Raw genomic sequence first — 119,719 nt, forward strand, 5'->3', positions numbered from 1 at the left:
TGCGTGCGTGCTACTATCGGATGGTGGAGAACCTATGTACTATCAAGAGGCACTTGAAGGTACGCATAAAGAAAAGTGGTTGAAGGCCATGCATGACGAGATGGATTCTTTGCATAAGAATCACACTTATGAGTTAGTTGAGAAACCCACGGGAGAAAAAGTTCTCAAGAATAAGTGGATATACAAAGTCAAGCATGAGGAGAACAATCTCACCCAAGGCACAAAGCTCGCCTTGTTGTGAAGGGATTTGGTCAAAGGAAAGGAATTGACTTTGATGAGATTTTTCTCTCAGGTGAAGATGACTTCTATCCGGGTGGTATTGGGTATGGCCGCAAGTATGAACCTAGAGGTTGAGCAGCTAGATGTTAAGATAGCTTTTCTTCATGGAGACCGTGAAGAAGATGTCTACATGGACCAGCCAGAGGGGTTTGAGGTCAAAGGCAAGGAACACCTAGTATGCAAGCTGATAAAGAGCTTGTATGGGTTGAAGCAAGCACCGAGACAGTGGTACATAAAGTTTGACTCCTTTATGGCGAAGCAAGGATACAAGAAGTCTGCTTCCGATCATTGTGCATTTGTTCAGAGATTTCCATATGGAGATTTCATTGTGCTATTGCTGTATGTGGATGATATGTTGATAGTTGGCCCAAACATCAACAAGATATCCAAGCTGAAGAAAGACTTGAGTAAGTCCTTTGAGATGAAGGATTTGGGTCAAGCAAAGCAGATACTTGGGATCGCGGATCACTTTCGTGACGAAAAGAGTGGAAAGTTGTGGCTTTCAAGAAAGCTACATTGAGAAGTCTTGAAGAGATTCAACATGGATCAAGCGAAGCCGGTCGGTTTGTCCGCTTGGTGGCGGTTTAGCATGACCAAAGAGATGTGTCCTAAAGGTGAGCATGAGCAGAGTCGGATGGAAAAGATTCCTTATGCATCCGCAGCGATGGGCGGTTGATGTATGCCATGGTGTGTACTAGACCGGATATTGCTTTCGCCGTTGGGGTGGTAAGCGATTTACATCAAATCGGGTAAAGAGCATTGGGAAGGTGTTAAGTGGATATTGAGATATCTCAAAGGCACTTCCAAATCGTGTTTGTGTTTTGGTGGAAGTAAGCCCTTACTTGAAGGCTACACTGATACAGACATGGCAGGTGATGTTGACTCGATGAAGTCCACCTCCGGTTATCCGTTACTTTTGCAGGGGGAGCAGTTTCTTGGCAATCTAAGTTGCAAAAGTGTGTTGCCCTCTCCACTACAGAAGCCGAGTATATTGCAGCCACTGAGTGTTGCAAAGAGTTGCTATGGATGAAGAGGTTCTTCGACGAACTAGGGCTAAAAGCGAAAACAGTTTGTAGTTCTATGTGATCGAGCGCCATCCACTTGAGCAAGAATCCGAAGTTTTCATTCTAGATCCAAGCACATACACGTCGCGTTATCATTGGATTAGAGAAGTACTTTCGAAGACAAGCATTTGTGTATCGAGAAGATCCATACCGACAAGAACGGGTCGGATATGATGACCAAAGTCTTACCGAAAGGTAAGTTTGATGTTTGTTGTGCTATTATTGGAATGGCGGCACACTCCTCCTGATGATTTGGCAATTGCATGGAGGTATCCCCCTCACCGTTGGGAGGGGAGATTGTTGAGCTATCCTTCACATGAGGAGAAAAACAGTTTGGGAAAGAAACGGGCGGAATTCGGCGTTGAAATGTCGAGGCGCCAGCTGAAGCGACTTCGCGCTCGAGTTCCAATACATAGAAGCGCCAAAAAGCGCGACCAGCCGTCGGTAATCCGATGTTTAGGCGCGACTTCGCGCCGGAGCGGCGCCAGCGTGCCTAATTTCGTGGGCTTCTTTCAAGATTCGCAGCGAAATTTGGTTTTTGGAGATAAAACCAAAATCAAGGTTTTGGAAAACCTAAGACTAAGAACCGGACAAAAACAAAGAGAGAAAACCAATCTTGAAAGCTATCAAGATTGAGAGATAACCTTTCTGAGAGATACAACCACGTAAAGAGATAAAGAGTGATCTAGTAAGATGAGAGACTGAAAGGAGAGATTGTAATCTTCCTTCCCACTTTAATAAGAACTGGCTCTTGTGGAAGTAGGCATCATTGGCCGAACCACGGTAAATCTTTGTTTTGTGGTTTGCTTTAACTGCTTTACATTATTATCTGTTGTTAATAGTTGTTTAGCGAGTTGGGCATGTTAGTATAGGTAGTTTGTGATATTTGAGATTTATCTGGAGTTGAAGTGTGTTCATACAAGTTATCTGTGTAGTGGGGGAACCGATTGGTATTGGTATAATCCCCAACACTTCTTTCTCACTTGGTGTCACACCCCGAATTTCGACAGAATTCGGAAAAACATTATTTGTTCCCGACTCTTCGATCTCCGAGGTGCGACGCACTCTCTACTTCCAAAAACCCATAAACAGTTTAAATGTGCGGATAATTAAAAACCAATAAAAATTTTAACTTAAACAAAAGTCCTCTTCATTATAAAAATTCACAAATAAGATTAGGTTACAAATCTCTTTTTAATAACTCTTTAATTAAATTTACAAATGAAAATACAAAAACATTGTTTAGACTGAAAATCTATATCACCTCAAGGGAAAACAAAACATATCCTGAGATGCAACGCTAACGCAAACCACAAGCAACAACCAACCTTCTTCAACACTAAACCTGTCAAGACTTATCAACTATGTTTATTTAATGAACACACCCGATAAGCAAACATGCAAATCGGGTAAGCATTATAAAAATGTTGGTGTGAGTAGCTCTAAAATACAACGTATAATTATACATATATATATACAATCCATACGGCAGTTAGTTCCTCCACCGAGGTGCCTTAACTTTCAACGACTAATACAACATCCTTAAGTACAATAATTAAGGCAGGTAGTTTCTCCACTGAGGCGCCTTAACTTCCCACTAACCACACAACAAACTATACGTATAATAAATAAGGCATGTAGTTCCTCCATCGAGGCGCCTTAGGTTCTAACTAAACAAATAACCAACCAAGCATATTATATACGTACCGCATTTCATGCTCAATCACAGAGTGGGTCGTCTCTGCCCAAGTAATTAGTTTGACCCACCCTTCAGCAAAGCCATATACAATCATATATCTAAAGATATATCATTAACCAACATATTATCATAATTATATTAATTAAGGCTTTCTTTGCGTGTCCCTAAAATCACGTCGTATCTATGTCTTACCTAGTTTCCCTGGCTACCACAATCGCTTCCCAACGCCGAACATGTACATCCACATGCATCCCCTTACATAATGAACCACTCCGTGCGTAACTACCCTGAGCGGGATGCCGCACACCAGGTAGCCTTCACACGAAAGCCATTATGTAAGTACTGCCACTATTCGGCATAAAAATATCGCGCGTCTCGTTCTATTTTGCGAACGGAATAATCAAGCCACTATTCGGCTACGCCAGAAGGGCCATTCAGCTTTACTGAAACGCCAGAAGGGCCATTCAGATTCACTGAAACGCCCGAAGGGCCAAATCACATGAGTTGTGGTAGCTAGGTTTTAGGATTTTCGTTACGTAGTTTATTCAAGTGTCATATATTTATGACTCATAATAATTCCACTATATCACGTGCAGGTCAAATACCTTATTGCACTAAGCCACAATATTTAGAAATATCTCAATTATATCTCATAACCACTTTCATTCTTTCATGTGCCAATATATTATTGCACTACGCCACCATCCCGTGGGAAAAATCCACAAATACTCTACTACCTCCTAGTAGCATTTTACAGATAAAATAATGGAGTGTTTATACATTTATTTCTCCAAAACTATTGCATTTAATATATATATATCCCAACATATTATATAATGTCACAATTGCTTCAAATGTATCGCATAACATTTTTATAGCGTTTTAGGAATATTATATCTCCTAAAGTTTCTATCTCGTCACGTGTCAAAATATTCACAATATCAACGTCAAATCATTCTTAGATAATGACAAACAAGATTATACAAGCTTCCACAGTATTTTAGCATTTGATTTGCCCATACAATTTACAACATAAAACGTAGCACAATTAAACAGTCTACAGTCCACAATCAAATCCCAAAAATCTAAAGTCTATGAATCTAAGTCTGTATGTAGTTTAATACTCATAACAACATATATATCAAATTCTTATTATCAGAATTCCCCTCTAGTTACGTGCCAATATTATATTACACTACTCACGTCAAAACTTAATTAGATAATGACAAACAAGGTTATACAATATCCGATAACATTTTATTACCACATTTGTCCATATTCTTAAATATGTGAAAACTGGAAAAAGTCAACATTCCACAGTCATCGGTCATCGGTCAAAGTCAACGGTCAATGGTCAACGATTAAAGTCAACGATCAAAGATCAAGGTCAAAGGTCAAAGTCAATTGTCAACGGTCAAAGTCAAAGTCAACATGTTGATAAACGTAAAATGAATAGTTTTACCTACGAGATAAAGCGATAAAACTTACAAACGCAAGTAAAACTAAAACTCAATGATGCTTATTAGTATCCTATTGTTTATCAAAGATTCTCTACTCTCAATCCAATGAGATATAGTGGAGTAGAGTGATTCGTTCCACTCCTAGTCCTTCCGTATGCTTGTTCTCACGTGTAAGTACTCTACTTAAAGTCAATGAGAGATTTACGAATTACGAACTAGACTACGATGCAACTACCCACGAAATGCAACTAGTCGATTATCAGACAACTATGGGAATGCTACGGTGATTCTATGATAAGGAGTTAGAGGGGGATTGATTCCACCTTAACTCAACTTAATCCACTAGCGACGAGTCGTCCTAATCCGAATTGAACTGCTACACAGAACAATCGGTTCTTCCTAATCCCTAATTACACATGGCATTTCTACCAATTTGAAACTAGCATGTGAACAATTAAACCCATTCTCATGGTGAACTAATTATTTCTCGTGGAATAGAAATTTACGGCGACTCTACGATAAACGAATCAAGCTTTCATCAAGGCTTCTCAACCCCTCTAATGGAGTTTAGCCTTGAATCATTCATAATCATTTCCATTGAGATTAAAACTAAACATAATATAAAGCATTGAAATTTACTTAATTAAACAATAATGGAATCTAATTAATAACTAAGAATTGAATGATAACAAGAATTGAATTTAGATCTAATAAATTGTAAATGACAAAAACGAAATTGATAAAGAACACTACTTTATTGATCTAATCAAATTTAAGAGCAAGATTCAAATGTTTAATCTAATACAATAATTTAAATGGAACTAAACTTAATTAAAACAATTAAATAAAACTAGATCTAGAAGCTATTTTAATGGCTACTTTCTATTCTAAGCTACCTCTATTTTCTAACCTAACCATCTACCATTAACAAAGAATTAAGCTTTTGTTCTTATACATTCAGATCCAAAAATCGTGCATGGGCTTGGAGCCATGTTTTGGGCCAGAGAATCAGGCCCAAAACCCAATTCTTCAAATCAAAAAGCCTCTTCAGTTGCAGTTGGCTTCCACAGACTTTTCGTCCACTTCTGCTCCTCTGATTGGGTCAAGGCTTGGACCATTGCAAAGCTCTTTCCGAGCCGGTCGTTTTGACATAAGGTAGGTCCAATTCCGAGGTCTGAGTCCAAAGATACGGCTTTGGAAGTTCTTGCTGACTTTTGCTCCTTTATCTCGCTAAAGTGGTACATTTACGCACATAATGGACTTTGAAGCCCGAAATGCATAAAAACGCAGCGTCGGTGTTAACTCTTACTTATTATTCACATAATTGGTCTAACAAGATGATTATTAAGGGGTTAAAACTACAGTTTTGGGCTCTTATCAAACCACCCCCAAACAGCATTTTGCTTGTCCTCAAGCAAAGATGAGAAATTAGAATAAGTGACCAAAAATGGAGTTCTAACTACTCTCGTTTCGCTGAGTGCGATTGCATTGACCATATGCAACAAGGCCTTAAACCACTAGGAATTCCCTAGTGGACGAGTTATAGCCTCGTGAGAGTTTTCCAGTGAAGGTACTCACAAACTTCATCTATACTACAACGACTAAGAAAATAAAACTATTGTTTCCTTATTCATGCTCCAAATTATCTATACATCTCACTAGCTATGAACAAGAATAACCAAGTCAAAAACCTAAGTTAATATATGCATAATAATCTATCATCTACAATAAACATATACCTGATAGTAGTACTTATAAAATGTTTAGCGGGTTTGTTTTAAAGTAACTTCGAATAATAGCGTCCCCAAGTAGGTTCTCACAATAATAGTCAAGAGACAACACTCTGATTTTTCCACTCAAGTTTCGCTACTCCAGTGTACAGTGGGCACACTTTACCTTACAATCTCAATGACACACAGGAAGCCGGAGTCGATTAAACACATCTGCCACTTACTATCACACTAACCTATTCCTAATTGAGCTAGAGGTCTTTATTAGGTGTTACGGGGATTAGGAGATGGTTTAAGAAGGAAGGAAATGGATATTCAAGAGGACAAGTCTGAGATAATAGAGTCTTCATATTATGTAACTAGAGAAAACCTTGTTATTTTATTTTGCTTCTATACTTTGTTTCCATCCTTAGCCATATTTTTCTTTTTCTTTTCTTTGGCTTTTGACTCCCTTTTATTCTATTTTTGGAGTTTTTATTTTATTTCTATTTCTATTTTTTTTTCTCTTTCTTGGATGGAAACTTCTTTTCTTTTTTTGAAGCAACTACTAATTTTTGTTTACATAGGTTTTTCTCTTCTTCTTTCTACCTCATTCTATTCTCAGACTTATCTTAATTGGGTGGGTTGATTTATTATATATATATTTTTTATTTTGTTTTTGTTTTTGTAACAGGGTAAAGGAATTGTGGTTTATGAAAGGCTAATGAAAGGCTCAGAGGGGCGACTAGCGGAAAATAATTCATAGGTTTGAATTTCTGGCTATATCGATCCAAAGAGGGCCTAAATTCTCGCTTAGGATATGGCATAGTGATCAAGCAAGTGGACGTGTGATTTCTCTATCCGGATTTTACTTCTCCCTTGTGTCATTTCTCAAATGTTTCACTCATATAAGGCTTTTAGCTATATTCTCACAGATTTGTAGAATAAGTACTCTAGCCTAGATTTCAAACTTTCTTGCCAAACAATCATAGATACTCATGTAATATATTTATAGATAGATGCAAAGATTATTACCTACATATTAACCTAAGTTTCTAAAAATTATTCTAATGCAAAAACTACGTGAGACTTCTAGATTATTAAGAGCATAGAGGAAGAAACAATACCAATATTCCTAAGTGTATAGCATAAACTTATTTATTTATATTTTTGAATTTTTGAAATTTTAACTAGAAAACAAATGCATATTATATATATTTATATCCTAGCAGATGTCTTAATTACACGTGTTTCTATGCCCCCCCCCCAAACAAAAAGCATGCTTTGTCCTCAAAGCGTTTAAATAAAGAGGGTAGGAAAATACCATTGAAGCGCGTGAAATTCAGGAACATCTGTAAAACAAGGTTAGAACGTACTAATATAGGAAATAAAAACTGACACAACTCTATACGAGTTCTACCCATTATGGGGTTAACAGAATTAAATTGCTTGGGACATAAGCAGACACTAACAGAAACTAAAACTTACCTACACTCCCGGTGTTATTCGTCATCTTCGTCATCCTCTACTTCTATAAAGAAGTGAGGCTCCTTCGCCCCTGCCATGCTATGATAATTTGCCAGGCTTCACGCCATTTATCATCTATGTTTGCTAACCTATTAAGTGCCACTTGGTCTGATGGGGTGTAGGGTGCAACCTGGTGGGGTTGTATCCGCCACCCTTGCCAAGTCATTGCACGGAAAGATCGAATAATACTATTGGTGGGTCGCACCGTGTCTACCCTAATCCAAATCCGTGAAACGTGTACAAAAACAGGAAAGAAACATAGCATAATACGTGAAATTAGAATGGCATAAGAAGGTACTTATGCCTCATGGTATAGGCTCGTGCTAAACTAGACATCAAAGTTAAGGGAAGGTCATAGAACCGCGCCCCGTGGCTAAAGCAAGGAAAACGCTGCAAGTGGCGTCATTCACGTAAGAAAAACGCCATTCCCCTAAAATGTTTAGCATAATCCAAAACATAACAGTTCCTATGTTCATGGACCCGAAGGCTACCAAGGCGGCGTTATAGTCCCCTTGGTCCTCAATCTGAAGATGCCCGCCCCATAAGCCTCGTGCAAAAACTCATAAGTGTAGACATGCATATTATCGACCCAATAGCACCATGGGTCTTGTATCTCACCGGCATATAGCAAGTCCAAGAACAAATGCTAGCAAGAACACGGTAATTTCCATTGGTTCATCGTTAATGTTGATGGAGAACACTTGTTCTCCATCCGGTCTCTCAAAGAAAATGCAGTTATTATAAAAATAAGATGCAAGTCTTTGGAGAATAAAGTTCACCGGTCTTACCATAAGAGGTTCCCACCAACGTATGTGATCACCTCACAAACCAAGCACCGTAAAGTAGTGCTTTGGAACAAATCTTCGAAGATCTGTTCGGTATCAATGTTGGAGATGTCATCTCAAAATTACGCTTTGGAATAGCTGCGAATGATCCGGATACTACGCGAAAAAACTGGAAAATTTCTGCTCCACGCCAAGTCGTATGTGGCGCTCTCTAACTAGGCGCGAGTCGCTCGCTTTGTATTTTGGAATTCCGGTGTTTGGCGCCGAAGTCGCGCTGACTTGAAGCGCTGGGCGCCTGAAGTAAAATTTCTGTCCGGCGGAGTGTAGGCGCGAAGCCCTCCTCTTGGGCACCTGGCCCCGAAGTTCGCAGATTTCGCGAAAATGAAGTCGAAACGTGGGAATCGCGGGTGTGAAGGGTGCGTGATGGAGTTTAGGTGTAGTGTGAGTTGTGAGGATAGATTGTATCCAGTTTATATAGGTTTAAAGTTGCTAAAATGGATCGGAAAGTTGCCAAAACTACTTACGGCAGTTTCCGGAAATCCTAAAATTTCCAAACTCGAAAACGGAAACAACTCATATCCTGGATTCTAATTCAAACCCAGTATCTTTTAGGATGATTTTGTGATAGAATGTACCTATTTAATCTAGATTTCATCCTACAATGATACTTAATCATATTTCTGCCTAAACAACCATATTTTCACCTTGACTCCGCAATTAATTCTAATACAAGGGTTATACAAAAATAATGCTTGAAATGATAAAACCACCCCCAAACAAGTTGGGAAGGTGGGGTCAATATGAAACAACCATGCATAATGAAAATAAGCCCTTATATTAAAATTTCATTCGGAGTATCACTACAAAATTCAAATTACGAAAATAAAAGTTACATTACAATAAAAACAACAAAAGTAAATAAAACAACAACTACTAGTCAATCCTCACACTCTCTAAACAGCTCGCCACTGGTGGCGGAGGGCACACTCTCTAGTGGTGGCTCCTGGGCTCCAGAAGGTCCAAAGAAGTCGTCGCCCGTCGGCCGACGACGCCATGCCTCGTAGCTGTGTCCTCGAAGCGAGTCTGTATGAGGTGGGAAGCGTGCAAGCATATCCACTCTAAACCGGGCTTCTATCTTCTATCTCACCGCTCCCCATCTCTCATCCTCTCTCTGGGTGCGGAGCTCGAAATTGTGATGAATGGTCGCCTGTCGAGTCCGAAGGTCTGCACAGATAGTGTTTAGTGAACGCATGCCCCTATGAAGCACAGCCATGCGTTCCGCATCAGACCAACACCTCTGGAGGGCATCTGCATCAAAGCAGGTCAAGTCTTCCTCATCCTCGGAGGTATCCTGATGTCCCCCAGCCTCCTCTTCATTCCCAGCTCCACCATCCTCTTCCTCTTCTTCTCTATCCTCAGCCCTCCTCCAAACTTGTTGGACACACTCCCTATAGATACGCGTGTTACGGTGCAGGGTAATGTAAATCCTCTCAGACGCCGGAGTTGCTTTCATCTTCAGCATGATCTTGGTAATTAACACAGGAAGAGGTGCCAAAGACTTTCCGACCCCCTAATCATGCTTTCAGCAAAAACTCGGGATACGAATTGCATTTCGCTCCCCGAGTACCCATAAGAGGTGGAGGCAGGTCAGACCGATGTCACTGACCTTGTCCTTCCCTAGGACATTCCGACCTATCCACTGGGCTGTAGCCAGTTGGTTGGTCCTGAGGGATGCCTGGCGAACACAATGGGAGTTTGTATTGTAGCTCCCATTGATGGCGATCCACGCCCATCGAGGCTCTACCCCGTCAAAACCGGGCTCTGAAGAGTGGCATCCAGATGGATTCTAGGCGGAATGCCTAGAATCTCAGCCAACAGTCCAGTAGTCAACTCCCTCCTCTTCTTCCTTACCATCACAAAAATCCTACTCTCCTCCAACTCCCTGGTGTTGTAGAACCGTCGGACCAAGTCTTCGTGGTAGAAGGCTTCGGTCGAGTACCAGAGACTATTCCAGTCTCTACTAGCCATTTCGTCACCGTAAAACGGCGCGAAATGGTCGGCAGTGAAAACTTGCTCCGGTATAATTCGGCGTTGAGCCATCTAGTGTTTGGAATGGAGTGAGGGTTTAAATATGATGTGGTGGTGGTGGTTTAACTTGACCGACTGAAAGAACAGTGGTGGTGGTGGAGTGGTGGCGGCGCAGCACCAATTTTTGATTTTTTCGGTGGTTTTTGTTGGGTTAAATTGGTGGAGGTGGTTTGGTTTTAATTTTAGAGGAGATTTGAATTGGATCTTTGATGGTTGGCGTGAGTTATTTTGGTTTTCTTTTTAATTTTTATTTTTGTTAGGGTTTTGGAGCTTTTTTAATGGCGGTGGAAGATGAAAACGATGAACTGTTCGTGAGAAGGTAAAAAGGTCTGCGAGCGCTACCGTCGTGAAGCTGGTTGGGCCCAAGCCCAAAATCGAAATTTTTGATTTTTTTGATTTTTTTTCGCGAACTTCAAATCAAAATTCCCGCTTCGTTACCGGTCCGATTTTTGCGAATGAGATATGGAAATGATCAGGAGAGAATTTCCTATCCAATGATCCATAAAACACTCTATTCCGACTTCAGATGACATACGAGATAGTGGATAACGCCTCGAAGTGCGTGCATGACGTAAGTTATGCGAACGAATGAACTCTAAATTAATAGATTATGTCAATCCGAATCGTAATACAATAAAACGGCCTAAGCAACTGTAATGGGACAAAAACATTTAGTACGGAAACATTTAACACCCCCCCCAAACAAATTTTTTACAACGAAGCTTAGAAAATTTGTTTTTAGTAGTGGGTCTTTTAAAGTCAGATTCCCGAGACTTCCTAGATTACTATGTTTATTTTTATTTTTTATTTTGTTATTTATTTTTAGAAGGAAAAACAATAAGCAATAAAGACATAATTCACACCATAGAGAAACATGACTCAAAAATCCGAGAAAAACATGCAAGAGTGGAAAACGTGAACTATGTGAACCGTGGACTTAGGATCCGGTACTTACAGCCACACACTCCATAGGGAGGGCCCGGTTACCTTAATGGTGCACTAACCATTATATTAAAGTGTAAGGAAATGCGCCAAACACAGAAATTGAGTCGTTTATAGTCAGATACTCGAGACTTTATCTAAAACATATGTATGAACATGCAGTTGATCATATATCAACAACTGAAATAGTTGTGGATCATTCCATAAATAAATATCACAGAAAACATATCCAAACACAATCAAGCACCAAGATTTCCTCTGACGCCTAGTGGAATGAAAACGAAGTCGGATCCCCTATTGTAACCTATCATGCACCTTATTTTTCATTTTTGAATGAGTGGGTGTTCTAGTAAATAAGTGTGGAAAAGTGAATGGTTGTGGAGAATGTGGTGGATATGGATAAGTTGTAGAAAGACACCTGTATAATGATGAGGATGTGGTTTTAGCACCGAACTCATTCATTGTGTGTGTGTAGGGACTGCCTCAATTCTGAAAATGAAGGTGTCAAATAGTTTGTCCTTCCAAGTATCTCGCTTTGCTAGGAGGATTTAAAAATTATAGAGCCTGAGGAAGAAACAACAGGGATCGAGTGCAAACTCGGGGTTCCTTTGGAAGGGTGGAAGGAGGGGAATCGAGGTGGATGTTATGCAAGTTAGTTCTTGATAGGGTGAATTGTCACCTACTCGAAGAAACTCATCGAATTCCTCATCTAGATTGGTCATATCCACATTACTATGGTAGTTCTCTATATCTTTGAGAAAGTCATCTATCCCGTCCTCATCAATACTATGTGTATCGACTAGTGTAAGAATGAAAATGTTGGAGTCTGACTTTCCAAAGGAAAGAATTTTGGGCATATGATCATCAGGGAACGTGTTGTTGAAATAATCTCGAGCAAAGCTCTCGATCATGCTAACCTCTCCATCCATAGACGAATCGGGTAACTGTGTCCTTGTTTTAAAAACATTGACTTCAACAGCAAGATGGCCAAAAGACATGGACATTGAACCATCACGGCAATTAATGAGCGCGTTGGCGGTTGCCGGGAAAGGGCGCCCTAAAATGATGGACAGAGTCGTTAGTGACTTCGTCGAGGACTACAAAATCAAATGGGATAGTAGAAATCCTGAACTTTTACCAAAGACATTTTCGACTACACCCTTAGGATACTTAATAGACCGATCAGCTAGTTGCAACGCCATTTTAGTGGGTTGCATCTTGTCTAGACCTATTTGTCTATACAAATAAAATGGGAGTAAGTTAACACTAGCCCCCCCGTCTAATAACGCTGTCGTCGTATAGGAATCTCCTAAGGTGCATTGTCTGATGGGGATCGACCGGGGTCCTTGTACTTAACAATTCCATTATGTTCGATAAGGTTGGGAATTGTTCTGTTAAAAGGCGTCTTTTGGTATATTTGTCTTACGCCTAGCGATTACCGCAATTCCTTAAGAAACTTAGCATGATGTGGTAGCTTTTTAATAGCTTCGAGGAAGGGAAGGTTTATAGTTAGATTCTTGAAAACGCCCCTAATCTCCTCGTAATTTGTATCCCTAGTTAACATGGCTAATTTTTGTGGAAACGGAGGTTTCGTCTATATTTAGCAATGGTATCACCTGGATGTTTAACCGTGGCTTTCTCGTTTCTTAGGTTGTGTTGTAATCGGTACCTCTACAAATGGTAGGCTCTTCATTTCTATTTCGTATCTAGTAAAATAGTAGGTGTAGGGTTATCTTGGTGGGGTAACTATAGGCATAGTTACCTTGTTATCAACCACTCTGCGGAGAGTGGTGATGGCATTTATCTCACCTACATTTTCAAATTCATTACTAGTATTATCCGTTACCTCAAAGGTTGTTTGTTGTTTTAGGATTAGGTATTATTACACTGAAACACACCTTTGGTTTGGGCTTTATCTTGAGCCAACTGTTGGGTTAAATTATTAACGGATTGTAGAAGCTGTTGGTTAGATTGAGCCATGGTTTGGAAAAGTTTTTGGCTCACTTGTATAAAGGTGTCAAGACGATCCGGTTGTGTGGGTGTAGTGGTCACGGGTGGTGTGATTGGAACTATTTCACGTGAATTATTTATGGGTGGATTTTGATAATTATTATTGACCGGAACGATACCTCTATTAGTATTATAATTATTATAATTACCTTGACCTTGTGCTTGACCTTGTCGAGGTTGCACTTGGTTGTTATAATTATTAAAATTACCCTGACCCTGTCCTTGTCGTAGTGGAGCTTGGTTAAAGCTATGCGTTGGCCTAACATATTGATTATTGTACCATTGAGGTGTGACTTGTTGGTTATTTCTCCAACCGGAGTTGGGATTTTGTCTCCAAGGGGCGTTAGGTTCACTATTAATGGAACAAGCCTGTTCATAGGCTATAGGGCCGTGAGTCGGGATGCTCAGGACTCCAACAGAAACTACATGGGTTTGAATTTACATTCATGACGGGGATAGGCTTTTATTGTACAGAAATGGCCTCTACCTTTTTTGTGAGGGATTCAATTAGCGTTTTAAGCTCAGGATCTGATTTAACCTCAAACATACTGGTAGCTTTAACTGTGGAGGAAGAACTAGCGGAGCGGGAGTAATCGTCACTACCCCCCCAGTTGTTATTTCGCTTAGTTTGATCCTCTAAAAATTTATAAGCCTCCGAGGCTCCTTTGTTTAAGAAACTACCCCCATTCATTATGTCAAGGACTTCTTTATGGTGATGTTGAAGTCCTTTGAAAAAGGAACGAACTAACGTGTCTTTTGCTAGGTTATGGTGTGGACACTCTATAAGCAGATCGGTGAAACGATTCCAAGCCTCTGAAAATGATTCATGAGGATTTTGTCTAAAGAAATGAATCTTGGAAAGCATCTCATCCGTCTTTAGGGGTGGGTAAAATGTTCCATAAACAAATTGGTGAACAAGTTTAGCCCACGAGTCCACGCATTAGGGCTTTGGGCGCTAACCAAGACGCCTTTATCGGGCTAAGGTGAAAGGGAATACCCTTAATTTAATTTGTTCCGCACCAACCGTAGGATGGTGGAATGTTGTTAGGACTTGTTCAATCCTACGATGTCTGATAAGGTTTTTCATGGTCTAAACCATGAAAAACGGGTAACAAATTAAAAATATTTGGAGGGATTCTCAAATCCCACCGGTCTGCTAGAACGATGCAAGATTTGGGGCTATCGCCAAGGCTTTGTAGAAGTCCGAGAGGAGTCTCTTTTCTTCCCCATTATATCGGTGGTGTGTGTGAAATAGTAGCTAGAGGTGTAGTGTGTGGTATACTAGATAGACTTGTTTGTTCTTTGTTGTTGTGTATTTACGTTAGGTGTTTTGTTCGACTGCACCTTAATCTCATGCAAGACTAAGTCGAGCTTAAACATGCAACACTCCAAACAATTCGATATACTAGTATAAACCTCTAACAGAGATCGCGAGGTGTGGAAGAAAGGAATACCTGATTAAGGCCCTTGCTTAAACTTATGAATAGCGTCTTGTTTACGCTTTGTTCGGTGTATATAGCGAGTTAGAACACCGAAAAATATGAAAGATCAAAGTTTGAATCAAAACTGCCGAAATCCGAAAAATTTAACACGTATGCCAAGGGCGCTCGGAGTAATTTTCAAATTACAAGTGTTTTTTAGGGGGTCGCTCCACATGGGGGCGGTCGATTAATCGTCCAGAAGCTATGTATGGTCGCTCAAGGAGATGCGCTGCCAAGCTTAGTGTAATTTTTGCCCGGAATTTTTTTTTTCAACTCTGAAATGGACAACCACAGTATGAATCAAACAATGGTGGGTGGGTGAAATGGGACTTTAAGAACAGTACTAACACTACGAAAACAATACGAAAGTGTAACTAAGATGGCAGCGGCGCCATTTGATAAACGTAAAATGAATAGTTTTACCTACGAGATAAAGCGATAAAACTTACAAACGCAAGTAAAACTAAAACTCAATGATGCTTATTAGTATCCTATTGTTTATCAAAGATTCTCTACTCTCAATCCAATGAGATATAGTGGAGTAGAGTGATTCGTTCCACTCCTAGTCCTTCTGTATGCTTGTTCTCACATGTAAGTACTCTACTTAAAGTCAATGAGAGATTTACTTAATTACTTAACTAGACTAATGATGCAACTACCCACCTAAATGCAACTAGTCGATTATCGACAACTATGGGAATGCTACGGTGATTCTATGATAAGGAGTTAGAGGGGGATTGATTCCACCTTAACTCAACTTAATCCACTAGCGACGAGTCGTCGTAATCCGAATTGAACTGCTACACAGAACAATCGGTTCTTCCTAATCCCTAATTACACATGGCATTTCTACCAATTTGAAACTAGCATGTGAACAATTAAACCCATTCTCATGGTGAACTAATTATTTACGGGGAATAGAAATTACGGCGACTTTACGATAAACGGAATCAAGCTTTCATCAAGGCTTCTCAACCCCCTCTAATGGAGTTTAGCCTTGAATCATTCCGCAATCATTTCCATTGAGATTAAAACTAAACATAATATAAAGCATTGAAATTTACTTAATTAAACAATAATGGAATCTAATTAATAACTAAGAATTGAATGATAACAAGAATTGAATTTAGATCTAATAAATTGTAAATGACAAAAACGAAATTGATAAAGAACACTACTTTATTGATCTAATCAAATTTAAGAGCAAGATTCAAATGTTTAATCTAATACAATAATTTAAATGGAACTAAACTTAATTAAAACAATTAAATAAAACTAGATCTAGAAGCTATTTTAATGGCTACTTTCTATTCTAAGCTACCTCTATTTTCTAACCTAACCATCTACCATTAACAAAGAATTAAGCTTTTGTTCTTATACATTCAGATCCAAAAATCGTGCATGGGCTTGGAGCCATGTTTTGGGCCAGAGAATCAGGCCCAAAACCCAATTCTTTCAGTCCAAAAAGGCCTCTTCAGCTGCAGTTGGCTTTCACAGACTTTTCGTCCACTTCTGTTCCTCTGATTGGGTCAAGGCTTGGACCATTGCAAAGCTCTTTCGAGCCGTCGTTTTTGACATAAGGTAGGCCCAATTCGGGTCCGAGTCCAAAGATACGGCTTTGGAAGTTCTCACGACTTTTTTGCTCCTTTATCTCGCTAAAGTGGTACATTTATGCACATAATGGACTTTGAAGCCTGAAATGCATAAAAACGCGTAATCAGTGTTAACTCTTACTTATTATTCACATAATTGGTCTAACAGTATGATTATTAAGGGGTTAAAACTACAGTTTTGGGCTCTTATCACACGTCATGGTCAAAGTCAAAGTGTCGTTTCCATGTTCAACAGGTTCAGGGTCATAGCCATGGTTCATGGCTAAGGTCAATGTGCATGGCTCATGGGCTCATGACTAAGGTAATGGTTCGGACCCAACTGGCCAAGCCCAAACCTTAGAACCCGAAAGTCTAAACATTTAAAGACCCAATTAGATCTATTTTAAGTTATATGGACCGGCCCAAAACTAACTTGAAACTGGTCCAAAGAAAAGCAATTAGTTTTAGCCCAAACAACTTAACCTAAACTGGGCCCAAACTAAACCAAATAAACCGGCCCATCTAATAAAACTAAAAGCTTTGGCCCAAAGCCCAAGCCCCAGGCCCAAACCGGCCAACATTCATCTTCTCCATCAGCTCACCAGCTGCTCCTCTCCACTGCCAGCCACCACTAATCCCCACTCGTCCAAACCAAATCGAAAATGAAGAGGGTACAAACCCCCACCACTTTAACAAACGCGAAATCCTCAAATCATTCAATCCATATCTTCTTCAAAACTAGATCTAGAATATTTCTGGCCGCCATTAACAGCTTGTTTCAAGCTTCGACAGCCCCCCACACACTACAATCAACTATACACTAGTCTAGGTAAAAGCCCCACACTCCAATTAAACCCAAAAACAGCCCAACCACCGGCGCCATTAACGCCCTTACAAGCTTTGACAGAGCTTCGACAGTTTAAGGCACAATATCACAGTATAACAAAATACTAAAAGTTCAAATAGAGTTACTAGGCGATTTCTTGCTGTTGGACTCGCGACGCCGCCATTGACGCTCTGTCGAGCTTCAACAGTTCTATGTCGATTTCCTAGCCTCAACAGAGTTTCAACAGTTTAACCAATTTTAACAATGATAGAACGAATGATAATAACAGAATAATGAACCGAAAATAGGAGCATAAACTTTTAACAGTATACATCGATACACGAAAACTATAAATTCGGTGAAATAGAAAAAATAGCTACTCACAATAATGAACAGCTCGACGAATTCCTCCTAGTCCAAGTCGTCGCGCTCTAACGCTCTAGCCAACGAGCTTCTATCTCTGCCTCCATTTTTATTATATTTTATTCTCTAAAAACCCTATTCTCTAGAAAAAGTGATTATATACTTGGGTTTGAAACCCAAGCCCAACACAGACTCGGGCCCAGAAATCAGGCCCACGTATCCCAAATCCAATCCAGCGAATTTTAAATAAATAAATAAATTAACTAATTAATAACTAAATACGTATTTTAAATACGGGCGTTACACTTGGCCTCTCTCTCTCTCACAACCTTAGAACCGAATTGGATCTGTTTTTCTTGAGTGATGTCTAAGAGAAAAATGACGACCAGAGAAAGAGGTTTCTTTTTATAGGCTACAACAAGGACCATGAGGAGAAATTAGGGTTGGGCCTCCTAATGGGCTTGGGCTTCCCATGTTCGCCCAGAACACACAGCCCAAGTCCGTCAACAAATGGCTTATTCCACTAAAGGCCATTGTTGTAATACCGCCCTAATCCCAAATTACGTGTCAGCGTTTATGGGCTCCATATTATATGCTCGTTGATCTCCCCGTGTTTAAGATATCGAATGCCCGTTGATTAAGTCAAGTTACTGACAACTACATTAATCAACTTCTTTTGTCCTTGAGTAATACCACTCAACCTCATTGTCATGTCAGATCAGATCCACCTGCAAGGTTTACATGACAATCCTTATGGGCTCCTCAAGGGGACATCATCAGCCCGACTTCTTGCGGGACACGGATTCCTTCTATAATCAATGGCACACCTTACATACAATGTCATTACCCAATCCATCGAGTTTGTTGATTCACAAATGAATCTCACTCATTGATGATTTAAAGCAATGTATAATGCACGTAAGTGCCCGTTATTATATCCGGATTAAGAGGACAAGCATCCATAATAACAGAGGCGTTTGTTTTCTTACATAGTCAGTATAAAGAGAAACAACCTCACTTGGTCCTGTTCAATACGCACAAAGTATACTAGTGTAATCCTATAGTCAAGATAGACTAATATCAGATTATACTACAACCGTACCAATGGTTTGTCCAAATCCATCTAGGTTGTGAACGTTTACTTATACTTTATAAGATACTGATGATATGATCTTCTGTGTGTCACCACACACCATATCATCTACAACATAAAGTATTAGACACATGCATATAACTAATAACATATATAATATGCATAACATTTGCCCATATGATTCTCATTTAAAATATAAAGAGTTAGAGTTAATACAAAAGTAATGCTTTTAGTATATAACCCTATCAACGAGGAAGTACAGATGCATGTTGGGCACTATCTTATTTGTCTGATGGTACGAATGACAAAATCCTCGGATTGTTGAGCTCTTGCTGTGAGTGTTGGATTTCATTCAAGTTCTATTAAAAATATATCAACTGATGAATTATATGCTTTCTTCTACATATCTTTGATTGAAATTTGAACATCAATCAGATCTTTCTTTCTCACCATCCATCGCCTTCAAGGTGCTAATCTACGCCTTTCAATGTTGGAAATATTGTTACTGGAGATGATATGCAGATTTAGGTAATACATATTGTGAAATTTTCCCATTAATATTGATTCTATCTTTCATGGTCACTCTATTTTTTCATTAGAGTTATGTTGGAATTTGATCCCCTCCCTAAAAATCAGCTTGATCTGTTCCGACATGATTTTATAGTCAAATATGTTTAATCTTATTTACAGTCATTGTCAATCTGTGTTTGTCTTCTCTACAAAATGAGCCCGCACCTATTTTTTTTTTTAAAAGAGTCTTAGTGATGTGACTCTGAACCCCCTAGAGGGCAAACAAGTTTATAACCAGTTTTTACTTAGTTAGGGAAGAGATATGATGTAACTCTATAAGTAAGAAAAAGTTTGCAAGGACATTAATATATTTTAACTTTGTTGAATCTTTACTTTGTTTTGTCTTTGATGATTTTCTTCCTACTTTTTATAGGCTATAATCAACTTTCAAGCGCTTCGTTGCCTGTTAACAAATAATCACAAGAAGAGTATCAAGAAAGAAGCTTGCTGGACCATTTTAAATATTATTGTTGGAAATAAGGATAAGATACATGTACGGAATATATTTTCCTTTCACTATTCTATTATTACCATATTTAGTCTGCTACTATGAATTGGGATATTTTTTTTTATCCTGATATTGTATGCTGGTTCAAGGACTTGGTGGGTGTACTTCCACAACCGAAATCCTTTGAAATAAGATTAAATTTGAATTTAAAACTTTGTTGCCACTTGAAGACTGCAGAATTTTATAAGAGTGTACATTTTCTTTGTAGGGATTTTGGTCGTATAATTAGCACAACAAATCCTTGAATCAGGCTAAGTTTAGGTTAAAACCTAATTAGGAATGTTACCTGAATTTTTAAAGTGAAGAAACACAGCTGTTGCTTTTATACCTTCATTTGGTTGTGAAAGAAATGAAATGTGATGTGAACAAGGCCGGCAAAGGCTCTCCTGGCTTGGCGGTGCATGTGCTTTTAACTGCATAGAATATAAAACTTATTTTAAAAATATTCCTTTATTATTTCATTTAATCCATTCTTACATTAATATATGTTGTTATTCTACAGGCTGTAATTGCTGCAATTATTATTGGCCCCTAACTGCTGAGTTTGATATTAAGAAAGAGGCTGCTTGGGCATTATCAAATGCTACTTCTGGTGGCGATCCTAATCAAATCAAGTATATACATCTCAATTTTACATCTCCCTGCCTTTTTCTCAAGTGGTTTATTCTTAGTCCATTTGGTTACTAAATATTGCTTGATAATAGGTACCTGGTGGTGATGTTGATTTAGAGAGGAGAGAGAATGAGAAGATTCATTTACAATTTTTGCCTTTTCGTTAGGTTAGTTGATTTCATCTTATTTAAATTGGTGTGGCCAATGTGAAATTTTGGAATTAATTTGTTTGATTTATTTTCCTTTTTATTCAATTCATGTGTTATTTGAAACTTTGATGATATAATAGAATGTAACTGTGGAAGGCATAATTAACATCCCAAGTAGAATGAACATATGGAAAAGTTTGAACAAATGAGTGTATACATAACAAAAAAAAAATGAATATGGTAGAAATTATATTGGACAATACAGACTATTATCAATTGTGCCTATTCAATGTGTTTTGGACTGGTGGGTTGAGACTTTATTCGAAATACCTGTAGGCAGTGTTCTAAAAATCGGCCTAGGTGACCGGCTGCAGGTCTCTAGGCGCTATACGGTGCCCAACCAACTCGCCCATGCCCAAATCGGTTCTAAAAACTTTTGCAGAAATGAGCAATAAAAGCTATTATTATCGTTTAATTATCTTTCGGTACAGCTCCCACCAAAGATTTAACTATTTTAGGTAGGGATATGTAATAGGTTATTATTACAGGGGTCATCTTCTTTGAACTAGGTTTACTATCTCTTCAGTTGATTGTAGTTTGGATAATCAATACGAAATTACCAATGTAATCTCTAAGACTCTAACTCATATATATACCATAACCTACAATTTAAAGATTCTCCTCGATACACCAATACACCATCTAAGTTTAGCTTAAATTGTCGTTAGGTTAGAGCCAACTAGGAGCACCTTTTTTTAGCCTAGGTGCTCTACTAGCTCTTCAAATATTACTCAAGTTGTGACACATAACTCGGTGTTTAAGCAAGTTGTAGGAATGCCCCTTAACTACAAAAAACTTAATTGAAGATTTAATTCGAATAACTGAATCCTTACGGTGACATAGCACCACCTTTTAATGAAAGACAACTTCTTCTCATAGTTGTTTAGTGAATAGACTTCGTCATTTATTTGTAGACATATAGCCTCATTGAAATTGGTGAAGTATTGCATGATCCTAAACCAATTCATTAGTCATTTCCATACTTCACTAGCAAATTTGCACTCCCACTAGAGGTTCCATATTGCTGGAAACAAGGCCATCACAGCTCAATGCTAATATGACATCTTTGCTTTTAGCAATTAGGATTTCTTGTCGTCGCTAAGTTTAGACGTCCATGTTGTAGTAGCACATTTATTATGGATGTGCTCAGTTACGAACCTAGGATTTACATCGAAGGAATTCAAGTTGATAAGCAAATAGAACAATGATAATAATAATTTTTGCTCATTTTGCAGAAGATAATTAAAATGCTAAATCTTCAGTGCGCGAGCTGTATTGAAAGTAGTGGTGCACACTATTCCTAGCCACACAATGAAAGGGGTAGAACTAGAAGAACCAGAAGAATGTTTTTTTAAAAGATTACGAAAAGAACAATGGGTTTTGAAGGTTTGCTAAGAGGATATTGATTTCTAGAAAATGTATAATTTTCTCTCATTAGCTGTATGCAGTGTTAGTTCCACACTTCCATTCATAAATATCTGTTTCATATACTATCGATCTATGTCACCTAATACCGACGAGAAAAACCAAGCAGAGGAATTCTTTTAGAAGAGGTGGTGGTGGGCACATCATCGTGGTTATGGGAACAACCATTATGGGCTTGGAAATAATAGGCGTGAGCATGATCGTGTAGCTAATCATGATTCAAACACTACTCATCGGGGTTATAATGGTAGTAGAGATTGACACATGCAGCAGAGGGTTCCTCAAAGAAATTTTGTGAGACCTATGCCCCTAGTACTGCCCCATTTGTTAGCTCTCAGCCTGTTCGGCCTTTGTCAATCCCTTGGGCTTCCCTCAAGTAGTTTTTCCCTCAGGTGTGTGTGCGCACGAGGGGGGGTGGGGGAGGGGGGGTGTTATAATTTTTTTTTTACTTCAGGTGAATACAATATCTGTTTGCAATTACATCTAGTCTGTATCCAGGAAGGGCTTCATGAGTGAGAGGGAGACTTTGAAATTTGTATTCAAGATGCACATGTTCATTTAGTTTTATTAAAATTCTCTTGTAAAATGATTTGCTCATAACGTGTACCAAGGTGCTTCCTCATTCTCTGTTAATGGATTGCATGCAGTGTTGCTAAGTGTAAAGCAGTCTTCAGTGTAATCACTACATACATCTTCTCTATGTCAGAGACTACTGACGACTTTGTTCAGAATCTTTTTCGTCCAATTATTGAGTTGTTTTAGTGCACAATAGAGCTCCTAACAACCTTTTAAGTACTGTTGTAGTGTTGTAAATCAATAAGACGTTACAGTCTCTATTATATGCATATACATATGACTGAGGACCTACCTCAAAGCCATATTTTGATCATATGGCAATGACTTACTGTTTGATCATATTGGTAGAGATCATCATATTAGTTTATTAGGCATTACTTAAATTGAATCAATTCTTTATGGTAATAGATGTATCTGTTGTGACTTGTGATGGACTCACTCACACTTCACCTATATTTCAGAACAAGTCTTAATGATATATACCTTGGTTTCTAGCAATTAGTTCTCGTGTCATTCAAGGTATAATATGGTTGCCAATATGCTTGGGATATTTTACAGGTACAAACAGATCATATATGTATGCTTCCCGAAATGATAATTTTGTTTCTAGTGTACCAATTGCCAAGCCTTATGTGTGGCTTTGCATTCATATATGTATGCTTCCCAAAATCTTAGCTGTTAAAAGTTAGTAATAAAGTTACCCGACCATCGTTTTTCTTTCTTTTTTGGACTTTATCTCTTGCATCATATAGATTGACGTATGTTCTCAATAGGTAAGTTATTTGTTGCATTTTACATGCTGATTAACTTTCTGGTTGTTGAATTCTGTTGTTTTGAGAGCGATTACTAGTTTAGCTCTCAACATAACAGAGCTACCAGTGTCAGATGAACCTCATATTGGAGTTAAGGGTGTGGGAAAAGGTAATGACAAGGGATCTCCTCTGAAATGGGAGTAGGTCTCCGGCAGGAGAAACCATAAAGAGTTTGCACGTTTGGGAATATAAGGTGTTTGACTTCGGTCTTTAAAGGACTAATTCAGTTTTAGTCCTAAAGGTATCTACCATGGTTTTTCAAATATAGTTCCTAAGCCACTCAATACTTTATATAATATCATTTCCTTGCTGGAAAGATTTTTTTGTAATACATTCAATTCTTATTCCTTATAGAATTCTCTTGAACCTAGGTTATTAGTTCAATGTTCAATGTTTTGTTACTTCCACAGGTGTCTTTCTCTCTCTCTCTCTAAGCAATGTTGATTTTTTGTGTAACCATGGTCATTTCCAATAAGCTTATTTGGTCAAACATTTAGGTATGTACTTATATTGAAAGAGAGCCATTCCAAATTCTTGCTCAACTTTGATGGGTTGCTTTTCTACTTCGAGTACATAACTGCTGGAGCTGATTGAAGGCTAGAGAATTCATTGTGGCTTTCTTGTTGTAAGTACGCATTCTAAAAAGGTTGTTATGTGATTGGTTATTTGGTGAAATGCATATCTTTACTAGTAGGAATTGGTTAAGTACTTAAGTTGTCTTTGAAGAATCAAGAGACAAGAGATCGATGACTTATAATTTCATATAATATGATCTTAATCCATTCACGCTAATATAGCTTATACTATGTGGACTGACAATTGGTTAATTTGTTTTTGAATTGGCAGGCTTCATCAAGTCAAAAGAAATCCCAATGATACTGGATGTAACCATGTGCCTTTAAAGGTAGATATTTTATTATTGAGTATTACGCCCATTATGTTCTTTCACTGATAAAAGTTTGTTTGATGTTTTTTTTATTGTTTGCTTTTCAGAATGAGAAATGGTGGTGACTTCAGCAAAATTACAGTATAGTGTTCTCATCAATGTTCAAGATGTGAAGGTTTTGCCAGTGGTACAGCCTGTCTTTGAGCAAGGTTCGTTCATCATTTTGAATATCATCATATTATGAGGATGTATGCTGCTCCTTTAGATCTATGCTTGAATTTGATGTTGAATCGTGAAGGTTGCCTCTTAAATGAATTGAAAATAGCTTGACGGTGTTCAATTTGTTGGCACTGATGTGTTTGAAGGGTTGATAAATTATTGTTGTGGGTTGTTTCAACACTGTTCTTATGGTGATTGCATTGTGTAGGTGTGTTGAATCCTAGGTGAGTGTTTGTTAGATGCAAACAAATCTTTATATGCTCTTTGAATGTATACTTTTCTTTTAGAAAAACATTTATTATTGTACTTGCCATTATATTAATTGGTATGTGTTCTCATTTTTATTTAAGTGTCCAGTTGGATGTTGGATAACTTCCAAATTTGATCGATTATGGGAAGTCGGACCAAGGAAATAAGCTCTATATGTAATTAGATGTAGAAGTTAATGTACTTTTTATTAGGATATATATGGCACAAGGTAAAGGTTGAATATCCAAAGATACCAGAAATTGTAGAGGTGTATGGGAATTGCATTTTTTATTTTTTATTATTATATTTTTTATTTTTTTAAAATCATAAACTTGTTATGACGTTTGTAGTATAAATGTCATAAAGCGAGCTATATCACGACGTTTTTTGTCATTAAATCTTGATAGGTTTACAAGAAATTGTCATAAACAAAGTCCATTTATGACGTTTTTGAATTAATTTTAGACATTGAAAAAGTACTTTTCTAGACACTTCAACTGGAATTGTCATGGACTTATGACGGTTATGGTATACTTTTTCAACCAGGAAGTGTCATTATATGTATTTCATAACAGCTGTCATTAAATGTCTTTTTTTTTAGTAGTGTGGGTTTTGAATTTTAGTTCTCAAGTATTTCTTTGTTACCATCCTCGACCTTTTGTGGTCTCACTATTGAAGCCGTGGCATGTGAGTATGGTTAAAATCAGACCTGAATGTTAGTATGGTTGAGTTTGTTGCTAGTGAAATAACTGGGGTTGTCTTTTATTTCTCTTCTGGTATTTGTATGAACTTCAATTTTATTAGTGTTTTCAGAATGCCCTAGGCTCATCGAGAATTTTAAGCTTTCATATATTTGCTACACTTTTGGATTTAAAATTGACATTTGCAAATATTCATGTAATATTAGTATGAATGTCCTTTAAAGTTTTAGAGCCTGAAGCTTTTCTACATCTTTTACTGCACTAACCTCTCTTTAGTTTTTATTAATCTGTGAATTCCAGATTTCCAAGACTACCTTGGGTAAGATGATACATAAACGATGAAGTCGTTCAATGCAGATCTTTTACCTTCACATGTTAATTAGTTAAATACGCTGGGAATCTGTTTGTATATGATTTAAATGAAGAAGAAATAAAATGTATCAATTTGAATTGTGTTTTATGAAAGGATTTTGGTATGTGATTAGACATAATATGTTTTTCGTATCGTGTACATTAAGATTGGAACATGTTGCACCATACATGTAGCCTTTAGTGTTGTTTGTATATGTAATAACGTCTTCTGGGAGAGCGATGTTATCTTCTTTTATGTAATGTATTGTAAACTCTTATTGTTTCTTTGCTTTTGTTGGATTGATTGGAAAATGATTAGATTTGGTTGAAAATGCATTATGACAGGTCTCACATTCTTAAAAACGTTAAAAATACAAATGAGGTTATGTCGAAATTTTGAAATGAATGATTTGTGTTGAGATGTTGTAGTATTCATTTTAATATGATTTGTATCGAGGTACTTTTCAAGTAGGGTTATCTTACTTGTCTCGTTCAATAATAACTCTTTACTTCCACTAATTCTTTGTTCCTCGTAAAAATCTTGTCCAATTATAACCCTTGCATGAAACCGAGTTTAACAATTGAATAGGGCGAGTCATCAATGAAATGGAATTATCCTATGCTCTTATAGTTATGGTGTCTAATCGAAGATTCACCGAGTAATCTTTTAAACACCTGGGTACAAAAAATGTAAATACATGTATTTACTATTTACAAATGTTACAAATTCATCCCCCAATCACAAGATAATCACAATATGACACGTGTAATGACAACAATATTCACCCCCATGATAGAAGTTGCATACTCATGATTTGATAGATAAGGATCAGAATCAAGCTAAGTAGCATAGTTATGGTTCTCCTATTTATAGGTGATTGCTTAGGCATAATTACTGACTGAGGATAGCAACACCAGTTCAGTGTATGTAATGTGATTTATTTGGTTACACCAACCCAAAAAAACTCCTCATTTTTCCAATCGATAGAAAAAAAAAATGGCGAGCACTACCGCAGTGGATTTGGAGAACGTGCCATCAGTAGATACAAACAGTGGCGGAGCTAGGGGGGTCCCAGGGTGATAGGGTTATATACTAAAAGCATTACTTTTGTATTAACTCTAATTCTTTATATTTTGAATGAGAATCATATGGGCAAATGTTATGCATATTATATATAATATTAGTTATATGCATGTATCTGATGCTTTATGTTGTAGATGATATGGTGTGTGGTGACACACAGAAGATCATATCATAAGTACCTTATAAAGTATAAGTAAATGTTCACAACCTAAATGGATTTGGACAAACCATTGGTATGGTTGTAGTATAATTTGGTATTAGTCTATCTTGACTATAGGATTACATTAGTACACTTTGTGTGTATTGAACAGGACCAAGTGAGGTTGTTTCTCCTTATACTGACTATATAAGAGAACAAACACCTCTGTTATTATGGATGTTTGTCCTCTTAATCCGGATATGATAACGGGCACTTACGTGCATTGTACATTGTTTTAAATTATCAATGAGTGAGATTCATTTGTGAATCAACAAACTCGATGGATTGGGTAATGACATTGTATGTAAGGTGTGCTGTTGATTATAGAAGGAATCGGACCATAAGTAGTCGGGTTGATGATGTCCCCTTGAGGAGCTCATAAAGATTGTCATGCAAACCCTGCAGGTGGATGTAATCCGACATGACAATGAGGTTGAGTGGTACTACTCAAGGACATAAGAAGTTGATTAACTTGACTTAATCAACGGACATTTGATATCTTAAACACAGGGAGATCAACAAGCATATAATATGGAGCCCATAAACGTAACACGTAATTTGGGATTAGGGCAGTAGTGCAACAATGGCCTTTAGTGGAATAAGCCATTTGTTGACAGACTTGGGCCGTGTGTTCTGGGCGAACATGGAAAGCCCAAGCCCGTCAGGAGGCCCAACCCTAATTTCTCCTCATGGTCCCTGTTGTAGCCTATAAATAGAAACCCTTCTCTCCTGGCCGAAATTCACTATTCATTGTATTGAAAAGAGAGGCAAGAAAAGATAGATCTGAATTCGTTTATGATCTTGAGTGAAAGAAGGGGGTTGGTAGATCGTTGCCACACAACGTCCAATCTATTGAAAGGAATACAATAGAAAAACTACAATATATATATATATATATATATATATATATATATATATATATATATATATATATATAGAATAATTATAAAAGAATTTATATAAATATTGATTTGTTACCTAACCTACACCTACACATACATCATCGTACATAACATACCAAAAACGAAAAAGAAAACCTCGTCAATCTCATATCTTCTCATGGATTGTTCTTTATATCTATTTTTCATTCATAGAACAATACTTTTGGTACGAGTTTTATAAACATTTATTATAATTCTTTGGTAGGAAAAATAAAAAGGAAAAAAAAGGAGGAAAAAAACAACACTCACGTCCCAATATTTCATAATATATTTTCATTGGTACGCTATCTAAACATTTTATTCCTTGATATTTTTACATATTTATATTGGTTGTAATGAATTATATCGGTTAATCGAATCCATGATAATTTATTGTGTTGAATGTGTTTCTACACTAATTTTGATTGTTTATTGTAATGAAATTAGTTTTGAATCTACTTTAAAACATTGATTGAAATTTTGGAATAGAACGAAAACAATTAAAGCAAACGTGTAAGTGAAGGCAAAAATAAATACACTAAAGTCTACTATTTTACAATATTTTTGCCATATTGAGTGGTGACAATTTCTTTTTTTCCATTGCCTCGGCTATTATTCTTATGACAGACCTAAAAATTCTTTGCTTTTGTAAATTGTACAGTTTTGAAGTGGTTTCCTAGCATATATACGGAATATTTTCTATTTTTAAGTTTTTAATTTTCTAAAGCTAAATTAAATGTTAATTGTAATTTCGAAGATTTAAAAAGAAGGACAAATTGAGTGTGTTAGTGTGTATTTTTTGTTAGTCGTGTTGAAGTGGCTAACCCTCACCAATATTCCTAGCTCCGCCACTGGATACAAATATACAATGAGATTTTTTTCATCGGTTCAATTGTCAATCCAAATCCGATAAGCGTCTCATTCTCATTGGTATACATTTTGTTTTGATTGTTTTTGCTGAATCTTGAGCGAGATTAATGGGTATTTTATTTTGGGGCTTTGAACATTATAAATTTTTTTGATTTATATTATACCCCTAATTGATTGATTTGACTATAATTTTGACTGTTAAAGCTGCACTTTGTCTGTGTTTGTAGCTTAGAATTTGGACGTGAGTTTCAAACTTTCAAAGGTTGGGTTTTGCAGCATTATTAAAAACCTTTACTGCCTTTTAAGGCTTTATAAAGTGAGTAGGATTGATTTATAATTCCTGTAGCTACTGAACTAGAGGAAAGTAATGCACTGGTTCTTGCAATAGTTCCACCAGGTTATGTTGGGGCTTAAAAATTGTACAAACTCAACTCAAAGAAGATCTCTATGCCTAAGTATTCAGATTATGTAATTCCAAAAGTCATCTCTTGTTTAATTTGAACAAGTTCTTCTCTATATTATTCTATCATGACATTTAAATTATAAGAAAGTATGTTCTGTATGTTAGTAAACTTCAACTAGGCCACACATCAATTTGCACTGAAATTATTCATGTTGGACTCTTGCACTGATGACGTTTAACAAACTTTCTGGCAAGATACCCGTTGAACTAGGGCAACAACAAAACATTGATACAATGTAAGTATCTGCATTATTTTTCATCTACAAGTTCATAATATTGTTTTTATGATAATATATTATTATGCTTAGTTCTCCTTAAACTTGTTCAACATGTTGAGAAATAACAATATGCTTGGTAGAATTCCTGTCCAATTGAATTGGGTTAAATGTCAGATAATAAGTGGGCTTTATTTATAAGGTGCCAACCTAGAAGGGATTACACCAAGTACTATGATATATTTTGTAATCACTTGATACATTTTGCAAGCTTAATTCTTAAATATTTTTTGGTTGGTCAAGTTTATTGTGAAGTGAAAAAGGTTGGGGGCAAATCCTTATCGATTCAAACATTTCTTACATTAGTTTAACTGCTTCCACTATATAGAAATAATTTTTTTTTCAAAATCAAGGGTCCCCTCCCCTAATTGGTCAAGGCTTTGTTATCAATCAAAAAAATTTAGGGGAAAACCCGTAGTCCCTTATTGATTCAAACATTTCTTACACTAGCTAGTTTAATTGCTTCTATTATATATTGATAATTTGTTTCAAATTCTAGGGTCTCCCCCCCACGGATCCATCACTAGCTATGAAAACTTGTTTAAGATATGTGCTGGTACCACCTTACTCTTTTATATTTTTGTTTGATGATTTTTCTTCATTTGATATTTTTTTTTAGCACTTGCAGTGGATGTATGTAGTTGTTGACAGTATATACTGCATATCTACATTCATGGAAGTTAACATATGCATGTGCTAGTGTAGTTTATTATGATAATCCAATTCCTTAGAAGCACGTATATGTCCTACCTTTGAAGAAGTGTTATAAATCACTAATAAAACACAACCTTCCAGTAGCAAACCCATAAATTTATAGGATTTGAATATGAATTCTGGTGGTCACATAGATATAAGTTGTCTTGTATTGGGGGTCACAGTCTCACAGACTTAATTAAGAAATATCTTTTAGCATTCAATGTTTCTTTGCTGCATAAATGTTTGCTTTCCCTAGAAGATGTAGATGCACTTAAGTTATTTATGGCGATGATAATGAGACTGTTCTTGAGATCTGAGCAGTGTACGATCCATTCTAGAATTCAAAGTCAGAGTTTAGTTTTTTTGATGAAAGAGTTAAGTTGATATTCAAACTTATGATGGTGTTAACATACACATTTATTCGACATCAATGCAAGGTGTGATTCATTGGGCTGCACAACTTTCTCTAGGAGGTGTTCCTCTTAAGGTGGAAGTTAGACTATTTGACAAGTTGTTCATCTCCAATGTTAGTAATCATTTATGTTCCTTGTGTTGTTTTGCCAACTCAGTAGAGGTGTTAACAGAGCCAAATATCCATGGTTAAGGTATACACAATATAAACTATAGGCTTCATAATTTCTATCTCTTTCTGGTCTATTCTAATGTATACATGATATAAGTGAGGTGCTTTTCTTGTTGAGACCCTTTAGATGGTTGCTTTTCTCGTATTCTATTCTGTGACGGCTTCCCTTAGAAGTCTTCTAGATGGGACTAGTATATGTTGGGGCAGTTGGGCTTGTGTTTTTTTTTTTTTGAAAAGATGCTCTGGGGTTAGGCTTGTGAATTTGTTGATGCTACTCAAAACTTTTTCCGTATTTATTTTTTTATTTATTTTTATTATTATTTTTATTATTATTTATTTTTATTATTATTATTTTATTTTATTTGGGGTGTTATACTTTATTGGGTTTATATTCAACTTTAACTAATTATGTTGGTTTGATTTAAAGGGAATAATTGTGAGTTTGTTTGGATAGTAAGAGAAGCTCATAAAGCTTTAGAAGCAAGGATAATATCAAATGTTTATATACTTTCTTATACACTCATGATATACTCTAGCTGTTCAACGGTAAGCCAAATGTATTCAATTTAGCTTCAATTTGCTGCCTAAGAAAAGAGAAAAGTAATTATAGACAAGAAAATTCAAGTTTCGTCGAGTTCTTACGATGGAAAAAGGGCCATGATTTTATTGAAACACAAACTTCTAAAAAGCATTGTGCTACGACGCACAAAGAAAGGGAGGGCTGTAGAAGCTAATTTAGGAGAAAATGAAGTGTATGAGAGTTTCTTCTCATCACTTTCTATTTATTCTAATATAAGAGGAACCCTAGAAGGGCAATAAGGTAATTACAGGATTAACAAAAGGAAATAACAATACTATCTCTGCTTACACTCCCCCTCAAGCTGGACCATGAATATCACACATTCCCAGCTTGGATAAAACATCATAAAATAGTTTACTACTAACTGCCTTTGTGAGAAAATCTGCAAGCTGCTGAGACGTCGGAACATATAAAGCAGAAATCTGTCCAGAAGTCACCTTCTCACGTAGAAAGTACCGATCTTCCCCAATATGTCTGGTACGATCATGTTGCACAGGATTAGCCAAAATGTTAAGAGCAGATTGGTTGTCACAATAAAGCGGCATAGGAAGAGAGACATGTAGATAGAGATCTCGTAGAAGACGCTTGAGCCATATCAGCTCACACATACCTTGGGCCATTGCCCGATACTCTAATTCGGCACTAGACCTAGAAACATCTTGTTTCTTACTCCGCCATGTAACCAAATTACCACCAATAGTGGTACAATACCTAGAAGTAGATCGACGGTCAGATCTACAACCTACATAGTCATCATCAGTCCACGCCTCACCCAAGAATGACCATTATCTCGAAACAAGATGCCACGTCCAGGAAGATAACGGAGCACATGAATAGCAGCCTGAAGATGAGGAAGACGCGGCTGGTGCATAAACTGACTGAGAACGCTAACCGCATATGTAATATCAGGATGAGTAGGAGAAAGATAAAGGAGCTTCCCAAGAAGCCGCTGATACTGACCAATATCGTCCAACAACTCCCCATCGTAGTCGGCTAGGTGATGGTTCTGTTCAATAGGTGTCTCAGCAGGATGACAAGCAAGTTGCCCTGAAGTAGAGAGAATATCAAGAATATACTCTCTGTGAGATAAAAATACCAAAACTAGAGAGTGCAACCTCAATCCCGAGGAAGTAATGCAAGGGACCAAGATCTTTCACCTGAAAGCAGGTACTGAGATAGGATTTCAGGTCACTAATACCCTGAACATCATCGCCGGTAATAATAATGTCGTCCACATAAACAAGCAACACAACAAGTTGCATACCAGAATGTCGAAGAAACAGGGTGTGGTCAACTTGACTCTGAACATATCCATATGCAGTCATGGCTGCAGAAAATGTATCAGCCCAAGTATGAGGAGACTGCTTAAGTCCATAGATAGACTTCTTTAACCGATACACTAACCCTGAAGCAGAAGAAGAAGAACAAAAACCAGGTGGTGGAGACATATAAACCTCTTCTTGTAAAGTCCCATTAAGAAATGCATTTTTCACATCTATTTGAAAAAGACGCCAGGACTTGGATGCAGCAAGAGAAAAGATAATTCGGATCGTATTCATCTTGGTCACAGGAGCAAATGTCTCTTGATAATCAACCCCATGAATCTGGGCATACCCCTTAGCAACCAACCAAGCTTTGTACCTACTAACTGTTCCATCTGGATTTTGTTTCACTGTGAAAACCTGCACTACGCCCAGGTGGAAGAGAAACCAATGCCCAAGTATGATTAACCTCCAAGGCATGTAATTCCTCCAACATCGCAGCCTTCCAATGAGGTTGGGCCAACGCCTCTGCCACTGTACGTGGTATGTCAACCAAAGAGAGAGATGCCAGAAAAGATCTGTAACTAGGAGACAAACGATGATCTGAAGTAAAATCAGTGATAGAATAAGCCAATGTATTACAATATCTAGAAGGCAACCCTGCAATGCGCTTCTCTTTCCGAACAGTAATAGGTGGAGTATCAATTCTATCACTAACGGGTAAATCAACATCAATATGAACTGGTACAGTAGGAGTAGGAGATCGAGGGCTCAATACCTGGTAAAGGTGAATCAGTGGCAAGTGGTGAACCCGGAGAGGCAGAAGGCGCTTGGCAATCTGGGGAAAGTTGGCGCCCTGGGTATCGTCTAGTATAGACCTGTAAAGGAGGTGGAACCAAAGGTGAAACTAGAGGAGAGACCAGAGGCTTTGGCTGAACGCTCAGCGAAAGTGGTAAGGAAATAGGACATAGATAAATCCATGGTAGGAAAATGATGAACTGGAAAACACTCCCCCTGAGATAGAACATCGCCTGAAAAGAACGGAGCGTGTTTGAAGAAGGTAACATCCATGGAGGTGAAACATCGACGCGATAAGGGGTGATAACACCGATAGCCCTTCTGAGTATGAGAGTAACCCAATAACACACATTTCAAGGCATGAGGATCTAGTTTAGAGATAGACCTAGTGACTTGGACGAAACAGACACACCCATAGACACGAGGTGGTACCTAAAAAGCAGGACGATCAAGATGAATAATAGAATACGGGGTGCGAAAGCCGAGAGCTCGAGATGAAGATCAGTTAATGAGGTACACTACTGTAAGGACAACATCAGACCAGAAACACAAAGGAACATTCATACCAATAGACATAGCACGAGCAAGATCAAGAATATGACGATTTTTCCTCTCTGACTTGCCATTTTGCTGTGGAGTCTTAGTGTTAGAGGTTTGATGCAAAATACCATTGGCATCGCAGAATTTTTGAAGACAATGAGACATAAATTCTCCACCCTGATCAGAACGAAAGACTTTAATTGTTGTACCAAACTGAGTACGAACCATTGCTATAAAAGTCTGAAAAATAGAGGAGACCTCATCCTTGGATTTTATTAAATAAACCCAAGTACACCTAGAGAAGTCGTCAATAAATAACACAAAATAACGAAATCCTAAAATAGAATTGACCAGGGCAGGACCCCAAACATCCGAGTGCACAATATCAAACAAAGACGAAGTTTTATTATTGCTTAACGGATAAGGGCTACAATGATGTTTAGCCAGTTCACATGTCACACAAGATAGACTTGACATGGACACTTTGGAAAAAAAAGACGGAAACAAATAACGTAGATACTCAAAAGACATATGACCTAAGCGATGATGCCAACGTAACACCTGCTTGACATTTTCAGTACGAGACTAAGACTTTAACTAGAGGGCATGAGGAGAGACAGAATAAACAGGTCCATCCAGCACATATAAGCCACCCTCTTCATGTCTATTGCCAATCACCTTCTGCGACACCAAATCCTGAAAAACACAATAAGATGGATAAAAAGTACACTGCAGTTTATATCTCTAGTGAGTTTACTGACAGAAATAAGATTGGTGGTCAACTTTGGGACATGAAGAACGTCAGGTAACGAAAAGGAATCAGTTGGGAACAGAAACTTGTCCAGCAGATGAACAACAGTATACTCAAACTCAGGATTGAGTCCAGCAAGAAACTGAAATACTCTATTCTTCTCCACAATCTTTGCATAAATCTCTGTTGCAGTGGAGATGGAACTGTTTCACTCGGTGCACTAGCTGGCCATTCAATGAAGCTATCATAATGAGATAATTCTTTCCAACCAGATCGAAGTCTCGCATAATACGCCCCCAAATATTGGGTACCCTGTTTGAATTTTCCAATCTCATTAGAAAGTTGGAAACTCCTTCCATTATTCTATCTCTGAGAGTATACCTTACGAAGAGATTCCCAATTAAGATGTGCAGTGTTTGTAAATAAATAGCCAACAGAAATTATTGGTTGCATTGAATTAATCAACCAAGTCCGCACCATAGAATCGTCTAAGAACCACTTAGCATACTTCGAATCAGTTTCTATAGGTGTTTTCTCTGTGCCCAGAAGAAAGCCTATCTTTCTACGACTGCCAACAAACAGTTTTACAGATTGTTCCCATCAAACATAGTTCAAGCCATCTAGTAGCTGTGAGGTAATTTTGAGATTCGGATTATCATGAACAGAGTGGAAGGACTGAACATCTTCACTCGTTCCAACGGAAAAAACAATCGAGATACTAGACACATCGTCAGTAGCCATCTCAATAAATTAAATTACCTCAACAATAATAAACAGATCTGAGATTCAGATCAACATCTATCGCATCTCGCGACTGGAAAACAAGAAACAAACAAAAAAGAAAGTGCGGAAGCTTAGGTTGCGTCCAGAACATCATTACCAGAGAGATATGAGACACAGTTGTACATATCTGAGAAAAACGAAACCAGAGAACGCGGCGGCGGCGTAAATCAGATCAAAAAAGCAATTGCAACCTCAGATAATTTGGCTCCGATACCATGCAGAAGCTAATTTAGGAGAAAATGAAGTGTACGAGAGTTTCTTCTCATCACTTTTTATTTATTCTAATATAAGAGGAATCCTAGAAGGGCAATAAGGTAATTACAGGATTAACAAAAGGAAATAACAATACTATTCCTGCTTACAAGGGCATCTGATCTTGCTCTTCCGCCTAGAATAGTGAGTTTTTTTAAGAATTTTTTTTATCTTTTAATCCAACATTAGTCTCTGAGGTGTAAAGATCTATTAGCAAGCTATTCCAAATATCGAGTTTTGGCACATACAGCTGCTGAACTTTACTGGATATGTCTTCTTCTTCAAGATCTCATAATTTCTCTATCTGTTCCTCCTTTAATATTTTGTGATAACATTAGTGCAATCTCCTTAGCCAACAATCCTGTCTTTCATGCTCGTACCAAACATGTGGAGATTGACTATCATTATATTCGTGAACTTGCCACCAGAAAACTCATTAACTCATTAACGTTCAATATCTCAGCACCAAAGATCAAATAGCAGATATTTTTACAAAAGCTTTATCTACTGCAAGGTTCAAGTTACTCTCTCACAAGCTTTCAGTTCAATGTTCTCCCTTCAGCTTGAAGGGGGTATAAGGGAGAAGTGATTCTCGGTCAATAAGTCAATAGAAGGTTCTGAAGATCCAGCTCAGCACAGTACACATCAGCACAATTAGTTACAACTGAATATGTTTTATTTTCCGTATTTTAATTTTCTCAACTAGCCATTTGGCCCGGCCTATGGCCGGACTTGCTACATAGATAGCTAATGACTCAAAAGCTTAAAGTTCACTTGAATAAATAATATATGTATATTGATAGCTAATAATCCACTACATACTTTGTTTGAAGGGTTTATATTTTTATATTTTTTTTAAGAGATTGCAATCAAAATATTATACACGGACAATACTTGTATAGATGAAAAAATTCCAATTAATACAATCTGACACAACTGAATGCAACTTATTGCAACCGTGGGTAGGCCCATAAATGATACTCTATGAAATGTCATATATTCTTCCTCTTAATTACAGTCTTTCATCAGTTTACTCTGTAGGCAGTAAACTACAACCAAGATATGGGCCATATACTACGAATCCACCATCGTTGTGAACACCCAACCTTCCTAGATGATCTGCTGCTTTGTTTACTTCTATGTGAACATTCTTATAAGTAACCTCCTCCAAGAAAAAGTAAAAATGTAACATATAAAGTATAAAGTGTTTTGTATGGGCTGCTTCTACAAAAAGATTAAGAAAAAACTTTGGTACAAATATTAACACATTTGTATGTGGGTATGTCTTTTTCATACAAAGAACATCAACTTCAACGAAGCATTTGCATATATTTAGTAACATTAAATTCAACAAAGCATTTGCATCCAATGGCACGTTCAAGATTGAAAGAAACCATAACACCAAAGTTGTGGTCTCCTCCACCAATGCCGCAACCACCACCAAGAACTTTCTGGCCGGTTTTAAGATCCAACTTTGCAATGAACTCTTTCGTTGTCTCTGCCCAATATATGAAGGTCCACTTACACATTTATCATGAGACAAAAGGCAAAAAATATAAAATAAACTCTGAAAGAAAAGAAAGTTCAAAGAAACAGTACATGCTCAGAAATAGCAGCCAAGATGTCAAGACCTTTCTCCTTGATTAGGCTTCTGCAAGTGCTCTATTTCGAGGATTGAAATCCCAAGGCAGTGTCTTTAAGTGGAGCTCCAATATGTTGAAACAATCATAACTGGGACTTTATTGTTTACCTTACTGCCTTGCTAAGGAACATGACACATAGTGGGCTAAGAGGTATGAGCCTAGCTGGGATGTCTTAGTTATCAATATAGATTTCTTAAGACCCTTTTGTTGATTGTTACTTATCTATTATTACCAATCAACAAATTGATTTGGTTATAGGTAGAGACATCTTAGCATTTTGGCCCCTAGAGACCAAATCCAATCGTTTTGACCACATGTATTTGGTAATTTATGACATTTCTCTTCAAGTCATACTTTTTTAAGAATTGGAAGGAACATATTTGGCTTACCAATTCCGCCAATTTTTACAAATCCTTCTCGAATAGTTTTTTCACTATCCTTTAGTTTATATTGAACATTGGCCAAGTAGCACTAAAATCCTTTATCGTCATTTGTACCGACCTTTCTAAATAACCAAGAAATCTGCAATTTTGAAGATAAATTTAAACCCTCCAACCATTTATATCAGATTTCAATCAATTTAAATTTAAACCCTCGATCAAGTCCTCAACCAAACAGGTATATAGTTCTCTACTATTAAGCACAATATAATTTCAACTAAATCTCTACATTTTAGATCTAAAAAGATTACTTAAAATGATAAGATACATAGCCCGCTGATATTATATGACTCAAATTAAGATGGCAAAGGAGAGGTCTAAGAGATTAACATAATAAGTCACAAATGAAAAGAGCAAGGAGATGCATAAGGAATGGGCTACAGGAAGTACTTGCCTCAGTAATAGGGAATTCCAAAGTTTGTTTGGCTGCTAACTTTATAGCAACCTTAGAACTGCATCAACCATGCTAAATTCTTTATTTCGAGAAGGTCCAATCATCCTATTGTAAGCAAGGTACCACCATGGAACATCACCCAAAAAGCAAACACAATTAGGTAAGTTAACATTTTCTTGAAAATTGGAGGTTCTTTAAATATGTATGATGAACATGAATAATTGCTAAAATGAACCAAAATTATACATAACTACTCTTAGGTTGTTTGAAATGACCATGAATTGCCTCTTCCTCAACGATAAGCACTATTGTCTTTTTATCGTGGTCCAGCATTTTACATCCTCTCCCTCTATGGTTTCCATTTTAATCAAGCAATTAATCACAGATGGTAAAACTGTAAAATATATGACTATCATTTTAATAAAAATGTGATCGACTCTGTACATTTTAGTAGCAAAAAAGTATCTCCTTTGTCCTTGATAGAGGAGACTTCAAATGATGAGGAATAGCAACCTAAGTCCTTACATATAACCAAATCCCGGTAAGATTACAATAAAAATTAGGTGTCAAAACAAAAATGTCCAAATTGCATCAACAGGTACCTACTAACCAAATTGCATCTCTGTGATTACATCAATAAGTTCTCACTTAACCAAATAAATATTGTTAGTGATAGAAATAACTTAAGCTTAAATGATTTCATAAAACATCAATCACCATATAAGATGAAACATCTAAAATGGTTTGCCCTATTAGGTGGTAAATGCTAGGATGCATTTATCTTCTAATCGCTTATTCGAGCACATCATTTTTACCCCCCACACCAAAAAAAAAAAAAAAAAAAAAGTCCTTTTTAATGGTTGTGCAATTAATCACAGGGCTTACAGTAAGAGCGGCAAAGTGGCAAAAAGCAGATCCACTGGCATTAGTACCAGCGTACTCATCATATTGGGCCTCCAGTAAACGACGTTCTGCTGCTGCCATTGCCACAAACCGAGGATCATGCAAACCAACAGGAGTTTCAGATATCAGCCACCCTCCACTGAAATAAACAAAAAAAGGGGAATGTGAACGGTGCTGCTTGGATCTACATTCAACATGTTAAATACTAAATAAGTGTCTTTCAATCTTCAAAGGATAAAATTAAATATAATAAAAAATCAGAGATAAAACTTGCCTGATATCAATGGTGGTATCATCAGGGCAATTTGATACTTCCATTGAGCTTCTTGTAGTCGCTTAATACTGTGGTTTTCTTTTCCTGGGGCAAGGACGGGCTCGTCCCTGTGAACTCTATCTTCTTTAGTCCCCAACAATGCCAACAAATTAGCAATTATTGTCCACCCCAAAATAACAACATGAGGAAGCCAGGTTAGTTTGGAGTCTATAGAAAGCTGATTGAAGACCAGGTAGGCTTCACCTACAGTCATTGTTGGATATTGGTCACAGAAAGGCAGTTGGCCTAGGTAATTGGTGCAGGGGTTACTATAGCCCTTGCTGAGCTGAAGGTTGCAAAAGGAGACATTAGCCCAGTGAATTGGGGTTACATACATGAGCCATTTCCAGTAAGGAGGTATATTTGATGGATAAATCACAAAGCCACTGAAGAGTAGTAAGATGGAGACAATGAGGCCTGCAAACAACAATTAAGTGAGAACACTGGTCCGTTATTCTTGCTTCGTGTAAGCAATGCTCCCATCCGTCAGAATATTTCACAAATGGCACCCCAAAGAAACTGCTATAAGTTGCATATTTGCTCTATAAGTTACTAACACTTAGAAAAATTATGACACTGATTGATGATATCTATCCATAAATTCACTTTTCTTCCTATCTTCTTCGGAATCTTAATTTTTTGAATCAAAACACAGCCTACATCTATAACAATAATTTATTCAATCTAGAAAAGCAAATTTGTTGAAGTGTGATTGTTACTACAGTAATGTTTTCTCCCATTATGTACGTATATTACTTTTATGTTAGACGTTTCTTAAAGTATGTGAACATCCGCATGCAAGGAATTTTAGAGTTGGGTTGAAGTGCAAGTAGCTTATATTATTCATTGGATTCAGTTTTAGTCATGATAAACAGAAAGAACTACCTGCGAAAGCATTCGCTGTTTCAGGAATAGGAGAGATAGCACTGAGGAAGAAGAGGATAGATGAACCGAAATATGCAACAAAGAAAAGTAATGTCAGGTAGTGAAAGAATAGTGCTCCATTCCCCACCATAGATAGACCAGCAAGAAAGTAGACGCAGAGAGTGTATGCCAATGCCTGAAAGACATTCTGTTAGTCTAGACTTCAATGGGGCAGTGCGTTTTGTTACCTTTACGGAACAAAAGTATATGAGATAATTACTTCTATGAAGGTCTGTGGGAGGTTCAGTTTGCAATGAGCAACTGTATATGAAGAAGCTCTGAAAAATCCTTGTTCTCTATGCTTATAGAATATTGATCTCTGTAGCATATAGAGAGGGAGTTGGACCATATTTATGAGCATTATGCTCATGGTGGATACAAAGCCCAAGGCCCTGACTGAGTTCATCTCTTGTTGCGTATATTTGCCACCGAGTTTGTAGAATAGGGTACTTGCAAATACACCTAGGAACATTGCCTGGAAAATTAACAGATCGGTTAGCATGGTTCACGTAAGTGGAGGAGAGTTGATCACATGTTTCCAACTCACTTCACACAAAATTTTAGGCTTAAAGTAACATCTTAATCCCATATATATGCTTTCGGAATAATCAGAGAGTATTGTTTTTGACCTGGAATAACCTCAGCTTAGTTAAGGCATGAAGACGGTTGGTGATTTTGATTTGTCTCCTTATGAGAGTTTTGGTAGACTTCCACCATGTCTGTACAAAAGGTCTTTGAAAATGCTCCCATTGTTTTTTGCAGTCGTCCTCCTCATATTTTTTTCTATTAGAACCAATTATCCAGGCTGGTAAGTCTGAACTTAAGAAAAAATCTGAGTCAGCAACTGGTCCAAACTCCATATTGCAGCAGAAAACAAATATGGGCAAGTTTGGTTGATTGATACACATATCAAGTTCAAAGCTCAATGAAGATAAAAAGCAATGAGAGGGGAGCATATGGATGTAGATAGGGTTGTAGGGAAAAAAATAAAGAAACACACACACACAGAGAAAAGAAAAGAAGAAGGCCTGAAGAATAATAGCCCTGAGCAAAATGAATCATATTCCTAAAAATCTTTTTGTCAGAAACAGAAACATAGCAATCTTATTCATTGTTATTCTGGTTGCTGCACTAAATTTTTTTGTTTCAAGAATGCCCGTGTCTTTGGAGCCATTCCAAAGAAAGTATTAGCGCCAGGGAGGGGTGATTTATGTGAATATGCTCATGGAGTTTTTGAGAGTTGGCTTCACCCCGCACGATAGGACACGCCTCTGCAAGGATGGTGCGGGCTGCATGCGAAGAGTGTGTTGCTTTGCACACAACCGAAGAGATTCGTCCTCTCTATGTGTCCACAGGCTCACTGTTCCTTCTCCCCATTCAGCTGCATCTTCGCTATGGAAATGGCTGCTGCCTTGAGTCTACTGCCAGCTTCCCCGTCCTCGGCTTCTGTCATGTCACCTAATCCTTTCACGCCACTGATGTCTCCGTCAGCCAGTGGCATTTCACAAAACTTCAACAGCACAGTCTTTACTTAGGGTAAGTAACAGTAGATATAGCTCCCACAGATATAGAATCACATCAGCCCTTCATTACGAAGATACTGAACAACCTTTGATCGTAACTCTGGAGGAATGCGAACAGGCCGGTAGTTTTTGTCAAGGCAGATTGCTATTGCCTTAGCTTCCAGAATGGGCTGAAAGAAACAAAGAAACAGAGTGATCCTGTGTGTCTTCAAGTCATTCAGACATGTAAGGAAAAGTTCATATATTGAAGCACCTCTTGATTTGGTAGCTTGAAAACTGCATGTTCAAAGAATATCCTAGCAGCTGAGGATCCCGAGATCCTCACCTTCACTACAAATCTATCACCACTCTGGTAGAGCACAAAACAATGTCAGAGAGACAGTTAGCATCAGTAATTACGATGCTAACAAAGATGGTATGATGTTTAAAGCATTACTCTTAAGGGTCCAAGAAACTTCAGTGACATTTCTGATAATGCCAAAGCTTCGCCATTACGGGCAATTGCATCTGCGCTGATGCCCATCCTTTCAAACAGCTCATGACGACATGATCAACATCTTGAACAAACTATCATTACGATGAGAAGGCCAAATGAGCTCAGTGACTGTTAAATTACATCTGTTGTCTGTAGTCTCTGAACTAATGATCAGTCCAGCATCAGGAATGTTAAAATTAGTCCAAAGCATTAAAATATCTGTCAAGTAGAAACTTACCATGTTGGCAATAACTTGCATAAACAGCATTGTTTACAACTCCATACTGATCTAGTTCATAATCTCTGACCTTAAGTTCAACTTCAAAAAAAAACCAATCATTCTGTAATGTAGGAAATGAAAGGTGTCACACAATGTGAGATGATCATAATTTTAAATCCAAATTTCAGAATAATAAAAATTAAATATGTGAGATGTGATTGGTTACCCTTTCCCTCCTTGACCTACAATGACCTGTCATATAAAAAAAATTAACAATTGGTAACACCAATAGAAAATTCACAAACCGGATATAATGCGTGCAAAAACAACCTGTTGGAAATATGACCAAATTTGTACCAAACTGAATTTGGAAATATCAATAGCTTCCACTTCCATGAGCATAAGTGAAAAGACAAATAGCCTTAAACTGATATGAAATCTCTCTCCATTGCTCCTCTGTAGGATCCACTCCAGTTGGATTGTGAGCACATGCATGAAGCAAAAAGAAAGAGCCATTCGGAGAATTCTTTTTACAGAAAATATAGGAGAACAAATCAAAGGAGAAATTATCAAATAGGAGAATTCTCAATAGAATGTAAAGTAGGTGGTTATTATATATGTTTTATGTACCTTAACATCATCCATCAATGCAGCAAAATCTAGCCCTTTTGTCTCAGGATTTGTAATGGAAGACCCTCTGAGGCACATTAGCATCTCTCCAAATGTTATGATGACTAAGACAATGCATCAGTTAGAATCTTGAATGGGTCACAGATAGGCCAAAGAATATCAGGTGCAATATTAAGGTCTTCAATCACATTTGGCAAGGAGTGCGCCTCTCCCTAGGTTTGCACATGATTATTCTTGAAAAATGTTTACTTACAGCTAAATTGCTATCATAAACATCTTTTGATATTTACAAACCTTTAACAATGTATATGCAGTGTAACTGTATAAGCCAAGTACGTCAAAAGAACATCAAGTTTTTCAGGCACTCACTTTGACCAGTTGGCACAGGTATATAAATTGTGACTCAGGCAGGAAGCGCTTCTTAAAATCTGCAAAAAGTCGGCAAGCACCAGTCCCAGAAAGAGCTTGCACGGCTGCAATTCGTTTGTCTTTGATAAAATCAGAATTCTCTCCATATGCTAGCTTCAATGTTTCTTCAACCATTTTCACACTAATCAGATGTAGCTAGTTCACGATAGTCAATCGATAATTCCATTTTTTTATATTATTATTGTTATAATCAAACTTGAAAAACAGAGAAACCCTTCTTATTTAGAAAAGTGTGTTAGAAATGAGGTATTATAGTTAAACAGGCACAGATGAACCTTTTAGTGTAAAACACGCCCAGGACTTTCCACTCCAGTGAATTTCCTCATTAGATCAAGTACCCATGTATCATTGTATATAAACTTTGAAATAGATTGTGCCTGCAAGATACATCGATTCACCCAATCAATCTTACAAAAATCTTCTAATATGGAATTTAGACAATGAGAAGCACAGGGGGTACAGAAAATAGTGCTGTAGTTCTGCATGATATAACTTCCAACACCGATATAGTTCAGTGCACTATCCATGATTACTTGAACAACATTTTCTGCCCCAAAATCTTGAATAACTGAATCAAACAAATCAGCAAGACACTTCGTGTTCTTGAAATATGTTGATGCATCTACAGACTTGTGGAAAAACGTCCCAGAGGGTGAAGACACTAAGAAATTTATTAATGCTCTTGATTTGTTATCCGTCCATGTATCCGCTATAATTGTGCAGCCAGTAATTTCCCAATCTTTCTCAATTTCTTTGGAGTGTTCACTGACTTCAGATTTGATCCTTTCGAGCCATGTGGTCTTAAGGGCTTCTGACGATGGAACTCTAAATCCGCTACCACACTTTGCTACTGTATCTATCATCAGCTGATAAGAAGAAGAACGTGCGATGCAAAAGTCTAACTTATTCTTGAAAAAGAACAGAGCAATACTCTTCTCTGCATCTTCACCCTCATACGAAGATGAGGTTCCCACCTGCATGCCAGAAGGAAAGGCTTTTGCCAAAGGAGATGGCTCCATACATATGAGAGCTTTATTTGTGGGCATATTTAGAAGTGGCTTCATTTCAGCAAGACGTTGTTTTTTAGCAGTAGCAGCTTCCTTACCATCCTCTTTTGACGCAATAATAGTTCTCACCCTATCAGTGACATCATCCCTTACTTTACTACATGGAAGAACACCTTTACTGGGCAACCGGGACAGGTGATGCTTCAATCTACTAATGCCCCCATTCAAAACTTTAAGACAGAACTTACATTTCACCTTGTTTCCATCTAACTTCTCACAGTATTCCCAACACACATCTTTCTCTCTAACCACTGCCACAAAAAAAGTATAAGATCAATCTTTCTGAAGTAGAACTTCTTTTTTTCTTGAATTTTCCAAACCAGAAGGCATAAGATGCTCAAAACTAAAGTTTGCACGAAATACACGTAATAGTAATCAGCTGAATCATCCTGTAGGATGATATCGAAGAGAAATTTAATCATGCAGAATCCATTGCATGCATAAATCAACCACCATTATAGTCATATGTAGGCAGAATTGTTATGGAGAGTGTTAGCATAAATAGTCACAATTCTCTGTTCTAAAAGCTGAAGTAGAAACTCAATGGGTCATGAGTTATATGTGTCTTGGGAGAGAAACTCGGCCTCTAGACCGAGAAAACTTGATCCCCTGAAATAGTGATGCGTCATACAGCCTCTCTGAGCAAAGGTTATATACTTTATACTTTCCCTACATACAGAAACTTGGTTAGTAAGCCCATAACAACCTGACAAATGCATAAAAAGGTGAAGTTGGCCAGCACATTTCATTGGTTTTGGAGTAAAGATATTCTCCGTTCATATAAAAAGTATGTGAGTCCAACATGAAAATCAAACCAAAAAGAGTACCAGTTTGTTATACTGTCAAATTAGAGACAGGTAACCCACCTCTAATTTACATTGAGGGGTAACTTATATGCATTGGTCATGACATCCATCCAAAAGCAACATTCATTCTTTTAACTACGTGTGTGCAGGGGTTTGTCATGAAGAGAGTTTGTCTATGTGTGCACAGGGGTTCGTGTCTCGTTTTTTTTTTACAATAAACTACACCTGAATAAGCAGTACAATGTTACCTTGTGGTTAGTCTCAAAGAACCTTATGACTTCTTCCCCTGCATCACATCTTTTAATTTGTCTAAAGCAAAAATGATAGTGTTGAAATCAATATCTTAAACTTTCACGCAAATCTGTTTCGACTATTACCTCCAGATATCCAAAAAGACAAAAGTGAAGTAGATTAAACAAAAAGTAACTTACCGGGGCTCTTACTTTTCAGGTTTTCTTTTGTTTAAGAATGGAGATAAGATTTAAGAATGGAGTAAGATTGGAGATAAAATTTAAGAATGGAGATAAAATTTAAGAAAGAAGTTTTTATCTACTTATCTATTTTGGGTTTTATGTATTTTGAAATTACTTAACAATTGAAATCTTCAAAAAGAAAGTAGATTTACTTTTTTTTTAAGAAAAATCACGATGTGTCGATCGAGGAAAAAAAGGGGCTGACGTGGTCACTCCTTTGGGAAGATTCTCAACTACTCAGTATTAATGGTCTTAGATATATACTCAATGATTGTAAAAACAAAAAACAAGTCATTATAATAAAATGTTTTTCTTTCTTCCGAAAATTCAAAAATGGTTGCTGTTTGCGGATATATTGAAGCTGGCACCTTGATGAATTATGCTCACATCTTTGATCTCCTGACCCGGTTACGACAGGTAGATGACCTATCAATAATATTGGGTCAAATATATTTATCTGCTGTTTGCACTTCCATATTACTGAAACATGGTGGTTAGGGATCTTTTGTTCCAAGGACTAATTTGTCTTTTCAATTATACAGGCCGTTTATCATCCATACCTTGTGATCTACTCCAATAGTGCAGGATCGAGGAATCAAAATAATACTTATATTAGTGACCAGGAGTGTGGCATTTGTCATGACCCAGCAGAAGATCCAGTGGTTAGCCGATCATATTTTAAAAATATTTATGTCAATTTACTGAGCTTTGTTGTCTGGACGTGACTTATTTTTTTTTCTCCATTAACATTTGTTTTTTTACTGCAGGTTATTTATGTCCCTCTTGTTCAAAACCAATCACTGCTGATTTCACAGCAAAGGTGAATCCAGGAGACACGGGACTAAAATTCTGCTCAAGTATTTTGAATAGAATTTCTCTCCCAGAATTCTGGGAGTTTTAGTTCTGGGAGTTTTAGTTATAGTCGATCTCCCGGCTACTCTTTGGCTGCCCAAGTACTTAATTGCTTATGGGCGAGCTAGGTGTGGTTTAAAAGGATTGTTACCGCTGTAGAGTTGAACTTGTATGAAGACTATGAACCCACTTTCTCAAAATTTTGATAAATATTCCTAAAAATGTTGAATAATATCAGCAACGGAGATAGACGATTTTTAGTTCTCACTAGTTCTCCTCGAAATTTTATGGACAGTTCACCTTAATTTGTTACATTGAAACTTGAAAGAGGTCATTAGAAAGAGGTTATTCAAAAATCTCAAAATGAAAAATCTTCAACGGTTAGAGACTGTAGAAGTGCATAGAACATCAAAACTGGTTGATCAACATGTACACGAATCTTCAGTCATAAGCTAATATCAACTGGTTTGGAAGCTGGAAAAACTAGTGTAAGTTTGCCTCCATTTTGTTGTATTGCCCATTGCTTTGGCAACAATCAGTCAATCACGTAGTACTTACATAACAAAGCTACAGCTATACAACTGTATTTGTTGATGGCCGTACGTGAGTCGCACATTCCCATTTCTAATATTTTCATCCAGATTTCAGATGGTAGAGTTCCCACTAATTGTCCCTTGACTTGATTTCTCTTTGTCCTGAAAAACTGAAACCTATGAGAGCATGGAACAAGATAAAAATAATACTGAACAAAACTTGTACTAGCTTCGCCTCATCAATATTCTGCCTTCTATCTCCATCTAATATTTTCCATCCAAATCTCATCTTGATTACTCATTTTTCTTGAAAATTCGAAACACTAGAGGCTAGAGCACCAAAATACAAGAGGGTGAAAAGGAATGAGTAAAACAATACAGTTTGGATATGCAACAAATAAAACATCTGCACCTATTCGCCCAGTTACAGGGTGGTCCACTTGTCCAAAAACTTGGCAGCAAGAGAACGGCTGCAGAGTCAGTTGGAAGCCTGCCTTGAAATGTCATGAACTCACGATATGTGCACCATCTTCCAACCAACACACAGCCAAACCTAACATCAACTGTTCTATGTAAATATTCTGCAATATAAACTTTAACTTATACCAAGTAGAGCCTTCATAATAATGCAAGCTCTAATATGAAGCATCAAACATCATAAGATTTACATACCAATCTCTGTATGTTAAACTTGTCTCCTATCCCGTGACAAATAGATTCCACTTGACAGTAGAAAAAGATATCAGCGGAGAGTAAAGCAATCATCCTCAAGTTATACTATGATAGTCTAACTAGACTAGGCAGAATCAAAATCAAACACATATATATATATTTCTTTCTTTCGCTAATACATCAACTACATACAACATTAACGGTCAGACAACACGTACGCAAACCGACAGACATCAAACAAATAAAAAACCTGTAATTTTAAACTTAAAACACCGACAGACATACAAAAAGGGATCAAAAGTTAAAGACCTGATTCACGGCGTACATGGAAAATATAGGTCAAACACTTGCTCATTGAACCGCTTGTGTAGAATAAATTTTCATAATTACAAAATGTGAGAAAGGAGTTATTTCCCCTATGCATGTTCTCTCTCGAACATCCACAGTTTCTTATACATCTACTACCCATTCAACATAATCCTTACAACATTATTTCTGCAGAGGAAATATATTCCTTACAACATAGATTCCAGTCTTTCCAGTTTTAGCAAACCTCCGAAAGACTTAGAATAATTAGATATGTATGGTTTTCACCATTTATAAAAATAGAGATATGCTTAAGGAGTTATGTCTCATACTTGTCAAGTTTACAAAAAAAACGGACAACCAAGCGATTGGACACAAGGCTTCGCCATTAGTGATGTTTGACTTGTTTTTAGGGGATTTTCAATTGGTTAAAATGTTTAAATATACGCTATATATTTGGAACTTTATCAAAGCTTTTAGTGAGAGGTCTTAATCATTGTAAACCATGCAGGATTAAGGTCTAGCGACCGATGCGCAAAATATTTACAATCACAAGATCATCATACACAATTTAATCCAAGACAAGTCAGCCATATAGACAGAAGTGAATTGAGGCATAGCTCCTAGCACTCATATTTTGCAGTTAACAAGAAGATTAGAGAAGCAGACAGACCCTATCTGCAAAGAGATTCTGCTTGTTGCTGTTTCTGAATAAGGCCAGCTGAAATTCTTCCTGATCACGAGAATGGGACAAGTGATGAGCAATCAATCCTGGACTAATCTGGGAAACTCAAAAAAAGCTAAAAGAATGGACCTTGCGAATAAGCCCATCATCGATTATTGAGCTGCTCAGTTTCTTAAAAAGTTCATACAGTGCAGAGCCTCTACTTCACTGATGGTAACTGCCACAGCAAAAAAATGAAAATAAAATAAATAAATATATAAAAAATAAAGGCCCAGGTTCTACATGTCAATCCCACAAGTTCATAGCTCAATATAGTATAACCTGCGCAACTTACGTGCTGTAGTGAAACATGTCTACTAAAATATGTGCTAAAGTCAATCCAACAAGACATGTCAGGTGAGCGACGTGAGGCTCAAAAAATTTAGATATGGAACAACAATACAGATATATAGTTCATCACTTGATACTTCCAAATGTATAAAGCTTATGCATCAAAGTCACATTCAAGCGGTTACTTGAAATCAGAGAACCCAATGTCGTAATTTAATTTTAATATGACCATATAGTACAAGGACGTAAGGAGGAAAGGAAAGTGTTTCATCATCTAAGTTGTCAAGGGCGGAGACGCAAGGTGTTAAATTTCTCAACACATTGGGAGCCATGGGAACGCCTTTGACAGGGACTAACTATTTTCATTAAAAATTGCCTCCTTCGCCATCAGGGTGCCGCCTTTGACAACAGAGTTCATGATTGAAATTTTGAAATGAGATACACATACAAATAACTAAAATATACTCACAAGGGGATTCGAACTGTAGGCTCCTCGTAACCAGGCGATCGTTTAACTTTCTTTGAGTAATAGCAGCCCATAAAACAAGCACAAGTCGAAGACCAAATTTTATGACAAGCAGGCGGCTTCTATCCTACTGGCAGTTTTGAAATGTTCTACCAGTCAAACCCATTAAATTAGAGTCAGTGCTTGAGCCAAGAGCAACAATACTCGAAGATTCTTGAATTGGGCTTCAGTTTGAAATGTCTGAGGGGAAAATATGCCGGTGACCTATATTCAATCATGCCAACATAAATAGAGAACCTAAAGCCTCTATGCTTGAGAAGACGTTATATAACAGTTCGGAGGAACACCAATACCAAGTATGTACAGGACAACCATCATGGTATATGTGATATTTTTTCTTAAGGAAAAGGAAATAAATCAAATTAAGCACACTTCAACAGATCCCACTAACTGGAGGGAAGTATACTGGTAGGACCAATTAGCGCCTAACACCGTTCTGTAGGTGTAACTTTGGAAGTTAGGGAAACATAATATAAGAAATTTCTATGAGATTATCTACAGTTAAAGTATCTCTATTGTAACACATATGGCAATTTCTGATGATTTTGTTTAAACAATATGGAAAAACAGAATACCCAAAAAAAGAGCATGAACCCATTTTACTACTAGAGAGGAAGCTATAAACAAGAGCAATACACATTTTTTAACTACCATTTTTCTTTTTATGTTTTAAGTGATAAAAATAGAGATATTATATACATAATCAAAAGGAATACAAAGTATAGGATAAGATATCCTTTACTATAAGATTACACGTTCATAATTTATCCTATCAGAACTTGTGTTCATAAGATACAGCACCTTAGTGACTGAAGTTACTAGTAGCAGTACCTACTTCGTTGAAGCTAGGTCAAGGTCTCACGGTTTAAATAATCTTAACCAAATTAGACTGAAAAAAGTAGACACAACCATTGACAGGTATAAGATTGCAGGGTAACAAAAGTTAAAAAATATGAGATCTATACCTCACACCAATCCAAGCAGTCAATAGCCTTATCACTTCGTGTCTCCTCAGTTTTCCTTTGGAACCTGTCTCTCTGAAATCCCTCCACATGACCATTGGTTCCCAATTAACACCAGATGTTTTTTCAAGTACATGTGTCTAACAATAATCGGTTCACCTCTCATCCAATGAATTTGAAATTGCTCAATTTCATCATTTCTCAGGTCAACAGCATTGGGGCAATACAAGTAGTTGTCCTTACTATCACTTCGGAATACAAACCTTCCCCACAAAATAATGAAGTTGCCCGCCTCACTTCAAGATTTTTAAAGACCTTCCCCACAAAAGGATGACATGAAGAACAGCCAATAGGGGAATCAACATTTGGGAAATGAGAGTTGCTAGTCAGTTTATCAGCACTCTTAAGCAAGTTACATGCCCAATTAGCTTTGAGGCTGCGTCTCAATTCAAGAATCTTGGAACCACAACCACCACTCTTTCAGAGGACAGGGAATGGAACAGTCAACAGTTGTGCTCCAGTCAGGAAACCGACCAACCACATCTGTTAATGAACCTTCTGCTGATTGAGCTCCCTCCCAGTCAGATCTTTTTCTTGAGGCCCTAGTTGCACCTTTGCCATCCGTATCTTGAGTCTTGACCATGAGCTCGTTCAACATACCGTCTCTGAGAAGAATACACTTCATTACCCCCAGGCTAGCGGCCTTCCCTTAGTTCCAGACAGCATGTGAGACAGAGATCACATGAACAATTAGGATTGGGGAAGCTTCTATGGAAATTGAAAATGGATGTATTGCAATTATCGCTGTTGAAGAAGGCAATGCGATGGGAATAAGTCACGCCATACTAATGAGGAATATTTCTAGAGAGTCAATATAGAGTAAATGGAAACATTTCTCGTAACACACAATACAGGTATCTTACTAACCTCCACAGGAAGACGATTTGGGCGCTTTGGTTTGCCAACATCAAGGCAGGACATGTACGCAGAATGAGACGGTTCAAATTTCCAATGAAGGACTAAATAACCAGACAGTGGTCTCAAGAGTTTCCTCTGAACCATCTTCCCTTTTAACTATATGCATTTTTTAATGCTAATTTCAGCAGACTAAGGATAAATGTCAAAGCAAAAGTTCTTGAAAGTCTATGCATACAATGTACTGATAGAATTGGCTAGTAAGAAAATGAATGAGCCAACATTCTTTGCAGTACCAGTCCTACACTCCTGCAGTTAGTTACATACTTAGGATGCTCCACAAAATGCTTAGATCAAACAGGATATGCATTGTGTATCACAAAACACTTACAAATATAGTACCATAAACTTGTGTAGTTTGAAGAAATGTGTCTAAAACTCGTTTCATAGATCAATAGGTAATATAGATATATACTCAACCTAAACAATACAAATTAAATCAAATCCTCGTTCAGATACATCTTCTTGTTCATACATTAAGTTGTTGCGTTCTCTGCGTCCAGTTTGACTGTTCAACAAATCACATTGCGGACACACACATAGACACCATTGATTGACAGGAACAAATAATTGGGAGTATAGAAGTCGTTCTGAGTTTTACCATCACCAAAAGAAGTTCCAATACTATCGGTGAGGATTCCCGCAATCAAAAACTCTAGAAATCAGTTCAACTGAAAAAACAAAACAACCAAATTCAAAATTCCAATCAATTGAAACCAAAACAAGACTAGAATTTCTGAATCTCCACGAAAAATCAACACAAATTCGAATTTATCTGTGGATAAATTGAACAACAAATTATTTAAAAATCTTTAAATACGGCAACAAATCAAAGAAAATCCTAAAAAGAAATAAAGTTTCTGATGACAAGCTTGAAACTACGGATGAACACATACCTTGATCGAAGGGGTTTTCAGTGTAGAAGCCGATTATCTAAGCAGAAAGGAAAACCGATTGAAGCCAAAAAGCGAGATTTTCGAGAAAAATATCATTTCAATATAACCTTCGAAAGAGATGTTCAGGACGTGGGTAATCCCACTCGAGTGAATCCCACCACTCTCTCCTTCCTTCGATATATTTGAGAGAAGGTGGGGCTGACTGATGTTCTCGGTTGAACAGAGGGAGCCTTTTCAACTCAGGACAATTGAGTACTTCAACTATTTGAAGAGAGTCACAAACCATCACACCCTTCCAAATGCTCTTCAGTTTCGGTAGATAGCTGAAGTACAATTCCTCCAACCTTGGGAGTGCGACAGTATAATCAATTTCACATGGTTCTTCTTCTTCTACAATTAATTCCTCCGATTCCGCACAATGCCACATCTTGATCTTTTCCAGGTATTGAAAGTGTTGTAATAACCTAGTTGAAAATAGGCGGTCCAGTTTGACAAACTCAATTGTAACATCCTGCCAAGAGTTGCTGTACATGAATAGCTGACTCCAAGTGCTCTTCAGTTTTGGTAATCCATCTAATTTGATGTTATCACAAAAGCCGATCTTTAACCTCTTCAAACAAGGAAAAGCTCCGTGTGCTGGGACCTTCTCATATATCTTGCTTAGATTCTGACAGAAACTGATTTCCATAATCTCAATCCCTTGTAGGAAGATGCCCTCTTCGTCTTCTGGTACTATGAATTCCATTGAATTGCATGAACGAATGCACATTTCTCTTAGGTCTGTTGAATCATTTAAGGGCAGCTCTGATAACCTTGCGATTTCATTGAAATGTACTTGAAGAAATTGAATGCGTTTCGGAAGTCGGAGGGCATTGCAAGGAATACCCTTCAACTCCTTCAAGTTGGACAAACTTAGACTTCTCTGACTTGTGGGATAGATGCCACTTTCCATGCCAATACAATACTTTTTTAACTTTTCAAAGTTTGTAAATTCACCATAGGAAATAAAGTCCGACAGCTCGTGAAATTCGATTGTAAGATTCTCCAAGTGTGTCAAGCTTGAGAGTTCCTGCACGAAATCTCCCCCTCTTTCTCGCGCATACACATATTCCGGTAAGTATTCCATACAATTGTAACTCTTGAAGTAAGGAAAACTTGGATATCAATCCTGAAGGGATCATTTCTTTCAATTTAGAATTGAAAGTGAGATCAAGGCTTCTGAGGTTGACCAACATTTCCATCCCATGAGGCAGTTCTTCTATGGCAGAACTTGTGAGCTTCAACACTCTCAGTGACTGAAGCTTGGATAGAGAAGGCACTCTAACTAATTTCTGACAATAACTTAAGAGTAAACCACGAAGATTCACCAAATCAGAAAGTGAATCTGGTAATGACTCAATCTGAGTCACAGATAAATCGAGAACCGTCAAACTATTCATGTACATAAAAAAACCAGGGGCAACGTGTTTCAGTCCACCAGATGAATACTTACGAGCAAATATCAATGTCGAGAGTTTAGGGCATTTGGGAATAATTGAAATGTCTTTTATACGACTATACATAAATGAAACCCTCTCAAGATCTTCCGACCAATCATCTTTGTGCGGTATTTCTGTTGATGAAAGCCCAATTCTGACCATGAATTTAGGTTTTGATTTTGTGATGTAAAGAGCCATATCCCTAATCAAATCATGCATTTTAACAAGGTCCCGATCATCTCTATAACCACGGCCTTCTGAAGAAACTTCTTCTAGCATGCAACAACGCTTTAGTATATTCAGTATAACATGTCCACGAAGCATTTCATCTTCTTTGCTGGATCCCCTGACTAATCCTTCCATAACCCAATACTCAATCAACTCACTAGTGCCGATTTCATAATCTTCAGGGTACAGTGCACAATATAAGAAACACTTCTGGTGATTCTCTTCGCTTAATCGATCGTAACTGAACTTCAGATGCTGAATGACCTGTTCTGTCATGTCCATGTTCAAACTTGTAGAGTTCTTCAGATCTGATAATGCAACTCGCCACTCACCAACATCTTTGCTTCTCATAGATCGACCAATTGTGATGATTGCAAGGGGCAAACCACAACACTCCGCAACAGCTTCTTTTGCAATCTCTTCCACATTGGGAACAAGCTTCTCATTGACATTTACCGAGAACAGTTCCCATGCTTCATCTTCAGAAAGTTGCTCAACTTTGACATATTTCTGGCACAACATCCGTTCGCACACTTCCCTTGACCTGGTAGTCAATATTATTTTGCACCCATTGTCTTTTGTGGGTTTAGGAACTCCAAGAGCCTGTAAATCAAATGCCACCCACATGTCGTCTAGGATAAGCACAAACTTTCCCTTTCTACGCAATGCACTTAGCAACAATGTCGACCGTATAGCTTCATCTTGTTCGGCAGAAAGATCTAATTCGACTCTCTTTGCGATCTGATTTTGAAGTTTTTGAGCATCAACATCTTTGGATACAGTGACCCACAAAACATTTTCAAAACGAATACATTGTTGCACGAGCTGGTTACTGATTGTCTTCATAATGGTGGTTTTTCCCACGCCACCCATGCCGTAGACACCAATTTTCTCATACTCATCACCTACTATACATTCACAAACCATCTTGAGGATCTTATCAGCAGTACTACCAATCAGTCGTGTAGTCGGCATCTCCATTCCCCAAAACGTTAAAGACTCTTCTGAGAAATTACTAGCCTTATTTAAGAGATCATCCATCACTTCAACGCATTTCAAAATTTTTTTTTGCAACTTCAGTCGTGAACAACAATTAGGCGTACAAAAAAATCCAGCTTGGCATATTTTTGCGACGTTGGCTTCTCTGTCCACCTCATCTGCCATATATATAATAGTGTCAGCATTATCCCACCAATTTTGTGCGTCCTGTGTGCGCATCTTTCCATGTCTCTTTGCGATTTGCAGAATTTCTTTCACCTTGTTTACTCTGGCAATCAGTTCTCCTTTTTTGTTTCTCAGTGTCTGAGTTTGTTCACTCAGACTTTTAACACCCAACGACTGATTAAACGCACGAGTCAGTACGCTTTGAACATCTGCTCCAAGTACTGCTGCAGGAACTTCCATACCTGTCATTACAACACATTGGTTGTTAATTAAAGTGATGAGACATGATAGAGCTACTCCAGTAGGATATATGTAAAATACATAACATTAAGTAAATAGAGAATATGTATAATCTCACTTGTTTGGGCAGTTGGTTGTTCTCTGAACCTCTAATTACAAGAACCAAAGGAAAACGTTCAAGTACGAACTGGATATCTGCACATTTAAAATCATGTAAAGGTGGAGAATTAGCAGCTAAAAATACAAATCAGTTTTAAGAGATAGTCATCATTGGACTTTATCAGTAGAATTGGTTAGCTCAGATTTCAAATAAGTGATGGATCAAGAGTTTAAGTTTGCAAAACATGGTTATGTTGTTAACCTTTAACAATGAATGACGATTAAAAAACAAGAGTAATAATCAAGTGTATAATAGCAACTAACAAGGAAGAAGAAAATTTGGAATAAACTGACCTTATATAAAAAAATAATTGATCGAGTGATGTTAAGGTGAGTACTAGTCCAAGATCGACCAAGCTATAGAAAACTCTCTCTGCTGTTTGTATATGACAATGGTGATGAAATGAAAAAAAACCACAAATATCTTATCTTACATAGTGTATTGGTGGTGGTGTTGACTTTGCTTCGTACGTAACTTCATTTGAATTTTTTATCATCCGATTTTCTGTCTTTGCCGACATAAAAAATAATGCAAATTTCATTACAAATACATTCAAAATTGTACAAAGTCTGGTCCGGAATTAACATAACTTGCTAATCTGTACAGTATTCATGATTCAGTGTATTACAAAAATTTGTTGATCTTTCATCAAATTCAAAACAACCCAAAACAATGGCATTCACCTCTCAATAATCTTCATGCGGTAATTCTTTTGATGAAAACCCAATTCTGACCATGAATTTAGGTTTTGATTTCGTGATGTAAATAGCCATGCCCTAATCATCATGCATTTTAACAAGGTCCCAATCATTCAAAAGATCAGACTTCGGATGGGTGTAATCACTGAATGGGAGAGCAGCAATAAACTCCGCACCATGCCTAGGCAACCAATCTTCAAATGAACTGGATGAGGGCCAATCCTTCAGCTTCAACATTTCTGGCCACTGATACGGCCTTCTAGGTAGCCTGTGTAGAATTGATGAATATTAATTTCAACCTACAACACAATAAGAAAACAAAATGTTACTGCACAACTGACAACAACCCTCTGTAGGTGTAACTTTGTTAGTTAGGGAAACAGAATATAAGAAAATTACTATGACTTTGTTAAAACACATAGCAATCTACAGTTAAAGTATCTCAACTGTAACCCACATAGCAATTTCTGTTGACATTGTTAAAACAATATGGAAAATCAGAATAACCAAAAAAGGAGTGTGAACCCAATTTAGTACTAGAGAGGAAGCTATAAAAAAGAGCAATACACATTTTTTAACTACTGTTTCTCTTTTTATTTTATTTTTATTGGTAAAATTGAGATATTGTATACATAATCAAAAGGAATACGAAGTATAGGATGAGATATCCTTTACTAGAAGACTACACATTCATAATTTATCCTATCAGAACTTGTGTTCATAAGATACATCACGTTAATGACTGAAGTTACTAGTAGCAGTACCTACTTAGTTGAAGTTAGGTCAAGGTCTCACGGTTTAATAAACTCAACCAAATTAGACAGAAAAAAGGTAGCCGCAACCATTGATAGGTATAAGATTGCAGGGTAACAAAAGTTAAGGAATATGAGATCTATACCTCACACCAATCCAAGCAGTCAATAGCCTTAACACTACGCTGTCTCCTCTTTGAGTTTTCCTTTGGAACCTGTCTCTCTGAAAGCCCCTCCACATGACCATTGGTCCCCAACTAACACCAGATGTTTTTCCACGTACATGTCTAACAATAATCGGTTCACCTCTCAACCAATGCATTTGAAAACGCTCAATTTCATCATTTCTCAGGTCAACAGCATTGGGGCAATACAAGTAGTTGTCTTTACTATCACTTCAGAACGCTGCCTGCCCCACTTCAGGATTTTTAAAGACCTTCTCCACAAAAGGAAGGCATGAAGAACAGCCAATAGGGGAATCAACATTTGGGAACGGAGAGTTCCTAGTCAGTTTCTCAGCACTCTTAAGCAAGTTACTTGTCCAATTAGCCTTAAGGCTGCGTCTCAATTCAAGAATCTTGGAACCACAACCACCACACTCTATTGGAGGACAAGGAATGGAACAGTCAATGTTTGTTCTCCAGTAAGAAAACTGACCAACCACATCTGTTAATGAACCTTCTGTTGATTGAGCTCCCTCCCAGCCAGATCTTTTTCTTGAGGCCCATCCGTATCTTGACTATGAGACTATATGCATGTTCAACATACTGCCTCTGAGAAGAATACGCTTCATTACCCCAGGCTGGTGGCCTTCCCTTAGTTCCAGACAGCATGTGAGACAGAGATCATATGAACAATCAGGATTGGGTAGCTTCTTTGGAATTTGAAAATGGATGTATTGCAATTGTTGCTGTTGAAGAAGGCAATGCGATGGGAATAAGTCACATACGTCATTCAAATGAGGAACATAAAACGCATTAGTTGTCCAATGAGTATTAGGTTATATAGATTTCCTTCCCACCCGGTTTCTTGTATTGATATTCTGTCTAATAAAATGAATCTGCTTATCATAAGAAATGGCAAACTTTATGTTTTCTCTATTCCTTTTTTGGCAAGTGAACAACAAAAACACATGTGTACAGGACTTACTACTGATCAAACCACAAAAATAGATCTAATCTATTTCCAACTAAGATGACTCAGAGTTATATCACCATACAACTAAGAACTTGTCACGCAAGAAAAATGAATCTCATCTAGCTTTAACAAGACCCTCATCCACTTGACATGTAAAATGACATGACACACAACCCCCCTCCCCGGCGCGCGCACACACAACCAGCACCACCACAAACAAATCGAAAAAACAAAAAGCAAAGATAAAAATCAAAATCAATTTCAGATGCAAGTAACTACAATATTTGGAAATAACAAAAAAACTACAAAAGAAAGAAAGAAGAAGCCAGTACAAACATGAGGGTATTAGAGCATACCAATACTGACGTTCATCTTCATCAAGTTTAATCCTTCTGATGTTCACTTCCGCACGCTCAAGCCCTAAAAGGTAAAGACATAGCTATTTGAAACAGAAGTAGCAAATAGAGAAAGCACCAATTTCAAATGTAATTGCCACATTTGATTAAATTACCCTGTGATTCGGCTTCCATTTCTATCTCGGAATCCTGCTCCAAACAACTTGTCGGCCAGAGGAGAGGCAAAGCTCCGTGTACCAAGTAGAGGAGCCGCTGAAGTTTGAAATTTGGATTGGGTTCCTCACTTCTGGACTGTACACAAATAGTACGTTAGTATTCTCCAAAAAGTATTACCAGAAATTAAAAAGTAACAGAAGCAAAAAAGTAAAAGTCCACACCACCACTATATTCGCTTGCAAGCAAGCCTTGAAAATTATAATTTCCACAGCACACAGGACATGCATTCTCAATTTGCTCCTTCGTTTTTTCAGGGTACCTGTTATACTCCATACAGAAACCAGAATTTTCAAATAAGCTCATCATATAATTCTACACAAAATTATCATTTAGCCATAAAAATCCGAAAAAAGTATATGCACTTTTGAACTGTGCAAATTCGCATTTTGAGCCACTAAAAAAAACAAAAAAAAATGGCATTTTGAAACTCTTGGTCTTCTAAGTCCTAACAAATTACATTTATGGAGTTACAGCTGTAAAGAGTAGCGTGAACACAATTTTTCATCAATGCATCAAAACAACACATTACGCAGTTATGAAACTTACAAATTAGTGAAATTACTCTAGATTGAAAATAGATTTCTAGTTAATAGATGTTAGTAATTATTTAAAGTTCAAATTAGCAGTTCTTGGTGCAAGGATGACAGTAACGTTTTGTGCAATTGGAACACAAAAGACAACAGCACGCTTGTCGTTTCGCTGACATTGGTGACACATTAGACTGCCATTGTTGAGTTTTACCCTTACCAAATGAAGTTCCAATACCATTGGTGACGATTCCCGCAATCAAAAATTCTAGAAATCAGTTCAACTGGAAAAAACAAAACAATAAAATTCAAAAATTCAATCAGTTGAAACCAAAACAAGACCTGAATTTCTGATTCTCCACTAAAAATCAATATAAGTTCGAATTTATATGTGGATCAGCATGACCTATTAATTCTTCCAGACCTTGATTTTATAATAGTAGGGAAATTTTCATTAGATCAGATTATGAAGAAGTTTAAAAGGAAAATTGAAAAGAATAAAAGCCTTAACTAACTTACTCAATCTCTTCAAAGAGAAGTTCAGGACATGGATAATCCCACTCGAGTGAATCCCACCACTCTCTGCTTCCATAAATTTCTTTAAGAGAAGGTGGGGCTGACTGATGTTCTCGGTTGAACAGAGGGAGCCTTTTCAATTCAGGACAATTGTCTACTTCAACTGCTTGAAGAGAGTCACAAACCATCACACCCTTCCAAATGCTCTTCAGTTTCGGTAGATTGCGGAATTCCAATGTCTTCAACCTTGGGAGTGCGACAGTATAATCAATTCCAGTACCAGTGCGCCCTTCAACTGATTCTTCTTCTTCTTCTACAATTAGCTCCTCCAATTCCGCACAATTCTCCACGGGGATCTCTTCCAGGTTTTGAAAGTGTTGTTGTAATAACCTCATTGAAAACAGGTGGTCCGATTGATTCAAACCATAAATTGAAACAGACCGCCCAAGAGTTGCTGTACATTAATAGCCAACTCCAAGTGCTCTTCAAAATAACTATCTTCTAAAGAAACTTCTTCTAGCATGCAACAACGCTTTAGTTTATTCAGTATAACACGGCCACAAAGCATTTCATTTTCTTTGCTGGATCCCTTGACTAACCCTTCCATAACCCAATACTCAATCAACTCACTAGTGTCGATTTCATAATCTTCATGATACAGTGCACAGTATAAGAAACACTTCTGGTGATTCTCCCTCAATTGATCGTAACTGAATTTCAGACGCTGAATGACCTTCTCCTCCATGGCCATGTTCAAACTTGTAGACTCCTTCAGATCTGATAATGCAACTTGCCACTCAATCTTATCCTTTCTACTCATAGCTCGCCCAATTGTGATGATTGCAAGGGGAAAACCATAACACTCTGCAACAACTTCTTTTGCAATCTCTTCCACGTCGGGAACAAGCTCCCCATCGACATTTACCAAGAACAGTTCCCATGCTTCGTCCTCAGAAAGCGGCTCAACTTTGACATTTTTCTGGCACAACATCCCTTCACACACTTCCCTTGACCTGGTAGTCAATATTATCTTGCACCCATTGTCTTTTGTGGGTTCAAGAATGCCAAGATCCTGTAAATCAAATGTCTCCCATATGTCGTCTAGGATAAGCACAAACTTTCCCTTAAGCTCGAGGCCATATATATGCAGGGAATCTGGATCCACATCACTCATCGCAAAAGATATACTAGTATACTGCATTGCAGTGGGGGCGTGAGCGGAGCATAGCATTTCGTTAAAAATAAATTATATTCTTTAATTGAATTAATTATAAAAATGTCACTCGTTAAATTAATTATTATTTAATTATAAATTTTTTCTTAAAAAAAATAATCATTGGACTAAAATTAAAAGAGTTTGAAAAAAATTCAAAATTTTCAGATAAAAAATTAGGCAAATCAGGTAACCAAATTCAGTTAAAAGATTGAAATACTATGTTCTATTAATATTAGCCCAACCATGTAACCCTATTACTCAAACGCTTTGAAGTTAGAAAAACAATCATAAGTTCAGAGTGCCACTTTGGTATAATTAAACCCAGCTCTACATAATGAGAAATTTTTATTTTATCATGTCCCAAAGTTCTAAATCCTTTTAACAGTCTCAGCAATTACTAATGTGGTCATTGTACTGGTAATTTAGTATGCAATTTTGTGGCTATAAATTTAATATTTTTTATCCGTAAATGGAAAAATTCAATTGGATTTCACATTATTATTTCTCTGTTTCGTTTTTCTGGACCATGTCATGAATAATCTATAATACCCGATTCCTTTCAAAATATTATATTTTATAATTGCAAAATCGAATAATCTGAACCGTTCAAAAAAAATTAAACTTGACAATGATTTTTAACTAGGTTAGAGATTTCCAAATGAGATGAATTTTTGTGTAGATGCTATCTATGATTAGTATATAATATCCACAAATTATTAGCCCTTAACTCATTTTGTAGGGGGTGTGATATAAACTATAGTATAAAAAATGTGGTAAACGGAAGCTGCTCGTATATATATATGCGTCCTCGTCTCCACAATGGTTGGTGTTGTATGGCGATCAAGACACGGCCAACAAAAGCTTGTAACATATTTCATTTTTACTTTTTAAGTTTTTACGAATAATTTCTCAAGAGTCCAGTAAATATTGGTCCGTCTTTTGAAATGCTAATATGAAGCCAAGCACAAAATATAATTACATCAATGGCCAGATATCTACGTCAAAGTTTATCAATAAACATAATATTGATTTGGATTTCTGCAATTGTTTTTACTTTTCAAGAGAGACATGCTTTTGCCAAAGGATCATTGTTTAAGAGATGATGAGAGGAAGAATGACGTACTACCATAAAAATGAAATTAACAGTTTAGTGCTGACGACTCCAACTTCCTATATTAATCAGTAATCACCATTCGGATTAACTTAGTTGAGAAAATACAGAGATGAAGCCTGAACTTCTGCTCGGTAAACTATAAATGGTGATCCAAACAAAGCAGTAAAGGATACAAATGAGAAAAGCCCGACCACAAGAATAGAATGCTGCCAAATTTGATACCTTGCAAACGTCATTGTGTTGGCAAAGATCTTAGCAAACAAAGAGCACGCATCCACTGTGGTCCTTGTGAGAGAACAATCCTTCGCAGAGAAGGAACAGCTCCAGCGGCAATTATGGCTACATGATTCTCAGCGTCCATGCTAAGGTTAAACAGAATGGCTAAGCCCGCTTCAACTGCTCTCTTACTACCCTCCTCAAGCACCTCCACCAGTGGGAGTATTCCTCCTTGATCAGCAACTGCTCTAGTGAAATCTACGATTCCTGTAGAGATTAAAGTGTTAAGTTCTACGACAGCAGACTCTTGTGCTTCCGGAGAGAAAGAGGCCCTAATCTGGTCAATCAATCTCGGTATCGTCTCAAAAAGAGTTACTTCCTTGTTAATAGGGTTCTCAGGATCTTGGGAACCAAATGAAGACTCGAGCTTAATGAGGCATGCAGCAACCCAGTCCTTATTGCGAAGCGGAATATCTGACATTAGTACTTTGCACAGATTTTGTGTCAGATTACTGGAATTTATAGAGACACAAAACTGTTCAGAATCTAGGAGATTTGTCAACAACCGGGAAGCTGCAGATATTGCCGGGACAGCTTCTAAGGAACTTAGCTCTTGGTGCTGTCTCTCTCTACCATTCTCCAAGTCTGCAAAGAATTTACTAACCATTAAATGAGTACTTACATCCACTGATCCACAATAGAATCAGGCTGCAAATAAGTAAGACAATTGGTGCATTTTGAAAGACCAAATACAATGAGTCCCTCAGGAGATATTCAAGAAATGTAAAATAAAATGCTTCCTTTTGGAGGCATAAGTCAACAAAAGTTTGATCAAGAATGATGCATTTGCGATTTACACACATCCCTTTTTCAAGGCATTCTTTCTTCAATTTCAGCTTTTCTCCAGTATCTCCTCTCTTTTTTTCCACAAATTAGTTTGGTTCATACCATTTTCATTTTCAACCTATAACTAATCAGGAAAGTTTCTAACACATTCAAGGGAAAGATAAAGGCTCCGCTTGGTATCAAGGAAATAGATGCAAATGTGGAAAGTTTTAATTTAGAAATATTTGCTCTGAAAGAATTTCCAAAACAAAATGTTCTCTAATTTAGCCGGTGCTCGGTAAGGTAAGTGAAATCAGTTGTTGAATGGGAGAAAAGATCGGGGACGAAGGGTTTTCATGTTGGGGAAAGTTTTGTCGCCATTTTTGAAATGTAAAATTAGCTCTCCATTTTAATACTTTTTAGAATTATTTCCTCAGCCCCACCCCATCACTACTCCAACCAAGCATGCGGAAAAATAAAAACGCCTGTAAAACTTTCTAAAACAAAGTTTTATCGTGTTTTCCGACTAAACAAGCGGACCCAAAGGTTAACATAAATGTGCGTAATTATTTATGTTTCTATAGAAAAGTGGCCAGGCCCTTACCATTACTACATCTGGGATGGAAAACAGCAACCAATCCGGATTCGATATCCACTGCAATAAGTTCATCCATACAAGGCTCAATGGTTGCTATGTACTCAAGGATTGAAGCAGCTTTATTTTGCAAATTTGGAGATGTCTTCGTAATCTCAATGAAGCGAGATATAACACCAGAATCCAATACATAATCCCTGAAAAGGCATGCAGCACACATATGGACTCGATATATTGTTTAAAATTCAACTTGCAGAACACATCAAAATGACATATTAATCAAATAAGCAAAACCAACAGGCTTTAGTTAAGGAGCAGCCAATCAAATTAGGTAGAATACAGCTTTGTTGAAATTTATTAGTGATCCAACTAATGTTTGACTGATCGATTGAGTAGGAATCAGTTTAATAAACTAGCTAATGCATTATGGAACTTCATATTCGTTAACATGCATCTTCTTTTCCACTCATAAAGTGGATAATATTGGGAAACAACAGATCTCAAGGAACAGGGGATAATATTGGGAAACAACAGATCTCAAGGAACAACAAAGGAAAAATACAATGCACTAGGAGATATAATGTGTTTCTGCCGACTATAGCACTGCCTCATGCAAGTTTGATTCGTTCCAAAACATCAGAGGATCAGGAGACTATCTCTCTTTCTTTTCTTTTCACAACTAAATTAACTTCATATGATAGCAGATTATTCAACCAAATGCAGAATTAGCTAAAAAGTAACAAACCTAGCAGTTGCCTTCGATCCTTCTACATCATTTGGGTTTTCACCTAATGCTTTAGCCGCACTGGCGCTTCCTGTTCCATACAAAAGCTTCGCCAATCCATTTACTGGTCCATCATAAAACTGGAAGAAACTGATATTAAACGTAAGTCAACAGTCAATTGTAGTTGTTAGTTTGAACATGTAAATGATTTGGTCTGTTGAATGAAGCCGGCCATAACATTAAAACTCCCAGTATACATTTATACCATTGATTCAAAATTTTGTAACAGCAATTGGTAATATATTGGTCAACGAGAGTTGTACATTTGTGTTTCACGCTTAACTAAATTATCAAATGTGTACACACTTTTTACTAATTTTTTTTAACGTTTTTCGAAAAACTCAGTAAATTTCACAAGCCCAATGTTTTAGTAAAATAGACTCTACTAGTTTAAAATTTTGACTTCCATAAAACCAAATTTTAGAACCTCAAATATAAATTTAGAGTCTGGATTTACAATTATGGGTGGAAGAAGATATGCAACTAACCTTCAATTTCATTTCTTTACCAGGGTCTAGAATCCGAGCAAATATATTCACAGTCTGCGTTTCCAGAAAGATTTTTGTCGGTATGGCTAAAGAAAATAGGAATGTGTAAACACAATGCGTTTATAAATAATAAAAATACCAGAAAACACCTTTTCCAACAGATTCTCTGGAATTTCTTTGCACTTCAAAGTATTAACTAGATGATACACCGCACCTTCTGCTTCAAACATCATTGCTGCATCAAGAGACAGAAGAAGACCTATAAGAAGATTGGAAAGGTCAATGAAACAATGAGCAACATTCTATCCTAGAAGTGTTCTACAAAGATAAGAAAAACTAAAATTAGAGTTGTTAGAGACATAAACCGAATAAACAGAATAAAGATGCCAACCTGATAGAAAGCCTCTCAAGAGCATGAGATGTAGCCAATTTAACATTTTCCTCGGTATGGTTCAGAAGGCGGACTAGATGTCTGACAACTCCAGTTGCCATGAATGACATCCGCATATGTTCATTGATACATGCATCAGAAATAGAAAGTGAAGCTCTTGAAATGGCTGAAATATCTTCAAGTTCAAGAATCAAAACTAAGCGAGCAACACCATCAACCCACGGCAACAGAGTACATTGCTGACTCAGGTTGGGGCTTTCTCCCTTCTTCCATTTCTATTATTCCAATACGTGCAAGAAAAGTGCTGCTGTGTAATGCCCCAACTATTGCCTTTATCTTGGCTTCCTCAAAGTCAAAGTTCTTGTCTTGGATATTTAGCCCAAGGAGCAACTCAGAAGCACCGTACCTAGACAGAGTTGATGAACCTCGTTCTAACTCGGTGCCATCAGGAAAAGAAGGCCACGAGTGTGAAACTGGCCTCAAGGACTTATATGCATCTGCCCCAATCAAGGGAACTAAAACCAGGCCCTCCTCCATGACAAGAATTCTGTAGAATTCGTCTTTAGCAAGTTCCAACAAGACATTTTTTGCTACTTTCCTTAGTACTTTGGATCCTTCGACATTAACTTTCAAAAATTTAGCCTGCAATAGTGTTCATGATGATTAGAGTTCCTCAATTTTGAAGTACTAAATCATCTATAGCACTTCTAGGAATTCAAAAGACTTAAATATATACAATGGTCCAAGTAATTTATTTTATTTTATTTTTCCTCCTAGAGAACATATAACTTTATGTATTTAGAAAAATGCTTATTTACAAACTTTTCCTTTCATCTGTAGATTTGTTTTATATTTTCAGAAACTGAAATTGTAAAGTTCCACAGATCAGAGAATCAATGTAGTTTCAGGAATGCCAAATTAAAAATGCTTCACTTATAAATAACCACCTCTATGAACAAATGTATTCTCACCAGTTTTGGTATAACATCAAATTCAACCAATATCTTGTGGTTTGACCCGCTCAAAGCCAAATTTGCTAACACCCCACCTGCAGCCTCCTTTACCTTCATTTCCTCCTCATCACCAAGGAACTTAACAAGTATTGGCAAGAGATCACCATTTGCTATTTTCACTCTAAGCTTCTCATCAACAGATAAGTTCCACAAAACACATATGCTTTGCTCCTTAACCTGCAAATACACATTATATATACATAAACATGTCTTTCAAATTTCAAAGTATGTGGAAACAAATTCTATAAAGAAAAATGTTTTAAATACGTCTGCTGTCAGAGACGAACGACTCAAAAGAGCAGTTATTTCTTCAATTGCTCCACTTTCCACTACCGAAATGCGGTACAGATTAACTGAAGAAATGGTTCGTAAAAGGCCAGCAGCAGCTTCACATGTAGAACTTGTATCTGATTTGAGAAGAGTAAGAGTGAGATTAATGCAACCACGGAATTCCATAATTGCATCAATACACTTCTTTCCCCCTAGCGAGTATTTCCACAAAGCGTCTATCGCCTGCTCCCTGTCAAGTGGGTCATTATCTAGTCCAAGCATCCGAACAAACAAAGCCACGTTACATTCTTCAGAACTAGTACCTGCTTCAATGTCCTAAAAAAATAACAATCAAAGTTAACAAACAAGGGATTGAAAATGAATTATGAAATATATTTGGAATGAAACTTACTGAAGAAGGAGAAGTAGATTGTTGGGGCGTGGTGCCGTCACTGGTAGCATTGGTGAGGAGAGAGCGAGGTTGGAAATTAGAGAAGAGATGTTGGTAAGTAGGTTTTTTGTTTGTTAATAGGGAGATAATCTTGTTGTTGAGGGAAAGTGGTTGGAATTGGTGAAAGAGTTTCAGTCTCGAGTTTAGTGGATTTATGGTGCTGGTGCTCATCATCGTCTTCACTGGGAGGGAGCCGAGTTGAGAGTGGCGAGTGAGAAGTGTGAAACGACTGTAGAGCTATGGTGGCAGTGGGGGCGTGAGCGGAGAGGGAGAGATTGGAGGGCGTGGAGAGGGAGAGATTGGAGAGATTGGAGAGCGAGAGGAATGAGTACAAGACATAAACCAACCAAATGGTTTTTTTGTCCAAATACTCACCCCCCGCTCAGCTTAGATCGTTGGCTCCGCTGACTTGATAATAAATGTCGCGATAAATTTAGAGATATATACAACTATAAATATCGGTGATATTTCGATAATATTTATAATATTTAGAGATATTTGATGATATTTTATTTAGTTAATAATTTTATTTAATATTTACTATTATATTTTAAATAAATAGAAATGATATATCGTTATATATAAAGAAATATCCACAATATCTACGATGTTTTAGATATATCCACAATATTTGCATATCAAACAATGTAAAATATTCTCAAAGAGAATAATATATCTACAATACATATCAAGAAATTGAGTATCAATAAACACTCATATCCTGATATTTTATATTATAGTACAAGTAGATAATCCTCACCACCAAATGCTACTAGGACATGTGTTAAAGAGAAGTCCACCAATACCAAGGTGACGGTGTGACACATTGTTGGGAGTTGAGTTACAACTTACATGTCAAGAAAGACTCACAATGATTACATAATCCATTGGGATATAACAAGTTGATGACACCAATAAAGGCACCAATGCAACGTAATAGCCACGCAATGGAGTTAGTTATGCTATACAGAGAGTAACTCTAGAGGACAAATCGGGGAAAAAAGTAATTCGATAGGACACCATTTTTTTTTTAATCACTCACAAGGACCGGGTAGATGAAAGGTCAAGTATACTCTTGACGCGAAATTAAAAACGGCTCGGGTAGATGAAATGTCAAGTATACCCCTAGTACAAAATAATAAACAGTCTGGCCCAACCAAAACGACCCGGTGTATATAGTATATTTGGGGTATGAACAATCACTATTCATACATTAACATGAGCGATGAACACTCATTGTTCATATAAACAATCGTTGTTGATTGTTCATACCTATTTGGGGTATGAACAATCACTGTTCATACCTCAACATAATGTATGATCAGTAAAAACACATATTGGAATATAAACAATCATTGTTTATACATCAACATAAGCTATGAACAATCATTGTTCATATCTATTTGGGGTATATATGAACAATCAATGTTCATACCTAAACATAATGTATGATCAATAAGAACACTTATTGGAGTATGAACATTCACTGTTCATTGTTCATACCCATATTTTGGGTATGAACAATGATTCGTTCATATATGAAGAATAATTGTTCATACCTATTTGGGGTATGAACAATCACTGTTCATACATCAACATGAGCTATAAACAAGCATACCTATTGGACAATGAACAATTATTGTTTAACACTGAACATTCATTGTTCATACCCCTAGTGGACACTGAACAATCATTGTTCATACCTATTGGACTATGAACAATGATTGTTCAACACTGACTCATTCAATGATTGTCCACTAAGGGTATGAACAAGCATACCTATTGGACTATGAACAATCATTGTTCAACACTGAACAATCATTGTTCATACCCCTAGTGGACACTGAACAATCATTGTTCAACACTGAACACTCATTGTTCATATCCCTAGTGGACTATGAACAATCATTGTTCAACACTGAACAATTATCATACCTATTGGACTATGAACAATCATTGTTCATACCCCTAGTGGATTATGAACAATATACCTCAACAACACGACGAATGATCAGTGAGAACACCTATTGGATCATAAACAATAATTGTTCATACCTATTGGACTATGAACAATCATTGTCAGTAAAAACACATGTTGAACTATGAACAATCATTGTTAATACCTACCTATTGGACCATGAACAATCATTGTTCATACCTCCTAGTGGACTATGAACAATCATTGTTCATACCTTAACAACAATAAACTTTTTTTGGAATTGAATTTCAGGAACTTCTTTTGGAAGTGTCATCAAAGTTGAAAAATAATCAAATTACACACTTGATTCCCTGTTTGATTAACGTTAAAATTTTAGAAGATCTTGGTGGATTCGAACCACCATCTCCTTTGGATATATCTAAAGTGCTCGACCATTTGAGCTAAAGATCCACGCTTGTAGATGTATTGATTGTTAGATTTAGGATTTCCAGTTGAACACGAATCGGTAAAAACTCGATACAAATCACTTACAAGCATTTTATCGAACGCTTTTTAAAACTTTTTTGAAAGCTCCTATCAACAATCAAACTCTTCACTCGCTAAATTAACTAACATCAAAAGAACCACAAACACAATACACAAATCATCAAACTCAATAAAAATCGTGTAATCTGATTCACAACTACAAAAAACCAGCTCAAATAAAAAAAAACGAAAAAGAAAAATTACTTGATCTTCTTACTTTATTTTCTAAGGTGAGGTAGAACTAGATCTTCTTATTTAATTGTACATACCCATAAATCACTTGAGATTGCCATCACAATTTTCTCTCTTTTCAATGAAATTGTTTTTGGGAAGGAGAAAAACATACGTGAGAATGAGAGAATGGGTGTTTTGATAGCTTATAAAATAGTGAAGAGTAACTTTGAAGGGTAAAAATGGGATTTAAAAAAAAAAAAAAAAAAAAAAAAAAAAAAAAAAAAAAAAAAAAAAAAAAAAAAAACGATCCAACTTATTTATTTTGTCTTTGAGGGTTATTTTAATTAAAATCTTGGGTTCGTGGGTTATTAAAATGTAGAAATTGAGTTTGTGAGTGATTATAAAAAAACCATGTCATCTAGAGTTGTTTTGAAACGAAATTGGGACTTGGGGCTAATTTATTGTATGCTATATTAGCCTAAAACTTGAAGTGTTTTCTTACCCAAAAAGACACACAAGTCATCTCTCACAATCACTATACTCAACTCTTCTCCACCATTCGAAGACTCTAGTGCTGCCAGATAGTTTGCAACACAATTACATTCTCTATAGACATGAATGAAAAGCACATTCGACATTCTACTAACCACTTCCAGACTTCTAGTATAGCAGCTTTGGTGTCCCAACATATCTATGGTGCAACTTCTTCGTTTTGGGGAATCTCTATGGTTCTCTTAGAATCAGAAGCAACAATATTTGTCCAAGTTGTTCACATCCTCTTAATCCCATCAAAATTGCTTTCATTTCTTGGTATAGAACCGGCCTAGCTCCACCGTCACGGGTGTACGCAAGTATCACCTCACCATCACTGTCTCTGATCATTCCTCTATTTCCTCCAATACTAGCCCTTGCATCTGACATGGAACCATCTGTGTTAAGTTTTATAGTACCGACTTCCAGTTTAGTCCATATGCATTGTACAGGGATACGTTGTTTATAAGTGGCTGGTACGCCTAGCTGTTCCAGGAGCATTCTTGCACCTTGATTCAGCTTTACTCAAGCTAGCTAGTATTCCTTGAACATAGAACTTCATGTCGTTCATAAGTTTACTGCATACCACTTGCCATGGTTATATTCAGTTTTAGCCCAAAATCACTACTAAATAGTTTCGCAAAATATGTTTCAGAAAAATCATTAGCGCAAGGAAATGATTCTAATACATAGCAAAAGGGAGAAAAAAACGAAGGTTGTGCCGATGAGTTGCGCGTACTCTGATCTGTAGTATAGTGCAGACTGCAGAGATAACTTGATATTTCCCATATCCGAAGGTTAAGTAAATTTATACAATTTAATCAAGAAAACTTTTAAAGGATAAATAGTTAAATACAGCCAGCTATGCTTAACAATTTCAAATGAAAATTATAATCTTAATTTGATTTCACATGAGAATTCTAACTTATGTTATGCCCTATAATATCATATTGTTCATAGACCATGAGGCAAACAATGACATGAATGAATGAACTCACAATGTACATGCAACGAGCTTACCATTCTCAGACTTGTTCAGCTTTAATTTGATCGTTCCCAAAGTTCAGGATCATTGTCACGAACAGTTAAAACTCGAAAGGTCTTTACATATTGGATCCGGGTTGGGCAGATCACCTAACAGGCTAACATCCACCATCTCTTATCCAAGTTTAGTTTCAATTTTAATTTCTTGATCTGCCCATTTCAGCCCATTACATGAAATCCGCTCACGAGTCACGACCAATAGGCTTGGGTTCACCTTGCTCAAATTGCAGTTCTAAGTTCTAACAAACACAACTTAACTTAATTACCTGTCTGTAGAACCTTAGCAGACGGTAGAAGGGTACATGTGCAATTGTAGTCAAAAGACAAACAAATGTCTGTGTAATTCAATAAGCTAGCAGAAGACAAACTTAGACGAAATGTCCGAACTCTGAACACAATATACTGCTAACAAATTCTCAGAGGAGAAATGGATCCAAACATATGAAAACCAAGAGTCCAAGACAGGTTTCATTGTGTCAATGCTATGTACTTGGGCTAAGCTAATGAGTGAAGACCCTAAGATTGGTTGGGAAACTAATACAAAAAACTTTGGCATCTATTACAAAATAAAATCACTAAAGAAATCCTATTTACCTGAATAAGAAAATAATACAAGATTTTGGTCCTGCAAAAATTGATCGAGGAAGTGCTCCGGTTACTTCTCTTCTCACACAAGTAAAAACTTCACTTCTAGAGTTCTAGTCACTTAAACTAAGATAATGCATGAAAACCCCATTTGAGCCTGCACTGAGAGGTGTGCCAGTCAGCCGTGGTTCCTGCAGCAAAGAGGAAAAATAAACAAAACAAAAAATGAGCCCTCCTATAGCGTTTGAAACTTGCATGACAGCTCAGGTGACTGAAATGTGCTCTCATCGAGTCATCGATATCTTTCTTGTAGACGCTACCAATAGAATACCATAATAAAAATAAGAAATAAATTGGTAATGAAATGAAAGATTATACTGAAATGCTAACACACAAGATGCAAGAAAGATGTCGTATGGTTCACTTTATGAAAGGATAACGGAAGAACAAACATGCAAATTCTTGTACAATCTGCACTGCATACAATTTTTCTACCATCAGTACTAGCTAAAAGACAATAAAAGTAAGTTCCGCAATTGTTTACGTACTTTGAGTCTTTAATTCCTAATAAGTAGTAAGAGTCTAAAAGAGAGGGAAAAAAAAGGAAAGTTCTCTCTTCCTCTTCCTTCTTTCACGATACGTCTTCACTCTTCACACCTTTTTCGATTACTTGTGAACTGTGGATCCTGAATTAAGTTCCGGACTCACTCTATGATCCGTTCTTGAGGTCTAGCTCTCTGGTCTTCCATTTCCCTAGTACCGGGAAGTTGTTCTCATCCGAATGCAATAAGCTATAAGCTACTCTTGATTCAGACTTCTCATAGCATAGTACTATATCCTTTGTCCTCTAGGCTTAAAAAGGTTTTGAGTAGGGTGATTTCTCAAGGACAAGGGGCGTTTACCTATGATTGGTGGTAAATCTTAGATGACATCTTACTGCTAATGAGGCTATTTGATTATAGAAAGAAGAGAGTAGAATCTGGCATTGTTTGTACATACAGAAAAAATAATAATCTTATGAGTGCACATGGTGTAGAACATGGCAGGTCTTAGTTTTGTAAATGGCCAAAAACAAGGGAGGTGATTATAACAGACACAGGCGCCGTCCTTTTCGTATAGTACAGCGTGCAGCAGTGTTTGCCCATATTTTTAATTGAATAAAAGAGGATTTTCTGAAGTAAATAAAGAAAAATATATGAAGGATACATAAAGAAACAGACAAAAGAGAGCAACTTATTTTGCTCGCGCAAAAATAGGTATCCAAAGAACATGTAAAGCATCATAATAAGTGTTTGAAACATTAAAAAAGAGAAGAAGCTGAATAAGATACTATGACATATAGAAGGCACGGCCCAATAGTGGTCAGTATGGCATGAAACAAGCCTATAAGCTCAACATCTTGTTTTGGTTGACCAGCACTGAAGGTAATTTTTCAGGAAGACAACCTGACCTGACCAACTCCAGCAACAAGGAATCTTCCAGATTTTGCAAACGCTAGGGAATTAACTTACCCATCCTATATCCAAGCACAGAAAAGTAGGCATGTATTGAAAAATACAAATTGTAGAGTTTATGTGTTCAAGTGACCTCAAAACTGAAAAAGTGCTACTCTAACAGTAAGAAATTTCATTGCCTAGCACTATTGTCATTCTGGGAAGTATATATATATATAACAAACAATCATCTAGTACTTTTAGAACCAAACGAATATAACAAATATAAATGAAAACAATCTACAATCTATCTAAAGCAGAACGGCCAATGTTGGACAGCCAGAGCTAATGAGGGTAGAGCCTCAGATAAGTTCTATAACTATAAGCATTATGAACTATAGATATCCAAGCAACGGAGTTTAACCATATACTCATTAATCTGAAGAGTTTTATTCGAGAGAGGAAGCATACCAAAGGAACAGCATACAAAGAACGAACTCTTTCCTGGTCTTGCAAACGTTTTGGGTCCCTTACTATTTCCCACAGACGAACCACCCCATTATTACCTCCTGATGCAGCCAGATCACTTCCTCGGCATACAGTAATTGAGTGAACCATTTTTTCTGCAGTGGGCATGCTATCTTGACCATGCGCGTTGTTAATAGTGTACAAATATTCCTTCCGATGTGTGTTCCAAAGAATAATGCTTCCCTGAAATGTTCCAGATAAGAAATCCTCGTATCTTGTTTCAGATGAAGTGTCAAGACTGCTAAGGAAACAGCCTGAAGGCCCGGATTTAAAATCTATGGACTCCTCCCTATTCAACTACACATTGAAAAAGGGAATATAATTATCTGCAGAAAGTAGAAACAAACAAACGACAACTTGTACCTACAAGATACTCATATATCAATAATATCCATAGATCACATTAAAAGGGCTAAAAGGCAGACTCACTTTATACAAGCGAACAGTTTTTTGTCCAAAAGTCATCAAACGGTGTCCAGGTAGCCATTCTAATCCCCATAAATTCTCGCAAGTATTAAATGTCTTTTTGCTCCGGAGTTTTCTTGTATCCCATATTATGAATTTTCCCTTAGAGGACCCAGAACATAAGTCTGAGGTATTTTCTCTAAAGGACAACGATGATATAGTCTGGTTATCACCTTGAAAAAGCTCCTGCTTAATAACAGCACAAAAATAAAAAACATGAACAAAAAAAAATCAAAAAAAAATATAGGTGCATGAATATGAATGTAAAGCACAACATTTATTTATTTCTTTTGCTATAGAACATGTATTCTAAATGTATCCACCTCAAAACATGACTCTCTCTCTCTCTCAGACAACACACATAATTCAAATTAAAGTTACCCTATGCTTAATTAGTGCATATATATGTAATAAAAGAAGCGTAATGATATGAACATTTCTTAAAAATATTTACCCCAATATGCCTTCGTGTACGTATGTCCCATAAATAGACATAACTATCTTTGCCTCCAGCCGCTAAAAGAACAGCTTTAGCATCAACCGCTACGGCCAGAACCGCTTCTTTTTTTGGATCGGATTTGGGATTTCTACTTGGCAATGTATACTGCGACGTTCTGTTTTGGTTTACATCCCATTGTCTAATGGTTCCATCTTTGGAAGCTGAGATTACTTTCTTGTCATCATTAGTTATAGCTACCGCAGTGACAGACTTAGAATGTTTCACCGGCAACTCTACAAATTTACAATCTTCCTTTTTTTGAACTCTACAATGTATGAGATAAAATCAAGAAATTAATATCTAAAGATGCATGTGCATGTATTAAGTGTGAAAAAACATTAATAACCTCACCTCCTCCCAATAGCTTCCCAACTAGGCTCCACGTTATTATGTAATATATTAGAAAGCTGATTTTCAAGAGATGAAACTATGGTTTCTTTAGGAACAAGGTCTTGAGGTTGACTGTAATCCTCTAGCTTTTTCCTTTCTCTTCCAGTGAACAAACCCATGATATCTTGGCGATATATCCATTTATCTTGTGCTTGTTCTTGTTCTTGTTTTGGATGAGATGATGAGCAACTCTGTAGTTTAGCTTTCTTTTTCTCACTAAATGGCAGGGGCTGGTCTTCTTCTAGCTTCTTTTTCCCACGGTCTGACATTTTCAAAATATTTGATTTTACTTGTTTGTCCCTGGTAACTTGTAAGAAATTAATTTGCCAAAATTAAAGAACGTGTATTCCTTCTCTCTTCATCTAATCATCTTCTTGTGCGGTAGTAAATTTCATTTCACTTGATTGCTGCCTTAGTGCCATACCAATAAAAGATACTGTCTTGGAGTAGGTGATATTAGAGTGATTTTTTACTCCCAGGATTGGTTCCTCTAAGTGCTCCAAGGGAATTTTCATCTTTTCCACAAAAAGAGAGAAGTTACAACCGTCACAAAATCCTCAAAATTCCCAATTTTATTAGTTTGTCTCATAATGAAAATAAAAAAAAGAAATATAAAGTGGAATAAACCAACAAACTGTGTGTATTTATTCTTCATCTTCCCACAAAAACGTGTTAATAACAATAATATCATCTTTTTGTTAGCTTGTTATTATTCCATCCTCGGTGTTTCATATTTTGATTCCTATTTTTTGTTTTGTTTCCGTTTCCTTTTTATTTCCTTTCTAATTATGACTAATTTTAAGAAATATTATTCCATCCTCGGTGTTTCATATTTTGATTCCTATTTTTTGTTTTGTTTCTGTTTCCTTTTTATTTCCTTTCTAATTATGACTAATTTTAAGAATTTTGTGCCGGTGATATTTACTAATTTGAGTAGAAATTCATTCCTACTACCCAGGGCCGGCTCACTAGGAGACCTCCAAGTTTCGAACCCTCATTACAACCACCGAAACTAGACACATAACCACTACACTACACAATTCTTATGTTACAAAAAAAAATTGAGCTTTTTTGTTACGGCAATATCTATATGCCTCATGTAAAAATTCACCTAGGGCCTCCACAATCTCAGAGCCGGTCCTGCTACCAACATGGATATAGCAGCTCAAAGCACCAAGCCACCAATGGGTAACTCCTAGTTGGTACAAAATGCTTATATACCAAGCAATAGGAATATACATCTTAGGTGTGGCTCAGACGCTCAGTGCAAGGCTCCCAGCAATAGCCTCACTTAATACGCTTTTTCCCAAGCTTATACACCCTTCCACCTTGTAGGTTGATCCCATAATATGCGCAATTAAGGTTCTAGACTTGCTACTATTTATTCACCCAAAGAAAAAAAAAATAGAAACTTGCATGACCGCTCAGGTGACTGAAATGTACTCTCATCGATATCTTTCTTGTAGACGCAATGTAATATCATAATAGCAGTAAATTGGGAATGAATTAAGAGAGTAGAAAATCTACAGTGCGCATGAGAGAGAGTGGTGTAGTCAATCGAGGCCACTCATCACGGCAAATGGTGCGTGTATATTGCATCACAAAGTACTGTGCAAGGGCACAAATGTACCGGAGTAGCAGGCATACTCTAGAACTGCTATTAAGAGATTATACTGAAATGCTAACACACAAGATGTCAAAAAGATGTAGGTTTCACTTTACGAAAGGAAAACAGAAGCATTAAAGTTCTGTCGTTGTTGAAACATAAGTTCCAATACACTCAATCTACACTGCATACAATTTTCTACAGAATCGTTAAGTGTTGAAATTGGACGGTTCAATCATATGGGTGATTGGGTGAATATGAAAGTGGGCATTAGATGCTACTGAAGTTATCAAAGCTGTGAAAGCGCAGAACTTCAATTCGACCTATATTCGATTAAGCTCTAAAAGGACTATTACCAATTCTCTCCATTTTGCTGGTTACAGTGACACCACATGACCACAGGAAGAAAAAAAAAACAAAAAAAAAACCACCATCCAACGGGCGACAGTTTCGCATGAAAAAGGAAAACCCCCAAAGGCCCAAATAGCATCTCCGTGAACTCCAACATTTGCACCAATGGAAAATCTAGCCTTTGATGCCGGCTAATTAAGTGTCTTTTGTCTTTCGCTGCGGTCTGCACGCTCAAACCTGACACAAGTGCAAATGTCAGTGGACACAAATTAATTGCATATACCAATTGTCCACGGTTATAGATGCAAGCAAAGGGAGGAAGAAACAAATAGGACAAGAGCTGTTCATAATATACGACGTAACTACATTTTTTTCCACTGTTGCTAATAAAATAATTTATTGGATATAAAGATGCGAAAGGAGTGGATCGGTTAAACAGGCATAAGTGCATAACTAAGAAATCCATCTAGATGAAAGCTTCTAGCAAAGTTCCCAGGAGTCCACCCGCCTGCCACTGCATTGGCATAGGGAGAACTGCTTTTGGGAGAAAAAAAAGTTGGGAGGTTTATTTTGATCGTGTCATTCCTAAATAGAGCTGTGGTGGAGCCTGTACAATTTTTTTTTTTAAAGACTACCTTAGCACCTAAAAATTTGGCAAAAACAATCCTTGAATAAAAAACAACATCAACTGATTTTCATAAATATCATTATAGTATTGAACCCAATCCTTGAATCAAGTTCCCATATAATGGTACTGACACTTAGTAAGAACGCCATCTTCTGTTAATAGAAAATATTAAACTGCGCTTCTGATCATTTGAGTTCAGATAGCAATGTTCCTCTAACAAGATTTACACAATAATAAAAACAATCCAGTTAACCAGCTCAGACATTTAGGATCGAACTGCTAAATAAACTGAAAGGGAATAACTTACATTACGTGTGCACTTGCAGTGCCTAGCAGATATACTTTGTCCAGACTTATCAGCAAGTTATAATGCGTAGTCATATAGATAACAATAAATGAAACTTGTAGATATTCAAGGAAATGAAGAAGATAATGACAACAAGTGAACAGATACTCGGAGGGAATCGACATCCATCAAGGATTATTCATGCATGGGCTGTTCAGTGCTTGCCCACGTTATTAGCATGTGTTAACAAAACGAGAACAATTATAAGAATAAAATGAAATAAATAAAAGAAAAGAAAAGGTGGACGAGTTTTTACCTCAACAAGTACTCTTCCTTGTTTTGCAGCTTCTTTTGCTCTGTAATTCTGCTACTCTTTTGCAAAAGATCTTGCTTTCTTTTGATAAATTGTACAGAAGTCATCGCCGCCTGAAAGGAAGGCGGAATAAAATCGTCTTCATCGTCTTCAGCATCTTGATTTGTTCTACTCATGCTAGCTGCAATATTGACAGACCCGTAGAGAGAAAAGAAAATACACACACTTGTACTACTATCCACCACTACTGCACAAACATGAGGTGAAGCGATATTGTTAGTTATTCAATAATGGCAAGACCACCAAAATCCTCCATACCTTCGTCAGATACATAATCCATCCCTCTTTTCAAACATTCCACTTTAGATTCCTATTTATCGCATAAGAGGCAGTAAGAGAATGATCATCAATTAGAGTAAATCAATAGTACTAGTATGCTTAAGAAAGATCAATGATCGTACCGCTATCTCTGCCATCTTACGAATGAACTGATCATGTCGAAGACAGCCACCATATCGTAGCTTCGGTTCAATTAGTTTCATCTGTAATGAAATGCAAAGGTGCCATTACCAAGAGGAAATACATGAAGTGAATCACGTAATAAAATCATGTGTGGGAAAGATATATAACCATCCTGAGAAGTTCAACTTCTTCAGCTGTTCTCTCTCTTTGAGTGTCTCCCTTCTTTCTAGGGGTTGGCCTTTCCCTGTAAAGAAAAAATAAACTTGAGTTTGTAAAACTTGATAAATAGAGGTAGTACACATATTTAGATTTAAACAAAAAAAAAACAAAATGTTGGAAAATTAGAATCAGAAAAAACTTACTTAAGCAAATACTTCTTCATGGATTAAAATCAAAACCCTAGAATCACAGAAGTAAAAAAAAAAAAAAAAAAAAAAATGCGAAGAGAGAGGAAATTATTTTGAAAGAATTTTACAGGGAAGATTTTGGGAACTGTGGGATAATTGGTTTCTTTAAAGTCAGTAAATCAGCCATGGGGATTTTGTCCATGCTGCTTATAATTTAGAATGAAAGAAGAATGGTTAGTTGTCCACTTTCTTTTTTCTCTAGATGAAGATTCAACCTTGAAGAGCATTCCCAAGACCGTTAAAAATTCATACCTTGTTTCCATAATATTCTTCCTCATTCGTTTCTGCATCCGAGTCATTCTGGTGAGCCGCTGCTTAGTCTTACGTACAAGAACACTGGGAAAATACATCTGTCATATTTAAAAATGAATGCACATTAGCAATTTACTCGCAGCAACTGTAACTAAGAGAAACCAAGTAAAGTAGCATACCAAATGTTCGTCAATCAGCTTAAGTGCTTTCCTATAATTTCTTGGTAACTGAACTGGCATCCCATATTTATTTGGCACGCGAGCTCTTTTTTTATTTTTCACTTTTAAGTATAAGAAGGCTGCACAAAAAACAAAATGTATATTATATCAACTAGCAAGAACCTATCTTAATGGAAGATCAATAGCTGAGAACCTAGAGCACACACCACAGGCTGGACCAAATTACACAAAAAGTGTGTCAACTATATAATATAATAACAGTCCAACTCCCTGAGATTTGCTAATATCGTAGCCAGGAAGGAGAAAAAAACCCAACCCAACAACAACTCAGAGGATTAGTATAATCTATTGACATCATGCCCATCTAAAGATTTTTCCTTATGACATCAGGAGGGAGCCCTCCAAAAAGTGTTCAGAATGACATTAAAAGAAGCTTAATTTACACCCCATGAATAATTTAGGTCTGCAATTTGGAAGCACTAATAATTTCTTCGTTGCCGTTACTAATTATATGAGTTTAGGTGAAAAGATAAAAAAAATTCAAAATAAAATATTACCATCGCTGTAGTGCAGTGTAACGTAGTCACCGGGGCATGAGGAGAGTCGTTTGGGGATCCCAGTTTTTACGTTGTCGTTCTTCTTCATCCTCGAATTCGTCTCCTTAATATTTTTGTACCCTTTCGGTATTTGTATGTGTGTGTTTAAGGTACGAGTGGTATATGTTTTTTCTCGACTCCTGCTCCTCTATAACCGGGTACAGGGATATATACTCTTTTAAAGATCAGGCAGAAGAGGGCTTCAAAATTGTTTCTCCAACTGTCCAACAAACTCCAATTGTATCCGGCGCTTTATACTCATGCAGATAAAGGGCGTGTAGGTCATAAGTGTACCATTGAGGCATTGTAGAATTCAGAATGTTTATTGGAAAAAGAGAGTAGAGTTTAGAATTGTACATGCGTACAGTTTATCGGAATCATTTTATGGCATTTGTTTTAATTTTTTTTTCTCTCTCAATGTGTTTTTCACAGTTCAAGACTTCACGCTTATACAATCTCAATCTCACCCAACAAAAAAATGACAAACGCAATCTCAAATGCAAATGAAAAATGACAAATGTAATCATATTACCAATCTCAATCCGACTCACGATAAAACGTGGTCTGACAAATGCAACCAATGGTGACAAATGTAATCATACTACCAATCTCAATCCGACTCACGATCAAACGTGGTCTGACAAATGCAACTAATGGTCTCAACGTAAATAGTGTATTTAATCACTAAAGGGTGACAAAATGAATCTCGGTTAACATCATAACAAGTAAAAGTTGCACGTTTTTGTTATTATGTAATAACTTTGTCGATATTATACAAGAGATGTTTATGATATAGTATGATTGGTTTTTACTATTTTTGATAGATTATAGCTAATACTTGTTTCTTTTTGTTTATTTTATTTTATTTTATTTTATTTTTGTAGCAATGAGTCGCCGAACAAAGAATGTGTCTAAAGTTGTTTCATGTGTGATTGGCGGTGGTAGCTCAAGTGCTAGCTACTAATAAATAAACCAGTAAAAAAGCCTAGAAACCGTCTACAATTAGCCTAGAGAGTTGGGAACCTTTCTATGTGCAGAGAGATCCCATCTACGACTTGGTGAGTTTTATTTATTTATTTTGCGTTATTCTATTTAGGTTTGCATTATATATTTATTTTGCTTAATTATGTTGCAGCATGACGTTTTGAGAGAAACTGGAAATATGATACTACGCGGTATGGATGCGGGTGTCAGTGCAATTCCTAAGGATGCGATGACATATTTCCAGATGGCGTACCAGATGACTCAGACACAATTTATTCCTCGTGGAGATTGGGGTGATGTTTTATGATGAAGTTGTAAAATTTGAAACAACTTTATTTATTTGATGAAATTGTAAAGTTTCAAACAATGTATGTGACTGGTTTTGTTATGGAATTCCTTGTTTTGATTTATGTTGTGGATGTTTGATTATGTTGGAAATGATTTACAAGTGTTTGAGTTTTTGAGTGCAGGATGTTTATGAGTTTATTCGTTACATAAAAACAATTGATTTTTTTTTTTTTCCAAAAGGCCCAGGCACGCCAAATTAAATGAAGTTGTTTTATAAGGCGCAATCCTGCCAATCGAAATTGTTTTGTAAGGCCCAGTCATGCCAATTGAAGTTGTTTCATAAGGCACAGTTAAGCCAACCAAAATTGTTCAATAAGGCACAGTGATGGCAAATTTGCCATTTAAACTTTTTTTTTTAGTACCAAACAGCCCACACTAGCCTATTGGATAAAAAACATGTGGTAGACATCTACAAAACATAATCATTTTGGTCCCAAAAGTCCGACTTGCGCCTTAGTTGATGGTTTCACAAGGCACAATTTAGCCGTTTTGTTTTGTTGTTGTATTTTTTTTTTTTTTTTTTTTTTTTTGGAATTATCAAGCAGCCATAATTTGATCAAAATAGCACTAATTTGCTGAATAGAAACATTTAGTTTCCAAAAGGTAAACATGTGCCTTATAGGGTGGGTTCATAAGGTCCAATATGGCCTTGTGAGTCGGTTTGATCGATAAAAGAGGTTGCAACAGGTTAACTTGATGTAGTTAGGGGGGTGCCCAACACAAAACATGCTTTTTAGGTCAATGACAAACTTGTCATAAATCTTTTTTTTTTTCGGGGTCTTCCCAACACAAAATAGAAGGTGACCGTAGCGAGTACCTTTAACATTTGTTTTTAAAAGAGTCCGGCTACTCAATAACCGGGTACTGGGATCAAACCCCAACATTTGCTCTGTATTTGATGACACATACATGTCTCCACTTAACGACTTTATAACTTCCCCGTTTCTCTACCTACATTTCCCTTTTTTCTATTTTTTGTTTTTTGGTAATTACCAATTTTTTATTTTTTTTTTCTATTTATTTCTTTCCAAAAACCAAATACACCACTAAATAAAATTTACTAAACTTAGAGTACGTTTGGAAACCTTGAGAATTCTTATCTTAACCGAAATTGGTGGGTTTTCTTATTCTCATGTATGTTTGGTTGCACATAACTGATGAGAATTAGAATTCTAACAAGACTTGGATTCTCACCCTAAAACTATGTTAATTATATTGGGATTCTCACGATAGTTAAGGGTAGTTAATTTCTTAGATATAGTTAACAAAGAAGTGCACCTTTAGAAAAAAGAGTTTGTGATATAGTGGTCCTAAAATATGGAAGAGTCTTAAAGAACCCTTATTTAATTAAATGACACGTGTACATATTTTTGAAGGGACTAAGAGAATTCTTATGGACAACCAAACGATCCTATTTCTCACATTATCATTGAGAATTCAATTCTCAGAGAATTTTAATTCCCATTCGTTCCCAAACGTACCCTTACTCGTCTTTTTCTTTTGTCTAGTGTTGCCAACTTGCCATTGCCATGTCCATCAGGAATAAGCTCTTGCTCCAATTACTTTTTCTTCTAATAAATAAAATTCAATCAATTCATATTAAGCACTAACAAATTGATAAAATTTTACAAGATTATGACTTTGAAGTGTTTTAGAAGTACATGCATGAAGGCATGAGTATGGGGATAATAATGAAGAAGGGTCCTCTTTGGGTTGAAAAACAATGGTTCATTTCTTTTATTGGGATTACTAATAAAATTTTCATTTTGATGATTATTCTTTTCTATAATTACAAATGGAAATCCTATAAAAAGGTTGTTAGACTTGTTCTTTTCCCTTGTAAACCACAATTATAGAGCAGAAATAAGATGATTGAAGGTTTAATTTATATCAATATAATAACAACTCAAAATTATCAAATTTCATATTGATGAAAACTTTTTAGCTTTGGAACAAAACAAGTTTATAATATTTACATCTCTTTTTGCTTCTTTGTGCTTTTTCTAATTGAATTTTGGGTGTTGGGGTGTTCAACATGTTTGCACGATCGGTTTGACAGTTTTTAGGAGAGGAAGAGCACCTTTTGTTTCCCTGGGTTTTCTACTTTTCTATTGTCGGGTTTTATTGCTAAAGAAAATAAAATAACTCTTTTGTTTAAGGTGTTTGTTACTGCCGGACCCCATATTGTGTTGGGCAGACCCCAAAAACAAAAACAATTATTACAAATGTGTCATTGGCCCCAAAAGTTGTTTTGTGTTGGGCACCTCCCAAACCAAAGTGAATTTGACTTGTTGCAACCTTTTCAGCCCTTCTCTTCTATTCTCTTCTCTTCCACCATCAAAAACCTTAAACCCTTAAACCCTAAAGAAAAATATATCCTAACACTAACACTAAACACTAATGGAAGAACCCAACCAAATTTTAGAACATGAAGATGAAGAAGAAAATGTAATGCATCATGACCCTATTCAAGAAGAAAATGTAGAACAAGTTCCAAGTGACCCCATTCAAGAAGAAAATGTAGAACAAGTTCCAAGTGATCCCATTCAAGAAGAAAATGTAGAACAAGTTCCAAGTGACCCCATTCAAAAAGAAAATGTAGAACAAGTTCAAAGTAAAGAAAATAGAGGAATGGATGATGATGCATTTAATAAGAATAAGATAAATCTAAATTAAACGTAATTATGCATGTAGTAATTATGCATGTAGTAATTATACATGTAGTAATTATTCATGTGTACAATGATATATAGGACTGAAAGAGAAAATTCGAACACCCGAGGCTTAAACGACCTGACTAGGTCGTTCGTATTGCACACCAAACGGTCTGGTCACACCATCTGGATTGAGTCCAAAATGATGTGGCCATGTCGTTTGGGATTTGGACTTAGAAAAAAAAAACTTACCGGTGTGGTCACACCATTTGGAATAAGTCCCAAACGACTTGGCCACACCGTTTGGGACTCAGTCCAAATGGTGTGGCCATGTCGTTTGGGATTTGAACTTTGAAAAAATATGAAGTTCTGTTTTTTGGCCTCTTAACCGGTGTGGCCACACCGTTTGGACTAAATCCTAAACGACTTGGCCACACCGTTTGTGACTCAGTCCAAATGGTGTGGCCATGTCGTTTAGGATTTGAATTTTGAAAAAATATGAAGTTCTGTTTTTTGGCCTCTTGACCGATGTGGCCACACCGTTTGGACTAAGTCCCAAACAGTGTGGCCAAATCGTTTGGGATTTGAACTTGGAAAAACATAGAGTTCTATTTTTTTGCCTCTTTACCGGTGTGTCCACACCGTTTGGGACTTATTCCAAATGGTGTGGCCATGTCGTTTTAGGATTTGAACATAGAAAAACACAAACAGTGGTAAATGGTGTGTTTGTGACATTTGGTACTTAAGCCAAATATCAATTAACAATTGTTCTTCATTTAGGATCCTTCGGTGTGTTTCGAGAACTCTGGAAACTCGAATGACGTGGATGATGTTCAACCGCTTTCAATGGATACAACATAAATATTTACTACGGAAGAGGTACATAGTAGGCATTGTTTTCACTTGTTTTTATTTTCTAAATGAAATTATATTAGTTTATTGATTGTTGTTTTCTTTTATATCTTTAGGTATTTCATACACGTAATGACGTAATTGGTTGGGCAACTGCTCGGGGAAAACAATGTAATGTGGTTGTGGTAATTGGGAAGTCGCATAATGCTAACGGGAACCGAGTACCAAGGCTGGATTTAGCTTGCGAGAGTTCGGGCATGTATCGTTCACACAAAAAGGTAGAGAAGGCTAATAAGAGAAATACGGGAACCAAGAAACGTGGATGTCCATTTAAGTTAAGATGTATTTTCCAACGCGGCACTGTCGATAGTTGGAAAATTGTCATTCTTAATGGTGTTCACAACCATCCATTGGCGAAGACCCTTGAAGGACATGCATTTGCTACTCGACTGACCGTTCCACAATTCGAGTTCTTGTCAGAGATGACTCAAAATGGAGTTAAGCCTAAAGAAGTTTTGAAGTCCATCAGACATAGGTTTCCTGATAACCTATCTAGCATATGTCAAGTCTACAATGCCAGGCACAAGGTGAGGACATTGGATTTGAACGATCGCTCGCAAATGCAGAGATTGCGTGAGTTGTTAGCAGAAAACCATTATTTCAAGGAGGTGAGAAAGGATACGAATACGGATGAGATAACGGGATTGTTATGGGCCCATCCGGACGGTGTTAAAATGGCTCGGACTTTTCCAAAAGTTTTCATCATAGACGCCACCTACAAAACCAATAAGTATCGGTGGTCTTTTGTACAGTTTGTGGGGGTGACTTCAACCTGGAAGTCTTTCACGGTCTGTCAAGTGTTGCTTCAGTCTGAAATAGCGATAGACTATGAGTGGGCTTTGCGTCAATTTAACGGCTTGCTGGGTAAAGAAAGGCCATCTGTGATCGTGTCTGACAGGGACTTGGCCTTGATGAGTGCCGCTGATATTGTGTTTCCTGGCGCGCACAAGCATCTCTGTAGATGGCATATCTCTATGTGCGTCCTTCAGAAATGCAATGATTTTTTTCCCACCATAGAACTTGTAGATAAAGGCCAGTTCTCGTGGAACACTGTAGTGAAATCGATGACTGAGGATATCTTCAACCATAGAATTGCTGCTTTGGAAAAACACTATAGGGTTGAGTACTCCAATTTTGTTAGTTATCTGCGAGAGATTTGGTTGCCTTACAAGGATCGATTCATATGTTGTTGGACAAATCAACACATTCACTTTGGGCGTACAACGACCAATAAAGTTGAAGGGTCTCATGCTCAGGTGAAACGTGTTCTAGGAAACACAAATAGACATAATTTTCTAAGTATGTTTTACTTGATCCACCCGATTTTAGAGATTCAGATGTCTGAGATTAGAGGTACGTTTGAGAAGAGTTTGATTATTGTAACCCAGCACCACCACCAGATTCCTTTATTTCGTGAACTTAGAAACCTGGTCTCAAGAAAATGTTTAGACTTGCTTTATGAAGAACTAGATACCCGTGTAAGCCGTGCTGCTAAGGACTCTGAGTTCATTTGTGGGTGTTATTTGCGCACCAGTCATGGATTGCCATGTGCTCACGAAATCATTGAACTTCAAAAGCAAGAACGTTCCATATCTTTGAGTGCTATCGATCCCTTTTGGAAAACTCTGTCTGCTTTTCCAAGTGTGTCGGTGGGTGTTGGTCCCGATTGTAGACCTTCGATGGATATGTTTATGAAAATGTATAAAATGGCTTCTAAAGAAGACCAGAGGGTTATGGTTAGGAAACTTATGGAGATTGCTGTGCCATAAAGTACATGGCTAGAACCACCTCATGAGGAGGCAAAAACCAAAGGTCGGCCTAAGGGTAGCTGCAAGAGAAAACTTCTAACTGAGGATGAGAACTCTTCAAAGCGAGATTCATCTGGTTTTGAACATTCCCAACGTGAGCATGAAGAGTGGGTCTCGTTGCAACAATCGGAATGTACGCCAAACTCCAAGCCTTCTCATAAAACACCCACACCATCAAAATACGCTACTCCAAACCCACCTGCAGAGAAGTCTTCTTCGAAACCACCTTTGCCACAAAAAAAACCCACACCACGAAAGAACTCTTCTCAAAAATCACCTTTACTACCTAAAACAACCACACCACGGAATAACTTTTCTCAAAAATCACCTTTACCACCTAAAACAACCACACCACGGAATAACTCTTCTCAAAAATCACCTCAAAAGTTAGACATTGGCATCCTGAGGGGGCCGAAACATTACGATTTGGATATTCCAGAAGAACTGCACAAATATATTGTTAAAGTGGATGACCCTGTGGGTGATGGCAATTGCGGGTATAGAGCAATGTGCATTGCACTGGGAAGAAGTCAGGAAGAGTGGCCGTGGATGAGAAATGAAAGTTGAGAAAAAAACAAATCGAGGTTCGCCAAATTTCAGTCCCAAACGACTTGGCCACACCGGTCAAGAGGCAAAAAAACAGAACTTCATATTTTTCCAAATTCAAATCCGAAACGACATGGCCACACCATTTGGACTAAGTCCCAAACGGTGTGCCCAAAACGGTGTGGCTAAGTCGTTTACTAATGTTTCATGCCACTAATTTCTCCCTTCTAAATTCTAAGCTGTAACATTACAGATCAGCTCAAAGAAACACTATTGTACTTACTGGAAACTCAAAGAAACACTAGGATTTTTAAGTGTTGTGTATTGTAGAAATTCCTCTCATTATTAATCAGGCACTCACGGAGGATTTTTGTCGCCCATTTTTTAGCTTCAAAGGGATTAGTAGACTCGGAAGAGCGACTACTCGATGTATGGCTTGTTTGAGGTTGATTGGGATTATTATGCATGTTTACTTGACTCACCATGGCCTCATAACCCATGTCTTCAAAATAAATCCAACAAACTCAATCTTATTTTCTAGTTCCATCATAACCTCAGCGACAATATCATTCTTTTCCATGCCTGATAGAAAGTAAACGGAGACATGCTTAAGGTTCTTGAAAATGGAAGTGAAATCAAACTTCTCTGATTCCCAAAATTCCTTTTCTTCAAATGCAAAGGCATCCTTGAAGTCACCACTGAGCTGAAAGTTGAAATGAAAGTCATGTTAAACTGTATCATTTAATTTGAGTGGATTGCACTAAAAAGCATTAGCTAAAAAAATGTAGTAATTACCATCATTTCCACTGTAAATGCTGCGTACTTAATGTCAAAACGACCAAGATTGGCAGAGCATTTTAGCAAGTAACAAATTCCTGGGAGCTCCCATTTTGTCAATGCAGTCTCTAGTTCTAGAGATGTGCCATTAAAGGGTAAAAGTCCAAACCTTTTTTGCACCTCTCCTATAGACAAAACCTGAGTAAAAGATTGTAAATAAGAGCACAATAGAGAAAATTAGACATGTCCCTACCTGAACAAGATACTTGCATATCCTATAGAGATGCAATTCTAAGTTGCAACAGTAATAATTATTTAATTGAAACCACAAAAAACAGAAAAGATACAAATATGTGACCTGCCCATACCTGAACAAGATACTTGCATATTCTAAGTGTGGTCAAGTATACAATTATTATGAATTTTGTCTGTTAAAACAATGTCTTGAAGGTGTGGGCACACCGTTTGGACTAAGTCGTTTGGGACACCGGTCAAGAGGCTAAAAAACAGAACTTCATTTTTTTTCCAAGTTCAAATCCCAAATGACATGGCCACACTGTTTGGACTAAGTCCCAAACGGTGTGGACAAGTCGTTTGGGACTTAGTCCAAACGGTGTGGCCACACCGGTCAAGAGGCCAAAAAACAGAACTTCATTTTTTTTCCAAGTTCAAATCCCAAACGACATGGCCACACCGTTTGGACTAAATCCCAAACGGTGTGGCCATGTCGTTTGGGATTTGAACTTTGAAAATTTTGAAGTTTTGTTTTTTTGCCTCTTAACCGGTGTGGCCACACCGTTTGGACTAAGTCCCAAACGGTGTGGCCAAGTCATTTAACCTCGATTTCTTTTTTTCTTAACTTCTATATTCCAACAAAGACTCTTCCAACAATTCTAACACTTCCAAATTCAACTTCCATATTCCAACAATTCTAACACTTCCAAATTCAAAACCAAACACATAAAATGGAGAATCACATAATATCAAATAATATTTTGAAATAACATACGACAAAATCAAGTATTCATAAAGTTGGGTACAGATATTACAACATCACTCTTTACAACAAAAGCAACCTAAACAGCCCTATACTACTAGAACTCCAAGAGTTGAGATCAATGCTCAAGAATAAGCTGCTTCTTTACCTATGCTCCTTCACAATATCGTCTGCCAATGAACTTGCACCGGGTCAAATTGTATGCCTCCATGAACTCGTTCCGTGCATCGTCTGGAATCGCAGTCCCACCCAATTGCAGGCCTTGATTGAGCAAGCGAGAAATTTCATCAACGATGGGGTGCTGTCAAAATTAAAACGAAAAACTATATTAGTATATACATTTATAAAATACTAAAAAAAAAAAAAAAAAAACTAACGTTGTAAGGTATTAACTCACCAGATTATGATATGGAAGACTCTGTAGGGAGTAGTGATTAGGATGATCATGGTTTATCATTCGAATATGACTATTGTTTTCGTACCAACTCATGTATCTACTAATACACTCTCATGGATAAGACGGAATGGGTCCTCGATGTTCAAGTTGTATCAAGTGATTCTGCCATTTACTCCAGTAGGAAGACGCAATATTAAATTTCACATCGTACCCGCGTTCGGAAGTAGTTCACGTCGAGCTCTTTGGTCTTGGGGGATCTGAGGGTACAAATTGCATATGACCCAACTGATGCACAACCCTCGAAACATTGTACTGCTCGACATCATCAAGAAAGCATATAAATCCCTCGGAAAATGCTATTTCATCCACCGGGCGTGTAGCTCGGACTTTAGCATAGGGATACCATTCAACCTGTCAAATAGCATATGATCGAGGAAATTAATCATTAACCACATACTAATAATATCAATTAATAAATAAAACTATTTACAAACAAAAATGCTTACATCGGTACAAGTCATATTATCAATCACCGCTCGGGTATGCTTCAATGCAGCTGTTGTGCTAGCATAAAAAGACTGAGTAGCTGAGTACCTATGAGCACGCGACATGCTCAACTGATAGTCCTCGTTTGGGAATGGCCTGAACACCGAAGTACTCATAAATCCATGCCTAGATTAATATAGACACCCAGTTAATATTGTAATAGATAGATAAAATTGACATTAAAAAGAAAAACAAAAAAACTAATACTTGTAGGAGAGTGAAATAGCCTGAAACACCCTTCACCTTGGCACTTGTGGCAGTCCCAAGACCCCTATACAAGTAAGCCAGTAAGGCTGCACCCCACGCGTAGTTTCTGATCTAGGTAAATTTCGAAAGCAGTCTCAGATAACAAACGGAAACAGTTCCAGTCGTGTTGGTGAAGGCGGTACATCCAAAGAAAAATAACAGATAAGCTTTCACAGCAAACTGCAACTCTTTTTGGGTTGACACCTTTTTCACAACAACCCCATTTTCATCACGTAAATCTTCATCCATTACCTTCCCAGCAAACTGCTTCATCAAGAAATCCATCCTAACTTTGGAAGTGAACTTATTGGCTTTCATCTCTGCATCTATCTTGTCCATAGGTATGCCAAGACCTTTGTAGAGGAGTCTTTTTGTCTGTTCCAGGGTCAAATCAGTGTCCCCAGTCACTGATTTGCCTCTGATCGGAACTCGTAAGAGTTGGGAAACATCGTCCAACGTGATTATCATCTCGCCCCACGGCATATGAAACGTGTTGGTCTCTGGATGCCACCTCTCCACAAATGCAGAGACCAACACAGGATTCTGATGCCTGTATACACCTAAGACCATAGCACATAAGCCGGTCCTTTGAAGCTCCACGTGAAAATTAGAACAGTCTGAACACTCTCCGACGATATCCCATTGTACCAACTTGTTTAGGTGCCCATAGCACTTCAACACCCCTCGCTCCGCCTAAAACAACAAAAACTCAGTATTAATGTATGCACAAGGTTTCGTAATAAAAAATTTAAATACTAATAGACACTATATGATAATATTACCTGCCCCTCCCAAACATCGCGAGCCACGTGCACCGCATAGTCATACAACAGATGTGGCACACGAGGGCCACCTCCATAAACACCTCTCTGGAACTCCAAGTCATTGTTAGATTTTCTCATAATATTCACTAGAGGTACAGGTACAGGGACTTCAGGGACTTCCTCGTCATCCTCCTCCTCCTCCTTATCCTCCGCGTCCTCCTCCTCCTCGTCATTCTCCTCTTCTGCATCATCAACACCCTCTCGTCATCTTCTTTACTATCATCTTCTTCACTATCAACATGACTTATAACTACACTCTTCCCACGATCCATATTTACGTCATCGTCATCTACATCTACATCTAAATCTAAATCTAAATCTACATCTACATCACTCGAAACTGTCTCCTTTCTTCTCTTTTGATTTCCTAACTCTACACCACTTACAACTATATTACTGGGATCATCCGCTTTTCGATCTTCTCTACGAACTGATGCCGAGGTGGTTGTTTCCCTTCCTCTTTTTTTCTCAGGCGGGTCACCGCGACCCGAACTACTACTCCCCCCACCTAACAACTTCTTAGCACCCGTGAAAACACTTTTTGCTACATTCATTCTTTGTTCGAGGCATTGCTACAAAATACCCAAATAAATGAATAATAAGTAAATTGGAAAATAAATAAATAAATAAAAGTATTTTGATATGATAATTACTTGACCAAAATGAAGCAAGCTGTGGCTGTAGAGATTGTAAGTAAACTTCCCGTACTTGAGGGAATGAGCAAACTCAGGGGGAAGCGGCTCACTTGAAACAAATGTAACCTAGATAATCAAAACAATACTCATGATAAATTCACATCTCATGCCTCCTCACTTAATATTGATAAGGAAAACTCAGAAACAAATAGCTAGATCCTAATCATATCAAGCCTACTCAATGTAGCCTGTATGGCCGTGGCCGTTGGAACTTATTCTAGTTGCTATCCTGAGATCTTTTCTATTTTGTCAGTTAAGGTAAATAGAAAAAGGGTTAACTAGTAAGCCTTGCCTTCCAGGGGTGGGGGTGGGGGTGGGGACGTGGGCTGGGGTAGTTTACTCGTCTCCTTTATCATATTCTCTCTGCCTGTTCATGGTGTGCTCACACTTCCTCAGTGCGCGCAAGGCCGCAAGTGCCAACCAAACCAACTGGGCCCTACAACCACATTTTACTAATATACTGTTTGGTGGATAATAAGACATGAACTGCTCCTAACATATGATATGATGCATTTCTAATTTCGACAAGTCGAGATATCACAATGTTAAGTTACATTCAAAACATTTTATGCTACTTACATGAAAAACTATTTTTTACAAAAATTCTAAAAGCTTCGACGAAAATATGACAATAAGGATGAAGATAAATACTATAGCTGATAAAATGATATTTGTGAACACACTTTGGTGGCTTGGGAAGATGGGAATATTCTGGATTCCCAAGTGTCAAAACTTCTGCATATGTCACAGGAAATGCCGCTACATCTTTGTAGTATGGAACGCATTACGACATAACATGATCACTTGTAACCGTCGATAAGAACGAGATAACATGATCACTTGGAATCAAAACATAACGAGTTCACATTTTTATACGACAAAAAACTAGTGCAAGGATAACTTACCACAGCCTTTGAGCTAATGGATCCTGAAATCGAGTTCAAAAGTTGTTGGCACTTGTCAAAATTGCTAGTCAACTCATTAATCTACAAAAAAAAATAAAAAAAAAAATTACACAAACAAGATGGAAACATAATTTATCTGATATACATATTAGACACAAAACACTTACAAGCACATCAGTATGCTGATCCCTTGCTCCGTTTCACTCACATCCGCCAAATTCTCCACCAACTACAACATATTAACCTTCAAAAGATCAATTAACAGCATATAAACACAGTGGGGCATCTCAAAACTAGACAATAATCAATAAAAATAGAACTTTAACCATTGCCCCAAACACTATTTTAACAAACTAGGCAATATGAAGAAAGTAGAAGTTTGACGTACATGTAAGAGATGAAAATGTGAAGCTAAAGATTGATGTTGTTGTTGCTGCTGCTGTTGTTGTTGAAGAAGGCGTTGTTGTTGGAGAAGTTGTCCTTGCACAATTTTTTGTTTTTGGTTTTGGTAGGTTTTTTTGCGATTTTTTGTGAATTTGACGAAGGGTGGTAACTGGCTATTGCCGGTTTCTCGGTTTGTTCCGTGTTTTAGTTGGGGGGTGTATGGTTCGAAGTTGCGCCCAACACAATGGGCAGACCCCGGCCCAACTCGACCCAACTCGGGGTTTGCCCAACACAATATGGGGTTTGGCAGTAACAGGACTCTTGTTTAATCAAGGGCACGTGGTATTAGATTTTGTGCGGTTATGGGATCCCATCCCAATACCCGGTTACCGCATAACCCAAATCTTTTTAAAAACAAGAAATTGGTCCAAAGGGTCATTTTTCAAGTGAAAATCACTCTCATAACTAGCGTTTTTTTTTAATCACTCTCAAGAACAAATTTTGGGTGAAAATAACCCAGAAAACCAATTTTCAAGTGAAAATAACCTGTAAGGACAAATAGTCCGGATTTGAAATAAATATTTTATGATTTTACCATTTATATTGTTTCGGTGTTCATACCTTACGTTGTTGTATGAATAATGATTGTTCATACCCAAATAGGTGAACATACTTCATACACTATATTGATGCATCAACAATGATTGTTCATAGCTCATGTTGAGGTATAAACAATAATTGTTCATACCCCAAATATGTATGAGCAATGATTAATTGTTCATACTCAAATATGTGTTCTTACTGATTATATATTATGTTGAGGTATGAACTTATGAACATTGATTGTTCATACCCCAAATAGGTATGAACAATGATTGTTCATAGCTCATGTTGAGGTATATAAACAATGATTGTTAGTTCATACCCCAAATATGTATGAGCAATGATTGTTCATACTCCAATATGTGTTTTTACTAATCATATATTATGTTGAGGTATGAACTTATGAACAATGATTGTTCATACCCCAAATATGTATGAACAATGATTGTTCATACTTTAATATATGTTTTTACTGATCATATATTATGTTGAGGTATGAACTTATGAACAGTGATTGTTCTTCATACCCCAATATGTATGAACAATGATTGTTCATACTCCAATATGTGCTCTTACTGATCATATATTATATTGAGGTATGAACTTATGAACAGTAATTGTTCTTCATACCCCAAATATGTATGAACTATGATTGTCCATACTCTGTTCATACTCCAATATGTGTTCTTACTGATCATATATTATGTTGAGGTATGAACTTATGAACAATGGTTGTTCATACCTAATATTCACCTTTTGATACGTTAGAGATTTGAATCTCTTCTTTGACCAAAATGCGAAGACAAAGAATTTTCCTTACTCACATGATCTTCGTGTTCATATAGTTTAGAGTAGGGATTCGAACCAACCTAAATTCTAGGACCGCTTACAACTAGGTTTTACTCTTTTAGGAAACTAGTGAGTAAGTTTGGCTATGATTGTGTAAATACTAAATACTTGGTTTCTTTACTACACAAAAATTGAAAACATTAAGTTACTTAAACATGCAACTAGACACGATAAAATTTTACTAAAACGAAAGTGGAGAGTTAATTCTCCTCATGTAAAGATAACTTTTGTTATTTGATTTTAGTAAGTGTATTTTTATCTTCCTAGAACTCATAGACAAGTCCTAATAAAAGAAAACTTGATCCCTAACATATGTGACTCATCTCTAAGCTCATACATGCTAGCATGTAGAACCAAAGCAATGACTTATCTCTAAGCTCATCACTTTGATCCCTAACTAGACTCTACACCAACTATCATTTTGGGATAGGATGTAGGTCTAGCTGTTCTTCCTAAACAACTTACTAAACCAAATAACAGAGATTTTCCCTCACATGAGTATTATTAACTCCACACAAAGGGAAGGTTTAGCTCATGATCCTTGGGCTAAAAGATGAGAAGTACAAAATATAATTGTAAGAAGAGAGAGAACTAGAAGAAGAAAATATATAGATAAACTCACTTGCATGAAGAAGTGAGATTTTTTTCAAGAGGAACACAAGGTTTCCTCCATTAAAACTATTACAAGCTTTTGTTCAAAACTAAAAACTAAATAAAAACTAAGACTAAGGAACTAAAATAATACATGGTAAAGGAAAAGAAGTCAAGGGAGTAAATGGAGTGTCTACCCCCTTGTTTGTTTTCTTCCTTCCTTTTTCAATTCTTCCCCCTCATCTCACGTGAAACACCAAACCTCATTTACTTCATTTTCATCCACCACATTAAAACAAAGTGACACTTTGCCTTTTTTTCACTATTAACACTTAATATAATTAATTACATGCAAGGTGTCAACCTTGCATCAATAATTTGGCATTTTTGTCTTGACATGCTCTATGATTGATGACTCATTAAATTTTGCGGGCTCGCATAGTGGGTCCACATGCAGTCCAGTGGCGGTCCGGTCTTTTGGCAATTTTACAACTTCCCTTATCGTAGAGTTCATCATACGATTGTCTGAGCATCTCACTTGTCGCATTCGGAGTCCTGGTTCAAGAGGTAGGAGTTTCAGAAGTTTGATGCTTCTGTGCGGATTTGTTGGGCTTTACATGGCTGATTTGGAAGAATTCATATAGACGTCGTTCCCCGTGCTTTAACGCAGGTTTAACCAATATTTTCATGTTTACTGCGAATACCTGTAAAAGTACGAAAATATACTTATTTCATGATTATTAAACACATAATTAACTAAATTTATATGTCTCAATGGGGTTTCATATTACAGTTTTGGGTGCTTATCACACTACCCCCAAACAACACTTTGCTTGTCCTCAAGCAAAGAAGAGACATTAAAACAGATAAGTGGCCAAAAATGTGTAGTCCTAACTAATTCTCGTTTCACAGATTGCGGTTGCATTGACCATATGCAACAAGGCCTTAAACCACTAGGAATTCCCTAGTGGACGAGTTATAGCCTCGTGAGAGTTTTCCAGAGAAGATACTCACAAACTTCATTTATACTACAACGACTCAGTGACAAAAACTCGTTTCCTAAATTAATCTCAGATATCCATACATCTCTTTAGTAGGGAACGAGGATTGATTTCTTTGAAATTCAAGTGAATATGCATTCAATAATTAAAACATCTACATATGATCATGCATGCAGTGAACTTTTCATTGAAATGTACTAGCAGGGTCGTTTCTGGATCCTTTGGAGAGCGTACCTAAATGGGTTCTCACAGGTATGTGTTGAAACACAAATTCACGCAAAATTTTACAACTCAGGTTTCGTTAACTCCAGTGTGCAGTGGGCACACATTTCCTCACATCTCAATGATAGTCAGAAGAGCCGAGGTCGATCAATCACGTCTACTACTTATTATCACACCTTCCTACTCCTAATTGAGCTAGAGGTCTTTATTAGGTATTGTGGGGCTTAGGTGATGGTGTAGAAGAAAATGGAAATGGATAATCAAATTTTACGAATATGAGAGAATAGGGTCTTTAATATATTTATACTAGAGAAATCCTTGTTTTCTTTCCTTCTTCTAATTGAGTTTTCCAACCTTGTTCTTAAGCCTTTGGATACTGATGATTTTTTTTTAAGTGGAAATTTTATTGATACTGATAAGGAATTTTACAAATAATTAGGACATGCGTGCAACAAGCTGCGCTACAAGTCCTTTCTGAATAGCAAATCCTATTCTTCTAAAAACAAACTCATTAGAACCAGCTGTTATAACATTACTGTCCATAACTTTCTGAAGTCTCTTTAGAAGCTCAACAGCCTGTTGTTCCAAGAAACCGAAAGTGTCGAAACTAAACGGAATGAAACAATGTTGGTTAGCCGTGCAAGCTCACTACAACAGAACAGCACTTTTGTGACGGCTAGGAGGCGTCACAATTATTTTTTGTGACGCCTACAAGGCGTTGAAATTTAGGCGTCTCTATTGGTGTCGAATTATTTGTGGCGCTTTAAGGTGCCGTCACAATTGACATAATTATCGGCCTTTATGCGCCGTCACTAAATATGAATTACTAACGCCAACTAAATGTGTATTACTAACGCTACTACGCCGTCACTAAATTTGCATTTGTCGTCACTATTGAACTTTGAATTGCCCCAAAAATGGCGCTATAACTTGGTGCCAAAACAAATTAACGCCTCAATTCACCGTCGGTAATTATAAATTTGTCTTTTTTTTTTTAAAATGCTTACGGCGTCGCCCCGAAAATTATTATTTATTTAAAAATAATAATATTCTTGGCCTTGTCGGCCGTCAAGTTATTATTTTTATTTATAAAAAATATTTTCTTTTGATTTCCATCCTAATATTTATATTTTTTCCCCTGAAATCGGGCTGCATAAATACAACCACATAAACCCCAAACACATAATATAATTACGACTACAAGCAAGTATATACAAGGAAAATCTTAGTAATAACCATCACCAAAATTTGACTAAGTATATATATCACTAAATGAATAACATGTAAATTAAAAGATATAGATGTATGGATATAGCATAATCTACCAACATACTATTTCAATATAATCTCTATAGAACAACTCAAGATCACATCCTAAGAAGCAAGAGCATGGGGTCCTTGGCGATTCTCTGGCGAGTCTCTCTAAAACAAACACACCACGGACCAAGGCGGCATTCTGAGATCTTCGGTGATGTGCATTTTTCCTTCATAAAACAACTAGACCTTAGTCAATACAAGCTAAGGAACCACTAAAACAAGCTATTGACTAGTCAATATACACAATTTTCACTAACCGTGCGATCGTAACATAATATGCTCTGCCACATGCATGATTTCACAAAAAAATAAAGTTTACTAGCATTTAGATTTAAAGAGTAGAACCTTTTCAGCACTCCTAAACCTCGGCTTCCAACCACGAGAATCAAGCTTCAAGTCATCAACTACATCACAAAGTTTATCCCTCGGATCGCCCCAATAAATCTTAAACACCACAAGAATCTCTCCATTCAAGTACAAAATCAAAAAGCGGAAAAAAAAAGATCATTTAAAATGGTATGAAAGTTCTCGGGGCTAAATGGTTAAGGAATTATCGAGCTCTGCGGCCAACCAAGGCTGCGATGGTTTAGGAAGTTAATAAATATTCAACCAAAAGAAAATATATTGTACATGCAGCAAATTAGCAAGTGAATTTCCGCGAGTTCTTATTGCAAAAGAGGTTTTGAGTTCCTTGACAATTAAAATTTCCATACACATGACAAAGTTACAAGACATTCTATATGAAAACCGGGCAACGCGCACACTTCTTCTATTCGGACATAAAAATGATGCTTTGTGTTGCAAAACTATTAACATATGCTAACAACTTCAAGATGTGCAAATACATTCCCTCTGCATCGACATTATAACCCGATTTCACGTAGTCTCGTGTGTTTAAGAGTTCGGGATGGTTTGGGATTTGTTTAGACTAGTTATAAAATTCTAATTTGAAACCTGAGTAAAACCAATTAGCAATAAAATACAATAAGAAACTTAAACACACCTGGATGAGCTTCTTGGCATTATCGAACGCCATGTTCTTCCAAAACCTCCAGAGCTTGCCTACTATAATGTTTGAGCCTTTTAGTGCATCACAAAATACCGCACAATAAAGCATAAAGTAAACTTGTTACTCCATGTAATGTCAATCATCACGGATAATGGAGCATATAGCCCTTGACTAAAGGCAGTTCAGCGACCGAATGAACCAAACAATGCGGCATAGACACAAATGCATTGTAATTATTTTTTTGAAATAGATATAATATTTAAATTGAACTAGAGAAGCTAACCATATTTGTGCAGAGTGAAGCGGCATCCACTTTGAGTCCTTTGATTTCATTCAGTCCATCTGCATAAAACCAAGTCATGATTGATTCGATTCACTTCATCCATCCGATTTAAAACGATGGAAATCACAATCGATAACATCCGCTACTAGATACTAAGTAGCTTTTAGCAATATACATTGCTAATGAATAATGAGACCAGCCAAGGGAATAACGGCGTGATGTCGAGGTAGCATCAATATATAAGAAAACATAGACAACCTGCTATAATTTTTGCTTTCCCGCGATCCCCTCGAGCTTGCAAACACTCTCTTGCAATGCAAAAAAGCTGCGCGCATAAGATCCCCACTTGCCTCATTCCACCATCTAATGTTTTCCTCGGTCTTCTAGCCTGAAATTGAAACAAATAAGTTGCTATCAACTCTCGAAAAGAATTTAGCAGCAAAAAAAAAACCCCAATGCAAACCGGTGAGCTTACGATTTGGCAAAGCCTTGTCAATTTCACTACCTCGAAATCAGCATTACAACCGCGGTGATTTTTATCCCGCACATCCACCTACATATATGTACTCTAGTCCGACTCGACTTAACTACACAAAGTATCGGCATTAGACATTTGTATCCTTTATCTGGACATATAAGCAATTTAGTATTTGAAAATATAAAACCTTCATGAATCCAACCCACATACACATACACATTGTTACTTTTCAGCTTTTTGTCTTTTCGTTTTGGTCCAAAACATTGAGGAACTATATTATCATAGCCACATACACATTGTTACTTACCATCGATGCATTAAATATCGTGCTCCATCTATGTGAAGCTTCAGGCCATGTTTTTCGCTACCTCTCCAACTTGATCGGTATACTCAATAGAGGCGATTTGAAGGCGATTTCAACAACACTAGTGTCACTTTCTGCCTTTTTGTGCGCCAAGAAAATAATTAGGATTCATCAAAGCGGAATCAGCAGTAATAGGCCTTCTCAACGGCTGATTAGGCATACTCATATCAATAATAACAACACTATTCTGCGGTGATGTTTCTCGTACACATATATACTTATCCGATTCCATCGTTACATGTGTAATTCCAATACTAGGCAACTACAAATCACATAAAAACATAATCAGCTCAACATTCAATAATTCAGATCCAACAGGAATCGGGGTTGTAGTAAGTGGGGAGTTTGACTTGCCTTTAGGCCCGCCCACTATCAACTCTTATCCTCTTACGGGAAAGAATCCGTTGTGGACATAGTAAACCTGCTACTAGGGCCCCTTAGCCCATTCTTGACTTTAGGCAATCATCGAGGGTTGATGAATTCCTTATCAAGCTAAAAGCAAGCGGAAGGTACACCTTACTCATGAACAAAAATATGCAACCTCTGGTAGAATATTTCTAGTGGACCTTATGCCAAAACCTCGAAAGATTATTAGTAAATGGTTTCATGGGTGACTAGGTCTAGTCGTCTATCCAATCTAACTAACTGCCGCTTCGTGGTAAAACCCGACAACTCATGATAAACTATCAAGAAATTATAATATACTCGAGATCAAAAGCTAGTTCTTGAAATAATACAACGGAAAATATTTCCTTCGCCTGAGACAGACTCTAGCTGAGCATCAATGAGATTCAGAGTTTCTTCAACCAGGCATGTTAAACTGTCATCGGTATCCTTATTGTGTTCTATAGAAACGACTTTTAACATCCTGCTGTCGACCTTGGCAACAAACAAATAAAAAATCTCTTAATCCTTTTCAGTTGAAATAAATAAATAATGGAATCATCTGCTCAGATTTCTCACCTAAAGCTGGAGCAGCTGGTGGTACTTCAACCTCCTGCGCTAGGCGATTCCAACCACGCCTAACTTTCCTGTCTAAGTCCATCACCTGCAAAGGAGTAATAAGCATTAATAACCCAAGTAACAATGAGAAGCGTTTAACAAGATGGAATGAAACCCACCAATCTCTTAAAAATAATGCGAGCTCGACTTTGAACTTGGGCACATGCGCATTGCTTGAACACGAACAAAGCGCCAACGAGTTGCTCTAGACCGTGGGTTGGACACTTTAGCTTCCTGCACAAGAATATGAAACTTTCATGTGATATGCTAAAGAAGAATAAAGCGGAAAGTATGAATATGAAAAATCCGATACGAATTCAGCAAAAATCATTATTTTGGTCTCAAAGAAAGAAGACTAAATCGGTTCAAGTAGTGAAACAAATCACAAATCACAAGACACATAGTTATTGTTTTATGCCGCGAGAAAATCATCCACAGTTTCATCACTAGAAATCTTCCCTCTAACCATTGACAAGTGTCAACTTTCTATATGCCATCACTAATTTTTTCTAGAATTTTCTTAAAAAATTAAATAACCTTTGATTTATTGTGACGCTAAAAACCGACCGAATACTGACGCCTAATTGCCATCACAAATTTTAAGCGCCATTTTGGGATCACAAAACCTCAAAAGCCTCTGTTACAAAAATGCAGTTATGGTGTAGTGAAAATATCTGAAAAACTTATCTCCTTGAGAATGCTTTCAAGCACAATAATCATAGACATGGTATGATCCCTCAAGCAACACCTTTGTTCATGATGGCTCAAAACTCCAAATTTATGAGTATGAGCTAATGAATATCATCGACTATGGATCATGTGCAAGAAGACACCCTCAAGTATATTAAAATGAGAAAGTTCGGAAGTTACAGGAACAAATTCTTATGATGCACCAAGAAAACTTCCGTGAACACGATCTCAAGTACAATCTACAAAGGCATAAGATTAGACACAACTTTGAAGCACAATTTACAATTTCATTATAAAGGTAGACCACAATTCAGTACTACCAACAACACATAGATTAGACAAATGCATAACTCTCGACACGCTTCGTGATTAGCCCCCAAACTAATTTCAGGTTCTTGGGTATCAAATATAAAAGCGTGATTAGAACATATGAAAAAATACTGAGCGAGGAAACAGAGAAAAAAATCCGCTTTCGAGAACTCACTCGGATAGCTTTACTAATTAACCATTAAGGCAATCTGCGTCATCGATAATAAAGCAACGTAAACTTAAACACCTACAACTAGGGGTAACATAAATAATGAATAAGGTGCCTCTAGACTGATCATTTAAAAAAAAAAATATGTTGCTAATCTAATGCCCTAAGAATTACCTTTTGTTGTTGTTGTTGTTTCCCCTTAGCTCACTCACTTGTCTCTTCTAGTGGAAGATCCTCCAATTGTGTCTTTGGAATCCAACTATAGTAGAACTACTGTTTTGATGCATAAACAAGAATGTGTGTGCAAGGAATTCCATTATTAGATCATGTCAAACCTTGCTGGAAGGGAAATCGTGTAAAATAGCGGCATGTTAACTCATTCACCAAGAAAATTATAAACCCTAGAAAACGAAATCAAGAATTGCAAACCCAAAAACCCAAATCGCGAAAAAAAAAAACTAATCTTTATAGAAACTGACCTTAAAATATCGGAAAGATGGTACCTTTGTCATAAGATGAAGATTTTGAGATGAACAAACTACCTCTTTTAGTTCATTTTCATCAAAACTTGGAAGATGAGCGGAAAACGGAGTGGAATTCAATTCATTGAGAAAAGTGGAGAAGAAGATTGAGAAAAGTGGGATGGGGTTTCTCTTGTTTGTGTTGAGAAGAAATCGCCAAAGATTGGATTTTGACGCCTTCCTTCCTTACACACTGCCAAACCGTGATCTGTATCTTTATTACAGTGATGCCTCCTTGCCGTCACTAAGTTTTCAACAAATTTCATAAATAAAGTAAAACGAATTTTTAGATTTATTGTGACGCCAAACAACAATACTGACGGCACTTTGACGTCACAAATTTTCTGACGTCTATTTGGTGTCACAAATTGGGAAAAGCCCCTGTCACAAAAAAGCTATTATGGTGTAGTGGCTTCCTCATGCTTCTCCATCTTCCCTGTCGCTGCTCTCTTAGCTGCTTCCCCCACCTCAAAGACTCTATTCCCAAGCCCTACCAACAGAGAGGCTCCAGTTACATCAACACATGCATGTCTCCCCTCAGACCAACTGTATATCAATACATCCGCAGGTCGAAGTGTAGATCTTCCCTCATTCGGATCAGTGAGAAAATTCACGGGGAGCCCTTCTTCTTCACTTGTACCCCAGCCCTCCAAAATGCATCACATAAAATATCTCTGACATGATCATGTCGGTATTTGAAACCTGGAAAATATCTACAGTGTGCTGCATGGTCCCCGAAAGCATCTACTCTACTTTTTTTTTTTTTTTTTTAGAAGGCTTAAGAACATGATTCTGTTTTTCTTTCCTAAAGCAAGTAACTGACTTTTATTTGGGACAAGTCTTTCTCTTTATTTTTCTATATTTCATCCTATTTCTCATACTCATCACTTAGGTAGGTTCTTTTATTTGATTTAATAGATGGGTAAAGAATTTTTGGTGAAAGTGAAAAGTTTGATGAAAGGTTCAGTGGAGTGACTAGCGGTAAAATTTGTAACAGGTAAGAATTTTTAGCTATGTCGATCCAAAGAAGGCCTAAATTCTCGCCTAGGGTTCGGATGGTGATCAAGTAAGTAGAAGCGTGATTTTCTCTATTCGGAAAAACTACTCCTCTGTGTCATCACACACATATCACTCATGTCGAGGCTTTTGGTTAGATTCTCACTGGATTGATAGTTTAAACTAACTAATTTGGTTCGGTTCGAAACTTCACCGCTATGTACAATCGATGATACTCAGTGCATGAATGTTCATGAAAAGATGTATAAACTATTGCATACATATTATCTTAAGTTTCTTGAAAACAAATCCTAATTCGGATACTAATGTGAGATTTCTAGACAATTTTCATCATTGAAAAGGAAACAAGACTTTGTCACTAAGTACCATTTTTAACAAGAAAATAAAAACTATCTACAGGCTACAATTTGCCTAATTTTTGCTACAGGTTAAAAGCACCCCCAAACAGAATGATGCTTAGTCCTCGAAGTATCAATAAATAAAGAGAGAAATTACCTGAGAACCGTGAGCAAAATTAGGGCTAGATTGTTGTAACAGAAAGGTTGGAGAACATAATATATTATTCAGAAAGAAACAATAAAATGTTCAATAGCACACAAAACATAGCACACGAAACAATGAAAAACAATAGCACACGAAACATAATTTTTTTAGCTAGATATATGTACAATGGCAAGCTCAAATTTACCATCCAGCAGTAGGGGTGTAATACGGGACGGGCCGGGTCAACCGCGGGTCAAATAGTGATGGGTCGGGCCGGGGCGGGTTTAGAGGATACAAATCCAGTGGTCCCCGATGGGGCGGGGCGGGGCGGGTTGAAGTGTCATGTCTTAGTACCATCACCATACTGTTAGGCCGACTTAACGATCGTTTTTGGGCGGGTCATCCGGGTCGGGTGGAAATTATCATTTTAACCCGATTTCACCCAAAAAAAAACTTTCTAATTCTGCAAGTAATATATTTCTAATTCACAACATATAGAAAAAAATGAAATCAATCAATTAAAAATAATAATAATAATAAAAAATTAAAAAAAAAATTGAACTTGAACCCAAAACCATATCTGTAAATTTGAAATGTATTTCTCGTGATTTATCATTTGTAAATTGATTATTTTCCATAACATGATAAAATAAAGATGGGAGCGATGATCTATAGTACAAAACAATAAAATATAAACTAAATGAATTTGAAATTAATATAAGGATGAATGATTCATCTTCTCCAAAAATCGAAAGTTGAATTTGAACTTTTGATATCTGTCCAATGTTCAAATTTGAATATTTGAAATTGATGTTGAACTCATAAGTTTGTGTTCATATCGATCTCCCAAATTCCTATAAAAGTTTAAAAAAATATATAAACATAATACAAAAATATTAGAGTTAGAGTCTTGAAATTGTGCGGGTCAATGGAGTTGGGTCAACGGCTTTTGACACGGTGCGGGTCGGACGGCTTGACGAGTCGGGTTTGAGCATAGAACCTATACCTATAGCCCGACCGCATAAAAACGGTGGCGGGGCGGGGCGGGTCTGCTTTCGGGTCGGTGTGGGTTTGGGTGGCGGGTGAAGACCGGATACCCTACCGGATGATGGGTCAACGGTTTTTTTTTACACTCCTATCCAGCAGGATGTGAAGGTCTGGCGTCCTCAATAAGGAAATACATTTCCTTAGCATCGCGCCAAAAGATAATAGTCTGCCCATTCTTTGTCTCAGGATTTCCTCAAATGTTTCTTCATATTTTCATCCTTCATTAACAACGAACATGCCTCGTGTACCGAAATGGACGCTTCCATTACCTAAACCTTAATGAGCGAATGATTCTGTTTTGTTGGGCACATAGAATCTACCTTGACCCAGTCATGAAAAGTAGCCGCAAACTGTGGAAATGTGTCTTCATGATTCGACAAGCGGTTATTCTGGTAAAAGTATATCTTCGACCACGAAAAGTCGCGAGCTCGTTTCAGGTTGGAGATAACACAACCTAAGATGTTAAATAATGTATGACCTTGAGCCAGTGCACTGAATACGACGCAGGCAGCCTCATTGGCAGTAGAAAAATGCCAATCTCCAATGATGTTCAGGAGTACAAACAACATTGCAGTCCCCATGTTCATGGTCATGCTTGCTAAGGAAATGGTGATGTCACGCCATGGCACATGGCCATTTCCTTCTCGTGTAATCCCAAGACCATCACCGTAAGTTTCGCGAAAAGCTTGCCACTGAAAGGAACGGTAAGAATTATGATAAATGTAATGCCATGATGCGGCCGGTTCGTGATATGGAAGATCCAAAGTTAGGGCAAGCTATTGTTCAAAAAAAATATGATGTGTGTCACCAACTAGGATTGTGAACCCGTCTAAGGAGAAACTATGCGCATGGTTGAATGCTGGTGTGTCTTCCATATTAGCATAAAAGTATGCAGCCAAACTCGGAGAATAAGTTTGGTCAGGTTGAAGAATTAGGGAAGACCACCCAATGTTTGTGATGTAGTCACGGAAAATATGGCCATAGGTATTGGAATCCATCATAGACTAAAAGGATTGCTCAGGAATGAGTTTGGGAGGTATCATGTTTGATGAAGATGCAATGTTTGATGAAGATGTCATGGTGGATGAAGTAAAGAAATGGGTAACGATAAAGGCAAACTGGATGGATAAATGAATATGTAAGAAAATAGACCCTCCTGTAATCACATGTTAAAATTATATTAGTCACAACGTAAATGATGACAATCCTAGTAAGCATTTCTTACAAAAGAAGACACAAAGATAAGAACAAAATTCATAATACGACGAAAAACGTAATAATATATACAATTATTTATTTATTAGCTTAGTAATTATTAGAAAATCATGGATTATTATGTTGATTCTGGAGACGCATATCGTGCACCAGACTATTGAGTTCTTCAATTTGTTGGCCGAGCTGCATCTGAATGTCTCCTTGGGTGGCAGAGAGTGTAGTTTGATTCTCCATTAGGAGAGCGTGATTTTGCAAGGACTGAGAATGATTTTCCAAGATTTCCTCCTGTTCAACATCATGCATTGCTTGACGTTCTTGGAATTCCTTAAAAGTTGTAATGATGATACTCTGACGAGCGTTTAGCTCCTGCATGCCTTGATGAAGAAATTGAATGCCTTCCATGGGATTAAAAATGTTTAGCATAGCATTTTCATCAAAGAAATGGTCAGGGTTTGAGCTTGGGTCGTTCTGTTCATCTGTTAGAGTATCAGGAGTCCAAAAACCAATGGAGTAGTCTGTTTGGAGTACACTAATATGTGCTCTTTGAAGTGGTGTTTCTGGAGAAATTACTAGATAACCCCAACGCAGCATAATTTGCGTGACTAAAGTAGGTAGAGGTAGAGGTGCTGACTTTCTTGTTTTCCTGGTGATCACGTTCCAGAGGTGTTGGATTAGACAAAATTCATCCCTTTGAGTTTGCAAAATCCAAAGTAGGTGAAGTTGAGACTTTGTGACTTCTGATTGGTGAGATGTACCAAGCACATTGTGTCCCAACTAGTGGAGCACAACTCGATGATTCTATTTCAAAGAGCGTTGAAGAACAACGTGATGTCTATTTCCCACTTCGCCATGAGATACGGTAGCTCTTAGTAAAGTTTCGACGGAATCAAATGATGACTCTGGAAAAAGGAACTCCTGGGTATTCATTGGGATTTGAAGTATGTCGGAGATAATTTTCCTAGTCAATTCCAATCGTCGTCCATAGGCATTGAAGTAGAATTTTCCATTCTCAGGTCCTATAAATTGATAGAACATCAAAACCAATTCTCAGGAATAACCAGCTAATGAATGATATAGAAGAGGCATCCATCCTCGACGTACAATTTCGATGTCAAAATAAGGAGAAAACCGGCCATCTTCAAAAACTTTTAGGTAGTCTTTCTCAGGCATTATTTTTCTTGGTTCATCCATTTGGTAGTATTACGGAGGGAAGGATAGTGAAGAATGCTTGAAATAGGAATGGCTGAAAAGAAGAAATTTATAGCCAATATATGAGTCTGTACCAATCTGGATTCCAAGTGTAGTTAATGACGCATGTGCTTATGAACAGCAACAATAGGGATCCATAGTAAGTCTTTTCATGTCAGATTTCCAAAAACAATTAATGAGATGTTTCAATGTTAGAAAATACGGAGGAAAGTTTTACAGGGTAGTTAGACTTACACGTAATTTCAGAAGTGATGATCATACCTCAGTAATAGAATATGGATAGAATAATTGAGCTGCGTGTGTGACAAGTGTTATGCGTACCGTGTAGCGTGCGCGATCTTCTCTGAACACCATGAGTAGTAATTTAATTATTTTGGTGAGTTTTGGATAGTGTTTTTTTTTTCAAGAATTAAAAAAAAAAAAAAAAAATACACACAAATATTTAATACGGAACTTCTCCATTTAATACGTAACCCGTACAAATGTGTGAGAATTATTTAACACACCATACTAATATACAAAATGACAGACGGAAAGAGAGATGTCGGTTATATAGATCTAGATGTTTTGGATCATGTTATGCATGAGCGACAGCAGAACAATGATAAACACTGTTATCACGAATACTGTGATAGCCCATTCGCGTTGCTCCTTTTCCTATCGCTCGATTGGATTCATTATATTTAAGAAAATGAGAATTTGTGAAGAGTGAGAGAAATGGATGAGTGAAAGTGGAAGAGGAGAGTTGGATTTATAATGGAAAATCTGACCGTTGGGTATCTGACCGTTGGGATCAGACCGTTGGGTTTTGACTCATGATTTGAGTCGGGTTTTAAGTTTTGGCCCAAGCCCAAATTATTTCTAGAAGTTCCCCTTATGTCCTGAAATGTCCCGAAATTTCAAACGTGAAATTTCGCTTTGTTTTAACTCCAACTTGAACGAACGAGATGTGAAAATGATCGGTATTAAAAATGTCATCCACTGGAATATGACAAAATCACATTCAAACCTTTTTATTTTTATTTGGGGGGGTTGAATCTTGTAAAAACAGAACACAACCCCCCATTATTTATTTATTTATTTACAAATGTACAAGTCGAGAGGAACGTGTCAACAACACCGGCAGTCCAAAAAAACAAATAAAACACCACAAACAGCTTAACTCAGGCAACTTTCATGTCGGCTCTGGGGCGAACCCAATCCAGCCAGACTGTGGCTTAACCTTTATGTTTTGGGGGCCTAGGGTTCAGGACAGTACCATCCCTGACCAATGTACAATGGTCTAATAATAATATTACCCTTAATTAGTACATATGGTATAGCCTCAAACCGCCCCGAAATACAGTCAAATAGAAAACCGCTCGGGATTGGCCTGGGTGGAATCCATTGCCCGCACAAACTAGGAAATGTTTGATGTTGCATATCACGACTCTCTTTGGGCACCCTGCTGAGTGCTAAAAAAAAAAAAAAAAAAAAAAAAATGAGTATATACATGTTGAGTCTTTTTATGTCAGATCCTCAAGACGAATGTGAGTCTTTTAACGTCAGATCCTCAAGACGAATCCCAACCTGTGGGAACAACGGGGCGACGACGAAGTTTATCCTGCTGCTGCGGTGTCAGACAATAATATACCTTATACCGGCTCATCTCGGATAATAGATCAAGACATGGACAAAAAGGTGTTTGACAATTCATACACCACCCCATCCTTCGCACACATCGCTTTCGAGCAAAAGTACTACAACCATTACCTATTCGAGATGGGTGAGATTTACACCAAATGATGAGTTGGAGTTCGCGAGGAAGAGAATAGAAAAAGGAGGAGAAGAAAGGAGTTGAAATTTTTCGTACCCATTGTTTTCCAGAAGGCACGTTTGCTCGATTATCAAAATACATTTATACTCAGTTCTGAAGTAGAGTTTTTGTGGACTAAGGTTCCGGCGCTTGCAACCACATACTCTAGGGATTTTTAGAAAAGAAAATAGAAGAGAGCCCGGCTACCCTAATGGCGTGCTTTCCCTATTTAAATCACATGGAAAGAAGTACACCAGTGAATCTATTAGTCTGTGTAGACTGGATCTTTTAGAAGAGTCTCTTCGACATCTGGAGAGCGCAACTCATGATAATGTTTCAGGCGTTGGCCATTTACTTGAAATTCGCTGTCATCATTTACGATTTTCACAGAGATAGCCCCATAAGGGGTGACAGCAGAGACAGTGAAAGGACCAGACCATCTAGTTTTTAATTTTCCTGGAAAAATGTATAATCTCGAGTTGTACAACAAAACTTTTTGACCAATTTTGAAATCTTTTCTTAATATGTGCTTGTCATGCACTATTTTCATGTTGGCTTTATAGGACTTCGAGAGATCATAGGCATCACTCCGAATTTCCTTAAGCTCATTTAACTGCAATTTTCTCTTTGCGCCTGCCGCATTAGTATTATAATTGAGGCTTTTGATGGCCCATAGAGCACGATGCTCAAGTTCAACCGGCAGATGACAAGGTTTTCCAAAAACGAGGGCGATAAGGAGACATCCCTATAGGTGTCTTAAAAGCTATTCTTCAGATGCCCACAAGGCATCGATAATCGTAGAGACCAGTCTTTTCTAGATGGATTAACAGTTTTTTCCAAAATGGATTTGATCTCTCTATTAGAGACTTCTACTTGACCACTGGTTTGAGGATGATACAGAGTTGCCACTTTGTGCGAGACTCCATATTTCTTTACTAATGATTCAAAAATTTTATTACAGAAATATTTTCCCCCACCACTAATTATAGCTTTTGGAACGCCAAATCGAGAGAAAATATTTTCTTTTACGAACAAAACAACCGTTTTATGATCATTAGCACGACATGCCAATGCCTTAATCCATTTTGACACGTAGTCAACTGCTACTAGTATGTATAGGAAGCCATGAGAATTTGGAAATGGACCCATGAAGTCGATGCCCCATACATCAAAGATTTCCACAATTAAAATGGGATTTAAGGGCATCATATTACGTTGAGTAATGCGTCCTAGCTGCTGGCATCGATTGCATGCTTTGCAATGCTCATGTGCATCTCTAAACAGTGTTGGCCAATAAAATCCACATTGTAGAACCTTGGCTGTAGTTTTCTTACCACTAAAATGACCACCACAAGATTGTTCATGGCAGAATGATAACACGTCATTGTGTTCCCAGTCGGAAATGCAACGGATTAGTTAGTTGGTTGAACAATACACGAAGAGGTAGGGATCATCCCATAAATAAAATTTCACAAAGGGAGAAGAACTTTTTTCGGTCATTCTGAGACCAAGATGAAGGGACTTCCTCGGTAACTAAGTAATTTACTATGTCGGTACCCAAGGGGGACGAAAAAATGGAGTACAAGTGTTCATCTGGAAAGGAATCACAGATAGGTTCGGTATCAGTATCAACATCACTGACAAGTCTTGATAAATGGTCTGCAACCACATTTTCACAACCTTTTTTATCTCTAATTTCTAGAGTAAACTCTTGCAAAAGGAGAATCCATCGGATCAACCTTTGTTTTGCATCTTTTAAGCTAATAGGTAACGGGCCGCGATGGTCAGTGTAGACAATTGTTGGAGAACCCACTAAGTAAAGACGAAACTTATCCAAGGCATATACAACGGCGAGAAACTCTTTCTCAGTGGTGGTATAGTTACGTTGAGCTTCATTAAGGGTTTTACTCGCATAGTAAATGACAATTGGCTTATCTTCTCGGCGTTGCCCTAGTACAGCTCCAATAGCATAGTCGCTCGTGTCACACATTAATTCAAAAGGTTTAGACCAATCAGGTGGTTGAATTATGGGAGCGGTAGTTAAGGCGGATTTTAAAGTGTCAAAAGCTTGTTTGCAATTGAAAATGAAGTCAAAAGCAGCATCTTTAAGCAGGAGATTGGTTAAAGGTCGAGCAACCTTTGAGAAATCTTGAATAAATCTCCTATAGAAACCTGCATGTCTTAAAAATGCGCGAATGTCGCGAACTATTTTTGGTGTAGGAAGTGAAGCAATTTTTTCAATCTTAGCTTTATCGACTTTGATTCCGTTCTTTGAAACGATATGTCCTAAAACTATTCCTTTTGTAACCATGAAATGACATTTTTCCCAATTAAGAACAAGGTTTTTCTCTTCACAACGTGTAAAGACCTTTTCAAGATTTGATAGACAGCTATCGAAAGAATCTCCATATAGTGAGAAGTCATCCATGAATACTTCCATAAAACGTTCAACCATATCACTGAAAATGTGAAGCATACAACGTTGGAATGTACCAGGTGCATTGCAAAGGCCAAAAGACATTCGTTTATATGCAAATGTACCAAAAGGACAGGTGAACGTGGTCTTTTCTTGATCAGCAGGGTCAATGACTATCTGGAAATAACCTGAATAACCATCAAGAAAACAGTAATATGCATGACCGGCTAAGCGTTCGAGCATCTGATCGATGAAGGGAAGTGGGAAATGATATTTACGAGTGACCGCATTAAGTTTGCGATAGTCAATGCATATTCGCCATTTCACTGGAATACGAGTGGAAATGCATTCATCTTTATCATTTTGCACAACTGTAATGCTAGATTTCTTGGGAACAACGTGTACTGGACTCACCCAAACACTATCAGAGATAGGGTAAATAATACCCGCATCGAGTAATTTTAAAACTTCCTCTCGTACCACATCTTTTATGGCAGGGTTTAGTCGACGATGCGGTTCACGCGACGTCTTAGCATTTTCTTCAAGGTGTATGTGATGGGTGCACACAGTAGGGTCAATGTCTTTAATGTCATCGAGGGACCATCCAATAGCAGAACGATGTTGTTGAATGACATTAATTAAACGAGCTTCCTGATCGTCAGTCAATTGTGAAGAAATGATAACTGGGTGACGACCATTTGGATCAAACTGTACGTATTTTAATTCCGAAGGAAGAGGTTTTAAGTCAGGGGTGGGCGGAGTGGGTATTAAAGATTCTTGAGGAAAGTCATCTTCTATGGAGTAAACAGATTGATGTTCATCCAAGTTACTAGACATCACAGTCGTAGGGTCAAATAATGGTATTGACTCTAATAACTCATTTACTTCTTGTGTATAATCATCGTCCTCAAACTCAGATTCGCTAAAGGAAAGAAATTGGTATATTTCATCTTCAGGAAAAGAGTTTGTTAAATACTCTTGCGTAATGCTGTCAACCTTGTTCACCTCACCATCAATGTTAGGCTCTGGAATTTGTTTCATCAGCTTGAACACATTCACCTCGACCGATAGATTTCCGAAGGACATGGTCATTGAACCATCCCTACAGTTAATCAGAGCATTAGCAGTTGCTAGGAACGGACGTCCTAAGATGATAGGAATGGAATCACATGCAACTTCTGTATCCAAAATAACAAAGTCTATAGGATAGTAAAAGTCTTGGACTTTTACAAGTACGTTTTCCACAATTCCTTTTAGATACTTAATGGAACGATCGGCTAACTGTAGAGTCATGGTGGTAGGTTTGAGCTCATGAAGACCTAGTTGTTTAAATAAGTAATATGAAAGTAAGTTCACACTAGCTCCTAGGTATAGTAGCGTAGTAGCTGTATATTTGTCACCTAAGGTGCATAGAACCGTTGGTATACTAGGGTCCTTGTATTTGACTATACCATTATGTTCGGTGATGGATGGAAACTGTTCGGTGAGGAACGCTTGTTGAGGAACATTAGTTCTCCATTTTGTGGTGCACATATCTTTCAGAAATTTTGCATGTTTTGGCAATAGTTTTAAGGCATCGAGAAAAGGTAAGTTGATTGTCAAATTTTGAAAAGTTTCTCGAATTTCAGCAAAATTCTCATCAGATTTATTCTTTGCCAAGCGTGCAGGAAATGGTGCCTTAGGGCGGAATTTGGCAAAGGGTTGTTTCCTAAATTCTCAGATGTTGACTTTGTTGGATCTGGTGAATCCTCCGTAGGTTCATTATTGGAAATAGATTCATTGGAACCTTCGGATTCCTTTGGTTGATCATCTGGCATACGTATTTTATTGTCTACGGTTTTTCCAGATCGTAGAGTAGTGATTGCATGAACCTCACCCTGGTTAGGAGTACTTGTATCAGGTGCATTGGTGAGTTCAAAGGCTATGTTTGCTAGTTTAGGGTTTGGAACTGCTTGTCCAGGAAACACGCCTTTCTGACTCTTTTCTTGCGCCAATTGTTGAAGTGATTGTTAGATAGACGTTAAAATTTGAGATTGTTGGTTCATGTAAGCTAAGAAAGTCTCGTTTGTCCTATCCATAACGGGTGGCATAAGTTGTGCAACAGGTAGTAGTTCTCGATTATTGTTGAGAAGTTGTTGATTATAGTTGGGATCTGGATTGGCTGGAACCAGGCTGCGGTTGGTTTGGTAGTTTGCATTGGAATTATTTTGAAATTAACCTTGTTGGTATTGTTGATTATTTCCTTGGCGATATGGAATAAAGTTGTTGGTTGGTCGAACAGGTGGATTAGCGAAACCCGAAGGAGCCCCCATCTGTTGGTTATTTTGGTGCCAAGCAAAATTCGGATGCTGTCTCCAAGGTGCATTAGGAATGTTGAATGCACATGCCTCCTCCGATTATTGAGTAGGGGAAGCATATAACATGGGACAATACGCATCAGGATGGTCAAGCCTAGGGCAAAGAACACATGAGGAGGTGTCAATGTTCATGACATGTTTTGGTAGTTGATCGTTTACTTGAACTGCAAGGGCATCTACTTTTTTAGTTAGGGATTTTATCAAATTTTTTAATTCGGGATCAGGTTTTACCTCAAAAATAGATGTAGCCTTTGTAACAGTATCCTTTGATGACCTAGACGACTCAGTGTTACCCCAGTGTGTACCTTTTTTCGCTTGTTTTTCAAGAAAAGTATAAGCTTCAGTAGCTCCTTTGTCCATGAAGCAACCGCCGTTCATTATATCAAGAGTTTCTTTTTGATGATCAGACAGACCATTAAAGAATGAACGAACAAGGACAACTTTGTCTAGTTGGTGATGAGGACATTCTAAAAGAAGATCAGTAAAACGACTACATGCTTCCGTAAAAGATTCATGAGGATTTTGACGAAAGAATTGAATTTTCTGAAACATTTCAGTTGTTTTCTTCTGAGTGTAAAATTGAAGCATGAAAGCTTGAACTAGTTTATTCCATGTGTCTATGGATTGTGGCTGTTGTCCCGCTAACCAAATTGATGCTTTCTCCGCTAAAGGGAATGGAAACAGCCGAAGTAAGAGTTGTTCCTTAGAGACGGCTGGATGGTGAAATGTTGTGGCCACTTGTTGAAGCCTACGAAAATGATTGTACGATTTTTCGTGATCCAAACCATGATACACAGGTAACAAACTAAAAACGTTTGGCGGAATTCGAAAATCACCGACAATGTCCTCAAGTTTGATACAGGAAGAAGGTCCTTCTTGTAATGCAGTATAAAAGTCCGACAGGGGCTTCTCAACTGGTGGAAGATCGTCGGCCATAACGACAAAAGTTAATGGCGACGAAGGATCTTGATGAAGGTAATTAACAAAAGAAGAATAATTTTTAGGTGAGAACTTACACAATTGCTTATCGTATTTTTTTCGATGATAGGTATGTTCAAATTCTTTAGTGGAACCAGACCGTAATCTCATGCAAGCATATAATTAGATCTAATTGACAGAAGGAGCTTATTATTACTTGAATTTTATGATTCTCTTGAAGTAGTAGAGTTTGAACAACGTCGGCCTAAGCTGCTGCTAACGTAGCAGTGAAGCTAGAAATAAGTGTGCATAAACCAACAACCAGGTCACAAGAGAGATATGAGGGAGGCTTTCCGTGCAAGCACGGTTCTAATTAAGTAACCTCAATCTTTCAAGTTTCCTAGACACCGTTGGAATATGATTAAGATTTATGGAATTAAAATTTATGCAAAGTTTTATTTATTTATTTTTTATTTTTTATTATTATTATTTTTTTAAAGATTTATGCAAGGTTGAAAGGACAAGCATGCAAATACGACCTACTCATACAATACTAGATGCAGTAGCATGTAAAGATACTCTACTCATACGTATAGCAATACGAATAGGCAAGGATGTATCATCGATAAATACTTCTATACGTACAGGCAAATATACATCAGTAATACGTATATGTACACTAATTTGTAAATAGATATTACGTAAACGTATATCTACAGTTACAGGCAAATTTGAATTACTCATACGTATTTAGATACGATAGCATGTTAAAATATTATACGTATGCGGATATATACGACTAGGCAAAGATGTAAACTAAACATGCAACTTATTATACATAAACTAAAATACGACTCTTGTAGTGCATAATAATTCGATTTCGTCAATACTCATTGAGATTGCATGTGTCATATAGAGAGCAGCTTCACCTCGTAGGGTTTAGAAACAATTTACCCAACTCAGATTTTAACCCTCGTTGGAATGTTCTCCTCTTTCATGACAAAATCGACTTATTAAACAAGACAATTTTCTAAAATGATGATTTTGGAGGGGAAAACAATGGATTTTGACCTCAAAAATGACCTCCACCGAGCTATGGTGACAGTGTGCGCGCCGTCGAGATCTTTCCGAATTGAGCTCACACGCGTGATTCAGAGAACCGTAGCCAAAGTTATGGCCAAAATACCAAAACACACCCTAATTATTATATATAACTCAAAAGTTAAATATGTCAACATGCAATTATATTCCATCCATATTTATATATATGCTAAAATTGCAACTTATATATATATATATATATATATATATATATATATATATATATATATAATAATAATAATAATAACCATGCAAAACAGTACCATGTACATGTACATATACATTTATATGCAATTCATAGTCACTTAACCGTATATAGATATTCACAGGAGTATTCACATGATTCATGCATATTTCTAATCTAATATGCAAATAATAGTCCATGCTACGACATGACTACTATATACATGTGAATCATGCAAAAATATTTAAAAATTGGAACCTGCAAGCTTCCCGCTAACCTGCCAAAGAAATGAAACAGCAACCTTAGATACTTGTGTAGTTTACTTTCCCGGTCCTAACTTTTTGTTCTTGGAAGTATCACAAAAAATCCGTTAGTGATCAGGTCTTTTGTGAGACAAAAATGACGAAATAAAACAAAAACGTAAGAAATAAGCAAAAAGGAAGGAAGGATGAGAGTGGGGGTTCCCCTTGGAGCAATTTCCAGTCTGTAGCACAAGCCCTTGGTCTTTAGAATGGCAGCGGCGCCATTTTGATATTCACCTTTTGATACGTTAGAGATTTGAATCTCTTCTTTGACCAAAATGCGAAGACAAAGAATTTTCCTTACTCACATGATCTTCGTGTTCATATAGTTTAGAGTAGGGATTCGAACCAACCTAAATTCTAGGACCGCTTACAACTAGGTTTTACTCTTTTAGGAAACTAGTGAGTAAGTTTGGCTATGATTGTATAAATACTAAATACTTGGTTTCTTTACTACACAAAAATTGAAACCATTAAGTTACTTAAACATGCAACTATACACGATAAAATTTTACTAAAACGAAAGTGGATAGTTAATTCTCCTCATGTAAAGATAACTTTTGTTATTTGATTTTAGTAAGTGTATTTTTTATCTTCCTAGAACTCATAGACAAGTCCTAATAAAAGAAAACTTGATCCCTAACATATATGACTCATCTCTAAGCTCATACATGCTAGCATGTAGAACCAAAGCAATGACTTATCTCTAAGCTCATCACTTTGATCCCTAACTAGACTCTACACCAACTATCATTTTGGGATAGGATGTAGGTCTAGTTGTTCTTCCTAAACAACTTACTAAACCAAATAACAGAGATTTTCCCTCACATGAGTATTATTAACTCCCCACAAAGAGAAGGTTTAGCTCATGATCCTTGGGCTAAAAGATGAGAAGTACAAAATATAATTGTAAGAAGAGAGAGAACTAGAAGAAGAAAATATATAGATAAACTCACTTGCATGAAGAAGTGAGATTTTTTTCAAGAGGAACACAAGGTTTCCTCCATTAAAACTATTACAAGCTTTTGCTCAAAACTAAAAACTAAATAAAAACTAAGACTAAGGAACTAAAATAATACATGGTAAAGGAAAAGAAGTCAAGGGAGTAAATGGAGTGTCTACCCCCTTGTTTGTTTTCTTCCTTCCTTTTTCAATTCTTCCCCCTCATCCCACGTGAAACACCAAACCTCATTTACTTCATTTTCATCCACCACATTAAAACAAAGTGACACCTTGCCTTTTTTTCACTATTAACACATAGTCTAATTAATTACATGCAAGGTGTCAACCTTGCATCAATAATTTGGCATTTTTGTCTTGACATGCTCCATGATTGATGACTCATCAAATCTTGCGGGCCCGCATGGTGGGTCCACGTGCAGTCCAGTGGCGGTCCGATCTTTTGGCAATTTTACAACTTTCCTTTATCGTAGAGTTCATCGCCTGATTGTCCGAAAGAAATTCACTTTCGTGATTCGAGTCCCGGTTCAAGAGGTAGGAGCTTCGAAAGTTTGATGCTTCGCAAGCAGATTTGTTGGGCTTTATACATACCGGCCGATTTGGAAGAATTAATATATATATCGCCGTTCCCCGTGCTTTAACGCAGTTTTAACCAATATTTTCATGTTTTTATCATGAATACCGCAAAAAGTACGAAAATATACTTATTTCATGATTATTAAACACATAATTAACCAAATTTATATGTCTCAATGGGGTTTTATATTACAGTTTTGGGTGCTTATCAATACCCCATATAGATATGAACAATGATTGTTCATACTCTAATAGGTGTTCATACCGACCATACATAATATTAAGGTATGAACAATGATTATTGTTCATATTCATGTTGAGGTATGAATAGTTTATACCCCAAATATGTATAAACAATGAGTGTTCATATGAATAGTGATTGTTTATACTCATGTTGAGGTATGAACAATTCATACCCCAAATAGGTATGAATAATGAGCACACATTATATTGAGGTATGAACAATGATTGTTTATATGTACTTCTTACTAGGGCAGGGAATCGGGTCGGGTTTGACCCGAATATGAATAGTTCAGGTTCGGGTCGATTTTCATATCCGTTTATTTATTCGGGTCGGGTTCAGGTTCCGGATTCGGGTTCGGATCTATGAT

The 119,719-nt window shown here is 37.1% G+C and overlaps 8 protein-coding genes, 1 long non-coding RNA gene and 1 pseudogene across 13 annotated transcripts; 1 reads left to right on the plus strand and 9 right to left on the minus strand.

Moving 5' to 3' along the window:
• Positions 1 to 23,268: 23,268 nt before the first annotated feature.
• LOC147495683 (uncharacterized) lies at positions 23,269 to 24,805 on the plus strand. Of its 2 annotated transcripts, XR_015197651.1 has the most exons (4): positions 23,269 to 23,376; positions 24,128 to 24,255; positions 24,477 to 24,534; positions 24,624 to 24,805. It is a non-coding gene; the product is annotated as an uncharacterized LOC147495683 (long non-coding RNA). The 2 variants fall into 2 exon arrangements; XR_015197650.1 differs by having other exon boundaries at positions 24,477 to 24,805.
• A 12,744-nt stretch (positions 24,806 to 37,549) lies between these two features.
• Positions 37,550 to 40,898, minus strand: LOC147495684 (ABC transporter G family member 29-like). Of its 2 annotated transcripts, XM_086564306.1 has the most exons (4): positions 40,671 to 40,894; positions 39,747 to 40,202; positions 39,455 to 39,611; positions 37,550 to 38,674 (listed from the first exon to the last, which is right to left on the minus strand). In XM_086564306.1, exons 2-4 carry the CDS (start codon positions 39,788 to 39,790, stop codon positions 38,651 to 38,653), a joined length of 225 nt encoding a protein of 74 aa, XP_086420432.1. In that variant the 5' UTR covers positions 39,791 to 40,202; positions 40,671 to 40,894; the 3' UTR covers positions 37,550 to 38,650. The 2 variants fall into 2 exon arrangements, with proteins under 2 accessions (XP_086420432.1, XP_086420431.1); XM_086564305.1 differs by lacking the exon at positions 37,550 to 38,674 and having other exon boundaries at positions 39,167 to 39,611; positions 40,671 to 40,898.
• Positions 40,899 to 42,073: 1,175 nt separating this feature from the next.
• On the minus strand, positions 42,074 to 44,100 carry LOC147495685 (uncharacterized). Its single transcript, XM_086568454.1, has 10 exons — positions 43,927 to 44,100; positions 43,852 to 43,876; positions 43,558 to 43,661; positions 43,290 to 43,383; positions 43,154 to 43,179; positions 42,946 to 43,048; positions 42,778 to 42,866; positions 42,669 to 42,746; positions 42,486 to 42,581; positions 42,074 to 42,402 (listed from the first exon to the last, which is right to left on the minus strand). Exons 1-10 carry the CDS (start codon positions 44,098 to 44,100, stop codon positions 42,283 to 42,285), a joined length of 909 nt encoding a protein of 302 aa, XP_086424580.1. The 3' UTR covers positions 42,074 to 42,282.
• Positions 44,101 to 44,250: 150 nt separating this feature from the next.
• Positions 44,251 to 45,317, minus strand: LOC147495686 (uncharacterized; the record flags this gene model as incomplete). Its single annotated transcript, XM_086564327.1, has 1 exon — positions 44,251 to 45,317. A coding segment is annotated over one exon (1,053 nt), but the record flags the coding sequence as incomplete, so codon positions are not given.
• A 2,196-nt stretch (positions 45,318 to 47,513) lies between these two features.
• Positions 47,514 to 56,768, minus strand: LOC147495687 (disease resistance protein SUMM2-like). Of its 2 annotated transcripts, XM_086564286.1 has the most exons (10): positions 56,633 to 56,768; positions 56,298 to 56,374; positions 53,070 to 56,181; positions 52,775 to 52,844; positions 52,126 to 52,272; positions 51,202 to 52,002; positions 50,180 to 50,440; positions 49,510 to 49,597; positions 49,369 to 49,428; positions 47,514 to 48,652 (listed from the first exon to the last, which is right to left on the minus strand). In XM_086564286.1, exon 3 carries the CDS (start codon positions 56,177 to 56,179, stop codon positions 54,062 to 54,064), a length of 2,118 nt encoding a protein of 705 aa, XP_086420412.1. In that variant the 5' UTR covers positions 56,180 to 56,181; positions 56,298 to 56,374; positions 56,633 to 56,768; the 3' UTR covers positions 47,514 to 48,652; positions 49,369 to 49,428; positions 49,510 to 49,597; positions 50,180 to 50,440; positions 51,202 to 52,002; positions 52,126 to 52,272; positions 52,775 to 52,844; positions 53,070 to 54,061. The 2 variants fall into 2 exon arrangements, with proteins under 2 accessions (XP_086420412.1, XP_086420413.1); XM_086564287.1 differs by lacking the exons at positions 50,180 to 50,440; positions 51,202 to 52,002; positions 52,126 to 52,272.
• A 347-nt stretch (positions 56,769 to 57,115) lies between these two features.
• Positions 57,116 to 62,789, minus strand: LOC147495688 (lysine-specific demethylase JMJ27-like; annotated as a pseudogene). Its single transcript, XR_015199573.1, has 6 exons — positions 60,545 to 62,789; positions 59,660 to 59,757; positions 59,438 to 59,573; positions 59,283 to 59,346; positions 57,936 to 58,699; positions 57,116 to 57,336 (listed from the first exon to the last, which is right to left on the minus strand). The product of XR_015199573.1 is annotated as a lysine-specific demethylase JMJ27-like (transcript).
• Positions 60,960 to 61,715, minus strand: LOC147495689 (putative disease resistance protein At4g27220). Its single transcript, XM_086568455.1, has one exon. It carries the CDS (start codon positions 61,713 to 61,715, stop codon positions 60,960 to 60,962), a length of 756 nt encoding a protein of 251 aa, XP_086424581.1.
• A 114-nt stretch (positions 62,790 to 62,903) lies between the features above and the next one.
• Positions 62,904 to 68,300, minus strand: LOC147495690 (uncharacterized). The gene is given in 11 exon segments (XM_086564333.1): positions 62,904 to 63,732; positions 64,517 to 64,704; positions 65,253 to 65,371; positions 65,780 to 65,833; positions 65,929 to 66,038; positions 66,171 to 66,196; positions 66,198 to 66,437; positions 66,439 to 66,812; positions 67,142 to 67,360; positions 67,451 to 67,789; positions 67,866 to 68,300. Coding segments are annotated over 11 exon segments (2,511 nt in total). The 5' UTR covers positions 68,079 to 68,300; the 3' UTR covers positions 62,904 to 63,103.
• Positions 68,301 to 72,029: 3,729 nt separating this feature from the next.
• Positions 72,030 to 76,286, minus strand: LOC147495691 (U3 snoRNP-associated protein-like EMB2271). Its single transcript, XM_086568456.1, has 5 exons — positions 75,979 to 76,286; positions 75,583 to 75,892; positions 75,093 to 75,314; positions 74,607 to 74,960; positions 72,030 to 72,893 (listed from the first exon to the last, which is right to left on the minus strand). Exons 1-5 carry the CDS (start codon positions 76,284 to 76,286, stop codon positions 72,816 to 72,818), a joined length of 1,272 nt encoding a protein of 423 aa, XP_086424582.1. The 3' UTR covers positions 72,030 to 72,815.
• A 1,640-nt stretch (positions 76,287 to 77,926) lies between these two features.
• LOC147495692 (uncharacterized) lies at positions 77,927 to 81,518 on the minus strand. The gene is made up of 8 exons (XM_086564334.1): positions 81,059 to 81,518; positions 80,502 to 80,620; positions 80,323 to 80,420; positions 79,832 to 79,907; positions 79,663 to 79,743; positions 79,520 to 79,571; positions 79,205 to 79,382; positions 77,927 to 78,211 (listed from the first exon to the last, which is right to left on the minus strand). Exons 1-8 carry the CDS (start codon positions 81,144 to 81,146, stop codon positions 78,166 to 78,168), a joined length of 738 nt encoding a protein of 245 aa, XP_086420460.1. The 5' UTR covers positions 81,147 to 81,518; the 3' UTR covers positions 77,927 to 78,165.
• Positions 81,519 to 119,719: the final 38,201 nt, after the last annotated feature.

The sequence above is a fragment of the Coptis chinensis genome, chromosome 6 (assembly GCF_015680905.1).
Source record: "Coptis chinensis isolate HL-2020 chromosome 6, ASM1568090v1, whole genome shotgun sequence".
NCBI lineage: Eukaryota > Viridiplantae > Streptophyta > Magnoliopsida > Ranunculales > Ranunculaceae > Coptis > Coptis chinensis.

Coding starts and splice junctions, on each gene's coding strand:
- LOC147495689 (XM_086568455.1), bottom strand. CDS start 61,715: ATGAGTGATGTGGATCCAGATTCCCTGCATATATATGGCCTCGAGCTT.
- LOC147495692 (XM_086564334.1), bottom strand. CDS start 81,146: ATGAAGAAGAACGACAACGTAAAAACTGGGATCCCCAAACGACTCTCC. Junction 80,621..81,058: donor TACACTGCACTACAGCGATG/GTAATATTTTAT, acceptor TTTTTTGTGCAG/CCTTCTTATACTTAAAAGTG. Junction 79,572..79,662: donor GTAAGATGGCAGAGATAGCG/GTACGATCATTG, acceptor TGCGATAAATAG/GAATCTAAAGTGGAATGTTT.
- LOC147495684 (XM_086564305.1), bottom strand. CDS start 40,800: ATGGTGGGGAATGGAGCACTATTCTTTCACTACCTGACATTACTTTTC. Junction 40,203..40,670: donor AACAGCGAATGCTTTCGCAG/GTAGTTCTTTCT, acceptor TGTTGTTTGCAG/GCCTCATTGTCTCCATCTTA.
- LOC147495685 (XM_086568454.1), bottom strand. CDS start 44,100: ATGGTTGAAGAAACATTGAAGCTAGCATATGGAGAGAATTCTGATTTT. Junction 43,662..43,851: donor CTGCATATACATTGTTAAAG/GTTTGTAAATAT, acceptor GCATTGTCTTAG/TCATCATAACATTTGGAGAG. Junction 42,582..42,668: donor AGTTTCTTGGACCCTTAAGA/GTAATGCTTTAA, acceptor GTGCTCTACCAG/AGTGGTGATAGATTTGTAGT.
- LOC147495691 (XM_086568456.1), bottom strand. CDS start 76,286: ATGTCAGACCGTGGGAAAAAGAAGCTAGAAGAAGACCAGCCCCTGCCA. Junction 75,893..75,978: donor TGGGAAGCTATTGGGAGGAG/GTGAGGTTATTA, acceptor CATACATTGTAG/AGTTCAAAAAAAGGAAGATT. Junction 72,894..74,606: donor CTTTGTATGCTGTTCCTTTG/GTATGCTTCCTC, acceptor TCTTTGCTGCAG/GAACCACGGCTGACTGGCAC.
- LOC147495687 (XM_086564287.1), bottom strand. CDS start 56,179: ATGGAAGTTCCTGCAGCAGTACTTGGAGCAGATGTTCAAAGCGTACTG.